We start from the raw sequence: 137764 nt of genomic DNA, 5'->3' as shown, positions 1-137764 counted from the left end.
ACTCCACACGTGCATATTAGCGAGAAAATTCTTGCTGAAATTTCTTGGGTACGCCATACATGGAGAAATTTCATGGGAAATCAAAACGTGGTTGTTGGATCGAGTATCACGGGACGTTGAATCATTATCGGACGGCGTAGGCGCTGCTGCGTGGCTCCCCACCACCCCAAAATGGGAGCCTCGCTTCACGGGGACCCGCGCATCTCAACAAACCCTCCATTGGCGAGCGTGCATGTGCGGAGTGGGTGGGAAAAGGTGCGCAACGTGGGACAGCTACTTGTGGTGTACCGCCGGAGCAGTGCAACCTAACTGGATCGTCCCAAAAACCGCCCTCCGTTTTGATCGCTTGCGGTCTCCGCTGACACGCAGCCCATTGGTTTCTATTCCTGCCCAGAAACCTGTTTTCGATTGGAACCGTCCATTTTCACCTGTGATGGACATCGACCGTGTTTAGGTGCACGCAGAGGATTTCCATAAATTGATGGGTCAATCATCCCATCAGACGCATCAGATCCTGACGAGTGGCTTTGAGATTCACGGGGGGCCATATCTCTTCTAAAATGCCGAGCGATCAACGTAACTTGTAAATCCATGTCATTAAGGAAATTCAAATTACTGTTTTGGCAAAGTTTACTAACCTGCTTTGTGATTCGTGCTCCGAAATCTAATGCTTTAAACATTGTGGCAGAGAATGCGCCGTTTATGTTACAAACAAACACGAGATCAGCTGAACGAGTAGTATATGACTGGCTATTTCTTTTATGTACTGCACCTTTAGACCATAGAAGCCCAATCAGGCTAGCACGTTTTCTCAAGTAAATCATAGCCGTCTACGGTTCATGCGGGACTGTCTCTAGTGTGGACAACACGGACGGCGTGGTCGGGAGAGGGATCAGTGATCGGAGACAATGGACGGTGGATCATTGAGATCGCATACATGAGATTCTACGGGTAGGCAGTAACTACTGTCGGAACTTGAGGAACCCGCAACACGAAGACTCTTGGACTTTTAGTGGCGCAAAAGCACTCATATAGTTCATTTATTTACGATTTGGTCCCAGGCTGTCGGGCAAGTCCGAAATTAGATGCGCGATGAAGGGGTATTATAGGAAGTTACGGTTCGGCGAAGCCGCTATTTTAACCCAATTCTTCTTCATCGTCTTCGCTGCCCTCTACCCCTTCCCCCTATCCTCTCTGCATCTTTCTCATCGTCTTCCAAAGCGACGCCTTGCCATCGTCCTCTCCTTTTCTCTCGATAGAATTTGCTTCCACTAACATTTGCGGCATAAAACTTCGCTCTGAGGGCAGAAGAGAGATATAGAGGCGCCGAGGCCTGTGCTTCCGGCGAGGGACGCCATCGATCGATGCGCTGCGCTAATCCTGAGAAGGCTATATGCGATATTGACTATTAACTGCTCGTTGATTCCACTCGTCATTGGAAATGATGAGGTTTGCTCCAATCTCTGCTTTTCACCACCTCTATCTCTTCTGCTCTCTATTTGCGTCGGTACGTGGTGGTTTGATGTTGATCTCCTAATTCTGAAGTCTTTGTTCCGAGGTCTCGTCCCTTGAGATCGAAAATTTGCATTTTTCTTTTTTCTACAAGGAGATCCTGAAGGAGGAAGGCGATGCAGGTGAAGAGCGCTTCTCCGGCTGGAGATTGTGCCTTTTCTGCCGGCGGGTATCTGCCCGACGATTGCTTCTTTCGGCTTCCGGAACGGAGAGACCGTGGGTTCACAGCCCATCTTCTTTCTCCGGGCTCGGTGATTCGCCCTTCCTACGGTTCATCGCCGTTTTCGGTTTCGTTGTCGATGATTCGAAGCTTTCTTTTCCGCGGTGCCTTTGACAGCCTTGTTTGCAAGATTTTTCAGTGCCTTAGGAGAATAATCGTGCTTTTTCTAACTAATTGGCATTCTCCAGTTTGAACTATTGCCATGTTCTTGTAATCTGGTCATATTTTGGAACGTATCCTCTCGAGATTTCTTGTTCTCATGATCGAATACTGGATATTTCTGGGAACCGTTGTGTTCGAATTGCTTCGCTTCTCTCTCCTTAGTCTCCGACATCTTATTTAGGCGTATTTTTGTGGTGAGGAATCGCAACGTTGATCGCCAATTCTTTTCGATCTACAGCTATTCCTTCCCGATTCTTTCTTTCTACTGTTCTCCTACCGTGCCGAAGTTTCTTTCCCTGGAATTAGCGGAAGGCTTCGCCTTTAAGTCAGGCCGATTTGTTAGATCTAGGCTTCATCAGTCCCCTGATGAGATTTCTTCCCTCTAATCGGTTACGATAGAGTTCTAAGAAGAGGATTGTTTCTCACGGTGATATGTTTCGCAGTTTTCCTTCTGATCTGCTCTTTAATGTTGCGGCTACAGTTTTGAAGAAGACGAAGATCTTTCTTTTTGTTTCACCATTCTTCTGGATTTGGTACAAATGCTTTCCTTTCCCTTGGGATTACTCTGAAAACAAAGAGTTACGAAAACAAATTTCTAGTTCTTCGTTCGTTTGATTCTGAGATAAAGTTGCATTATAGAATGGTTTCGATGTTTACCTTCGGCAAGGACAATTTTTGTTGCCAAAACTTTGAGTTTTTGTCTACAGTTCGGATTCGTTGTGGTCATATGATATGTTCCATTGAGATTTTAAGATATGAAGCAATCGCTGACCTCAATTTCGCCATATATGTTTCACAGATACCAGAGAGTAAGCCCAGATATCCTTCCTCTCAGCCATGGAAGGAAACCCATCCTCAATAGAGCATGGAAAGATGAGACTGCGGACCATAGCAGCCGAAACGCAACTCATTTCCCCTGCGAAGGTAAACCCGTAAGAGCGAGATCGGTGTTGGGAACTGCTGATCCATCCCCAACTCGAGAACACCAACTGCCTCGCATCTCATTCCCCTCGGATTCCCCTTCCGCACTGGCCGCCTCCGACATCCAACCTCTACTCTCTGCCCCTGTCTCCTTCACCGCCTTCCCGGCGCCGTCGAAGTCTCAGAGCCGCCACCATGAGATCATCAACGGGGTGGACGGCGGCGGCGACGTCATCCTGCAGTGGGGTCACAACAAGAGAACCCGAGCGCCGAGGGCGGAGTGCCGGGCGTCGGGCGACGCCGCCTCCGCCCACTCGCGGCAGATCCTCAAGATCCCGCGCAGATCGACGGCGGGGATGGCTCCTCCGCCTTCTGGCGGTTCGTACGCCAGGGGAGCCAATCTGAGGACGTCTGTAGTGGTCCGTGACGCTGCTGCCCCTCTCGTCAGCAGGCACGCCCCTATCTCTCCCATCTCCACTCCCATTCTCTCCTTGTTATTTTTCCCTCAGTTTTTTATTTTCACGGTGGTTTTCCTATTTTCCTGCCTTTGTTGTGTCTTTTTTTTTTGTTTTTGTACTCAGAAAAAAATTTCCCTGGATTTTTAATTTCAGCTTGTTTCTTACATATGTCAGGATAATGGAAACCGGAATTTTCGTCTTCTCGCCCGGTCTTTTGGTCTTCTGTCTTTGACAGTTTTAATGGTTTAGTCGATCTCTGTTTCCTCGTAATAAAAGGATTAAACATATTTGTATAGGCCGGTTAAGGGGTAGAGAGAGGAAGTGGTGGGGTGTGTGCGACGATGACGACGGAGCTGATGTAAGGTTGTGATAGTGTTTTCGAGATTAGTTGGTTTCTTTTTTGCATGTGATGGTCTTGTAGATCTCTTTTGGTATGTTATGATTATATGGGTGACAATTTTTTCTTTTATTTCATCTCAACATATAAAAAATATTTACTTGACAAGAAATCTGATATTGATCCATGAGATAAGACTAAAACAGAATAGTGTATATTAATGAACAATCTATTGTGGACTTTGTAAAAGATCAGATTAGTGAGAAAATAGTTGAGATGGTGTTAATATATTTATCTGTAAATATTAATCACTTAAAGATTGATGACAGATGAAAAAGAGATTTGATCACTTTTATGTAATCAGTCATATTATTGTTGATGTTAATGTTGAGATGGAATTGTTGCCTGTGTGGCACTTCAACTGGAAACCTTATCGAGGATGACTGGATCTGCGGGTCTCATCAGATATGCAAGACACTAAATCATCATGTTAATAACCCCTGTAATCACCCCTGCTTGTTATGCTTTCATTTGTTTTATTCTACTACTGTTTCTTTTCTTTAATCAGCAACACTTCTCCGTTTTTGGTTTGTTTTTCTTTTATGTTTTTGGATAATTTGTTGTTTTCTTTCAGCTCCTGCGATGTGTCTGCCTCATAAGAACTACGGCTTTCGCCTTGGTTTGAGGCGCTAAACAGCATCCAGCAAACCGCTGCGTGGCTATAAATACAACCTTCCGCAATTATCTTTTTCTTTCCTTTGTATTAGTTTGCGACCCCCTCCACCCACCCACCTTTTCTTGTTGTTGTTTGTTGTTACCTTCTGACCCAACTCTTCCTCTTTTCTGGCCATGATCAGGGGCGTGGAAGAGCGATCAGGCGGCCCAACTCGATCCGAGAAGCGATCGCCCTCGTCCCTGCCGGAAAAGGCCCAGAAGAACCCCACCAACGGCGCAGCGGACGGCCACATGAACCTCCCGGAGTCGAAGCTGGCATCGGACCAGGATACGGGCGGCAGCGGCAGCGCCCCTCCGCTGGTCGCGATCGGGGAGAGGCTGAACCTGGATCAGTTCGAGTGGCCCAAGATTTGCATATCCCTCTCCCGCAAGGAGAAGGAGGACGACTTCTTGGCCATGAAGGGCACCAAGCTTCCCCAGAGACCCAAAAAGAGGGCTAAGAACATCGATAAGAATCTCCAGGTTCACAATCACTAACCCCTCGATCCATCGTAATCCTTTTCATCACTTGTTGTTTTACAAAATAATATATGCATTTTTTGTGTGTGTAGTATTGTTTTCCTGGAATGTGGCTTTCGGATCTGACGAGAGGACGGTATGAAGTGAGGGAGAAGAAGTGCGTAAAGAAGGTATAACGCAAATCCCCGGATCGTGCTTTCGCTCTCTTTTTCCCCCATCAAATCTCCCCTGACAAATAAATTACTCGTTTATATTTATTTACCTTCACTGCTAATATTGACCTGTTGCCAGCTCTGTCATATGCTTTTCTTCCCCTGGAACCTTTTCCTCGATGCCCCTCCTTCGTCATGTCTCCATTCGACATGATGGTTGTCGAATTCATTATGACCGAGAAGGTCGATCATACAATGTGCATGTACGAATTGAATTCCATGCCTTGGCCCTCGGGGGTGGGGGCTTAAATTAATTTGGTCGCCTTCTCCCTTTCACGTGGGCCCCTGATGTTGACTATGGTCCCAATTTCTCGTTCCCTCGTCCTTAATTCTTTATCTGCCCCTTTTTCCGATTGGGGCCGTGCGTTTTACTCTCTGCGATACATGTTAATTCGTTGTACCCGCTGCTTTCTGCAGAAGCGCAGGGGATTGAAGGGGATGGAGAGCATGGACAGCGATTCCGAGTGATCACAATGGAAATAAGTTCCAGATCGCATTAATCTCTTAAAGATCCCCCTTCGGCGTGGTGTTCTTTCCAGTTTCTTTTTTCCTTCTTTTCTTTTCCCTTAGTGTTCCTGACCTTGCCATCCTCCTATCTCTTGTACAGATCTCCAATTTCCATTAACGGGGGAGTTTTTTCAGTCGAAGACTGCACGGTTCTAATGTTACATGATTTTTTCTGTTTCGCAAGCCTCGTATTTCTGCCCTTTTTTTTTTCTTCTTTTCTTTTTCATACAACAGTAACAATAAACATGAATTTTCTATTATCGATTCTTTTCAGTTGAATCATAAGTAATTAAAAATAATTTAATATATTGGAGGAGACGGGGTCCATCCTCACATGCCCCACCGCCAGGAGAAATAGAACTCGCCGTCCTGTATCGCACTTACTTCCCTTTGCGACAAATACCTATACCACGTAAAACACGTACACAGCACCAACAGTCCAATATCGTACGCTTCGACGAGTCGTATGCGTTAAACAAACACAAGTCATGTAGTACATAGAACTTGTTATTGTTTAACGCACTTTTCTAAACAGCCCAAGTTGGGATTTTGATATTCGTAGGTGAGGTTGACATGTGGGAAGGACGAGAGATTTTTTTTGGACGGATCTTCGCGGAATACGAATATTTCGCCAAACTTTGTTCTTCTAGTATGATGTGGGTTTCTTCAATCCTTTCCCACCACGCTCCAGCCAAAAACCGTGCACGTCACTTGCATCGCCATTGGTGGGGCGCTGCGGAAACCACCATTGGCGTTGCAGCCAACGCAATCGCTCATAACAAAAACAATATGCACATACTCGGTGCGGCTCTTTGCTGACCCGTGTGATCATCTTTCACCTTTGATCGTGCTGTCAATCCCACATCTTACCGTTGATAAGAGTTTGCTTGTCAGGATCGACGGCTGGAAACTTCCGTGAGTACCATCCGGCCCGTGCTCGCTGACCAGGAAAGTCCTCTCCATAGTGGGCGCAACTGCAGGGCGGTGGGGCCATTGTCTACCTTCAACGTGGGGAGGACAACCGAGACGACGACGGGTAGATTCCGCGAGCTCCGACATCACGCACGGCGACTCCGGCCAGCGAAACCAAAACCCCAACCCTCGCGAGGTCTGACCCTTTCTTCCGCAATCGTTGCAACCTTTTTCCATGAATATTTTTGTTCGCGTACTGCCATCGAGATGATGTTGATGATGACCATGATTTGGATCGATCCCCTATTTTTGTCTCGTTCCTATTGCGCCTTCGTGAATCTGGGCTGATGCGTTCCCGGTTCTAAATTTAGATCGCATACCTGATTCATCGATGTGTTCCTCTTGCTTCTGTTTCTTGCCGATCTCTTTCTCAGCGATTTAAGTGCCGGGTCGCGCTTTCTATCTTTTCTTTTTTTCTTTCTATTTTTCTTCTGCACTCGTGCAGTCATAAATTTCTTGGTGGTTAAGTTTTTGAAGAGAAGGCTTTCCTATATGAGCTTCATGTTTTGGACGAAGCAATTGGGAGAACATAAAACTCTAGTGTTTCTTGGAAAAATGGAATTTGAAAATTTTAGGTGCAAAAAATAGTCCCTTATCTGAAACCTATACCGATAAGTTATACGAAATATAGTAAAGAACGGATCTCAATCGTGGGGATGGAAAACAAAAAAGAAAAGAAGAAAATTGTGCATAAAAAGAGGCAAGAAGAAGATAGGAACTATTGCTCAAACGGCTTATTCGTTCAAAAAATATTATTACATGTTTTTAAGTATTATAGTTGTAGCATATCGTAGAATATAGCGCAATTTTTTTTCTTGCACTCAAGGACATATCAGTCTACTTTTGTCCTCGGAATTCAATTTTCTGTATCGTTACTAATTTAGTAATTTGGTAGCGTACCTTAAACGAAATGGATGAAACAAGTGCCAATGCGTTGATGATCAGATATAATTGTGGACTCAATTGAACTAACAGAACACCAAAATCATGGTTTAATATCATAAATAGTCCTTAATTAAGGAGATTTCTATTGGAAACCTTTTTTTACTACTTATAGAAAATTTTAAGAACTTTTAATATTCCTAAGATACCTTCTGCAATGATTATAAATGTCCTCAATTTATCGCTTAATTCCAACGAAATCTTCCAATTCCTTCCATACACCCCCTTTTTCTTCCCATTATTATTATTATTATTCTTCTTCTCCTCCTCCTCTTGATTCCTTATGCATCTTTCATAGATGCAATATGACAGAGAAAACATAGATTTTCAAATGAGATGATCTGAATATCAAAGAGGATGAGGTGACAAATAGTTTTTACATTTGTTAGATCAATTTAATGTTTTTAGGGGTTAAGCTGTTGGGTTATAGACCCGAAAGATGATATTTCAAATGTTTCTGCAATATCCCAGAAGATGTCATCGTTTGGGTCAATCTGCATCAACTCAGAACTCAGAAGATGCCCTAAAATGGTATGATTGGTAATTGAGGGATTGCATTTAGTAAAATTATATTTTATTATTTTTTAGGTGGTTGTATGAAGACGTTTGTCAATAACAAAAAAGGATTGTCAATAGCAATCTCCTAAATTAATAGATTTGAGAAAAAAATTCAATACAAGGACAATTACCGGTTAGAATGTAGATATCTCATCTAGATCGCATCTCCACCATCAAACCTCTAGGTGAACCTTTCGAGTTTTTTAATGAAGATTTTCTTTATCTGCACCCAGTGCTCATTCCCAAAACAAAGTCTAACCTTTTGTCCTTGTATCTGGGCAAGTGAATGTTGGTTGATTGTCAACACATTTAAAAGTAAGCAAGCCTTAGAGTTGGTGCAGTTTGGCTGTGTAGTCACTGGGACTTTTCCACTCCTTCCCAAATTAAAAATTGATGTTTAATTTGTGCAGTTTGGTGGTTAATTAGAGTTTTGTTTTATTTGGATGGATTTGTTTCCTTGTTTAATATGATTAAGGAAAGTTAATTAAAAATTGAAAATTGCTTCATTAATTCTATGAGCTAATTAGGAATCTATTTAATTAATTAATTCAAAAGATATCTTTCTTTTCTTGAGGGAAACACTCCCTCCTCTCCTTTATAATGAAAACCCCTCATTTATTTGTCAACAGGATCAAGTGGAACTCGATAGTGCGGGATCAAAGGGAGGAACTTCCATCTTGAAGAAGTCGGTCCTCTATCTTTTTTGGTTTATTTTTGTTAATATTTCTGAAAAAAGATTTTGGATGCGTGACAACACTAATTTCATTAGTTTAATAGTTTTGAATTGTGCTTAATGATTTTTGAATAACGATTTAATTTTATGTTTTATGATTAAAATGCATGAAGATTTTTGATGAGTTTAAATATTGAATCATACTTATTATTTTTTTAATGAATTTTGTAAAATTATGCCATTATTCATGATTCCTTAAATTGATTTAATTATTGTGATATGTTGATTTATTTGATTAAATTAGTTTTCTTATTGCTGTTAATTTCATTAGATTTCACGTTTGAATGAACTTATCTTATTTCATTTGTCAATTAGTTGTTTATTTAATTTATGCTTGAAAAAAATAAATTTGAAATTAAAATTTGAATGAGGGTGAAGATTGGGTCTAACATTGGGCCAGGCTAACTCGACCCAAGCCAAGCCGATCAACACTAGGTCAAACCAATTTGAGTTAACCTCAGGCTTGGTCATAGAGTAGCATTGAGCCAATGGCCCAGTCGCTTGACGGCCAAAGCAGATGCCACCCAACAAATTGAGCCCTGTAGACCAACATAGGAGCCAGCTTGGGATCAGCTTGACTCAAGGCTAGCGCGTCGTGGACCCAAGTCAACATGGCATGGGTCAACCTAAGAGGCTATGCGTGACCCATCTACATTGGCTCGGCATGGGCCGATCAACCTAGCACCTAAGGCCCACATGTGGCTTGACACTGAAGCCCAGCTTGTCGCTTTCCTATGTTGTGCGAACACGTAATGCACGCGACCTTGATCCAAGCGCTTGCTGCCTAGCTCGAGCACGACCCAAAAATGTGTGTCGGACTCGAGTCTATGCCCACCCCCTTTTTAGCCCAAATTGGGCTAGGCTAGCAGCCCACAGGGGCCTCAAGCCTGTGCCCTATGGGCAAGTTGGCCCGGGGCCCCTTTGTGGCCAGTTTGAGTGTTGTGATCAATTGACCCTTCTTAGGTGAACTTGATGTTGTTTCAATTGGGTTTTCAGTTGAAAACCTATTCGGCTCAAGTCAATTGAACCATTTCAGTTAGGGTTTAGGTCAATTTAGGGTCGCAGAGGGATTAAAACTTCATGATTTTGTTATTTAATGAATTTAAAAGTCTTATTTTAAGTTATATTATGAAATTTGAGAATAATTATTTGTTTCTAATTTTAAATGATATTTGGCATCGAGGTTAACATTATGATCATTGTTATCATGAGGCAAATGTGACTATACCGAGTATTTTTGTTGATAATGCCCCTACGAAAGAAACTACGGCCTATCACAGTACAGAACTACTACTGCACTAAGTCTCCCATGTCATATGTCAAGTGTGGTTATTATGATATTTTATAGGGTTTTTTTTAATGCATGAATGAAATAAATGAAGATATACGATTGTGATATATGATGATGAGGGCTATTATTCTCTACCAAGAGGCAAGTCAGTATTGGTAGGACGATTTTTTTTTACAGTTAGATGGTTCCTTCATCTATTATTGAGAGTAATGTGTCCCTACTCGTGTAGGTGAGAGATATCACTTTATCCATTGTTGACAGTTCGATATAAGATCTCTTCATCTATTGTTGAAAGAATATCTAACTCATCGATTGTTTTTATGATTTTCAAAGGTGCCTATTTAGCATGATTGTTGATATATTTTTGTTTTGTATTTTTTTCAAAGCAGCCTCCTGACATATATTAGATTGAGAGACTTAGGTGGAGGAAACTTCTTTGTCATCAAATAGTTCTATCAAGAAGTTTTAGTATTTTTCAAGTTGATATGGTTTATTGTAAATACAAAGAATATTGGATTTAATGAAAAATTTACCAATGTAGGTATGAGTTTTGAAGTGGTGGTTTATGCACGATATAATTTTGTTGGTACAAAGTTAAAATATTTCAGGGTGTGACAGGCTGTGTACCTAAGACATTAGTTTATACTCGCAATTTAAGAATTTGACATTTATGACAAATTTACTCCCACTGCAAAAGATGGTGTGAACTTTCAATCAGATGAGATGATAAAAATCCCATTAGTCTACCATCAATAGTTGATTAAAGAATCCAGACTATGATATTGGTTTTGAATGTTCTATTATTTTTGTGGGCATTCATCTTTTAATAATTCCTATCCTTGATGTCTCTTTGTTACTTCACCATTAGACTGTGATATTACTATGGCAACATAGTTGGTCCCTAGGCTTTTGACCAGATCTTTAGTATTCAATCTTTTTCGTGTAACCACCTCTTTTGTTTGATATATTCCTGTTGGTTAAATTGATGGGAATTTGGTACAGTATGCATAGTCTTTTCATGTTTGTGTATCTCCTCAACTTCTTGAGTTTCATGATGTGAACTTTAACATTTGATCATCATTACTTTGACCTAATATGTGGTGCTTCTCTCTCTAGCTTCTATGGAGCTTTCTCTTCGGACAAACTGATCATACTGATAGCAATCCCCTGATATATAATTTCTATTGAAGGTTACAGGGAAGGGATACATCCTAAAATCATTTACATTGAACTTCTATGTCATGATTGTTACTGAGGCAAGTATCTGAAAATGAGTCACATGTTATTGCCAGAGGCTTGGAGCTATAAGCAAATAAAAAATTTGTGGGCTCACTAAGACTTATGTATAGGCAGGATTTTGTAAAAGTGAATCTGCTTAATGGATGATGTTTATGGAAAGCTAGAGGTTCTCCCAGAACACTTCCGACCCACCGAAGCATCTGAACACTCTCCCCAAACAACAAATTCAAGGGCAGATTTTAAGCTGAGGTGAGATATTACATCTGTAATATGACATGGATTTAGCTTCTCAAATATTGGCTTTAAATGATATCATAAATTCTTCATACGTCTCTGGTACAGATCACTTGGCCATTCGTGGGCTGTAAGAAGAGTAATGGGAGCTGCATCTCTGCTGAACTTGTTTACGCTTTCACGTCTTCCATGGGGATCAAGAGATCACAATGATAAAGTTAATAAATCATTTTTATATTAAGATATAACTTCCATTGACCCAATAAGAAATATAGCATTTATATATAACTGAGAAAATATTTTTTTGGGTATCAGATTGAACTTACTAGAGTAGAAGTAGAGTCTCTTCGGTCAGAAATTGCAGATGCAGAGGAAAGAGAGACGTATCTAAAAGCTCAGTAAGATCCAATACACACTTATTGTGAACTTTGATTTTGCAACAATTCTACAAAATTTTGCTTTATGAATTCTGTATGCTGATTTACTTGTTCGACTTGCTCTAGTATTTTTGACAGTTCTAGTTATAAACTGATATTCTGAGAATGCACTGGACACCTTTTGAGCAAGATTTAGTGGATGTTATGTATGGACAGACTTGAGCTACTTTATTGCAACTGCTTGTTGTTCCTGATTACAATTGAAAATTGGACATTATCTTTCCATATATATAATTTTAGGACCTTTAGGTTGTCATACTGACAGAATTCCTAATATCATTTTTTATATAGATATGCATGTGTAACATGTCAGATTAGGTGTCCCATGATAGGTTGATCCTCCATTGTCTGGCTATATGCAGTTTAAATTACAACCTACATTCTAGTAAACCATATCCCTCGTCACATTTACAAACTTAAATACCATACTACTTTAAGCTACAATCTACATTCTAGTAAAATTGCTCTATTTAAGTTTGCACTTGATGCTGTTAACTTCTCTTTGCCTTCTACATAGAATGATTTGTAATTTGAGCACTTTCAGTCACAAGTTCTTCATAGTTCATACTTCTTCCACCTTGTGACAATTATCATCTACTCTCTCCCCAGACCTCTTCCTTTTTGTTTCTGTCCAATGAGATCTAAGTAGATATCACTTGACATTTCTGTTAGGATTGGAAAATATGCAGTTAGCTTATCTTGCCCTGATTATTGTTTTGCAGTTTGTGGTTCCTCATGTCCATTCTCGCTCTTCATGCCTCTTCCTTTCTGGTTTATTCCAATGGTGTCCAAGTAAATTTCACTTGAAATTTTCCTGCCAGATTGGAGAATATGCCGTCAGCTTATCTTGCCCTCATTATGGCTTTGCAGTTTGTGGTTCCTCATGTCCTGTATCATCTGTGTCCTTTATACAAGTTTATGATACTAACCTGGACAACCTCTCTCTCTCTCTCTCTCTCTCTCTCTCTCCTCTGTCTTAAATTAATAGTCCAACAACGTTATAACATAAAAGAAGATAAACATGCACCAGATCTTCATGAGCATATTCAATTTTGTTATAGTACAGGGGCAACTGGTGAATTACTAGCTACTTACAGGTACCTTTTCTTCTCTCATTTGGCATATAACATCACACTTCAACCATGACCTGTTAGCAACCAAGTACATAGAGTTCAGCTTATTTTCAATTCCTTGATCTTTATTTTTCCTCTTTGTGGAAGGTTGGAACATCTTGATGGAATTTTGAGGTCTGCATGGCTTTCTGGTTATCTCTATGTCCGAACTGTATGTCCATGTACTCTCAGTTCCAATGTCATCTGCATTTTTTTGTCTGTCCTCTCTCTATCCGACCATGGATTGGTGAAGTAATTACTTAATTTCTTCTATTTGCATAGAGGTGGACGCAACTTCCTGGAGAACCTCCTATAATAGATGATGATGACATAGATGATTGGCTTCCCCGCTTTGTTGTCCTTCACGGCTCATGTATCTATTATTATCTCAAGTCTACTGGTAATGTTCTTTTTCACTTGAAAATGGTAATATTTCCCTCCAATATTGTGGTCTATTTAAAATTTTTCTGTCCAAAGATTTGAGCTTTTATTGAAGCGAAAATCCATGCAAGACATATGACACAATTAAATGAAGTCATTTTTTACTGATTTTAGCTGTTTAGAGAACAACTAACTAATAAAAGTAAGAATAACTGAAAAGACAGTTCATTTAACATGTTCTATATGAAAATCATGATACAGAGAGCAATACATGCCTTCAATATTACTTTAAGGAAGCATAGTAAAAATAATACGATTACATTAATGGAGTTATAAGTTAAGTTTCTTATGTTGGCAGCACAACTGTGCAAGCACATAACTTGTTTTTTGTTTCTTAAGAAAATTTTGTTTTTTATTTTACTTGTGGATTTACAATATTATGATGCTCGGTCAATTGGTGAGTGCATAATTTTTAGCAAAGAGGGTGAACCTTGGCATCACAGTGAAGTTGTTCTTTTTCAGGTCACAACAGCAATCACCATACTTCAAGGGGTAAAACTGACCAGAAATGATAGAATCAACTTCATTATTTGTAAGAGTAACATTGCATATATTGATCTTTCCCATACACTGAATTGGTGGGGGCCTTTTGCAATAGGTTTGCCATATTTTTATGGTTTTAGCAGGTTGAGTGAATTAAGGACATGCATGAGGAATTATTCATGAGCATACCTATTTTTAAATATTTATTATCCTTTACATGTATAAAGCTTAACAGAAAACTTTATTCTTCTAGAAAGATATTTGGTTCCTTCTAAAACATGCAGCAAATAAAATATAATGGTCAATAATGTAACCTTTTTCTAAAGAATGCAAAGAAATTCATTCATGTGCCGAAAGCCTTTTTTCTTTTTTCAGATTTGAGTCCTCAAGACAGCACACTGTTATCTGATGTTGTTGAAGTTGGACCACTTCCAAGCTTCCAACATGATGACGAAGAAATAAGACATGCATTTTACCTTTTAACCTGTCAAGGTTTGCGGTTTGAATGCTCAAGTATTTCTGAGTTACAGGTACGTCTGTCTAAATGTTCTCTTTTCTGATTTCAGATAGTTCTTTCTTGGAACCCCTCTGTAAGATAGCATGTTAGCGCCATAATTTCCTAAAGAAGATGCATTCTCAGTAAATGTATTGTGCTTTAAGTATTTGTCTACTGGGTTGTATGTGTTTATCGTTGTTCAGGAAGCACGCTACTTGTAATGTAAGCTCTAGAGATTTTCAACTTCCATCAATGCAATGTTCAGATTTCTCATTCTTTCTCCTTAATCACTTTCATGTCATTGGAGCTAGAGTTCATTTGTTTAACAAGTCTGTCAAGGAGAAGTCTTCATCAAGAAATAGTTAACATTCTATTTCAGACATAGCCGGGGAGTTCTATCTGTTTACTGTTCGCTTACCCAGTGTCAAAGTGTTTCCCTCTTTGACCTATATCCTTCCCCATGTATGATTCTCGTTCATAAATAGAAATTGACAATTATCTGACCTATTTCCTCCCCCCATGTCAAAATTCTGGTTGTTCTGTATCGATTTTTATAGTTTTGGAACGAACAATTATCTAGCAGCAGAGCTATTAATTTTGTGTATTTACTATACAAAATCTTTTACAGTGTGTTATTATGAAAACATATCGGTTTTTGCAATTCTTGATAATAAAGTTTATTACCTTGATTCAGGTGGAATCATGGCTGACAACATTACGAAGTGATTGCAAACTCAAGTCTGGGTCAACTCTCCAGGATTCAATCAAATCATAGGAGCCATTAGGTACCTGAGTCTTGTAAAAAGTATAAACTCATCCTGAGTTGTTATATATATATTTTTTACATTATTGCATTTACCTACTGCATATTGTTATTTCCTGAGTGATTAAAGTGGACGCCTGTGTAACTTGCAATTGTACGTTCTTATTCCCAGAAGTACAACAAATGATTTGCATATAATAATAATAATAAGATGGCTTCTGGGTCAAACTTTTGCTCTGAGTTCTGTTTGTGTCATGACTTTAAATTCTATGAGTGGGATTTCAAACAATAGATTACGAGAATCTCAGAAAAGATCTTATAGAATCTTTTAATCTCGCATCATGTGAACAATATTTACACATATATTGGAAAAATCATTTGATGCAACTGTATAAAACTGTGTGCATACATACATACATAATGACTGCTTCATTGATTGTGATCCCTCATCCTTTGCTTGTTCACGCCTTCATCAATAGATAGATTGAGGTCATCTCGATTTCTCTTTTCGATGACCAAATAGCCCCAATAACCTTTCTTGAATTACTCCAAAGGAAGAACTATGACAAAAAGGATTCCTTCGACGACCTCCTCAACCGATGAGGACCGATCTCGCTAAAAGATATTGGTCCTTGGTTTCACGAGGAACATTGATAGAAGTAAATGACAAATTGAAGAGAAATATCTATACAAGCCGACAGAGACCTTCATCTTGACCCTAAGGTCTAATCAGATAATTGAGAGACCATGGAGAAAAGACATTACCTCAATGATGATCCTCTGATAACCTTCAAGATGAAGACGCTAAGCATTTCGATTCCAAGTATGAGGACTCAATCCAGTGCCTCGGTGCCTTGGTCAAACAAGCAATGATCAACACGAGTAGTTAGGCAAATATTCCACACCTTTTGGGCAGACGTCGTCTGAGTTTCTAACGTCATCATTGAGAGACCAACTATAAATGCTCTGTGCGGTGGTCTCAACAACACGTCACGAAATTTTCAAGAAGCCAAGGAACCGACGAACTGGACGATTGGATCCAACAAGCGCTAATTAGCTCTTGTAATTGGATCCCTTTAGTTTTTAATTTTTAGATTAAAAAAATTTATATTGATATATAATTATAAATAAGATATTTAATCTTATTTATACTAACATTATGGATCTTATCGATGGAAGATACGTACAGAATTATCGATTTTGCTATTGAAAAAAAATGATTATTTCAGGTATTGCCAACGATGCCTTCACGTCGTCGGGGAGGTCCGCTAGCGATCGCCATGCCTTGTCGCCCTCCAACAACTCCATATATTCCCCTATCGGCATATGCACGTCCTTTCATTCTCATTCCTATCCCCATCCCCATCCCCATCGACCATGCACGTGCGCTAGTACCCTGCCTCCGCCACCTACCCCTCCTCCACGTCAACCCAATTCTAGCCAATTATGTCAAAGGCCTATGTGGTCTGCAAGAACTACGCTTGTGTTGTCATGTGGAAGCCTTCGAGGATGCGAAACGTGTCAGGCGTGAACTCGCATCACTCATCGCGCTCCTATGCCACATCGAGTAGGTGGACCCACATGTCGACCGCCACTTCGTAGGCTAGCGTGTACCTCAATGCGTTCTTTCTCTCATCATGCTTGCTAGCCACGAATACCATACATCACTCCTTTGACCTGGCGCATGCAACCGAGAAGCATGGTGGCCCTATAGTACCAGATTCGATACACCACATCATAGACATGGACATCGTTGATGAAAGCCTAGGAGTGGCGATCCAATCTGTCGACCACCACCGGCTTCCTCCCAACGGTGGCTAGTTGACAAGATAGTGGGAGGTCATGGGAGTGATTAGGGACAGTGGTAGTAAGGTCCAGTCACTGATGGTTAGCTCGAAGAATGAGAGATAGATTTTCTTTATTGGGATTTTTATTGGGGGGGATGAGTGATGGGCTTCCACTAGACGAGGAGATAGGCTTCCACTAGATGAGGAAGTGGCAGTTTATCGGTCTTGCCCGATCCATTGTCACCACCCTTGTCCAGTTCCAACCGAATTAGACTGCCACTAGAGGTTCATCCTCGACCACTCCCATAGCTTCTCACTCTTTTGTCGGACTGCCACTCCTGGGCCTTCACCGATGATGTCACCATCTATGATATAGTATCCCAAGTATGGCATTGTCGTGTTATAGACTTAGTTAGTTTTGTCTAAGTCATGTGACACTCTTGTATCTCCGTCTACAAAGGGAAAGCCTCCTTGAAACTACTTATGGTCCCTTGAGAACCTGTAAAAGAAAAGATAAATTAAATAAAGCTATTAACTTGGGATCCAACAAATAACTATTTTAGTAAATACTTGATAGACAATATAAATTACAATAGACTTTGCAAGCTTTGAATAGTCGCATAAAGAGTCTAAGGTGGTATGTCATGGTCAAAAGTCCTCACAAGTGCCAACATGATACTACGGTGGAACAAGATAGTGAACCAGTCCTAAACACTACCCCAAAGGCTCATCCAACCATGTGTCATCTTGGTAGCTCTTAGGTACTGTGTTAGCTAACATTTTGTACCACTCTATGGAGCTAGAAACCCCCAAAATTACTGCCTAGATGGTCTATTTTTGGGTAATTATCTTTATGTAATGACTACACATAACTTATATTTACAAACCTGAAACAACCATAAAAGTCAACTAAAATGAGATTATTAAGTCTACTGTAAACCCTCTACATGCTATAAAAAGCATGAATAAAACTGAAAGATACAAACATATACAAGCATTACATTGAATATTATGTTTATAGTTTTATCTATAATATTCTTCCCCGCTTATTATTTCGACATCCTTATCGAAACCTTTGTGAATGCTGCATCTTCTTGCTTTTGCTGAATCTTCGATCTTTTACTCTAGTTGCAATGTGCCTCTTGGCTTCTAGCTACTCACAGCCACTGCTATTGATTAATCAAACTCTGATCAGCTATGCTGCTTCGACTTGTTAATGACTTTAGCTCTAGTATGGGGTTGGTTGAGTTTTGTTTATATTTGTTGTTCCTACGAATCCTTCAGATAAAGGAAAAGACCTTACTTATTATGTGTTAGTCTCTCAAGTTTCTCACATCGCTTAAACTAGTTGGATGCCTGTTAGAATTTTAACGAGCATTGAACTTTTAGAATGCTCATCGATTCCTCTTCTACGTAATTGTCACCTCTAAATAAGTTCACCTCACTTTTACTTTTGATTGTTATTCTGTTGGAAAATGAAGCAAATAGTCTACTCATGATAAAACCAATCACTATTGGTGATGATTTGACAAATGTTACCTTTCACTAAGTTTTTTTGAAAAGTTTTTTAATATGTAAGACTCCTCTATTGGATAAATAAGAGAACTAGGGTACTCGATCTCGCTTATTCTCTTAAGAGTTTGGAAAGCAAATGTAACTCAACTTCATCTGCAACCTTGAGGGGTGTACTCCATACATTGAGCTGGTTATTAGCTTTTATTTTCTCTTTGCTCATACTTTCAAAGCATCCAAAGTGTTTATACTTCTTGTGTTGACTTAGCTACTACGATTTACCTCCTTATTACCATCGAACTTTTATAATGTAAGAAGTTACAAAAAAGAGTAAATTTTACCCCGATTTGGAGTAAGTCTCAAATAGTTTTGGATATCTATGGTATTGTACTATCTTCTCCATCACTTCTATTGCCTATTCCTCTAAGTAGAAAAGGTATAACACTGCATACTACCTACTTTGATCCTTGGTCGAGAACTTTTGCATTGACTCGAAGTCCTCTATTTTTTATAATTTTGATTAAAAGTTTATTGACAACAGTCTTACGAAGTTATTTGCCCTTCAATCTTGTCTCGGTATTGAGAGTTTGCCTTTGCATTCTGTACCATGGTACTGTCATGCCCATAACTCTACTATTTGTCACTTCACATCTACATCCCTTTCTTCACGATCGGTAGATCTACCTCTATATTACTATGACACTCCTCTAAGTCCATCTCCATTCTACTTGATGCTTGATTTTATGTAGCTAAGTCCATTTGGACTCATCATTACTTCCTCGCCCTTTTGACCACCTACTTCAACATCGATATGTTCTCCGAGTAGTTTCCCTTGGTTGATGGAAATATGGACTATAACTCCCACATATGGCCTCCGCCATCATGTTGTAGGGCTTGTACCGATTCTATTCTCCTTTGTATCCTTGGTAGTAACGTTCGTTCACTCGGTCTTGTCTTCTGACTTATCGAACTTTCTTAAACAAATATAAGCTCTAGAGTAGTCCAATTCTCTAGCTGCTCTGATAATACCTCTGTACGATTAAGTGTCCCATATAAGACTCACTAGTACTTATACTCATAATTCTCTCTTAGCGGTACATAGCTCTCATATGCTGATGAGCAAGGCCTTAATCTGATATAAAATTTGATGCACATATGAAAGACTTGCCTCTATGGTAATATAGCATTCACTCCTTGAATACATAGCCCTTCTTTCTTTTATGTTATTCATGGAAGTGGAGCTCCTAATAACTTTCGATCATACCTTTGTATGATTAAGTCTCTTATGGGACTTGTCCTATGTATGTCGCATTGCCTCGAACTATTCCATGATAATCTGTTGTACCATGTCGGCTCCTAGTGACATCTTCATTACATTATAATCTTTGTGGGATGAACTCAGGCTGCAATTTCTCCATGTGTGGTCTTTACCAATATATCACAGGGCCTTTGTCATCTCCGATTGTGTTTGCTCCTTTACTAATCGATATTTATCCCACCTGCTTTTAGGTCACACTTGAATGAAGCACAACTCTAAAACAATTTATAGTCTACTAGCTCTCGAAGTCTACTGACTTCATTAAAATTGGTATGCTATTGGTTTGATCCTGGGCTCCTACCCTTAACACAATATCCATTATGCATTACTTCATTTGTGGTAACTCGAATGGTAGCACTACGATATATTCTTAAAGAGTACTTGCCTCCACATCCTCTTACCTCATGTCAAGGCCTTTTGACCCCATTTTTGTTTCTACAAGTTGAGTCGCCTTAGTTCCTTTATCAAATACTATCCCGAGATAAGGTGTATATGTCTCGAAGATCCTTTTAACTTTGGTATTGTGCAATATGAGTATGCTCCATCAGAACAAGGGACCCATTGAATGACATGATCTCGCTCTTGCCTTTGTAAGAGTTCATATCCTTTGACCTTTGTCAAAGGAAAACTTCGTACCTTCGTTCCATGTTTTGTCTTCTATATCAACTCCCTTCATACAGCTTGAGCACTTCACTAAGTTATATCAAGTTGCTCCGCTTCTCGGTTGTATTGAGTTGATGATGATGTTCACGCCTATCATGCTATGGGTTAGCCCTTTGTTAAGTCTGATATCTACATCGATTCTAAGTGTGTCTTTGTTTATTATTGGCTTAGGTAGCTCTCTGTCTTGATCTTACAATGTATCCACCAATGTATTATCTCGTGTGAGATCATGCAACGACTCCTTGTTGCTCACTCGGTCCATTGAGTTCTGTAGATTTGTTATCTTGAGGTATCACTTTTCAACATGTTACACATAATTCTCCCTCTAGAGAACTAAGACTTATCTCTTTTGGATATATATATCTTATTAAAGCAACCTTTTTTTTTTTCACATCATTTCATTTGAATTTATATGCATGGAACGACCATAAAAGCTAACTAAAATGGGATTGTCAAGTTTACTACGAGCCCTCTACATGTTGTGTAAAGTATGAATAAAATCGAATGACATGGATATACATAAGCATTACATCGAATACCTTATTTACAATTTTATCTGTGATAATAGGCCCCCCATGCCTATCTTAGGCACTCCTTCGCATGCAATGGGTCAGAGGACTACTGGATGGTGTTTTTGGCCAAGTATGATGAGCAAAAGAATGCGTTGCGGTCCATACTAACCTATGATGCAACTGCCGACACATGGGTCCACCTACTCAACATGGCATGGGACTATGACGAGCGTCGTGGGTTCACGTGCTGTGTGTATCACATCCTTGGTGGCTTCCATGGGTGTAGGCATAGTTCTCATCGAAAGCGAATGCATTCCATTGATAAAATCAATAACGTTAAAATATACGAGGTTAAATATCTTATTTTTATAACTACATGAATATCATTGTAAATTTTTTTAAGTCAAGAAGTCTTAACAGGATCTAATTACAAAGGTATGTAATTGCCCTTGCCAGGAGACCAAGAGTCTAGTCGTCAGAGTTCGATCGAATTGGATCTCGATCGAATTTTATTGATGGGCGTCATTCATCACCATATCTACTCGCCGTTTGTTGTTGCATCTTCTCTCAAGCAATAGGTAGAAAGCTTCTGGGGAGGCCAATCCGACATCTTCTTCTCTTCACAATAGCTCTCTCTCTCTCTCTCTCTCTCTCTCTCTCTCTCAAGCAAAACGTCAAACGTATCTGCGTAGGTCAGCCATCAATGCGCCTGCCTTCTCTCCACAGCTTTGTCCGTGGCCTCACTCGATGTCACTTCCTCGGCTTCGCATGTGGCTTCACTCAACATCGTGTATGCGGCCATGGTTTTGTCCAACCTTGTGGCCACAGTCTTCTCAGGCGTCCGTGGATTCTTCCATCACCCACGGCTTCATCGGCCACGGCGTCGGTCGTCGCCTACAACCTCGCTCATCCTCGACTTCCTTTGTCGTCCGTAACCTCGTCCGTCACTCGCAGCTTCCTTCGTCATCCACAGTCACCGTTGTCGCCCGCAACTTCATCTAAAGGCCCATCACATCCCTGAAGACAATTACGACATTCCTAGTCCGTCGTGTCTCCAGGACCATCGTGGTGTTACAAGCTCATCTCTGAGATGGCCATGACTTTTTACATCCGCTGGTCTTCGAGAAAACCATGACCTCGTCAATTAGTCCTCCTCATGTTAAAGTCATGCATGACATCCAAAGTCCAATTCACCTTCAAGAAGTTCGTTGCATCTACAAGATCGCCATGGCATCTCCGCGGCAACCATCTCATGACAGTCGCAAGCAATTCATATTGATATTAACTAATGCTCGTGCATGTCTCGTACGTTCAACCTCGGTGCCCTCATGCATAGACAACCTCGTTTATGGATGGTTCGAGGTTAGCACGTCCTCGTAGCTTTTGTATGTCTCATGTATCTAATACATCTAATGTAAGTAATTCAAATTGATATGACTCATATACTCTTATGTCATCTTTAGCTTCGATACATGGGCAATTTAAGTTGAGACATCATGACGCTCACATGCATCTCATGCATTGAACACACCTTATATGATGGTTCAAATCGGCATGACCCATTACCCTCATGTGTTCGATTTCTCTTATTAGGGTCATTCAAGTCGGCATGTCCCGATGTCGTCATGCATTGAAGGTTCAAGTTAGTATGTGCTGATGCTTTTACATATTTCTTGTGTTTAATACTTCGTAAGTGAGTAGTTTAAGTTAGCAAATCCCAACACCCTTCACTTATCTAATATGTTTTATGCTTCGGAATTTATGTTGGCATGCTTTGACACCCATCCATATTTTCTATATTTAATATTACTATATGCTAATAATTCGAACCCTCATAAGTCGATATGCCTTTATACCTTTCCATATAACATCCCTATGTTGGTATTTCACCTTATATGGGCTATTTAAATTGACATACTTCTATACTCTCATGCGTAATACTATTTCAAGTAAACATGTTCTATTCTTTCAAATTATATAGCTTGAGTGAGTAAAATAGATGAACATTACTTAATCGTTTTTGGTATTGACTATAGTATCGATGAGCCTCGTATTCGATCGAACTCATATGACTTACATAATCATTAGCGGTCCAGACACATTAGCGATCATTATCACCTTTTCTTTACACACAATATTTTGTTGTTAATATAATTTTACTCAAATTTAAAGACATTGAAAATGATAACAATAATATTTCAAAATATAATTGAAGTTTATGTTTGCATGCTTAATCAAGTGAAATTAGTGGCATAAGGTGATGATCAATCCTGCAATATGGCAGCCAAATTCAAAGGGACATTCTACTGACAAGAGTGACTGAATCCGCCCGTTGACTCGTAGGTGGGTGATTCGGTCAATCTACGTAGTTTTGACCAATCCGAAGCGGAGTGGGCTCACACTCAACGATGAAATGTCGACGAATACGCGTCCATCGACTTCGGACACTACTTGCCTAATTCGGAGATGGTCGACGGAGGGCTTCGCTGCTTCCGCTGAGTCGCCAAGGAGAGCGGGCGATCCTAAGGTTCCCTGCTCGAGAGCTCCTGAGGTTTATTCTCCCCGTCTCTTGTTCCCCACCGAGCCCTAATTCTTCTGGACGTTTGTGGGTGACCTCGACGCCGGGGCATCCCATACTGCCGTGGGATAAGGCGAGTTCTCTTCGCCTCTGCTTTATCTATTTTCGTCCAATTTCCTATGGTAGCGTATCTCGTTGGTGTCTTGGCTTCTGTCTTCTATTTCTTGGCACCAAGTTGGAAAGTAGAAACCCTGGGATTTCACGGTGATTGTTGAAGGGCAGAGATCACGTGTCAGTTCGGGAGACCCTTTCGTGCTCCAAGATCAGATTTTTGGTCCTAGAACAGGTTCCATTTAGGGTTGATTTGGTCGAATGCTTTGATGTTTCTAGGCTCCTGTCCTTCCTGTTCCTTCTTTTTTTGTTCTTTTCCCCTCTTTTTCATGCATGATGGTCATTGCTCTCTCTTTTTTTCGCCTTTTATTGTATAAGACAAGATGCTGTTGTGCCTTTGTTGGGACATATGGCCATGGTTATCACAATCGGACCAGAAAGCGGCCATCTAAGCTCCTGCTCACTGGTCGGTGGGTCAATTAGTCAGATAAAATATCTAATTAAAAATATTTTAAAGATATAAATTAATTTAAAGTAAAATTTTTAAATATTAAAAATAATGAAAAAAAATCTTAGACAAATGAAAACAAAATTTCAGTCATATAAAATATGATAAAAATGATAATATGAACCAATATTATAAACATAAAGTATGTTAATGTAATTAATTTAATTCAACCCGGAATAAATTGTTCAACAATACAAAAGAAATTGTTTATCCAATATTGTTGTCGACCGAAATGGCAGTCACATGTAAACTTCTCAGAGATAGAAATGGATAATTTTCTAGTCATTAAAATATCATTCAGTAGTTCTACCCCAAAGAGTCCATTTTGTATCATATTCTGAATTTTTAAACTTATTTTTCATTTGTTGCACATTTTGATGATCAGAAAGGGAAGATGTGAAGAGAAGATATGTGAGACAAGGGGTGGAGAGAGAACAATGGTCGGAGGGAGATGAGAAGGCAAAGGAGAGATGGTCAGAGGAAGAGAGGATGATCAAAATGAGAGAAGCGATTGCATGAGAAATGCCACTTACTTTTCTACTCTAAGCTTAATCTCAAACTTGACAAAAAAATGTTCTTTTAAATAAATAATAAAGAAGATTTAAGTTAAGAGTATTTAAGTAAGCTTAGCAATATTATAAAATCAGAGTGATTTTGTTGAACTCGGTCAGATCATGTGGGTTATCCAAAAATCAATCTAGTCAACTGGTTCATTCAGGTTTTTTAACGTAACTAATCCAATAAATGAATCAGACTGACCAATGATTCGATTCTTAATTTTTTCGGTTCGACCATCCAGTTCAATCTAATCCAGATAACTCAAAATTTCTCTCGGGTTTTAACACTAGAAAATATCTAATGCTCTAACTAATTGGTAGTGTGACATTCCCTCGTTGCTTCATTGTTTCAGCACGAGAAAACGACTTGAATTTGTTGTTCTTAGATGGATTTTTTATTCAAGGCTCACTTTTAAGATTGATTATATTTACTTCCATCAAGAATTAGATGCTAGGGTTTGCTCGACCACCTCTTCGAGTGCGTAGGCTAGTAGCATTGCGACCATGAGCATCCCGAGCAATAGGACCATTGTTCTCTTGAATTGGTTTCATTACTCTAATAATATGTCAAAAGATGATTTAATTATTGGTTAAAATCAATTCTAGGACCCAGAGACCTACAAGTCCTAAACCATGCTCTGATACCATAAAAAGATGTCACATCTTAGATTTTTTTTTTTCATAGGATCATAACATTTTTCCATAGGTACATCAAGAACCAAATAAATAAATATCATTTTATTGATATGTATAAATTGTAAATGTCTATTACAAAGAACCAAATAAATAAATATCACTTTATTGATATGTATAAATTGTAAATGTCTATTACAATTCATTTGTTTATCAAAATATAAGTCAAAAGTAGCCATAGGTTTTATTGAGAAACATAATGATATCAACCTAAAAATAAAACTCAATTGACTCTACTTAATGGTAGAGGAAGGTTTGCTCTCAACTGGAATCCGATCTAATGCTATTGGGAATATGCTTTGAAAAAAAAAAAAAAAATTGAGCAATGTTGAGTGGGAACCCCTTAAATCGTCTGTAAAATAAATACATATCTAAAGTCAATCATCCCATTGGTGTATATTAAATGTCCGAAGGAGTACTCCCCTAATAGCGGATGAAGCAATGTTTGAAATATCGTACCGTACCGACGTTTCGACATTCGCTAGGTACGGTACGATACAGTATACCGAGCGGTATATCGTTATATATATATATATATATATGTACTGTCCGATAACAAGCGGTTCGTGTACCGGTCAACTGACGGACCGGTATGTACCGCCCGGTACGAGTGGTATTATTCGAAACTGCATACCTTGTGATGAAGGGATTGTATCCTACATGATAAGTTTATGTTCTCCCCGATAACGGATGGAGACAAACTCATATCGCACTTCGAACAACAGATAGAGTTGTGTCCCTAACCTATCAAAGTGGGGATATGTTCCTCTCAATAGCAGATGGAGGAATCATCCAACTGTCACGTCTAATAGCTCGCTAATCCCCGAAGGGAATCGTCTTACCTGCCCTTGGCAAGGAAACAAAATTATCTCATACTAGTCATGTCCATATTGGGATGAAATAATTTATTGAAATATCTTAATTTATCTTTCAAACATCACTAATGTCAAATAATATCAATTAGCCTGCAATTGACTTGAATCTTAGCTCAATTGGTCTAAATGAACTCGATTTAACTAGAACCTAACTGATCTGATCTTTAATCCTCATTTAATCGGTCTGAAACTACTTTAGATTAGCATAATTTGGATTAGATTGAGTTTAATTTAGGTTAAACAGACTTAAATAAATCAAATCGGTTTGGAATCATCCTAAATTGATCAAATCTGATTTGGTTTAATCAATGTTTGGGCCCAGATTTAACAAAGTAAGGGCAATGAGCTAGATTGCATAGCACTAGGCTAGGTTGAGCCAGCCCATGTATTAGTCATGTGCACTACATATGATTGTGCATTGCATTGTACTAGGCTGGGCAACCTATAGCCCATGGATAGGTTATACGCACTGCACATGACTGCCAGTGTTGGGTGGGCCGAGCTAACCTACGGGCTAGGGCCTGACCTATTGGTTGGGCTTAGTTTGTTGGTTGGGCCTAGTTTGTGAATTGGGCCTGGCCTACTAGTTGATTTCAGCCTAAATCCCAACAAATTCTTTCAATTTTGAATTATAGTATCATGGAATTATAATCAAAACATCGAGTCATTAAAATATAATAAACAATAGTATATTAATAAGATGAAAATGCATAAGGGAGGAAATAACATTTTTAATCAACTAGTGTATAAGTATATAGAAATCAAGTATTACAACTAACATTGTGCATGCAAGATAAAAATTTTAGAAACTACATATATAATGAATAATTACATGTTTTAATCCAAAAATAAAATTTTAAACATATGAAGGAATAAAAGAAAATTTTAGAAGCTGCATATAGTATGAATAATTATAACATGTTTTAATCCAAAAATAAAATTTTAAACATGTAAAGGAATAAAAAAAAATTTAAAACTGCATATAGCATGAATAATTACAACATGTTTTAGTCCAAAAATAAAATTTTAAACATTTAAAGAAATATAAGAAAATATTTATCTTTCAAGAAAAGTTAGAGAATCTGCCTCTTCTAAGTAGGATGCAACTCCACATTCCTCTCGTTGCTAGGCTTAGTTTAGTAAGAAATGAAAAAGAGGAATCCATTCCCTTAAATAGGAGAAAGTGAGCCCTCCATCCAAGGTAATAATTTTTTATTTTATTTTTGTATTTATTTAGTCTTAATTTTTATTTAATTTATTGACAAAAAAAATATCACTCAACTTGGAATGTTGAATATTTATTTCCTAAATTTTATTAACAAGAAAGGAAATCAAATAATTATGCTTAAATTGGGGGGATTTAATTATAAAAAGTTTCAAGATGGCTATGCTTATACTAACTTGTTTTGTAATAGATATACGATGATCCTTGAAATTTAATCCTCTTAAATATTTGTTTCATAATTCAAATACCAAAATCCGTTCCTTGATTAATTATCATTATCTGCTCTAATCTTGCATGCCGTTATAAGGAATATATCTCAGCAATTAATATATATTTCCTACTTTTGTACGCGTAACAAGAAATAGCATATTTACTTTTAATTAAAAATAAAATTTGAAATGGAAATAAACCTTCATACCTTATTAGAGATTCACCTTATCCCCTTTATAAACCAGGTGGACTCCTCAATTTTTCATCTTAAATCTTAATCTTAGCCAAGGAGGGGTTCGAACTGCGAAAAGGATTAGAGGAGATTGTCACCCTTAAGAAAATTCTAGGTTAGTTCACCTTTTTCTTTAAATTTAAATTTTAAAATATTTGTTCGATGTTTTAAATATTTAATATTTTTAGAAAAATCTGATATTAATTAATTTTATATTTTCAATGTAAAAGAAAAATGATGCATGCTTTAGATTTCACGATTATTAATGCTTAACTAATTGTTTTGTTAATGATTGTCATGATATTCATGTCTTCATGTATTAACATAGATTAGTTGTTAATGTTAATTTAATTATTTTGAATCATGACATAAAATTAGTAAACCATATTTGATGATTTTCATGTCCTTATGTATTAATTTAGATTATTTATTAATGTTAGTTTAATTGTTCTAAAATTTTGTATCATGACAAAAAATAGTTAATCATATCTTAAAATTTGCATGTGTTCAAAACATATTTAATAATGTTTGTCTTCATGTAATAGATTAGATTACTTGAAAAAATATGTTCGAATTTAATTATGAGTGTGACTATTGGTAAATTGGACTAGAGTTTTAGCTTGGACCTTATCTGACTTGGGTTGAACCAATCGGTTGGGGAATATACAGGGTGAGTCCAACTCGACCTTCACCAATACAGTGGCCCAGCGAGGCCCGACACCCTCAGCACGTGCAAACCTCTGTGACCTAGATCGTGTGGCCTAAGTGGTTGGGTGCTTGCCTGCGAATGACCTTGTGTAATCGCATCTAAGCTGAGCGCCAGTTTAAATCGGTTCAAGGTAATTTCAGGTCAGTTTAATCCGGTTCAGGATGATTTTGGACCATTTGAAGCCGGTTTAGTGTAACTCTCGATCAATTTATTCGGTTTGGGGTGCTTCCAATGGGATCATGTTTTAGACTGGTTTAGTCCAGTTCAAATCGGTTTTGGTTGATCAGATAATTTAAGCCAGTTCAAGTTGGTTCAGCTTAGGTTCAGGTCAATCTTGGGCTAGTGAGCTCGATACCCTTCTATCCCCTAGTCTAGTGAATTTAGGGGATTTTATTTGATGTTGTATGATAAATTTTGTGATTAATGGATTTTTAAGTTAAATCATTAATTAAGATTGAGTTTGATATTTTAATGAATAGTTTTAATATGATTTTTACCATATGTATGACATATATGTGGTGATAGTGAGCGATTCAAAGTAGGCAAGTTATCGCGACCCATGAAGGGAGCTATAAGCCAACCATAATTCGTAGCCACCACGGGATCGTGTCTTTAATGTCATATAGAAAACATGATATGCCATTACATTTTCGACATATATCTAAATGTCTTCTTGAATGCATTAATGGATAAATAAAATTACAATGTTAAATATGTCATATGAGGGTAGGCGGACTAGTATTAGTAAAGTGATTTTTTTTCGAGGGTTCGCATATTATCAGACGTGATGGTCGGACAGTTCTTCCATGTATTGTTATAAGAAATTTGTTCATACTATGATAGGTGAGAGACACTACTCCATTTACTTTAGGGAATACGATATGATTTTCTCCAATAGTTGAAAAATTAAAAGAATTAGTTCATGGAGTAAAACCTCTCCATCCACTATTGGGGAGTGTACCATGCCAATATGATAATGGACCTGTTATGTGCAAGATAATTTTATTTGTTCGCTGCGTGACTTCGTTTATATTGTCTTAAATCACTTGTTGCTTCAATTAGAATATCGAAAATTTCTACTCAGCATGATTGCTTAAATGTTTTTGTTAACATTTATTTTTAAAGCAGTATTTTGATGGTGACATTGGAGACTCGGGTGGACAAGGCTTTCTATCTGGCTAGATAGCACCACCAGGAATTTCTAGCTTTTGTGATACCTAGTTCAAGCTAATAGAACTTGTTAGTTGCTTTTCAGACAATTTTTATATCTCGAATAAGACATGAAATTGAATGTTGAAAAATTGAATTAGTTAATAATTACTCTGGACAGTTGTCTTTTGAATGATGGTCACAATCTGAGTTGTGTTGTAACAAAATTCAAAAGAAGAAATATCAGGATGTGACATTAAGACTCTCCAGCTTGGTGTTGATAAAGCTTTTCCAGAACTGTAGTTCTCATGTGATCTGGATGATGGGGCTGCAAGGATTTAAGTATGCAATCAGTTTGTCCTTGCATTCTCATGGCTCTCACTAATGACTAAGTAGGCCACATGTTTGGTGATGTTGAGCACATAATTTATGTCTTCCTGGTGAAACATCTTGACATCTTAGTCAGTATAGAGTTAGGTGCATAGTATTATTCTTCTTTTTATCTATAGTGGGATGATACTTCGTAGACTTGCAATGAGGGCAAACATTGGATACCATACTAATCTTTCTTATGAGAGTGCCCATGTCAGGAAGGAAAATGTATTAGTGCTTTTGATATAGTATTCTTGATTTTCTTTTTAATTTAGTGTTACTGATAAGATTTATTTTATTTAAGACTTTCAGATGGAAACTAAACCACTAACAGCTGAAGCAATTGCCCTGACTGAGAAAAAGATGGATATGACCTTAGGTATATTTGTACTTCCATCATTTACATCAGTATTTCTAGCTGACATGAAAAAATATGTTCATTGTTTCCATTGTAATTGAATAACTTTTCTGCTTATAGATGATATCATTAAAATGTCCAAGAAAAATACGTCGAAGGGGAGAAGACCTATGAGGATGCCGGTAAGGAAGTTAATAGAGTATGATGAGTTACTTTTGATTTGTTGTTATTTGACAATATATTAAGTTAATACAGTGTTGCATATCAAATTATTTAAATATTGCAGCTAAGCTTGTTTGCTTTTTTAGATTAAGAGCCAAGGCTTTCAAAATGGCAACCGTTCCCAGAATAATGCCAAAGTTCAGCAGTTCATGGAATCTAGGTCATCAATTAGGCAGGTAATTTAATTTCCCCTCATCTTTTAACGTGCAGCATACCTACTTCTATTTCATGTCTTCAATCTCCTTTACCTGCTCAATGTACAGGGTTTTCTTGCACAGAGAAGATCAAATTTTCATGGGAATCAGTTTCAGATGACAACAGAGATTGCAAGGAAGGTTTCTGCAATGCCTATTCGCAACAGGCTAGTGAATCAGAGCCAGCCAAGGTATTTTATTTCTATTCATTTCTATATCCTTCTTATAAAGGCATGGCTTTACTGAATAGTATTTTCTTAAGAATTTTCAAAACTGTATCTTCACAGGTAAACTATGGTTCTTTTGCATGAAAGATAAATTTTTTTTGCATGCACGCTATTCTATCACTGGGATTTTTGTGGACAACTGAGCTGTTAGATGGGTGATATAAGCACTTAATTCTGTCACTGCGATTTTAGTGGGCAACTTAACTGTTAGATGGGTGATATAAGCAGTTAACATAGACATGAGTACAGCCATCATATACTTTGGACATTCGACTTTTGCTTACTACGGAAGATGAGATTTGCTGTCATTGCCCTATTTTATATTCTGGCCTGTGGCGTGGCACTAATCTGAGCATTCTGATGCATTGGTATTGCCTTTAGGAAGAATGAAGGTCTCACAGTTGTCTATGAACAAGAAACCACAAGTAGTGCAACAATGAATCCTATTGAGAGTTTGATCCTGACTTTTGTTGCTATCCATGGTGCATTTCAACTAATAAGTTTCATGTGATGTCAAGAAAGAGAATGCTTGCTTTGCACCTTAGAAGATTCCTTGGATTTCTTTCTAGAGCCAGTTGAATTGATATGCAATTGAATACATAACTTGTACCAGGAGAACACCATGTGTATATTGTTTTTTGAAGTATAGCTGTCATTCTTGTCCCATGTTCAAGCTTTCTATAGGGCTTGGTAGTTCCATACAGACGAGTAATATCTGGAGGAGGTTATTGGTAGTTGATGTGTTCTTCGGATTGCCAAAAATATTAGCTGTTCAGTAAGTTGTGGTGGAAGTGCTGGCAGATCCAAGGAAGAGCCTGATATGCGTGGAAAGTAGTTTATAACTGTTGTAGGTCACTTAAATCAATTGGTATTATTGGACCTTTTTTGGTTTGTGGAATTGAGCAACTTGAGAACAATAGCAGGAATTTTATAGTTTGCAGACAGCTGCAATGAAAAAGGTCACAGTTCCATTTGCAAACCTCTTTACAGCTGCCATTTTGTGATAATAAATATTGGATCTACAGTAGTGACCATGTTCTGGATAACTATGGTTTCCACCCATCTAGCATTTGTTACATTGTTTACAGTCATACTTAGTATTAAAAGCTACATACTTTTATTATTTGATGGTAAGTTCTTCTCAGAGTTATTCAGTTCATTCTTTTGCTGTAGGCTTAATTTCATCGTGTATTGCCTTGCACTGATGATTCGTGATTGTTGCAGGGCTGTTACTTCAGCGCAAAGGCAGGCTGCTGATGGTAGCTTCGCAGGAAAGAAGGTTAATATGAAATTTCTTCATCTATGGCTAGCTATGCAAACTACTGGAGAATATGTCTATCTTTTGGCGTCTGAATTTTATTTGGTAGCTAAGCAAGCTGACATTTAGCTAAAATCTTTTATTGCCATATTGACGTTTAGCATAGCATATGCCAACATACCCTCTCCTTCATCATATATGTTCCCAATATGCAATTGATTATTGATAGTGTAGAAATTAATCTTAAGATTTCAGAGCATGCATCGTTCTGAGTGTTTTGGTTTAGGTTGAATTATTCCTCATAAACAACTTGAGATATGTCTATAATCCAATTGTCCTGGTCATTTGCTGCTTGAATTCATTTCATTTTCTGCTTCCTGATGTATTATTACATGCAGGATAAGGTGGTAACCGAGCAGAAGCCGGAGACCATGGATGCACTTTTTGCAAATATGAAGAAGCAGAGGATGATGATGATCACCCAGCAGGCAAAGCAGTCTAATGGTGATCGGACCGCCCAAAGGCACAGTATCTCACACCATCATCGTGGTAGAGGTGGAGCACGGAGGGGCTCCTCTCATTGGAGTGGCAACTTTCGCAAGTGAGATATAGATCAGCGCATATCAGTTTCCACATATCCAACCTTTTTCCCTCGTTCTTGGAGTGATTATTATGTGATTGAACTCACTACAGTGTAGACAGTTCCATTTCTCTTTAAACAACTCTGGTGTCAATCTTTCTTGGCTACGGATAAAATTCGCAGTTGGATGGTGAAAGCCTTGTGGTTGTATCAGCTCGGTGTTATGATGTATCGAGTTCCTTGCCTAGAGTTGCCTAAGCAGGGAGGGAAAAAAAAGATGGCAAGCAGCAGTCCTGTCGATTGCTCCTTCCTTGTTTATGACAAAGGCAGTAAAGGTTCAAGATTTAAAGATGCTATGTTATGAATCTTCGATATCTTTATTGCAATGGAAAGCTTGTTTTGGATTGCTAGTGTGGGATGGTGTTGCTTGTGTCTGATTCTGTAACATGGATGCTTCATGTCAAAACCTAAATGCTTTAGAGCAAGAAGCAGGCATTAGGTTAAGCTGATGCTGAACGAGTCCAGATTAAGACTTTCTCGAGGTTCAGAATTAAATTCCATCGTCACTTATCATTTGCCAAGCAAGGTTGCGAATTAGATGAAACGTGTGCCAGTTGACCAGCTTACATAATTCTCTATAGATAAAGATTTCTGCGAGGTTCTGAGATAGACTCAATGAAGTTCCAGATTTTGATTTCAACTCTGTTCCAGGCATCTGATGTTTCAAGTCTAGAAAGGAGATGCAAGAAGCAACATCGCTAGAGGTTAGTCATCTTCATCACAGAATTTGGTGCGGGATCGAATGCATGAATAAATATTTGATAATGTGATAATACAGCAAGTAGAATACAAAATTCTTTTTATTCAAACTACTGTACAGAACTGAGCTACAACTTCAATTTTACCTATATAGGCTGTTATTGCATTGCATCACAGAAGATAACCCAGTGGATGGTGATCAATAATTTCCTTGTGTAAAGCAGAGATATCCGTCATCCATATTGCTATTGACCTTGTCTATCGTGGCCCATTTGTTCTTATCACTTCCAAAAGCATCCTTCAAGACGAGGGAGAAAGTGTGAGCTGCTAACGACTTCAACATCTTGCCTAGTTCGACGTTTGCATTGATATGTTTGGTTTTGAAGCCTCACACTATTCGGTCTTCGCAAACCTTCCACGAACTCTGGGTTGACTGTCTGCAAGAGCCTTCCTGCAAGCATACTGCAAAACACCAAAGAGTTTATCAATCTCTAGAACCTGTGATTTAGTCAAAAGATGCAAATGAAAACTAGTATGAATTTATCTCATGCATTTATTTTAACATCTTAGCAGACTCGTTCATTCAGCTACCGTTATCTGCAGCTTCCTTCTCCATGATTATGAATTCATTCATCATGATAGAAAATTACATCATCAGTGAAGAACCTAAGTCTTCAGAATCAGGAAAAGTTTTGGAATTTGAGGAGTCAAAGAATCAATTTGAACAGTTGACTTGACGCACGAGCAAAACAACACAAAAGATGACGATTCACATTTCATGAGTTCATTATCATCTTTATGAGAATGTGGTCTCTGGCAACATATTAATAGGTATAGTCTACATATCTGGGTCAAAGTATCTAAGACAATTCCAAAAACATCAAAGTAAAATTCTGATCACCATTTATCCATCTTCATGAGATATGGAATTATGGCACTTAAAGCTTTCTGCAGCTTTCAAATTATGTCCCATGTCTCAGGGTGAACTCTATTCATTTATGTGCAAATTAAATAGTAGAAGTGATGCTTATTGTGGCAAATTACAAGAAGAGGAGCATGATTTTCTCCAGGAGCTCTACAGTTCAATGAAAGAAAAGTTGACCATGTTGGGGTACTGGAATCAGCCAAAAAACTCAAAGGTTACGACATTTGGAGATATCAATTAACACATAAATCATCAGTAGTTTTTGAGGAATAAATATATACTTTGGATATCTAAGCATAGTTCAATTCCAGAAATAATTCAGGTACTGGCAGAACAAGCACAAATTCTCTTTTTCGCCTGGTGATATAAGAACATAAAATCATGCCTAAAAGGGAAACTTCATATTCTTGGTTTATTAACATGTTATGTTTTCTTCAAAGAACAAAATATGCTTTAAAAAACATGACAGCTGATAGCCATTGGATCAGATCTCTAGAAAAGAAGGTTATGGGACTTCAAAAGGGAGAGGGAAAAGGAATAATAGAAGCCTTTGAGTCAAGATCATGGGCAACTATCTTTTTGCGAAGATGACAAACTTGATTGTAGTTCTTTCTCACACAAAAATGACAATGCAGTCCATCATGAGAAACTTCTTGTTGAAAAACCAGCATGCTATAACTAAATAACAAAGATGACGAACGTAATTGGTTTCAGACATAAATTGAACATGAGCTTATTTGAAGTAAGTTTAAGCAACTAATGGCTCCACGGACACTTAAAAAGTGAACATTACATGAGTTTCAGGAGTTGTCAGTAAATATTAAGATTTTCATGAATTTTAAAGAAAAGTTTCTTTCTCAGATCACGAGGTTCTTTTGCAATTTAGGCAAGGGCAACTTATTTTGTGTAAGTTGCAGATGGACTGGAATCTTTGCCTACTGGAGACTATGCTGGAGAACACACATATCTTTTGCAGTAGAGATTAGCTAGGGTTATGTCTCCTTCAGGCCTTTAACAAGGTTCAGATTCTTTTTCTCTATATATTAGAGTTCCAGTTTCTCGTCACCTCTGAAGTGTAATCCAGGTTGACTGACTGAAAGGGAACATGTTATTACTTGCTACTCATCAGTATGGACCACGATCACCCATTGTGCTTGAGATTTTACTTCAAAGAAAGGAACAATATGGAAATAAAACTCAACCGAGTACTTACTTTGATTTTTCTGCCAAAGTTTCTCTTGCTCTTCTTCTCTCTGTACCTGGAAAGTTTTTGCTGTCGTTCAGTCTTAACATCACTGATGGTTAGGAGCTGTTCAAAGGAAGAGCAAACAGCGGTTGTATTCCCAATGCTTGTGTTATTCTTGCCAAGATTCTGCCATAAAAAAATTAAGAATCAATGATCTTCTGTAGAAAATACCAGGCATTTCAAAACATACCAGTATATCTTGCATCAAGACAAAAGGAAATCTAGCTGTGAACTACCAGCCATATAGTAGGATGCGGACAGGTGCATCAGAGGTTTGCATATAAGTAATATATCTTGGTGAACCCACATTATTATCAGAAAAGTTCTCTAGGTTAAAAAGTCACATCAAGTTTCCAAAAAAAAAAGTCTATATACTGTCTCAGTTGTAATTTTACCCAAATTGAAGAAAGAATTTGCAAACTAGAAGTAACACAAAAGAAAAGCAACAAGAAAGAAGTTTACTCTACCTGAATATCTCCCTCGCTATACGCTCTCCTCAAACCTAAAATTGCAGCTTCAAAATCCAATCCTTGGAAATCAAGGAAGTCTGGTCTCCTAGTACCCCCAGGGATCCATTCCACTGAACTTAAACACCCAGAGCTAACACTTTTCTGCATTGATCCTTCTGCATAGCTAAGCTTCTCAGAAAGTGGAACTTCGTCCATTTGCACTGCAGGAATCTTGACATCTAAGAGTTCAGAAATTGAATCTTCAATCTCTGACTCCTCTAGAAGGTCTTTCTTGCACTCATAAAATATGTCATTGAGATGATCAGTTTGGATTGACTCTATATCTGCAACCTTTATTGTTTCTGTCATGACATCACCTCCAACAGATATAATGGCAGCTGTCACAGGATCAAGTTCAAGAGATGGCACTTCTAGAATTGGTTCTGGAGCTTTGAAAAGATCTCCTTCTCCTCCCATATCATATTCTGATACAGCACAAGTTTGTACCATGTTTCCCTATGAAAAAAAAGAAAGTTCACAAGTTAGAAGAAAAAAAATTTCTGATCACAATTAGAAACATGATTGTTCTTCAATCCCAGGTACCTTTCTGCTGATTTTTGTGACAGGTATTTTTCAATGATAAATTAAACAAGACACTGAATTAATCAGCTTTTGAATAGATATTAACATACAGAGATGAAGACCTGATCTTCTTGCTGCTCAGACTTTTTTAACTCTCAAGTGCACTATTTCATCCAGAATAAATGCATTTACCACTATACAACGAATACTTCTCGAGAGTGTTCAGATTAAAATTGGCTAAACTCTTGAAGGTGTCAGATAGAGAAACTGATTACAAGTGCTTACTATTGGCAGTGACAGTCTTGGATATTAAATCACTAGAAGAATTCTTAAGAGTTTTTTGTTTCTAGTTGACAATTTATGGACTTGGATGCTAGACTAAGAATACCAATAGCAGAATGGTTCATAGGTTTTGCTTCTAGGTGAAATTTACTAGCTAGAGTGTCTCACCTGGGAATTGGCAAAACAAAAATCAACTCAGGCCTCTCGATCAGGAAAAAGAAACCCTAAAAATTGTTTTTTTTTTCTTTCCAAAAAGCCTAAAGTGTATGTATTAATACAAAACGATCCTAAGAAGTATTCTGGCCATTCCAACCACATAATCCAGATTGGAGTCACTAAATCTGTAATTGTCACTTTACCATGGCAGCCACAACGACATATCCTTCTTCTGTTCTCCTCTTTTCTCTTTCATTTTGCTTAACAAGAAACCTCACCTCCGAAATAAAGGAAAAAAAACAATTTTGTTTAGCTTCAAAGTGAAAATTAACTACAAAGTTCGCTCGTATGATCTAAACAACCAACGATTTGGCCGCTTTCCTCCACCTTTCCCTATCCCTCCTAATCCGATTGATCGATCGATCCCAATCGCTCCAGACCTCAACAATTCCTTCCAACCCAACTGGCTACGGCGATTAAACCAGGGAGCGGGGCAAAATTACCATGCTGAGCCCGCCGCCCGCTGCCCCGACGTGGAAGCCGGAGATGAAGCCGTCGTCGGGGAGCGGGAGGTGGGAGTAGTGGCCATGATAGCTGCCGACCGCCACTTCCTGCAAGAATCCGTGCGAGAAGGATGGCAGCTCAAGCTCTGCCTCGGCGTACATCTCAATCGTAGCAGCAGCTCTTCGTGACTACTCCCGTGAAACCGAAGAGAGACCACGGAGAGGAATACCAAAAATCGAAGGCAGGGGAAGACGGTCAATTTATAGAGCGGACGGAGTTTGGTGTTTGGGCCGTCCCACTTGGTGATGCTTTGTCAGTATCTTTATGCTGTCGCTTACACACATTGGGTGGCGGAGTAGCATCAGATGTCCACGCGGGACCGCCGGACAGCATTGCCCATGCAATCATCATCACGCGCCGTTCCGTCCCAGAAGAGCTAAAGAACCAAAAAGTGCCCACAAGATTAGTCTACTCAATAATGGAGCTGAGCACAATGGCAATGGAAGGAACACAGAAAAGAATCCACTAGCTTAGTTTAATCCATCATTGAGAGATCACTGAATTCGATACGAGTAGCTGTTGGAAGCACTGCCTGCTAGAATAGTTTTGCCACCACAAGGCTGCCTCATCGATGGTGGTTGCAGAGTTCAATCATACAGTAAGGACGGAGACCAGAAACAGTGATGCGTTTGAGGTTTTGTTCTTCCACTTATGTCCTTACAATTGACCCTCCAAGCTTCATTTGGGGAAGATAAATTGCTACCTGTGCTGTCAGTATCATGCATTTGGTCATCTAACATCATCACCTCAGCAACATCTGAAGAGAGAATTGACTAGTGTCTCGAATCAGATGCTCCAAACTTGTGATCGATCTGATCCACCTTATCATCCCAGATGTACACATCGTCTGTTTACTTGGCTTGACATGCAGATTTATTTAGTTTGAAATGAGAACCGCAAAAGATAGCTGACAGAGCACCATCTCCTGACATAATCCAGGTTATTATCTTAGCTAAGATCATATTAGTACTTAAATATTGCCGACAATGAGATGTTTGTAGGATCCTAATTCCTAATCGAGTCCACTTCGGTGCTAAACTACTGTGGAAGGAATAAAGTAGGCTTAATGCTAACAAGAAGAGTAGGGCCATGGAATCGACGGCTGAGGCAAGAAATGGCCAGGGGACATGCAGCTACAAAAGAGTGACTGTGGAAAGCTCCAAGCCAACAGATGTGCAACGCTAGAAAGCAGAAGATGGACAAAAAGCAGGCACATCCTGTCCTCCAATTCGTCCAAAAGATTCAGATTCTTCCTCCAATATGGTCGTGTGAGGCCAGTGGCTTCACGTGCTTCCCCTCCATGGATGGACGGGTAAAGCAGCACCCAAATGGTAAGAACAGTGCGTTCACTGGGAACCAACAACCGCTTTCATGATTGTCTTGGTTGCTGGTTTTAGCTTTGTTGCAGTTGCCCATGGCTTGTTGGGTTGGCGATCAAAAAGGAAGAGGACAAAGGTGGTCATGAGTGGAGGAAAACATAAAAAGGAAGAAGACAAAGGTCGTGAGCTCATGAAGGAAAAGGGTGGACGACAGAAGTGGGAATCTAACAGGGCAGGCCACTTTAAGATAAGCTGTGATGGGCGACAGGGACAACACCAGAGACGTGAGGGAACGGTGCCATCAAACATGCGCCGTATGGAGGTGTGCTCTCGACTTCATCTGCATACTTCTCATCAAACATGCGCCGTATTAATTAGATGAATACTTTTCGACGCTGGTGTAGCTTCCTCTTTCGCTTTCTCAGAGTGCGCCATCGACAGCTCCACTGTTCTTTGGAAGCATAAGTTGCAGAGATGCCAGGGAGAGCTGTGGCCCCAACACGACAACGATCGAACAGCTTTGTGGCAGAAGAACCCATCGCCTTCTTCTTGAATAGGTGACAACAGCTGGAGAGGCTTTTTATCTCTTTGGGTGGACTCTTCCAAGATACCAAACCATCTATTGGCCTTTACCCACAAGTCTCCATTCTTCAGCACCACTCACCGCGAGGCATTGGTTGCACGTTTCTTTCTCTCGGTCCTATTCTTCTCCCCGTTCAATGAATGCGCTGCTGTCGTCGACGCATCAGTCCATCGGTGTTGTTCGTCCATGCCCAGCGGTACCTACAAAATGTGCGCATTCAGGCCACCGTAAATGCTTTGGGTGGGCAAAAACTCTTCGCGATTCTTCCACCAGCCAACTCTTGTTTGGTTCCGCTTAATTTGGTGCCTCCTACAGTTTCTTATTTGGTTAGTAAGACTGATAGAACATGACAGCTGTGGACCCCCCAATGCCTTCCTTTCTGTAGAAAAGGAGAGGTGTCGACGTGTCTCGACAACTTCACATCATCCTGATGACACTTTGGAGCTACCCATTGGCACTCAAAATGGTGACAGTACAGTGGTGGGCATTGTGAAGGCCCAAATGCAAAGATTATTTGTGCATGGAAACATCAAACCTCAAAATGGAGAAGATCATAAGACTAGAATTTAACTTAAATATTTTTTATATAAATAATTTAAGTTCAATAAATTAATGGATAATTGGTTTGTAGGGAACTTGTTTTAGATATATTAATAGAAACCAATAGTAAAACTACGATGATTCTGCTATCCAATAATGATCATGACAAAAGAAAGTTTCTTTCTTTCTTTTTCTTTTCTGAGATGTGATGAAAGCATGTTATCAATCTCTAGTTTAGTTTACATAAGAGTGATCCTGTTTGGCTTCCATTGTTTTGTTGTAGTCATCAAAATAGGCTTGTGTGACATGTCCGAGCACATTGAACCTATTCTAATAATCGAAACAACATGTTTCCTCCATTGGATATGGCAACTCAATGTTACTGATCTCTAGATTCTCCAGCAAAAGTATGTGACAAACGAACAACCATCATCAAATTACTACGACGACAATACGAAGATCATCTGGTTGCCGCACTTAGAAGACCGGAGTATTGTTTCCCTTCGACCATCTTGTCCACAGCAAGACTTCCAAGATGATTGACACTGTCATCAGGAGGGCAAGATTGAAACCATAGCCAACCTTCCAAGAACTCCCTGCACCTCCAACTCGAATCCCGACAATTATGTTGACTGCTGCGAAGAACAGAGCGAGTCTTCCAACCCACTGATGATACCAGTTCCAGTACCTCCTGTACTTGGAATCCTTGTCGGGTCGTAGAAAGAAGGCCAACACCTGCGCGTTAGATGATGTTAGAAGGACAATGGAAAGCTCTCTCTCTCTCATTCTCTCTCTCTCTCTCTCTCTCTCAGATGACAAATATGAACATTACTGTGAATTTGGATAGATTACCTGAAGAATACCAAGCACCAGTACAAAAATGCCAAGGCCTCTGTGAGTGTGGACACTAGCATGCAGCTTGTCATACAGTGATTTTCCAGTCACCACTGCTGCAAGACCAATTATAAATCCAATGAACTGGATGACTGTGTGAAGATAGAACCATAGAGGATCCCATTGCTTGCAGTATCTTGCGACGATTGTCCCTATTGGTAGCAGAACACCCCACCCAAATATTGCTAGTGCTCCATGGGTCCTCTTCAGCTGGGTAGGATAGGAAGAAGAAGCTGATGAAGTACCTGCAAAAGAAGTACACAGAACATCGTAAGTTCAATATCTAAGTTGCCGTTTGTCTACAATCATTATCTGCATTGTATCTAATGATGGAATACAGCTTGTACTTTACTGGTGAATGCGTGCATGTAAATTCTACATCTGGCAAACTGAACTCATGATATATGGAGAACAACAGAGCATGAAAAAGTATCAACAAAAACCTGATGAAAAATCAAACAGGATAGATGTCTTGTCATCATGGATTTGCAGGACATTGTTGACTGGGGTTGCAGATCCAATAGCGAATATGAGTTGCTGCTGAGTGACCGGAGCAGAAAACTTCAGTCGAAATGCCAGATAGATTTTTGCATTCTCAACAAGAACTGAAGGTCCAGCAGCAGCAGCAGCAGTAGAGAATTGCAACTCTCCCTTGTCAACCTGGACAGCTGAGCTAGACTGACCACCAAGATAGAACCTTTCAATATGTCGTTGACCGGTTTTGCCCATCCAACCTACTACAGCACTGGAGCCAACCATCATTCCATCTTTGGAGAATCCTATGCCTACCCAGCCAGTGGTGTATACGGTAGACAATACAATGCTCAGAACATTGTCTTGGTCTTGGGAGTACTGCAACAAACAACATTGTTTCAAATGAGAACTTTCTGCATGCTCTAGTTTTACATGTCCCGAGAGTACAGAATTGAGTCGGGGAGCTCTTGCTCTATGAAAAGAATCAAACTGAATGAGAAAATGGAAGCATGATGATAAGAACTAAGGGTTTAGAGCATGAATTACTTGGGAATAATTTACACTAATAAAGCAGCAAATATTTCCAATCGCTTGAGATTCTCTTATCATAGAAAGAGATCCTGATGAGCAAATCTTAAAAAGCATCAAGATTTCCTTTTTATGTTACCAATACTCTCTGAAATCAAGATTTCATCAGGACATAACTAGATCTCGACATCAAAATTTGGTTGACTGCAGATGCATCATAGAATATTTTCCTCTTTATCTCAAAAAAAAAAAGGAAAAACTAATCCAATTCCGCAAGGAAAAAGCTGAAAAGATTTAGAACTCCGGCGATGCTTACCCTGAGGACAAAATTATTCCAGACAGTCTTGCAGGAGAGCCCCGAGAAGTTGTTGCTGAGAGCAATGGGCAGTTCCGAACCGCAGCCATCCGACTGCGCGCCTACGGTCCCAATTACAAGCCCCAGAGCAATGATCAGGACAAGCGAATCGTGCCCCATTGCCAGAGGAGAAGAAGAAGAAGAAGAAGATGACAAGGGGAGCTAAGGAGAACAGAAGCAGTGAGAGCTAAGAGGAGAAACGAGAGAATTATGTTGTGGGGTTGCCTTGGCGTGCTCCCGAAGCTCTCCAAGAGGAAGATTGAGGTGCCATGGATGAGTTCTTTAGAGTGGAATAGTAGTTGGTGGCGGGACCGAGAAGCATGTGGTGTCTCTGGATCTGTAAGCGTGGAAGACCGGGAAAAGATTATCCATATGAACATAAAGTAGCAGTTAAAAGTAGGCAAGTAGTGGGTGGAGTGGGTGAGCTTATCAGTTAAGAACACTCCAAGCCTCACTGACTACAGAGATGACGAGGATTGCGTGTAGCAGAGTCCATCCTACTCCAAGTTGTTTCCGAGTTATTCTTACCCAGAAAAAAAAGAGTTACACTGCTCATATTAGTAGGAAGTATCTTCCATTTCCATCTTTTTTCCTTCTCCTAGTACTGTGAAAACAGAGAAAATAATAGGATATCTCAATGCATTTCGTGGCTCAGACTGATCCAAAAAGTGGTTGAACAACTCAATCAATTGTGATACAAGTTGTGGCTTGAATTAACATGCTTTCTGGAGAAGTCTCTATCTATTAGCAGGAGAAAAAAGGGTAGGCAATGAATAGATGACAACCACGAGCTTGATGGCATCACTTCCAACTCCTCAAACATGGAACAGATGGCTGTCACAGAACCAGAGATCACATCATCTAGCATGGGTTCTTTATGATCAGCTCTTATTAGTCTGAAGCAGATACTTTAGTTCATCCATCAAAGAACTTGCAATTGGTCATATATTATACATTACAATGAGTAAATAAAACCAACAGTTTGAATCTGAAAGTTATTAAAACTAGTTATAGCTGGCATATGACCTGCCAACAAAAAGGAACATTATTAAGTCTGCTAGAGATCTAAGAACATGACATAGCCAGACTGTCTCTGGGTGGATTCAAGCTTCACCGGTGGACATTCTTCTCATTAGTATCACAGGGAGGTCATTAACACAGCTCTTAACAAGCTTTCATAGGAGGAGGTCTTGGATTGACCAGAATTTAGTATTTGACCTTAACAGGGCTCACATACAAAGTTGGTAGCCATGATCAAGATTTCTCCCATGTTGACTTTTTGACAATTCTGATCATGCTACCCACATTTGATTCACAGTCTTAAGCATACCAAGCAGGCCTATTGGTTTTACGAGTCAGCTGTTCACCTTCCAATATCTTTCACTCTCACCACACCAAGACATCAAAGCTATCACCGATTAAGACTGGGCTTAAGGATTTCCAGTATTTTGGATTCGCCCAGCAACTTATGATTTTGTTGGAATTGATTCCTCAATTGTTTTCGTCCGAGTCATCCAGAATCTGGTATGACCAACTCATCAGACTGCTACAGCTATGTATGTTGTGTTCATGTGACTAAAATGTATCTTATCCTTGATGATTGATGGTGGAATCTATATGGCTATTTGTTGTTAGCTAAACAATGTACTACGTGTCTTGCAAACTTCCAAAGCTCAAGTTAAATAGCAAAAACCCTCCATGAACATTTAAACAAACATATAGGGGGCACTTACATCGGGGTGTCCATAAGCAGAAGGAGCAAGGTAATGCAGTGGATGACCATGAGACCAAGTTTCTTCCGTTGATCCAACAGTGTTGGGAAAACGATGATGTTGTAACGCTGATAAGAACATGTATCGTCTGTGAGACCATGTCAATGAATCGAAGGTAAAATGGAGTGTGCAGCTACAGGAAGAGGAGATGAGATGCTTAGTGAAGGAGCAGCAAGAATGGAGGAAAGCTTGCGCAATTTGTGGCCTTCTTGATGGGCTTGAACTCGAAGGCAGTCACACGATAGCTGCCCTGCGCCGGCCAACACCAGACCGTGGGACGGAATCACACTTGGGCCGAGCCATTTTGCCACTCCAACACTGCACCTCTACCTGGAATGAAGAGTGCAACCACCCAATTGTCTTGCTCGGCATTTGCACATATGTAGGTCACTGAAATGCCTTTCCTTCTTTCTTTTCCTTTCATTAATACTGATTTTGATCGTCGATTTGACATGTTGATGTTCATCAGATCTGTATCTCTTTTTCGAATCCTATCATCTTTGAAGCATGAATCTGCCTAGATACTGAATTGATCTCCTTGGGTAAGACTGATGTGTTTTCCTTGATCCGGATGATAAGAAGAGAAAAAGGAAGAGAAAAGCAAGGCACCAATCTCTCTTGGTTTAGAGGGAGCAAGAAACTCTTGAATCATAATTGACCCTCTTAACTATGCATCTACCAAGAACATCAATGACTCATAATTGACCCTCTTAATTAAATGCCTGCCAGAAACATTAATATTCCAAAGCAGTAGTAGTTAGTTCTGCCACTCCAATCAGTGATGCTAGCTTCAAACACAAGGAACAAGGTGCAAAAATCCAATCGCTGCTCTCTGACAAATGCTTCTCAAGATCCATTTCATTAGTTCTATCGCAGAAGATATCCCCAGAAGCATCCTCCCTAGTTAGGATCAAGCTGTCCAACACCTTTGCCTTATGATTGCAATGACTACTTGAGGAATCATCACATGATGAACTCATCATTTGTCAACAGCTAATCTTGGAGCTAGCAACCAAACATCAGCCTGCACAACCCTGTAACTTGGGAATGGACAACCAGCTACAGCAAGGCATGACAACCGGATCATTCTTTCAAGAGCATAATGGAATCGTGCAGTGGATGAGGATGATGTTAGTTGTACAGATTGATCGCAATCAAACCATGCATGTTCCAGCAATGCTTGGACCCTATATATATATATATTTCTTCCTTCGTGAAGTGCAATAAAAGAGTCACTATTTTAGTGGATGGTGTTCAGTAGAATGCAGTGCGAGAAACCATCAGAATCCAATAGTTCTTGACTAGGCAGAATATTGAGCACAAACTAGGCTTTGACTTCGAGTATCTGAAGATTTCACACATCTTCTGACTCTCTTGATTGAGTACTAAGTATTGTACTCCTCTCTCATCATTTCCATAGGGCTTGCATGTGTTGCTTCCTTGAAAAGGAGAGAATCTTAACTAGGCGGAGACTAAGTATAGATCCATGGCTCAAGTCAAAGGTTGATGCGATACTAAATCAAAACACTATGGCATCCTCTTGTTTCTGTCTCGGTTGACTCGGTTTACCATTCCGCAGTTTTGCTTGTCCATGAACACACACCAAACCTTTCACCAACTGAGAGAACAAAGGATTTGAAGACCAAATCAACACGAGTTTGGCTGGTCTCCTTCAAGTCAAGGTTGGCGATCCACAACGTTGACCATGTAATGGGTTGGAGAACCCCCGCCCCCCACCCCACAACTTTTCCTGATCGATTAGGTATTGCTTTGAAGCTTCAAGTCACCCGTAACTTTTCCTTTCCATTCAGACCAAACAATTTGTTCTAATGACTCATAAGTCAGACAATAACTCAAGCCGTCGCCAATAAAATTCTTGCAGTTGACTTCTATTATATTATGGTGCGTAAATTTCTGTGCTCCCCTTAAATGCATCACGTGTAAAGCACATGTGCACTGACCATTTACATGGAAAGTCTTCGTCTTCAAGTCAACGCTTCTCTCTACTTAGATCCGCTCCAGTTGATTTATCCCCAGCATAACAACTCGCGCCGAAACTTCTCCATGACATGTGAGCCAAATCTACGCCTATGGAACCTCTCTCGGGTATCTGACCGGGCGCGAACGTGTGCCGATGGCAAGTCCGAGTCTCACGCACGCGACGCTCCGTACCATCTCTTTAACCTTCTGCTTTTTCCTCGAGTGTCGTCACGGGGAGTTCTTTCTCCCTTCGGCTGGTCCCTCATCTCCAGCTCTAAAAACTGTCTTCTACGAACCGTGCCAGATCAGAACAGTGGATGTGATGTGCCCAGGGAATGCAGCCACCCATCGTTTCTTGGTGGTTCCCTGTGACGTACTTTGAGATGCATCTGAATCAATGATCCACGGGCCCGTTCGAGGTCGTGAGAGCCGACCGCATGTGATGGCTACCTTTCCATCGAAGAATCGGCCGGCGTGTGCGGCTGTGTCGATGCTCTTCGCTCGCCTTCCGCTACACGGCTTTGGGTAGCCCCGGCTGCGCCTGGCGGTCCTTCCCCACTGTCCCCCCCTTATGCGACGTCCTCTCCTCCGTCAACTCCACCACCGCCACCACGACGTCGGCATTTCGTCAAATACGTGAGCCACAACACGTTTCGTTAACACGCGTCGTCAGCTATTTCCCCGAGGGAGCGGGACGGCTTTGACTCGGTACCGAGTTGAGGCGAATCGGGTCTGACTCGGTGTGTGTGGTCCGAGCGTCCACCCTCGTTCTCACGACGCCGACCTCGTGGCCCCACGCGGCGGAGAAAGCTATGCCCTGTCTGGGACCGGACAGCTGAGCCGCGCTCCTGTCGTCCCGACCGTTGGCGAGAAACGAGCTGTAAAAATACCGCAGTCGGCCACTCGCATGGCGCCACGTGCGCCGCTCCATATCTTAATAATGGCGAAATGCGATGAATTCCCGCTGAGGAAGGAAGTAGGAACGGGAATACCTTTCTCCTGTTGACGCTTCCTGAGGTGTTCGCGAACAGCCCATGCTCGGTGACCATGGCGGTTAGGGATCACCCGCGGGCATATATACCTCCCTCCCTCGCTCCCGGATCCCAATTACAAACCTCCGTCTCTCCTCCTTTTTCCTCTCCCACTCGCCCCGCGTGCCTCTCCCCGGATCTCGAGGATTCCGCTGTCCGCCTTCGTCGTTCCGTCGATCCAATGCCTTCGCCGCCGGCCGTCGCGCGTACCATTTTGGTCACCGGTGGCGCCGGGTACATCGGCAGCCACACGGTGCTGCAGCTCCTCAAAGGGGGCTTCCGGGTCGTCGTGTTGGACAGCCTCAACAACTCCTCGGAGGTTGCCGTCGAGCGGGTCAGGGATCTCGCTGGGGAGTTCGGCAAGAACCTCGCCTTCCATCGGGTACTGATCTGACTCGGTATATTAGATCCAGATTTGGGGTTCTTAAAAGTGTTGGGATGGTTTGTTCGATGCCTGAGTTGGGAACTATTTCTTGATTGCCAAGATTATATTTTTTTCGGTCTGGTTCTCGTTTGAGATGATACGGTTCCCGTTTGCGCTCCTCCTTCCACCATCTCGCGAACGTCATATTGCGTTTGTCGTCTATTCCTGGCATTATGAATTGGAAGATTGCTTCCGCTTCCAGATTGTGACCGTTAATTTTTAGATCCTAATTATTATGCAATTTTGGGTTCACTCTGGACTTATAATTTAGGGTTTCTTGAATGGTGCTTGTTCGTGCGTCATGATATCTCTTTCATCAAATTAGGGAAACAGCCAAGTTTTTAGATGCTAGACCGTGTATCTAGAACGCTTATTTGGAGCCAAATAGCGACATCTCTGTCATCAAATTAGGTAAACGGTCAAATATTAGATGCCAGACCACCGTATTGTCGACCCTTATGTGGAATCTAAGAACCTGGAAATTGCTACCAAATCTTATAAGAATCATAAACTGGTAATACCAATTGCCAGAATCGTCCAAACGGTTATGTTTGACAAATTTCCCTGAGAATTTCAGCATGGTAAAATTATTGGTCTGACTCAGCATTTATTTACCTTTAGGCATACATGTTGCCGTCACAAGCATTTGCAGTTCCCCCTATTTACAGTTTATTATCTGTTTTAATCTCTGTTGCTGCTGCAGGATATAGGCAAAACATGTGAGGTATAAAGCGACATTTAATAATTCCTGACATCCCAATTGTTGCAATTTTTAACTATAAAGATACATTGTTGTACATATAAGTGCACAGAGCACTATCAATAACTTTCTCAAACACAGGATTCTTCTGTCCAGAACAACCATGCTTACTGGTAATAAGTTTTCATTTAATGACAATATTGGTCATTTCTTATAAAGGGTACAAATTTATTAACTTGAAAGCATTACCTGCAGCCTGCAGATATAGTTGACATCAGAAGATCAACCAGCTTTACTTCTTCCCATATTACTGGTTTCTATACTTGACATAGTGTTTATTTCTTTGAACAAACGATAACCATTATCTTTGTATCATGATGTTGAGTACATGCTGCATTCTTGTTGATAATTGAATATTCTTTCTTGACTGGAATCCTGGTCCATGTTAGAACCCTGTCGTCTACACAAACTAAACTCTTTGATTATCTTCATAAGTTGCAGAATCTAACATTTGAATAGCTAAGAAATAAACGAGTAACAAAACTTCATCAGGAATATGCTTCGACAGGCATGCATGATTGGCTGCTGTCAAATTCCTGTTAGCCTGGTTCTGATGATTGATAATGAAAACAGCAAGATCCAATATATGGATTCCATTTCTGAATACATCTGTACTGCTGCAGGTTGATCTTCGAGACCGAGAAGCATTGGAATCAGTTTTTTCTTCAACCAAGTAAGGTTCTTTCGTTGTGAACATTGTTATCATTTCTTCACTATTATGTTTCATAAAAATTTCCCTTTACTTTCTCTATTCCGAATTGTATAGATAGGTTTTTAAATATTCATGTATATTATATTAACTTTGGAATTTCACGAAAGTAAAGAACTATGCAGCATACTCTGTCTTCTTTTTAGAATATCCAACTCACCTTCTCTTCTGGTGATCTCACAACTGATGGCTGTTTGGGATGCCTTGATAACATTAAAGATTTTGTTCCCTCCTGTTTTCTCCATGATGAGTTGCATTTTTTGGATTTTATTTTATTTTTTCATTTTATAATGGATGTGGGAGTTCGGTAATTGGTCAGAGCAAGAGAGGAAAATTAGGTATTTCATTGTGACTATGGAAGAGTCATAGACTTGTCCTTAAAATCATGGTTACTTCTTGGTCAATTGGGTGGATTAGCTTTGTGTATAAGTTGATTGTGTATAAGTTGTTTACTGAATTCTATTTGGTGAACTGGAGGTAACTTAATGCAGGCTCATCCTACAGTTAATAGTTATTTAAGCTTGTTATTTTGTATAATTGGCTTTTCCTTCCCATTATTAGTAATTTGTCTTAGTTTATCAAAGTCTTGAAATAGCTGATATACAACCACATATTACAAATGATGAGTGCTGATGAAATGTCATGGTTGCTACATAAATGTTGATGGCTATCTGGTTTTGCTTAAACATGGTTACTGATATGTACCTGAATAAGGCACTCACGGTTCTTTAAACAATAATTTTATATTGAAAGATAAAGAAACACAGAGATTTTATGTCATCAAGTGAAATATGCATACAACTTAGATCTCTAATTGCTTACTGGTTCGTACATAAATGTTGATGGCTCTCTGGTTTTGCTTAAACGTGGTTGCTGATATGTACCTGAATAAGGCACTCACGGTTCTTTAAACAATAATTTTATATTGAAAGATAAAGAAACTCAGAGATTTTATGTCATCAAGCGAAATATGCATACAAGTTAGGTCTCTAATTGCTTACTGTTTTCTTTTGTGCCAAAAGACTTTTCCAATTCGAAGATCCATTACTGATCTTCTATAATTATTTGTGCTATACTTTAAGATTTTTAATTACATGATCAGAATTGGCTCTGCAGGTTTGATGCTGTTATTCACTTTGCTGGACTAAAGGCTGTTGGTGAAAGTGTTAAAAATCCTTTACTTTATTACAACAACAACCTCATTGGTACCATAAATCTCTTTGAAGTAATGGCTGCAAACGGATGTAAAAAGGTAGTGTGGTGACTGTGGTCGACTATATATTTGGCATGCAGGCTTATAGAAGCACATTATGAAAAAAAAAATTAGATAGCCTTTTACAATCATGTGCATCAAACTAACCTTTACCAAGCATTAGCAGCATTTAGTTCAATATTTATTTAATAAATATCTGTTATTAATGACATGAGTTTATAACTTTCTGAAGCAAATCTGAGATTATCAATTGGTTTTGTGGGGTACATATCTAGCTATCCTAGGATGTCATTAAGAGAAATTTTATCCCGCTAGATGCCTCATTCTTTAAGTCAATAATTAATTTTTTTTCATAATTTTCCCATAGATAGAAGTGATTGATCAAAAGTACCATTTTTCACATTATTATTTAAAATAATGCTACTTTTGCTTAATGTTCCATTTGTACTATACTTTATTATTCATTTCCCTTCTCTTCCTGAATGGAGTCATTTCCTGCAAGTTGGTTAAAACTGTCAAGGTTCCTAGGTGCTTATAAGTGATGACCCCTTAAAAGACCATGTGGAAGGCCTTGATATACATTCAACCAGAATATAACATTTAAATATAGTGCAGATGTTGTGTTCTTTTATAATAGTATGTACTAACATGTATGAAGATAAGTTCTGAGGTAACATATGATCATCTGTATTTCTCTTGCTTAATTATTATAATAAATTATTTGGAATTAAGTTTTTAATCTTTGAAGCTCCAACCACATAACTAGTTCCTTCTGTGATCCTCAGAGTTCATAGGAATCCTTTCCTAAGCATCATCTACAGGTACTTTGTTGGTGTATGCATCTAAAGATACTAACGTAAACAAAAGCAGAAGTACAAATAGAAGCATAGTAATAAGCATCATAATTAAGATATAATATTGTGTGTTACGTCTAATAATATTCATAAACTTAACCAAAACAATGCATTCATTGTTATTATTTGTCACATGTGTATGTAGAACAGCTACTTTATATGTAACTGATCTATAACATATTATTTTGTACATGTTGACCTCATTCTGACCCTTTAGGAACATATTCTTGCATTACATAATCAGCCACCCAAGGAGAAAAAGTACGATGGGGGCTAGGCTCTATCTAGGTGCTTGAGCAGTCACTTCGACTGTGACCCTTAGAGATGTCAGGAAGCTAGATGGTTGTAGCTTGAGTGTATTGACGACCACCTATAACAACTTTAAAGTTTTAGTGTTCTTTGTTGAAGTTCTCCATAAAATACTAATATAAGTTGAGTTGGAAGTTTTGACTTACCATTGTGTTTACTTCCTAAATTCAGGTTTTAAAGATTGTTTCATGATTTCATCTATTTTACATATATGAATTTCATCCTAAATACTGCATGTGCAACATTATTCTGGACTATTTTGAACAGAAGAACCATATGGATGCCTGATATCTTATACTTTTCAGCTAGTTTTTTCGTCATCAGCCACTGTTTATGGGTGGCCCAAGGAAGTACCCTGTACAGAAGAATTTCCTCTATGTGCAATGAATCCATATGGACGGACCAAGGTTTCTTTTTCATCTTTGCCTCTCGGTTTCCTATTTTATGCACCCACTGTCTGAATTAATCATTCTTGCAATTATCATTGCAGCTTATGACTGAAGATATCTGTCGTGATATCTGTCAAGGTGACAGTGATTGGGATATGATTCTATTAAGATATTTCAATCCTGTTGGAGCTCATTCCAGTGGATACATTGGTGAAGATCCTTGTGGAATTCCCAATAACCTCATGCCTTTTGTACAGCAAGTAGCTGTTGGAAGGAGACCTGCCCTCACAGTATATGGAAATGACTATTCAACCAAAGATGGCACAGGGGTACTGGTCTTTAAGACGCAATCTTGTATAGTGCTTCAAGCTTTCATTTAATTATCTTTTTCTGGAAAGTGGAAACATCAGTTTTAATTTTGTCATATCTAGCCTTTAGGCATACACATGAGGGCATTAGTATTTTCAAGCAGATATAAATGATTGGTGTTTGAGAATGATTAGGATGCAGCACGCCTGTAACACCATAACATTGTTTGGGAAGCTATAAATAGGTTATGATATATGTTACATAAATTTTGCTCCAAAATTAAACACTTGTTAAGTTAATCACTGTCGTGTGTCCTAATGCTATTGATAAATGTCCTAAATGTCTATGCAGTCACAATAGGTTGTGTTGGAAGTTGGAACACACTTTTTCCTAATGCTATCAGGTTTTTTTGCAATTTCAATTGGAAGCTTAGAGGGCTAATAACACATTCATGAAACTATTTTTTACCTTTATTTTTTCATGAGCACATCATCTCTAATTCTTTTTTGCTTATAATCATTTTTGTTTACTTCTTGTGTTGCTATATACTCTGATGGGTGCATGTAGCATACTAATAATTTTCTCGATTTCCTGTTAAATATCTATAAAATGTTTATTTTGCTCAGTCTTCTGTCTGCCTTGCAATCTGCTAATTTCTGTGTGCAGAAAGTTTCTTCTGTTTAATTATCTTTTTTTAAATAACATTTTCTGTTATTTATGGACATCATTCTGATTCCAGGTAAGGGATTATATCCATGTTGTTGATTTAGCAGATGGACATATTGCAGCCCTGCAGAAGCTCTTTGAAGGCTCTCGTGTAGGTGTGTATTAATAGCACTTAATTTCATGATGTTAGTACTTTGTTGTTGGCTTAATAAGTTTAATAACTCATATGTTTTTTGTTTGGCTAAGAATCTATGCATTTTGCACGTCCCACATAAACTTATATAATCTAGTTTAGCATTGTTAAACATTGACATAGTATCAAAATAATGAATTATGAAAGCCATTTTTTGTTACTAGTATTTATCATTGTACTACAACAACAAGCCATAATGTCCCAAGTGTATTTATCATCGTGTGTCTTGTTATTTAATTTTGAATGAAATGTTAAGAGCAGAAAAAAGGAGGGAGGTAAGGACGTGAACCCATTGACCGGAAAAAAAAGTCAATATGGATCCATCACTCTTGGAGAAGTATCATAGAAAGGAATGGACCCATAACCTATATTTTTAAGTGTAAATTATCTACATTGACCTAAAGTTTAATTGATTGTTAATGTAAAAAATAAATAAAAACATATCTAAAGTTCCTACAAGCATGAATTTTGATAGCAGCCAGTTTTATCTAACCTCTTCTTTTCTAGCATGAATTTTCATAGCAGCCAGTTCTTAGCTAAATCTAATTGACTTGGTTCCTCCAAGACTGTAAAAGCAAGGTATGTAATTTCAAATAGTACCGGGCGATACGTACTGGTCCGTTAGTCAAGGTATGCAATATCGTACCGTACCAGTGTTTCGAGGTTAGCTCGGTACAATACGGTACCATGTACCGAGCGGTACGCCAAGGCGTACCGAGCGATACACCTAATTTAGGTGTAAAACCCTCCGAAAATACTTGAAAATAAAAAAAAAGTTAGGATAGGGTTTTTAAGTTAGAAATAAATATAGTAATAGCATAAGTTTAGCAAAATCAATGTAAATTAGGTAAGAATAGTATCACATATCTTGTGCAAGGTTCGTATTTCAGTCCATTACGGATTGTCCTTATGTAAACATACCTTTTAATTAGAAAGTTATTCCTCTTAATCTTTCCAAATCAGCCTCGATTCAATTCACAAATCGTTATTTTGTAGAATTTAGGATAGCACAAATATGAGAAAAAAAGAGTTTGAGATAGTTTAAAAGAGTATGAGAACATAGTGGAGTGAAATAGGGGAGAAGAATGGTATAAATACTATGAGAAAAGATTCCAATGGTCAATTTAATCGTTGGAGCACTGTATCACTGTTACCGAGCGGTTTTAAATATTTCTTCTTTTTACTATAGCATTGTAGCACGTTCCGTTCGGTAGCGGGCGGTCCGCGTATCGGTATGCCGTCGGACTGATACGTACTGCCCGTACCGAGCGGTATCATTCGAAATTGCATACCATGCCGTCAGCTAATCGGTACACGGACCACCCGTTATCGGATGGAACGGAACATATATATATTAATATATATATATATATTAATATATATAAATAATTTATATAAATATTTTTATAAAAGGCGATGTCACGTCGCCTTTTTCGACGATGTTACCTTTTATAAGAATATATATATATAAATATATATAATCTTATATATATATATATATATATATATATATATATATATATATATATACCAAACGGTATACCACTCAGTATACAATATCGTACCGTACCGAGCGAATATCGAAACTCCGGTACAGTACGATATTTCAATCCTTGTGCAAAAGTATCATCATTCCAGATGTTTTTGAATTTTGATCATGTCAAATAAGTTGGCTGTGTGAAGACACTTCATTGAGTAGGCTCCCTTCAAAATCTGACCTTACAAAAAAGGCATGTGGTTAATTTGGCTGTGCATTAGGAAGATTTTGGCTTTTTGAGCATGCATGCATTGTTGGTCACATTAGAATGGAAGGTGATATCTAAAAATGTTATATGGGCCTAGGATTGTATACACGAGCTCTTTGATTAACTTAGTGACCAGCATTGTCGGAAAGCTAACTGCAGCGAGAATCTGATTGGTCAATAATCTGAACATGCCCCTAGATGGGGTTAAGATGGAAGAATACTAACTCGGAAGCATATGGATGATAAGCTGATTAAAACATTTTCGGCTATTAGAACAATGGATCTGGCATGATGATGTAGCAAAGGTTTCATTCTTCTTTCCTTATTACAGTGTGTAAATTTAAGTTTTATGCAGCTAAAAATAAACAGGTTTTTCTAAGTTTTGAGAATGCATGCAAAAGTCTGCTGGTCTCGTGTGCCATGCATATATAAATATCAAAGGCAAGATGATGTGTTAGCACATGATGTCCTTTAGTTCAGGAGAGTGCACCTACATGAATCAGCTCATGTTACTCCCAGGCGTGCACCTCTGATTGTGCCCAAATTTGATCGGCATGGGATGTGCAATAGTATGTACTAGTATCTTTGTCTTTTGATGCTTTGTAGTTGTTATGCAGGTAAATATAACAATTGATGACCTGTTTTTTTGTTTCATTCTTTTTGTCCAACTATTGAATTGTTTCCAAAAAGAGTCCAGCAATGGATGTGATCACCATAAATGATGCATCTGTTAACTTCTAATAGCTAATCAAGATGGCACTTTCTGTGTTGTGATTGAAGTCTTTTTACAAGATGCAGGTTGTGAAGTCTATAACTTGGGAACTGGAAAGGGAACATCTGTCTTGGAAATGGTGGCAGCATTTGAAAAGGCTTCTGGGAAGGTGCTACTGTTTGTCTTCTATTATATTCCATATCAATTATTTAATACCCAGTTTCTACCTTCACTTCGTCTTCCTTATTTTCTGACCTCTAAGAACCTTTCAGAAAATCCCTTTGGTCATGGCTGGAAGGCGGCCTGGTGATGCTGAAGTTGTTTATGCTTCCACCACCAAAGCAGAGAAGGAGCTACATTGGAGGTATGGAGTGGCATACTTTTACCATTAAATGCCTCAGTTCATCCAAAATTATTCTCTATTACATGCCTGAGTGTCCTGAAAATGCTCATAAATTAGTTCTACATTGTTTCTGTCAGTTAACTTCTTATCTTCTGGTTGCAACAAAACCTTTTTTCTTCTGAAATTGAATGGCATTTTGAGAGCTATTGTCTAAAGTTAGTTTACTATGACCAGCTTCTTGTCCAGGTGGCTGATGATGGCTTTTGTGCAGGGCAAAGCATGGGATAGAAGAGATGTGTCGAGATCAATGGAACTGGGCTAGCAAAAATCCATGGGGATACGGATCACCTGAGACTACTAACGGAAATCAATTAGGTTATGGATCGTCTGAAAGTATTAATGGATCGATTGAGACTGCTAATGAGAAGCGATCGTCTGAGACTGCTAACGGAAAGTATCCTACTTATGGGCCGTTTAAGATAACTAATGGAAAGCACACCGCTTATGAGTCACCTAAAATTGCTAATGGAAAGCATCCTGCTTATGGATTGGTTCACACTGCTAACTGGAAGCACCCTACTTGTGGATTGTCTGAGACTACCAATGGAAAGCACCCTACTCATGGATCACCTAAGACTACCAATGGAAAGTATCGTATTTATGGATCACCTAAAATTGCTAATGGAAAGCACCCTACTTATGGATCTCTTACAGCTGTTAATGCAAAGCACGTTATTTCCAAATAGCATTAATTCTTTAGCGGATGAAGAAAGATTACTAATTCAAAGCTTGATACAGAATTGGCATAGGCCCAGCTGATATGATTCTTCAGTTAGATGATGTCTGTCTATTTGTGAATAATCATGCTTCTATCATTAGAGAGGTACTATAGTTAAAGGTGTCCTTGCTTTTCTCTTTAAGGTCCATTATTTGTTGCCCTTGTTGGCATATTTCAGCTAGACTAGCACAAGATCTGGTATTTAAGCCCTATATGTGAGGATGGCTGATGATTCTTTATCCATAGTTAACCAGAAGTAGCTACCTTAGCAGATATTTTATATGGATTTGGAGGAGGAAGAGATGTCATACATGTGTTATGAGGATGTATATTATTTCATCATTGTATGTCAAATTTGATCGTCTGATGTATATGATATTTGTACTGGTGAAATTTTTATACTCTTTTTGATTGTCTAATCTATCGCCAACATCATTGCCAGTTTTCTGTTGTGCTCGGACAGAGACATGTTTTCTCATTAGGATACTAAGCGATTGTTTTGACATCTGACTTATATTCACAGTGCACAGTTGTGTCTATTGAACGCAGAGAAGGATTCATATGTCTGGATTTTGAACAAGGTTGAAGTAAGTGTTTATAAGTCATTTGCAGTATATACAAGCAATTGTATACTATCCACAATTAGATTACCTGCGAGTCTTACAAGCATTTGTTTGGCTGTAAGTTACTTGTAGCATTTTGTATGATAATATGAACTATCACGTCATAGCAAGCCAATATTGGTTGAATGCTTAATTCCTCCTCTCGCATGTATTATTCTCAGCCTCGCTCTTTGGATACTAATCATTATCCCCTCTACGTTAGCTTCAACTAGAAATAACGATTATGCATGTAGACATACATACAGACAGCCACAGCTGCAATATTATTTGCATTATTTTTCTTTTTCTTTTCCAAAAATAAAATGACTTTCTATTAATTCAAAAAAACGATTACATCTTTTGCTATGGAGATTGCTATATATAAAATGATTCAGAGGAGAAGGACACACTCCTCTTCAATTAGCATTTTTATTACAATTTTTTAAATTTGAAAAAAAATAAAAAAAAAATATTATATCAAAATGACGTCAATAATATTTACACGAATTTGAACCCGAGTCGCAGCAACATTGGAGGAGACCATCGGTGGACCACCAGCTGTTCTCCAATAACTGCGCTATCGATTCAAAAAAATTCAAATCGGAGTCGACCACCGACCCGAATCCGACGGCCAATTGACGGATGGTGGACTCGACCTCCGATCCAAGGGCGGAGAAGAGGCCGCCTTCGTCGGACGGTCCAGATCATCCGAACCCGCTCCTCTACGAGTCTTCAAACGACTGCGTCCGTCTTTACCACCGCCACGAAACAGTCATTGCAACATCCGCGGCTGGGTTCGAATCGCTTTCCTCGATCGTCCCTTCGCCTTCCTCTACGATCTCCTGACTCGTCCCCGCCCTCTCTCTCTCTCTCTCGGTTTCTCCGATTCCTCGGTTGGTTTGGTCGGAATCGGAGTGATCTTGAGGTTCTTGATTTCTTGGCTTTTGTTAGGGAGGGAATCTGATCGTGAGGCGGCATGGAGAGCTTGATTTCGTTGGTCAATAGGCTGCAGAGGGCTTGCACAGCTCTAGGCGACCATGGGGAGGAGAGCGCCCTCCCGACGCTGTGGGACTCGCTGCCGACGATTGCCGTCGTCGGTGGACAGGTAATCATCTATCGGATCTTGCTGCCTTTTGGTACTACCTTTTGCCTTCCGTTTAGGATCTTGTCGTTTTCCTTCCCCTTTCTGTGAATTCAGATGTTCTCCTTTATGAGTCCTAGGTCTCCTCCTTTTTGGTGGGAGATCTTTGTTATTGTAGAGGGGAATTTACAGAGTTGGGTGAACAGACCTAACCTTCGTTCTTGTTGTGGGTTCTCTGATGACTTTAACTTTAAAGAATGGGTTCTCTGATGACTTTAACTTTGAAGAATGGATCTTAGACTTTGATTTTTGTCATGATTGAAGTTTCTTCATTTCCTTTCTTTTTGGTGCTCATCAATCTTTGAAAGAATGGATCATGGACCCCGATCTTTTGGCACGATTGAAGTCCCTTTATTCTTCTTTTTCTTTTAGGTTCATGGTTTATTTTCATTTTGCTCCTTCCAATCTGACGTTATGTTTGTTGCCTTTCGAATTTAACTTGGTTACATGATTATTCTTGATATCTTCTTGGGAGTGCCATTGATTTGCTGCAAACTTAATCAAAAGAACCAGTAATTAGCATTCACAAGATATTGTCGTTTATAATAGGTTGAAAATAGTGTGGTTAAGAAAGTCATGCAATCTTTTTCTGGTGCAAAAACCAAAAATGAAAGCAAGAAAACCAAGTACCTCCCATTCGACAACATCATATCTGAAGTTGATTTTGGTTAATTTTTCCAGGCTAACTTTATTCTCCAGAAAGAACTCTGTGGTTGTCCACTTGTGTCAGGATGCCAGGCGTTGCTTGTTTGAATTGCTTAGTTCTTCTTTCCATCTCCTATCATCAGACGTCTTAATATGATGCTTCTCTTACCCGACAATCTTTTTCTTGTATGTCTTTCATTAAAGGTCGAAGTTAAGACAAAATTGACTAATTCGTTCTATGATAAAGTGTGCATGTACTTATTCAATATGTCATGATGCATTATAGTGTTATAGAACTTCTTAACAATGCATTGAAGTGTGGGTACTATATTTCATGATGTGAGTATGTGTTATTAGAGCTCTGGCAAGTCTTCAGTACTGGAAAGCATAGTTGGGAAGGACTTCCTACCAAGGGGTTCAGGTAACATATTAGACTCTAAATTTATTTAATAGATAATTTCATACGACGTTAATTTGGTAGTCAATTACTGATTAAATGTTGCCTTTGAATTTAACAGGAATTGTTACTAGACGCCCGCTTGTACTCCAGCTACATAAGATTGATGGAGAGAGAGAATATGCTGAGTTCATGCACCTTCCAAGGAAGAGGTTCACAGATTTTGGTAATCTTGCCTGTCGATAGAATAGTTATTGAAAAGATGAAGTGCCCTTCATGTGTAGCTCCATCATTCTCACAAACATCCTTGCTTCATCCCAACCTTTGTATCCTGTCGACTATTGCTTGCTAGGCTATGATCCTTTGCAAATAATTAGTCAAATAAGCATACTAAAATTATTGTTCATTCATAGTGAACTGCAGTTAGTAAAGGTTGATTGTATTGATATCGGTGCAATTCTTTTTTTTTTTTAATTCTTTCAGTGTTTACTTTAATATGATAAGTTTTCATGAATGTTCATTGGGCATCGATTTGTCTTGATCCAAGCCCATGTTGTTAGACATGCATCTTGCATGTTTCATACAGCTCTAGTTTTCTAACATATGTTTCCTCACGTGATCAGAATTCTGACTAGTAGCCTGCCTTTCTGCACCATTCTGTGGTGGCGACCTTGTTGTCACATGAATCCATTGTTTCTATAATAAAATTTATTTGGCCATACCTGTCACTGTTGTATTTTCTTTTTAATACTGATGCTGATGTCTGGCTATGCGATGCAAATTTTTATGGCGCTCTCTTTATGATTGTTATTGTACTAAGATGCACTTTTTAATCATTTTCAATGCAGCTCTTGTTCGGAAGGAGATTCAAGATGAAACTGACAGAGAGACTGGTCGTACCAAGCAAATTTCCCCTGTTCCGATCCATCTGAGTATTTATTCTCCTAATGGTGAGACAATGGGGCTGAAGGCTAGAGAAATTTTTTATAAACTTGTGATAGTTCTTTTGAACTTTATTCATGTTTTTGTTAGTGTTAAACAAAAATACACATGACTTCACATATTTGTAAAGGCAACAGATTAATATGTTTTTTACATTCAGGAAGTCTATAACTTGTAAACTACTTTTGTGTTGGCATTGAGGCTCATGTACCTTGCTGGAATTTCATTTGCACAACCTTAATTGTTTTGCCATATGGTTTAATTTTCATACAATCTAGAACTCTGATTATTGGACCATAACTATTGGTGGACTGTGCCTTGTGAAGGCTAATAATAACTGTGAGAGTGTGCCTTTCATTACATGACATATTAATCAGAAAGGAATTCAACATATATTTGGGAAAGGGATTATATTCTATCTCATTCATACTATTTAAATTAGAAAGATGTTATTCAGCGAGGTATGAAGTTTTTAGTCTTGGTTTTGCTTTCAGTTAAGAGCTGAAGTGCAATGGGTCAACTGTGTTGGAAATTTCAAGTTTAGTAATTAAATAATTAAAAATTTTCAAAAAAAGAAGAAAATAGCTAGGAAAATAAGACATAAAAGGATACATTTTTTAATGTGATATAGGCAAAAGATATGCAACTTTTGATATTATATGATTATAATTTTAGAAATTACAAATGAAAAGTGAATCCATCTTTTAGCTTTTGTTTTGGAAGCAAATAATTAAAAATGAGTCACTTAGATGGTTACCTTATTAGCTCAAAGCTACTTTAATTTTATCAGAGTCTGTATTTTAATCGTTACCAACTGCATGTTGATAAGAGAGAGTAATCTCTTGCTAGGATGTTCGGGTTATTCACATTTATTTAGGTTTATATGTCATGTGTTGGCCACTTCCATATATTTTGAGGTGACAAAACCTGGTGCTTCTCTGAATTTAGAGTTTAACCTTTTCTACATTAATACTAATGCTTCAATATTTGACAGTTGTGAACCTGACACTCATTGATCTTCCTGGTCTCACAAAGGTGGCTGTTGGTAATTTACTTGCCCTTTTTTATGCTAAAATTGCATTTTATGTATATACTTGTGAAATTATGTTTTTTTAATATGCATGTGTGGCAAACTTACTTGATTGTCAATTTTGCAGAGGGCCAACCTGATAGCGTTGTTGCCGAAATTGAGAATATGGTTCGCTCATATATTGAAAAGGTTATTCTTCTGAAATTATTATTTGTTTCCTGAACAATGAAAGATATCCTATTTGTTGGCTAGGTCATTTAGATTATAATCAAATGTTGATTCTTTTTCTTTGATTTACAGCCAAATTGTATAATTCTTGCCATTTCACCAGCCAATCAGGACCTTGCCACATCTGATGCTATTAAGATGTCCCGTGAAGTAGACCCTAAGGGTATGTCTTGGAGAAAAGTAGTGATCAGAACTTAATTTTGTGAATTCTATTTTCTTTAAATTTACTACATTTTTATCTTTAAAATGCCACTTTTTCACTAAATTGGAAATTTGTCTGAAAGGGGCCTCTAATAAGCATACAACATTTTTCAAAATGTCACTCAAGTGAATATATGAATGAGATTCGACACGGAAACTGCCATAACTGTTCAGATAGTGAATAAAAAATGTGTCGCATCATGCCTCTTTCAATTAATGGTATCGTTGTACTATCTGTATTTGATCTAGGTGAAAGGACTTTTGGTGTACTTACTAAGATTGATCTTATGGACAAGGGCACTGATGCTGTCGATGTAAGCTGTTTTCTTTTGAGGGCACTTCTTTTCCACTTTAATTATTAGTCTGTTGCTGGTTATATGACACTGGAAGTAATATGTTCTCCATTACTTTTAGTCTGTCGCTAGTTGTATGGTTAACTTCTAGTTTTTTTTATTGTCAGTCCAGGAGATACTTTTTATGTATGTTTGTTTTTTATTCTATGAAGCATTGTTGTTCAATTTATACATTTTTCTGCATTATTGGTATGATTTTTCTCTCCAATATGCCTATCTGCAGTTACTTTTTTATACTCCCTTTTGTTTGGTGTAGCCAAAATCCATTTACTTAGGCTACACTAAGAGATGATTAGATATTTGTTCATAAAGTAATTAAAAGTGTTTTGTGTGGCCATTGTGTTCCCTTGTTAAAAGAAAAAAATTATAAGAAAGTTATAAGGTCAACTCCGTGAACAAGACAATAGAAGAAGAGAGAGTTTTCTCATTTCTATCTCCTGTTTTTATACAGGATGAAGTACATATAGTCGAATAAGAAAAAAAAAAAGAAAGAAAGAAAAGAGCAACCTAAATAAATCTTGGTGCTAATATAGGAAATATACAACTAGCATATGGACACAAATACGGTAATACAACTAGGAATGAATCAGCAATCGTATCCTAGTCTATCACTTCAAAAAAGGTGATATGAACTATTTTTAATTCAAAAATAAATAGGTTTCCCAATATAAAGGACAATTTATGAGAGAATCATTCAAGATGATACGAACATGTTTAAAGGAGACTTATTGATGCCATGACTACATGATGTGAGTCAATTAGGATTAATGATGTTAGGATAGATAGAGACAGACTTATGAAGAGTTTACTAGGAATAATAAAAAGAGATCTGAACACTCTTTTTTAACTAAACATTCAATATTATAGATGATGTGAGTCATTATTGCCATACAAGATCATTTAAGATGATAAGAACATGTTTAGAGGAGAATCATTATTGCCATGATTAGATGATGTGAGTTAATTTCTTCGTCCGCGTTTTACCCGGTGAGACAAACCCGAAGTGAAACCCTACGTTCGCCACCTACATTCACAGCTGTCTATCGTCATTGCCTTCGTCTGTCACCCTCTCCTTCCCCCACCTTCCTCCACAGTAGCCGGTTACTCTTCTTTTCAGTTTCCTCTTTAGAACTGTTTGCCATTGGTAATAATTGATTAGCACCATATTGATCCACTTTTTAGAACCCTATAGCACAAGTTAGAACCATGTAGCACCATATTGATCCATTCTTTAGAACTGTTTAGCACTGGTTAGAAGCCTGTTTAGCCTAGGTCTCCATCGGTAGAAACCGTATTGTGATATTTTTACTTTTATGATCATATTTATTAATCATAATATATTTTTTAAAATTTTAATATTCCAGAGTGTTTTGCTTCGCTTGGGTTGGTGCTTAGGCGAGCGCCTAGCACCTTAGGCACCTTGGGACCTTGGTGTTTTTTTGTGCTTAGCGCTTTTAAAAACACTGCTAGAGATATTGTATTAAAGCTCAATTACAAGAAAATATCCATGTAATCTACCCAAAATAATTGAAACATTACAATTTGTTATTGTTGTTGTTGTTGTTGTAGACACAAGATAATGGTTCACCTTTTGTCATTAGAATCATAGAATGTTGTAGTCTACTTGCAGAATCGTCTTTCTTCTAGCCTTAGTAGCCTACATTTTGCTATGATATATATCTTCTTGTTATATGCGTTAATCATGTATATTATAATTTAATACTTTTCCTTTTTAGTTTTTGCCGATCTAGGACAGAAATGTATTTTGCTTCTAATCAGTGAATGGTGACTTCCAGTATGTACTCGTTCATTTTTATTAACATCTATACTTTGATTTAGTAATTTCAATGTCTGTTTTTGATGCTTGAAGCTTTTGACATAAACATGCCATTTTTTCTTGTTTGTATGCTTTATGCTTTTACCAGAATCTGATTCATTATTCTTCTAGATATTGGAAGGAAAATCATATCGTCTGCAGTACCCTTGGATTGGCATTGTTAATCGCTCTCAAGCTGATATTAACAAGAACGTGGACATGATTGCTGCTAGGCGGAGAGAAAGAGAATATTTTGCGAATACACCAGAATACAAGCATCTAGCTCACAGGATGGGTTCAGAGCATTTAGGGAAGATTCTCTCAAAGGTATCACCGCTTGTGTATTCTTGGACTCTTTGTTTGATCCTTTTTGAGAAAGAAGCAGAATGGAACTTGTTCATTGGATTTTGGTTTTTGAATTAATAGCCCTTGTTAAGAGAATTGAAAATCGTGTTGCCTTTTGCAGCATCTGGAACAAGTAATCAAATCTCGAATTCCAGGCATCCAGTCTCTCATAAATAAGACTATTGCTGAACTTGAAGGTGAACTAAATCGTCTTGGGAAACCTATTGCTGCGGATGCTGGAGTAAGTCTACTATTTTAGCATTTGTCTACTCATAAATGAAGCAAAATATTTTATGCACTGTTTTGTAGATGAAGAGTGCCATGTAAAGTGATTTTCTTCTGTCAGCTTGGGATCTTGAGATATGCTAGACATATCTTACTTTTATCAAATGTGATTTTCTTAAGCATGATTCTTTTGTTGTTGCTTTTAGTTGTGAGTGTCCCTGATTGCTGACATTTGAGACTTAATTTATGATTGTTCACTAGCTTCTGGGGATGAACTGTTAGATATTTGAATATTCTTTTTTTTCTGACAAAGATGTTTGACTATTCTCATGCAACAGTGGTGTGAAGCACACTTTTAACTTATAAAACGTGTGTACTTAGATACTGACACCTGTTCACTAGTTTTAATTTGGTTGTCATTGATTGTTGAACTTGAAGCCCATTTGCTGTTAAGTCTGAAAATCATCAACCTCATTGTGCTGTTTGTTATGTATCTTGCTTTAACAAGTTAGGCTTATGTTCTTTCATATTGACTCTCTAAATAAGTCAAGAAGGTGAGCTGCATCTACTCTTCTTTTTCTTAGTTAAATTCTCTTTCATAGCTGAAGGGAATTCAAGCTGGAGATATCATAGATATCTGATATCTGCCTTTTTATATAGTTGTATTTAGTATGTTAGTCTGGATCCCTGAGATAATTATTTTGCTCATATGTGCAGGGCAAGCTATATGCAATTGTGGAAATTTGCCGTATCTTTGACCAAATTTACAAGGAACATCTCGATGGCGTGTATGTATTTTAGTGTATACTTTAACAAATGCTTATTTTACAATCATGTATATATTTATAATTTATTAATCTGTATAAACTGCTTCATTCTTGCTCCTGTGGTCGAACATGTGAAATCAAGCTTCTAACAAAGATGGTTTTACTTCTTGCATTTTCATAGGCCAAGTATACTGCACATTTTGCTTGTAAAATCGGTTGTTCAAGTCCTCAAAACCTTGCAATTAACAATTTCCTTTTAGATTTAAGCTTGCAATTTTTTATAGTGTAATCTGTCACAAATAAAAATTATCAAAGCCAATTTAGTGGAATTTGAGATAAGATCCAATATTTTAATGTTGGAGAATTCTGAAACCTTGTAATTTCAACACGTTAATCTTCAATACATAATTGTACTGGAGCATTCTATGGAAATTACAAATGTTTAGGTAGGATAGGCGATCATTAAGATCTATGCAAATAGATACAACATGATGTGTATCTTAATCCTTTAGTCAAAACCTGAGAAGCAAACAATTGCTTTAGTTCAGCGTGAGTTATGGGTCCTTTATCATGACAATAACTCACAGAAAGTGTATGAATTTATTTCATATATTTAAAGCCGTGTCGACTAATTGTATATGCTAATGTTGTGCTTGCATATATTATCTTGCAAATGAAGCTCAATGCACCATGAAGCTTTATCTCTAACAACATTGTTAGACATGTTCGAAAAAATAAGGTGCAATTTCATGTGTTCTTGTCTGCTATCCCTATGTTGCTACTGTCATAGTTACTTTTATAAAATTTACTAACTTGTCTGGCTGTTTCCAATTTTCTTTTCTTTTCCCCATTTGCTGTCTTCAGGAGCCTTGTTCTTATCCTTAACCCAACCATGTTTCTCTTTTTGTCTTTAATATCACTCAAACCAGAGCTTTGAAGATCCTTGGTTGTTGCTGGTAGAGGAAAAATAGAGGACAAAAGAGGTGAGAAAGAAAATGAGAGGAAAAATAGAGGACAAAATGGGAGTAGTTTCTGCACTATTTTGCTTTTGTTAAAATAGAGTGAGAAAGAAAATGATAAGGAGTGTTAGGACTAGGGGACGAGTGAGAGTGTCTACTTTGTGATTTTGTTTGTTGTGTATCTTTATTCTGGTTTAATTTTTGAGGATACTTCACCAAAGATCCTTCAAGCAACTTTCTCATCCTATGTGTCCGTCCCACAGATCTGACCTTTGGGACCGGTAGATGTGGTTGAGATGATGATGTTTGTGAAAATAAGATAATCTTTTGGGAAGGACTTTTGCTACATGTACTTGACTCTTTTACTCATGGTTTGCTTTATCGGTTCGTACCTATGTACCAACCAGCCGTTGGTATGGTATGTATCGAATCATACCGATGTACCGACACAGTATGGTAGAGCGTACCGACAAACTGGTATGTACCACCCATACCTTGTCGGACTGATACATACTACTCGTATCGAGCAGTACACCACAATATGACAAGCCTTGTTTTTACCAAATCCACTTTAGTTGGGTGAGGCCCATTAGTTTCGATTTTATGATTTTCTTAACATTTTAGTTTCTATTATGATTTTTTTTGGATTTTGTAACTTTTTTGTTGGCCACATTGTTTGATCTGTGATTCTCAATATATTTTGTTTTGTCCAAACTGGTCTGAATGATTTATAGGATTTCCAACCATGACCTGATTGCAGTTTGAGAAATTTGTTGCCTGCCATCATCACGAAAATCCTTTCAAAATTTCACATATCATGGGCTTATATGAATTAATTGGGCATATGTCAAAGAACTTTCATTATAAGGGCAACTATGATATTTGGAATTCTAAAGGGGTGTATGTTTTTTAAAGCATTTATGAATCACCCCCAGTGAAAAAAATTGTTATGCATGGAGATGGCAACAAAATAGGCAAATTTATAGCCATACTGAAACTTGCAACACCCTTTGCCGAGATAGCTTGATAGAAGGAATAGTTTTTCTTTTATGATATGATGAACCACTTTTCCTGCTGATGACAATAATGGTCTAGCCTTTTGGGGACTGTGAAGTTGCAAGGTGTTTTGATGATTCTATTATATATTTCCTTTGTTCTATTATTGCATAAGCATGCTTTTTTGTTTTTGCCATTAAAATGTGGTACTCTCTGCAGGCGACCTGGTGGTGAAAAAGTTTACAATGTTTTTGATGCTCAACTCCCTGCAGCTCTGAAAAGGTTGCAATTTGACAAGCATCTATCCATGGAGAATGTGAGAAAACTTATCACTGAAGCTGATGGATACCAACCTCACTTAATCGCTCCTGAACAAGGATATCGTCGTCTCATTGAATCTTCATTGGTTTCTATCAGAGGTCCTGCTGATGCATCTGTTGATGCGGTAGGCAATTTGTTTGTCACTATTTCCAGAGATTTAATTTTCTCTTATTAAGCACTGAAGGACACTTTCTTGTTTCTGTATTCATGTTTTTTTAGTTCTTTGGTCGGAGTGTTTTTTTTTTTTTTTTGCTCCATCTTGGCATTCATTTTTGGTGGTGATAGGGGAGTCTCCTGGTATTATTTGCTAATTCTGTTGCAGTTAAGATGCTGAAAAAGAAGGCTATATACATTTGAGGCACATATCATTATTTTTGCTGAGTTAGCAGTAAGAATATTTAAAATGCGATTGTCATTTGGTAATTTCCTTAAAAAATTGTCTTTTCTTTCAGTTTTCTTTAGTTCATAATATATTTGTGAAGAAGATTTTTGGTTCTATTAAATTTGACCACAGGTATAATGTTACACTAAGTGAGCTTATTGTTAGTTCTACCTTAGTTTGAATATGAAGGTGTGACTTTAGAGCTCTCAGTATGTTCCTATGAATATTTTTACTAAGGCAGATCATGTGGATTATGAACAGATGGCAAGGATCAAGCTTGAAAAAGGAAATTGTCGCATCTTTGATATAATTAGTACTGATTGTTAAATGAGGAGTTATTTTTTATTCATAAAAAAAAAATATCCTTTATATGAATTCTCCCTGAAATCACAAAAGTTCAATGCAAACTATTATGTGTCTTTTGATAATGACTACAGAAAATAAATTGCCCCTATAAGCATAATTCTGCTGTTCCTTCCGTATCATCGAGTTTTTAGCTAATCTCTGGTCAAGGATCATTACTTCTTGCTTTTGTTGAAAATTGATTCTGGTTCATCATTTTAAATTCGTGTGTTATGGACTTATGGTTATTGAGAAAATTGTTTGTCAATGTATTTTTTTTCCTTTTCTCTTGTATGGTAGGTTTGGTGCTTGTTGAAGCCTCTTTAGTTTACATTTTTATACAGGTTCAATGTAAATATGAGTTTCTATGTTAGGGTAGTATCTTTGTGCCATACAGTTCAAACATGAAGTTAGGCTAGGCTTGTCTAGGTTGTATGGTCATATCTGAATAACAGAGGGCCATTTTGTATGAGCTGCCAAAGACAAGCTGGTTTTTGCTGATATATGAAGTCAATAACAGAAGATTTGTAATTCTGTTGGCTAACTTGCACAAAATAGTAGAATAACATTTACTTCGTTGAGAAAATTGAGAAAACTGTGGCAGCATAATTTGCTGCGGCAAAATTATGGAAAATTTGAACTGATAGAGAAATGTATCAAGGAATCAGGCAAAAGAGGCTTTTCTGCTTTTAGTATGGGTTTTACATTCTGTTCTGTTCCAAACGGTAAAGATGCTAATTCCTGACAAGCGATATTTCAACTGTATTATCTTTGCCTGTTTTCATTGTAGTTTCACTGTTACATTTTCTTCTTCTTTGCAACTGCAATATTTCTGCACATCAGCCAAAATCAGCTTAAATAAAAGAACATTGGTCTGTCTTCTTCAGTACAGACAAACTGCTGCTTATGAATGTCTCTTTAGTTTATCACAAAGTGTAGTATTACATCAGGAATTCATACTCTCATTTGAGTGGTATCACTTCGATTATTCGCTTTTATGATGCTTATTGCAGGTCTTACTTTATTCTTATTCAAGTGCTTATTGTCTTTTGATATCTATGAGACTGTTCTATTGTTCTTCCATCTGATTGGCCCTTTGATTGACTTCAACACATCTATCCTATTATTTTGAACTGTTATTAATATAATTTGTGAATTTGTTGATATAATTCTCTTATTACCTGTTTCCAGGTTCATGCTATATTGAAGGATCTTGTTCACAAGGCTATCAATGAAACTCCAGTTAGTTCTGCTTGCCCATTTCGTGCAGTTTATATTATAATATTTATTTATGTTAGATACTTGTGGTGCCACTCACAGTTCCTTTCATTCTGTGAATCATCTTCTCTCTTATTGATTTGCTAGAATATATTTTTACTAGTGGAATAATTTGCTTCTTGATGATAAGGAAGATATGACAAATGTCTACTTTGCTTATGTTAGTCTTAAGAGTTAATGGAGAGATCTTATAAGATTAGACTAGAGGAGAAAGGAAATGAGGTAGAATATAATATTAGGAAAAATACTATACTATGCCATGGGGCCAATAAAGGACAACTTCTATTAAAAACATGACTAAGATGCCAAACATCAGCCCTATACAAGACAATTAACCTTCTAGAGGGGAAAAAAAACACTGGGGGGAGTTCATCCAATATTTACTTATGTCCATCATATCTTCGTTATCTATTCAGCATATATCCTGAATTATTCCACCATTCAATGGACTCTTGCATGATTTTTAACAGTTGAGATAAAGCTGAAATTTGCTACAGAATTTTTTTGCTGCAGAGTGTGGATTGAAAGGTTCGAGTCCAAATAGATATCTGGATTTTATGTCTGGTACCTTTAGTTATATTTAATTAAATCCCACATCATAGGAAATACTAGATTGAAGATCATTTTCCTAGACAAGGGACTCCAACAAAAAGATACATGGTAACATCCTATTATCTCATCACTACTCTTGCCAGGGGTATTTTTCATGCTGCAGCTCATACCAGCAACTCACACAATGTAAAGTGACTCTAATTGGACTAAAAAAAATTGACAAGTCTTTTGTGATCAGGCTGAAATTAATCATAAAACGGGACTAACAATCTTAGAACAAAATCTATTCAATTCAAATAAATCCACTCAAACTTTGGGAAACGGGAACTCGATATAACAAGTAAATAAACCCCTAAGCAGAGCAAACTTACTGACAATTTTGATCCAGTCTAACTCAAATTCTAACAAAATGACAAAATCTAACTCATAAAGAACTCAATAAAAAAAGATAATTGAATGCTAATCAAAGTAAATTGAAAGGAATAACTTTGTTTAGTCCCTATTGGACTCGACCCTAGCCATGACCCTTTAACAACTGGCACAATTCAAATCTGTGTCAGCCGATTAGACAATTTGGCATTTCTGGTAACTTTTGTTGGTAATTACATTTTTGTTTGTCATAATTGGTAGGAATCCAAGAGGTTGAAGCATTGAGCTTTTGCCGAGTTGTTCAAGTCTTAGTTAAGTCGAACAGTTAAGATTTTGTTAATTTGTTCAATATTTTCTCTTTAAGAAAAATTCAAATTTCCTTATTGTAGGAAACAAAATGATTTGTCTTGCTTGATATTTTGCAGGAGCTGAAGCAATACCCTACCTTGCGAGTTGAAGTTGCCAATGCAGCTTTTGAATCATTGGAGAGAATGAGGGAAGAAAGTCGAAAAGCAACTCTTAAACTAGTGGATATGGAGTGCAGTTACCTTACTGTAGACTTCTTCCGAAAGCTTCCTCAGGATGTTGAGAAAGGCGGAAATCCTGCACAATCTATTTTTGATAGATACAATGACTCGTACCTCAGACGCATAGGTGAGTTGTTTTAAGTCTATATCCAATCATAATTGTGTCTATTTCGGTCTGAGTTGCTTGTGATTATGTCAGTCTTCGTATGGTTAGGTCTAGAACTAGGAAGCCAAGGGCCTTTCTGATGTCTCATATAATAGTGCACTCATTTGATGTGATGCATCCTTGTGACCTTTGATTTGAATAGACGATGTCTGAAGCTTTAGAATGTAGTGGGTGACATTCTACTTATTTCTTTTGAATGACAGGAACAACTGTTCTGGCATATGTCAACATGGTATGTGCAAGCTTGCGGAACTCCATTCCAAAGTCTATTGTATATTGTCAAGTTCGCGAGGCTAAACGCTCCTTGCTTGATCACTTCCTTACTGAGTTGGGAAAAAAGGAGGTAAGATCATACACTAATCAATTGTTCTAACTAAGATCCACTGCTAGTTTTTTCCTATATGATAACTATATGTTCTGTATAATTGGAAGTTGTTCAAGTTTTGTATGGAAGAGTGGTAAGATATTAGGCTGTCCTTGATTATTTGATGATTTTGAGGGGAGATTCTGATGATACGGGATTTGGTTCTTGTAAAATTAGCTAAATCATCATAGAACTTGCAGACATTGATTGGTTTCTGTGACCACCATTTCTCACAAGGAGCAAGTGCAGTGGGGATCTGGGATGGACCCTCTTCTTTGATCACAATCCAAGAACATATACTATATATTCTGACAGCTGTATCCGGTAAGCTTGTGATAGGAGAGTGAGAACAAGAGGTGGTAAAGGATTGGATTGAAGCATTGCATCCACCATTGGAAATCCAAACATTTTAATGGTTGGGGTGGGGGATTTTGTTGGGGGTGCATAAATAGCATATTTTTGTTATATATATAGTCTATTGGCTTCTGTCATGATTTGCATATTCAATCTATTTCAACCCAAAAGATTGGCTTGATTTGGAGCATGTTTCCATTAAAAAATATACTTATCAAAATTCAGATTGGGGCGCTGTTTCACCGCGAGAACAGACGGATAAGATTAGCAGATTGCAATAGATTGTTGAGTAATTAGCCTTTATTAGCTATGGTTGGTTGATCTTGTTTGCGAATGACATAGAACAACAGATCCACCTTAATATATTCTGTTACTGGACATCAACTTGAATTTGGTTCTTTGGGCAGGAATGTAGTGAAAGTTTTGATCTGTATATAAACCACAAATCAACTTGTATGTTTAGGAATTGATGCATTTTGTACATATATTAGTCGCCAAAGTTTCTTATGCCTTAATCCTTTGTGCTATTGTAATCATTTGGGAAAAACTATGTATTGTATTATGTACAAGCAAAGACAGAAATAAATGTTAATTATGGATTGTGCAGGCTAAGCAGTTGGGATCGATGTTGGATGAGGACCCAGCGATCATGGAGCGCAGAGCTGCCCTTGCCAAGAGACTAGAACTATACAAAAGCGCTCAAGCTGAGATCGATGCAGTCGCATGGTCTAAGTAGGGGTGCCTGAAGGGGATTGCCATTTCCTCTCCCACCTCCATCTCTCACTGTTGCTGTATATAGAGACGTGTGGTTCATTCATTTATGATGACTACAACATTTGAGTGAGAATTCAGTCCCAATTTATATGCTTTTACTAGTAACAACCGAAGAGTATCAGACCCTTTTTTCTTATCTTTGACATAGATTATAAATATCACGAGCTTGTATAATTTAGATGTCATGTTAAGAACTGCATTATGTCAGGGAGAATCTGTCGAACTTTTTATGTTGAGCAATGCCAATTGCTATTATCTATAGATTCATATTTCTGAAACTCTTGTATGTTTGATGGGAATAACCTTCAGAAATGTTGGAACCATTGTCTCCCTGTTCAAGCCAATTTGGCTACAGAGCACTGACCCAAACGAAAGAGAAATCAAGAAACAGTGCCAAGAAAATTCTATCAAATCCATCAGATTACTCCACCGACAAAAATGCATGCCTCCATCGCATAATCTCCGGAAATTCTGAAAAGAAGAGAAAAAAAAAACAAGAGAAGACCAGACCATGGAGTATCACCATGTCAAGGTGGTTCATGTTCTCATCATCGTTAGAACGAACGCCCATTTGCATCGATGCTTTCCACCATGGAGTAATCGATTTGTGACTTCTCACGTATAGCAGGAGAGCTCTCCTCCCAAGGGGAAGAGAGGGTTGGCAATTATAGCAGGAGACCGAGATGCGAGGCGTTCGACGAGGGGCTTCCACGGACCTCTTCAAACTCCCAAAAGGTTTTATCTTGTTTACGGCTTCGCATGGATCGTTCTGTAAACTACTTTAATCTACGCACGAACATAAATAAATAAATGCTAATGATTTGTGTGTTCCATAATCATGTACGGATTAAGGATGAGTCACCTATAGCTTAATCAATATAAACTCTTGATCCAGTTTAAACCCATACCAGTCGTAAACAAATATGTTAACTTGATTGATCTAAAAGAATTATTATGATATAACCTGAATGTAATACCTTGATTTAGTTCCGATATACAATAAAAGTTTATTGTGATGTAATGCCATGATACGTTACGTCCAGATTTGATTTTAAACTATGTTGGTTTTTTTTTTTGACTAAGACATTGAACATTTAAGTGGAACATTGAGTCGTAATATTCACATCACAATAAACTTTCAAACCTGCATGGCAGAATATAGTTTTGAGAAATGACTCTTTGGAATGATTTATTTTAATGATTTGAGATAATTCCAAGCACACAAGTATCAGCTCCACATATATCAATAGTGGCCGCAAAACATTTTGAGATGAAGAGAAAAAACACATGGAAATAGAGAGGAAGAGACATCTATATAAAAGCGAAAAAAGACATCAGGTTTTATTGACCTCTGGATGTATGCATCAGCTTTTTAGACACAATAAGATTCATGAGCTTCTGTTCATCTTCTCAGTAAACTGTGTGAGACTTGAGCCGAAAGAAAGAGATGTTAAGTGCTCCAGTTCAAATGTCTCAAGTAACCTCACACCTGTGTATGATCAAGCATGATCATCACTAAATAGCAAAAAGAAAATGAAAAAATAGATGGGGTAAGTTGCAGCGACTGGCACGTGGATCGAGACATTATTTAGATACAACCTCCATCAGTCGACTGCAACCTATCCACTTACAGCTTGCATATGGTGATCTATATGGTTAGTTCATTAAGATGACAATCCATGATGTTGGAAATAGACTCCATGAAAACAGTTTCAGTAATTCCTGGGCAGGCAATACTATTTGCTTCATGGATAATTTCTTCAATTTTGGACTCCTCGTTGATGGTTTCTCTGCACAAGATACTTCCGATGTCATATGGTGTCAGACCTTTCTCGACTCCCTTCTTCAGTAGCATGGTGGAGATGCGAAGAGTGCGAGAACACTCCAGAGACAACTCCCAGCCATAGAACTTCAGAAGAGCAATATCCTGCTCAGCATCCAGCGATCGAATGTAGTCAATTGTTTCAGTGTCAAACGGCTGACGTGATTGAGGCCAATAGAGCCACTCAAAGGTGCAGTCTTCAAACTGCAACAATAAAAGCATTAAAGACAGAAAATTTTCTCAAGATTTTAATGAAAGCAATATGCTAAATAGAAGTAGGTGTTACAAGTTGTTAGGCACGTTAGAAGCTCAAACTAAAGATACTGATCTCACATATATCTTTGCCGCCGTTTCTATTGTCGAATGTTAAATCAAGACTATACAATATATGTCACATTAAGATATCTACAATTTCAAGCAATAACACACTCGATTAAAAGAAATGTGAAAGATAATGCTCTTAAAGTTATAAGCAAAACAAAGTCAACATGTGAATCAGAAATCAGCATCCATTTTGTATTATAATGTAATGGATTGTCACAAGAATACACAAAACACACTATTCTCAATCTAAAGACACATATTTGCTAATTCTAAGTGTTGAAGGCAATATCATTTTCACTAACTTTCAAGCCCCAATAAAATATTGCTCCCACTGCTCCACCTGTCATGTTCTTCAATTCCAAGAAAAAAATGTTTTCAAAGGAGGAAGAATAGTGTAAGTCGAACAGAACTGCTACAACAGATGCTGAATAGTCGCACAAAGAAAAACATGTAAAGCAATAATAAAAAGTGTACTGCACAAAATGAAAGGGAATATCAAAGTGAAATCCATGTAGACAAGAGACTGATGAAGATAGATGAATTTGAAATAATGTGAGGAAGATTTAATGAGAGATTGGATGTCAACAGTAATCTGAAGATACGTAATGAATTTTACTTCCCAATTGACCGATAACAACAGTATGACATGAACCTTGGTGTTATTGTAAATTTGTTCCCTCGTGACTTGAGTGAACAAGGTTTGAATCAAGAAATAGCTTCTATGCTTCTAGGATAAGACAATGTGGATCAAACCGTTCTAAACTCCATATAAATGGAAGCCTCATGCACAAATATGCTGATTTGGTTAGTTTAAGATAATCTTCCACCCGTTTCCTAATGTACAAGATGCTTAGTCTAAGCCTAAAAGATTAAAGCATGTAGCTACTATCAGGCCCAGTGATTGAAATATTGACTACAGAGTCTGGACTATAGCTGTACACATAAACATGCATCTATATGATCCTAAAAGATGAAATCCTCATGCACAAATATGTCGATTCACCTCAGAGTCTACATGATGAGGTGATAAACTCACATTCTCAGGAAGGCAGTATCCATGATCAATTGGAACCAGCACCAAGTGGTCTTCTTCTCCCTCCTTGCAGAGTAGTATATTCCCAGCATGTCGATCAGCATTTGCCAGTCTTATATCCAACACACAGATTTTATGAACTTCTTGAACTGGAAATGCCCGAGGTCCCATTTCTTCACAACTTCCACAATTCTTCATGAACATCTGCAATGATCCAATCTTAAAATGCTTCATTGCATGCTCATATTCTACAGGATGGTTGAAACTTCCATGCAAGCACCGCACCAAAACTGTTGGTGGAACACCAGAAAACCCAACATCAACACATGAAAATGACCGGCGCCCACTTATAGGATGGTCAAGTATGTAAGCTGCGACTTCCCTAAGGGCGCCTTCTCCTACTCGAGTCCTCCTCTTCAAACCTTCACCGTTCACTGACAATGGAAGTCCTCGAGGATTGTTTTCAGCCATTGGCTCCTCATCAATTGGTTTAAAAACAGCAACAAATTTGTCACCTGATATATCCTGCATAAAGTAAGCTCCCCCTGTACCTTCCAAAGACATGATTGGTGGATTCCCATTCTCCAATCCAGCAAGAGTAGCATGAAGGAGATCCCTGATCACTTGAGGCAACTCAATCTTTGGGTTCACGATGATTGGCTCAATCCAGACATTCTTACATGTAGACTCTGTGGTCGTTACCTGAATATCATTCACATTTTCCTTCTCTTCGGACAATGGTGCTACAATGGAAAGCTCAAAGTCTCGTTCAACAGGCTTTGACCTCAACTCTGCTGATTTGTGCAAAAGTAAATGAAACACAGCATCATCATTCTTGCAAATATCATGAATCATCCTCTTGTCATCGAGTTCCTCGCAAGCAAAGACAAGTTTTTGATTTTGAAGATCCACATATGGGTTACCCGTCTTAGCAATTTGCCTTTTAACATATTGTACAGTTTGGCCCCCCTCGATATGAAACTTGAATTTCTTCCCACATGCAGTTTTAACAGTGATGACACGAACATCTGAGATGTGGATGACAAGGTGGAGGATGTTCCCATTGGAGATGCCATAATCCCGGATGAGGCTATCATTCCTACTCAGCTCTCTGCCATCAAACACTAGCTTCTGATTTTTCACAACAAACCCTTTGCAGGTCTGGATCCTAAGCTTCACAGAGGCAATCGAGTCAGAAGCCAGAACGCTCATTGGGGTCATGGAAGCACCAGGAACTGCAAGGTAAATCATAATGGACTCCACGGAACAATGTGGGGTTCTCGTGCCATTAGATTGGAAGAAAGAGACAGCAGGATCTTCATTGATTGGCCTAAGAGTGATTCCGGCGGATGCCATCCTGAATCCTCAACTCGTCGCTAGCGGAATGAACCACGAGCAAGACGAGGGCCTCTCAAAACGTAAAGGCCACTTCTGAATTCGATCCAATGCACCTGCGGACAGATCAATGAGTGAGCACCTAAGAGGCCTGATTAAATCCACAAATCCTTATCTAACTGTAAAAATCCAAATTTTCATAAATCCAACCCCACCAAAAAGAAAACTTTGGCTTGGAACTCTAAATTCCCGCAGACCCCAATTTCCCCAGCGAAGTCCGAGCTAACACTAGACTTGAAAGGAATCAGCTTTACGTCGATCAGGGCTCCAACCAAGACCAACTGCGATTGACAGGTCGTTTTGTGCGCAAAATGCGATCAAAACAGCATGAGAAGGGCGAAAGAAGATCGAGAATTTGAGACATTAAAGACAATGTGGTAGACCCGCCGAAGAGCAATGGCAAAAAGAGGAATGGATTCTTACCGGGAGGGAAGAACCAAGTGCGAGGGGGCGACGCAGGGGAGCTTAAATTGGGCGATAAAAATAGCAAACCGCTTCGATCGATTGACGAGGGGCGTTTCGTCAAATCAGGGCTTCTCTTCGACCCGATCGCGCCCTTCCTATCTACCACTCGCGCCAGTTCCGGCCTTGGCTGCGAGCATTGCGCTTCGCGAGTCCCTCGAAATGGGAACTGCGAGCGACGGTAAGAGACGACGAGCTACGTGGTCGGATCTGTCGCCGTTTTCCACGGTCTGATCCGAACCTGACGGAAATGCTCATGTTGACGGCGTTATAATGCGATAACCTGGGTTTGAATTACCAAAGTGCCACCACGGGCCTTTTATGCTTTATTGGGCTTAATATATCCCACCATAAATTTATCCTCACTCCGCGCATCAAGATTCGTGAAACATTGTCCATTCACTATCCGATGCCTCGATGGGCTTGCATTGTCCCCTCCGACTTGGATGCTCATCATCGATCTGCTTCAAGATTCGCAAGAAGTTGTACGGTACTATCTAGGGCCTTGTTGGGCTTGGATTAGCCCGTCCGTTGCAAGCCCATCATTGTGAGCATTAAGATTCGTGAAACAATGCCCAAGTACTATCCTAGGCCTCGTTGGGCTTGGATTGAGCCTCGTTGATTCGCATCAAGATTCGTGAAAACCATCCAACGCGTCCATCCTACGAATCGGAACCTCCAAACCCCCAAACCCTCGTCTATATCGTGCCGACGCCGAGCTCTCACTCGCTTCCAATCCCCAACACCCCCGCGGAAGAGGAGGAATGGCTCTCTCGAAACCCCTCTTCCTCTCCCACCACCTCAAATCCTTCAAACCGTATTACTCCCGCCCTTCCTTCCCCTTCGCCTCCCACCTCCGCCTCTTCTCCTTCGCCACCCCGGAGGAGGCAGCCGCCGAGCGCCGCCGCCGCAAGCGCCGCCTACGCATCGAGCCACCCCTCTCCTCCCTCCGCCAGCAGCAGAAGCCACCCTCCTCGTCCGCCCCTCCTCGGTCCCCAAGGACGGCCCCCAACCCTAACGCCCCGAAGCTTCCGGAGCCCATCTCCGCCCTCGCCGGCAGCCGCCTCAACCTCCACAACCGCATCCTCACCCTCATCCGCGAGAACGATCTCGACGAGGCCGCACTCCTCGTCCGTCATTCCATCTACTCCAACTGCCGGCCCACCATCTTCACCGCCAACGCTGTTCTCCACGCCCTCCTCCGCCAGTCCCGCTACGCTGACCTGCTTTCCCTTCACCGCTTCATCACCCAGGCAAACGTTTCCCCCACCGTCATCACCGTCAACCTGCTTCTGCAGGCCTACTGCGACTGCCGCAAGACCGACATCGCCCTCGAGCACTTCCGCCTACTCCTTAAAGACGACGCGCCTTTCCCTCCCTCTCCCACCACCTACCGCATCCTTGCCAAAGGACTGGTCGACAATGGCAAGCTCGACCAAGCCCTCGAACTAAAGGACGACATGCTGGCCAAGGCCTTCGTGCCACCCGACCCCATCGTCTACAACTATCTCATGCAGGGCTTTGTTAAAAAAGGCGACCCCGACAAGGTCGTCTCCCTCTATGAGGAGCTGCTGGAAAAGGTTGGCGGCGGAAAGATCCTTGACGGCATCGTGTATGGGAACCTCATGAAGGGCTATTTCGGAAAGGGAATGGAGAAAGGAGCCATGGAGATATACCGTGATGTCCTAGGTGAAGGCTCCAAGGTCAGATTTGGTGCAGTGAGCTATAACCTGGTGCTGGACGCGTTGGGAAGGAATGGAAAGCTCGAGGAGGCCATTGACCTGTTTGATCGGATGCTAAAAGAGCACGACCCTCCGAGGAGGATCACGGTGAATTTGGGAACCTTTAATGTGATGGTGGATGCCTACTGTCTTGCTGGGAGGTTCCCAGATGCAATCACTGTCTTTAGGAAGATGGGCGAGCAGAAGTGCATCCCTGACACATTGTCTTATAACAGTTTGATTGAACATCTTGGGAGCAACAAGTTGGTTCCAGAGGCGGAGGAATTATACAAAGAGATGGGTGAGCGTGGGATCAATCCAGATGAATACACGTATGTCTTGCTAGTGGAATCATGTTTTGGAGTGGATAGGGTGGATGATGCAACAGGGTATTTTCAGAAGATGGTGGAGTTGGGGCTGAGGCCAAATGCAACTGCATATAATAAAGTCATTGGTGGACTGGTGAATGTAGTACGGCTCGATGAAGCAAAGAAGTTCTTCGACCAGATGTTGGAGAAGGAGGTGAAACCAAATGTCATGAGTTATGAGCTGCTTCTCAAAGGTTTCATTGACTCTGGCCGGTTGGATGATGGACTTAAAACACTAAAGGATCTGCTGTTAGATGATGGAGTGACATTGAGCCAAGAAATAAAGGAGCTTATGGAGGAGGCATTGAGGAAGGAAGGGAGAGAGGAGATGGGAAAACTGTATGAGGATGTTGAGAGGGAGAAGGCTGAACGATTGGCCCGGGAAGCGGAAGAGAAAGCAAGAGCTGAGGCTCTTGCTAAGGAAGAAGAGGAGAAAAAGAAGAGGGAAGCTGCTGAGAAGGAAGCAGCTGCTGCAAGGGCTAGTGCTGCAGCTATTGAGGCAATTTTGGGACGGAAGAAGGATACTGCCAACGAGGAGTCTACTGCTGTCGGTTCCAGTGCTCCTGTTAGTGGGATACTTGGTGAAGAGAAGAATGGTAGTGAGTCATCTGTACAATCTGAAACTGCTGATTCAGCAGCTAATTGCGAGGTTCTTCCAGAAGAAAGAAATGATGGTTTGGACGATGAAGCAAAGGAAGGATCTGGAGATGCTGATCAACAGGTATCTGCTTCAGGAAATTGAGCTTGTCTCAAGAACAAATCGTTGGAGGGGCTTGATAAGATAATCTTCTATTCCATGTCATTGTTGTCTGTTACTGTTGTTCTGAAGTTCCATTTGCTACATATCATAACTTGTCATGATAGGAGTATAATGCATCTAATTGTTAAAGGTTGTTCACAGTGTTGATCTTACAAACTATAAGTTCTGGTTCTATTTTTACTGGAATGTCATAACATCAAAAAACTCATGTTTTGAATTAAGATGATTACACTCAATGTATGGCTAGAATGTGGCATTTTCTGCACCAATAACCTGTGCTATGTTTGCTGATCTTCTCTTTGGAAAAGTGATTTGCTGTAAGTTTCTGATGGCTTTCACTTTCTGCATGTAATTCAATGAATTAAGAATTTCTTATTTTTCGCAAATATCATGCTTCGGCTCAAGGTTTAGGTTTTGGCCTTCTCGGACTTTTCCTCTGGTCCAATGCTTTATCTATCATGTTTGCTGCATAGTTCTAAACCTTATTTGCATTTGATCACTTGTGCTATTCATTTTGTCTTTCAGTATCAATGTCTCAAAGTTACTAAGAATATATTCTCTGCTCTCAGAATTTTGTTCACAGAGCTTTGTATGGACATCACCATGTTATTTTAATTCTGAAGTTCAATTTGCTATTTGTTTTAACTTCCTGTAATAGGAGTGTAATGCAGCTAACTACTGAAGTTTACATGTTTTTGAATATTGGTGACCATTTGAACTATAAGTTCTGGTTCTAGTTTTATCAGAACACCATTGTCAAGGAAAAAAACCCATTATTTGGAATAAAAAAAATTCTGTTACTACTACTAGATAGAACATATGCATTCGTGCTATATCTTCTGGCGTGCTTTATTGAGTAGTGCTTTGCCAGACAATGTATAACTTCTATCCGATTCTGGTATGATCCAGTTTGATGATTATCTCACATGGAAACCTATGGCCGATTGCACTTTCTTCACATATTCAAGTATAAATTCAAGGACTTGTATCTTTTGCAGATAAGAACATATTTTTAAGAAGGTTTAATGTTTTAGCTTTCATGGAGCTCATCCTTTGGTTCTATCTGTGGATCTGAGATGGATTCTGCTTTATCTATTATTATTGTTTTTCAGTGCCTATGTGGATTTCAAAATTCTTTCAATGTCTATTGTTTTCCTTTGGTTCTAGCTGTGGATCTGAGATGGATTCTGCTTTATCTATCATTATCGTTTTTCAGTGCCTATGTTGATTTCAGAATTCTTTCATTGTCTTTCGTTATCCTTTGGTTCTAGCTGTGTATCTGAGATGGATTCTGCTTTATCTATCATTATCGTTTTTCAGTGCCTATGTTGATTCCAAAATTCTTTCAATCCAATCTCTCAAATTGATCAATTATAGTATGGTGCATGCTAGGGTGAGTGGTGCTCATACCATCATGTACAATGGATAGTCCTTTCCTATTTAGATTCTTTATCATTCTCAATTCTAGATCTATTTTGATATCAATTGTCACGAGAACGATAACCATTTGTCATAAAAACGATAACCAAAACCTGGACATGAGATCCAACCCCACGATGGTTTCACACCATGATATATCTTTGGTCCCGTCCATGAGTAATCCTTTTCTACTTGAGTCTCTCATCCGATACTAAGGCTGTTCTTGTACCATTTGTCATAATATGGATCAATGAAATAATTGACTACAAACATGTTTAAGCCAGGTTAATACTAATAGACACATCTAACCCTCTTGACCTGACTCAAATCTCCACTTCTAGGTGTCTCAGCTGTTCAGTTGCTCTCTTCAAATTTTAGTGCTGCAAACTCTGTTGAAGAATAAACCAGGGGAATGTTATTCCCTCACTGTTCTTTACCTGCATTTTGTCAAATGCCCTGGGGACATCCCAATTCAATTGACAATGAAATTGGAGCTGTTAATTAATAGATAGCAACAATATGCATTAGGTAGGGGTGAAAATCTTGATGTGAACCCATTGCATTTCGCAGCCTAACCTGAATAAGCTAGAGTATCATCTTTTGATTATTGTTCGACCTAATCCAACCTTGTTTTTTTTTTTTCCTGATAATCAATGTAAATCTTTCCTGGCCTGCTGGAAATCTTCATTAGCTGGAAGGAAGGTTGGATTTGGATCCACTTTATGTCCTTATTGTCCCACCTCAACCCGATCTGACTCGACTCGACTCAATCCAATCCCTGTAAGTTGGTTGCTGAAACTCTTTCACAAGCTACACCTGCAGAGTTTAACAACTGAACATGTCTTCACTAATGTAAGTTTTTATTTTATCTGGTATCGTATGCTTTATCCTTGTTTATTATTATCCAAGCATGATGTAAAGTGTCAAAGAATATTGCTGTTATCTAATTCCTTGGAGACCATTTCTGAACAGATTAATATTACTTGGTAAGGATCAGTGGCCATAGGTGGCATAAGTTCATCCACTCTGAAGTGTGCATGACATTCTGCTCATGTAGGCTGCTTATTTAAGAGGATTATTAGAATTCTTGTTGATGATCTTCTCGGGACCAAATAAACTTAAGGTGGGCCAATCTTTTGAAGGATTGATTGGCTAAGACTCATCTAGCTGCAATATGGCTTTTTTCCACATGTAGAGTTATCCACTTAGAGATTAGATCTTTCCCATGACACAGCTCAATGATACTACTGATCATATATGTTGTTCCTATGCCAACTCAACAAGCAGTCCTACCTCAGTTGTTGCAGTGTGTGTTGGTAGCAAATTAGAATACATTGAAATCATAATGGCTTTTTTCCACAGGTAAAGAGTTATCCACTTAGAGATTAGATCTTTCCCATGACACAGCTCAATGATACTCCTGATCATATATGTTGTTCCTATGCCAACTCAACAAGCAGTCCTACCTCAGTTGTTGCAGTGTGTGTTGGTAGCAAATTAGAATACATTGAAATCATAATGAAGCTTTAGAATACTTTACATTAGATTTCGTACATATTTGGAGACCCAGAGACAGGCTTACTACTATCATCCATCAACCCTCATCCTTGGTGGTGTTTGGTGTGTGTCGATTGCCATGTCATCTATTAATTTTGGGAGGTGATCCTTATCGATGTGGTCTAATTTTGGGAGAGAATTCTAATTGTGGTAGTTTTAGTTGTTACCAATTGTGGACTGAAGTGAAAAGAGGGAGGAGTAAGTACCTCTTTCTTGGCTTCTTCTTACTGCTTTAGCATCTCCAAACAACAAAACAAATAATAAACATTATTGTTTATTCCAACATCCAAGATGCCTGAAATATACAGAAATACTTAAATATGCATCAAGAACATGATTCATTGATATAGCTTGAAGAAAGAATTGGTATCTGGTTCATACAACCTGATCATACACTTTCTTGGCTTCTTAGTGTTTCAGCATAAAACATCTCCAAACAACAAATCATAAACATTACTGTTTATTACAACATGCAAAATGCCTGAAATATACATAAATACTTGATTGAATATGCATCAAGAACATGATTCATTGATGTAACTTGAAGAAAGAATTGGTATCTGATTTATACAACCTGATCATACACTTTCTTGGCTTCTTAGTGTTTTAGCATAAAACTTCTCCAAACAACAAAACAAATAATAAACATTACTGTTTATTACAACATGCAAAATGCCTGAAATTTACAGAAATACTTGAATATGCATCAGGAACATGATTCATTGATATAATTCCAAGAAAGAATTGGTAACTGGTTTATACAACCTGATCGTACAAAACAGGTTTCTGAATCTGGAACAGGAAGGAGTAGGATCAAGCGAATTTTGTGTAACAAGAAGAAAACAAGCCTCCAAATTATTGAGGGAACAACATCTGTCTAGCTGACTACCAGCTTAATTAATTTATGGGCAAAATTAAAATCAAGGTGAAAAAATTCATCATCCAACAATCGAAAATTTGACAGACGAGCAAACTGGCTTTCGATTGAGAAGGTTCAAACGTAGTAGCCAGTAAAGGTGAATCCTCGTCCAACTATCTCACCAACACAGGACCATGCGTACAGCTCGAGACCAAATAATGCTGCTATGCTGGCTTCCTCGACTTTGAGATCCTTTTTGTTTCTCCAGATGTGCCTCAGGCCATTAATCTCCTTCCAGAATGATTCGTACCGACCAGGAATGCTGCAATCGAAAGCTGTTTATATAGAGGCATTCTAAGCCTAGATTTCTTTTCATCAAAATCAAAATCTGAACTTTATACAACCAGCATGGAGTAATAATATTGACCTATCTTCATTATCGATCCACTTCTTAAATATTCCTAGTATAGATGCACTTCCTAAAACATAAGTCCAACTCCAACTTATAAAACAAAATCATTTATTTGCAACATATCATAGAAAACAGTCATGATGGATACAACATTAGCTTAAATGAAGACTAAGTTAAATAAGTCATTTAAATAACTTCATGAATCTTGCTGTCATCATATATGAACTCTGAATATAATGATGATCATGTTTATCAGCTCCAAGGTACCTCTAATGCCCAAAATAAATCTTTTTTGGTCAATTTTAAGTCTGTCTACCATAATGAAAAATGTACTGTAAAGGATCATCACAAGGTAAATTCAAGTAAAGGGTTCAAATGTTGGCTTATCCCCTCACTCTAACTGCTGCTCAGCACAGGTGAGCGGCCAAAGGAAGCCAAAGCTCAATATTCGCCCATCACACAATGTGCATTGTGTGCCACGATAACAACCTTTCCCGTGGAATACCACGCCACTCCATGGCTTAAGGGGGAAGCGCTCGGCCTTGGGCGTGTTATTTTGCAGAAGCATCCTAAAGGACACATTTCTGATGGTGACAGTAAGACTTCAACATGTTCCTTGACAGCAGCAGCAGTATGATTTATCAAAAGTTAGAAAAAAAAAAACAAAAGATTGTGTTTGTTTCAAGACTAGAGTAATAGGGTTGAATTATCTAACTTAGCTAGTTAATTTCAATCCTTTTTGTTTTACTGCTGATTGCTATCAAGCAATCTCTTTTATCTTGTTAACAAAGAATACAACATAAGATCATTTTAAAGCACACTTCCACTTCCAGGTTATTTGGTTTAACCTCCTTTGACTAGATGATATTGTTTGGAGAGTCAAATTTAACCTACCTTAACCCTGAAACATAAGCACCCCCCCCCCCAAAACACACACAAATAAAATAAAACTATGATGGAATTATCACCTATCGAGGAATTTCAAAGTATATGATAATAATAACCTGAGAAAGGACAACAAGATCAGCTTCCCTAGTTACATGGTACCTAACTATTCTACAGTTTAACGAAGCACATTTTGGGAATAAGGAAACTCCACACACACACACACACACACACACACACACACACATATATATATATATATATATATATATATATCAACAAGAAAATATATCACCTATCACAATGAGGGTTCATAAAGATCCTACCTGCTCATAGAAAAATCAAGCAAAACCTTCTGAATCTGCAGATCAAGATGTCAGACGAGATTCAAACAAATATCTACATTAGGTCCAAAAAAAATCTTATACACATGCTATGCTTAAGAGAAATAAATATATCATGTTGCTAAGCAGTAGGACAATCTATGGCACACAAACCAACCTTCTACCTCTCTAGTTGCTCTTGCTCATTTTTTATACTTGTTATGGATTTAATCAAACCATATATAACAAGCCATTACTCTTATTCATGAGCCAATAATCACACTCAAACCAGAAAACATATGTTCAATGATCATTATTTAGGCTCATCTTGTTTGACAAATGTTTACCAACAAGACCAACCCAATCGCGATACTTGTCTGTATTCCCTAACAAAGTATATAAAAAGATGCGAATCCGAACCTTGCCAGACGCGTGTAAAAGAGCTGCTTTGACAACTCTTGACACTTCTCGACGGAAGGTGGTTGAACAATATACTGCTTGTTCTTCTCCAGAAGCTCCTTATAGTATGCGCAACCGTTCTTCGCCACAAACTCCGAGGCTTGGGCAGCCTTAGATCGAAGCTGGTGCAGCCTCGCCGCCATCTGCCAACTAAAAAGAGACCACGCCATACAGAAAAACAATCATTTCATCAGACATCCATTTGAAGAACGACATATAGATCATGTACACGATATAGAAGAAGACCTAACGATCCAAATGCCCATCAACGTGCTCAACAATCCATGTCAAATACAGAGCACAACTTTACTGAGTCAAGACCTCGAGGAATCACCAGAAGGGTAAACCCCTAAGTGATGGCACAAAACTAAAAGGAGATACAAATGCCGTAAATTGCAACAAGAAACGGAAGGGGGATCTGGAAAATTCCAGGTACAAGGAAACCCCAGATACGACGAGACGATAAGAAAAGATCGATCTGGAAAAAGGGATTCCAATTAGAGATCGAGAGCAACTCAATCGACATAGCAAGCATACCTCTCTCCGTCGACTGGGGCAAGCAATAGATCGGAGAGCGGAACAAAGTCCGAGGAGGAGACGTTGGGAGCGCAGCAAGGTCGCCGTGACGGCCGCAGGCGTCCGATACTTAATGGCACAGATGCGGTGGGGGTACTCTCGTAATTTTGTTGCAAGAGTTAGGGCTCCGTGTCAGTCACTTTGGTGACTTCATCTTCCGGACTCGATTCGGATCCGACCCGATCTGCCAACTCATACAACCAGTGGGTTGGGTTGGATCGAGTCGAAGCAAATCGGATCTTGTTAGATTCACAGGTCGAGTCAGGTTGAATAGAGCTGTAACGTCAACAATGGCTACGCTTGATCCAACTTTGACCCGACCTCCCAACTGGTCCAACCCAATAGGATTGATTTGATAGGTCCAAGTCAAAGATCCCGACGCCCCACTTCAACGGTTGACTTCACAGACCAGGATTCGGAATCCAATACAAAGTATTCATAATGCTAATCATACCTTTGTCCTAAAGCTTCATCCATGAATTGACCACCTTATGATCTTAGACTTCTGTAATTAAGCTTCAACTTTCACAGTAACTACAGAACAGTGGACATGCTCTGCAGAAATCTTTTTGTTTTCAAGAATCACCCATCAGAGAATATTTATTCTACATGGTCAAGAACAAACAGTACTTATTTACACAGAATATTTAGGGTTTTAGCTTCATAAAATGATATTAGTACATACAGCAGGATGAAAATTATCTGTGATGCCTTCAAAACAGAAACAGTGAGAGAGTCTCAGCATAGTAGCTTTTATCAAGCACATACATAGAAGCGATCCATTGATAATATGGACTCCTCTACTTGGTCCACCAAAGAAGGAAATCCTTGCGCCTGTTGATCTTCTTCTGGAGCCGGAGGACGCCGTAAAGTAGAGCCTCGGCTGTAGGAGGACATCCAGGAACATAGATGTCGACGGGAACAATTCTGTCACAGCTGCGTACAACAGAATACGAGTAATGATAATACCACCACCATTTGCACAACTGCCCATGGAAATCACCCATCGAGGCTCAGGCATCTGGTCATAGACCCTGGATGGAACAAAAGAAAAGATGAAAGATTAGTAGGTTGTGAAACGATATCCTATTATCTAAAGGAGGAAACTTTTTTAAAGAAGAAATTGGGCTTTCTCTTCGATGGCATAAAAAAGGAAAGAATTTGATATTGACTTGTGAATTTGTCATCTCCTTCATAGCTTTTCCATTTAAACTATTCTTTTGTTGAGATCAAAACTATAAATGTACAGAAATGAACCCCTAATGCATTAACCTACACTCCCACTAATTGCATATCGGATTTGCATCCCAAACTCAGGAAGTTCTAGTTTGCTGAGTAACATATCAAAATTCCAGACAATCTCCAGAATGTATCCAACCATCTCTCATTAAGTTGTATGGCGAAAATTTTGAGCAGCATATTTGCACACAAGAAGAATTGAACCTTCCCACAATCTCCTGTATGATGTACTCTGCCGAAACCTAGTAATATTATCTCCCTTTACAGCAAGGCTTTGGTTCCAAGGTGCAATCATCTTAAACAGGAACGATCCAAATATACTTATGCCCGCTTAAATAATTTAAACAATAAGCCATAATGTCCCTACTATTTGGATATTTATCGTCATTAGGTTCCATAAAAAATATTTTGACATGGCAACTGCAAGTCCAAATTAAGAACATTATGTCATCCTCACAAACTAATAGAATGTAAGTTCCTATATTTTGAACTACTTAACCTTGGCATCACTGTCGGCAATTAAAAAAATTGTACCACTACAAGTTAGTTTAAGAAAATCATAGTTCAACTTCTCAAATGAGCAATAACTTCCATTGAAGACTTCCTGCCATGCTTGTACAATGATATAATGTTTTAAAATGAAAGTTCCAACAGCATGAAATAAGTCCATGACTTCTAAATCAAGAGAACTAGATTTCATCAAATATTGTTCTAGAAGATAAAACTTTGTCTAAAATATAAAACAAATATCACTCTACAACAGAGAAAACTTTAGCAACGAGAACATTCCTCCCAACAGTTGCAGATAAATAAAATTCTGTAATCAAAATACTCTTTAAGTTATTAAGGATTAGCATAGGTGTTTTGTCAAGTGACAACTGACAAAAAAGTTCACTAGATTAACAGATATAAATTCAAGTCAACTTGGTGCAATTATCTCTTAAACATTATTCAATATATTAAACATATATGTGATAGCTCACAGAACTACAACAATAAGCCATAATGTCCCAAATATTTGGATCTTTATCATCATTATGTTCCATAGAAAATAACACCCTTTATTAAATAAAGAATATTTATATATATTTATAATTTGTACTAAAGTCTACTTAGCTCACCCTCTACCTCTCCTTATAGCATTAATACTAATTATTTGTATTAAAGCCTCCTTAACGATTGCTCTCATCATATCCTCTTATCCTCTAACGAGGCTCCACCTAGTTGTTCATAAATGAAAATAAGTTCTTCTATCTATTCTAGTAATTCCATACATTTATTTTCGTCTCAGCGACACAAACATTTTTTATGAATGTTTTTTACCACCAACACTCGGATCTAGACACAAACTAAGAACTAAAAACTGATCATTGATCAAATCATCCCAGAATTGTTTATTATGTGGATGTAATTCTACCATGCTGGTAACTAAGGAACACAAAGAAATCCACCAAAACAGTCTGACAAGGAATCACCAAAAACCTTTATGCACCCACTTTAAAGAGTTCCAGTGTCAGTAACAAATTAACACACAATATAAGACGACAGAAGCGATGAGGAAGTACTCAAAAGCAACCCATCGACTAGTTATATTGCCTTAAACAGAGCTCAGTAGCAGAAAAATCTGTGTAGCCAACCCCAGGTAGATGGGATATTATGGTGACTTGTTATACTCGGAGGCCACAGATTAACCTGACAAGTTCAGGCGACCGTGTATAAGTTTCTCTAAGTTCATAAGCAATTGGAAAAACCTACATAATGCAGAATAATGGAGTTCAGTTTCCACTAAGCTTTGTACTAGAAATGAAAAGTTGGTTTACACCACGGAAAAGTCTAAACCGAAATTTGAGCGACAATACTTGCAGATTAACGACTCTTAAACCAATTGACCAAAATAGATGCACGAGATCAAGATCCATCAAAATTTCTATTACGACAATAATGTGTTTGTAATCTAAGGACCTTAACCAACCATGATCAAACCCCAACACCAACAAAGAACAAGCCAAGTTCACGTTTTTTATACCCATATCTAAAAAGAAATTTCATGCTCGATGTTAATGTCATTTCCAATAAAATTAGGGAGGAAGGGAAAGTAAAGATTCAATTTTTGTTACTTGAGAAGAGCAGGTGCCATCTTGTTCGTGAGCGTTCCGGCGACAATCATGCAATCGGACTGGCGAGGGCTGGGACGGAAGATTCCACCGAAGCGATCGAAGTCATAAAGCGAGGCCCCGGTGTGCATAATCTCCACGGCGCAGCAGGCGAGCCCGAAGGTCATCGGCCATATGGACCCGCGGCGGGCCCATTTCATCAAATCGTCCACCTTCGAGATAACGTACTCCGCCGCCTTCGAGAGGCCCGTCGGTAACGAGGCCTAAGGGAGGAGCGGCCTCGCGGAGGGGGTGGGGGTTGCAGCGGATCCAGCGGTGGCGGAGAAGGACGCGCACGCCCTCTGCGAGGGGAGGAGAGCGAGGTACTCATGGTTTTAATTGTATATTCTATACTTTCAGGAGCTATATAATTAAAAACTCTCTTTTTGTGCTTATAATAAAACAAAATTATTAATATTAGCTCCCTCTAGTTTCATGTATCAGTTGGATTTATTTTCCAAAGTAATGGCACTCATGGCTTATTAATTTTACTTAAGAGGTACATATAATCATGTGTGCTAATTAAACTCTCTCTTTTGTCTTATAATAAAACCAATTTATTAATATTAGCTTCTTTTAATTTTCTTAGTCACTTATTTAGGTTCAAAATTCAAAATCTCATTCAGGAGTTTAACCTCTCCACCTTTTCCCATTCTCCCATGACAAAGATGCAGGGGAAAGATATTTTAAGCTACAAGGATGCAATCTAAGATCACAGAGTATCTACTAGCATAAACAGCAGAAAAGTTGCCCATAGTGCCGAGCAATGTGGATTGATGCAGATTTCCAACTTCGAGATTATGGTTGTCAGGAACATAGCACAGAAGGTCAGTCTCCATCTCTATCTGCTAAAAGAATTGAAACCTAACAAGTAACCACTAAGTTTAAATTTTAGCACAGGTACCTCCATCAGCAATAAGAGCAGTATCTCAACCACTGTATTTCCACTTGGAACCATTGTTATTGGGTACTACAGATCGGTTTTCTTTGCTTTTGGATGACTTGAATCCTTTGTCTTTCCTGTCCACCAGTTCTTTATCTGTTCCGATACTTTGTTTATGTTCTCCTTTATCACTGTCCCAGTTCCCGTGATGCCTTGCAATATCTTCTGTTTATAATCCTGCTTAGGTGGATCCTTGTCATTTAGAATATTTCCCTGAACAACAAAGAAACATGTTTCAGAACATACAATTATTGATATATGAGAAAAATAGGCTAAAAGAACACACCAATTTCCCAGAAAAATTGTCTTCGTCATCTTCGTCGTCGTCATCATCATCAGCTTCACCAAATTTGCCACTCATTAGATCTTCTCGCGAATACATTTTCATTCCTGGTGCCCCTGGCATACCCTGTCCTCATAACCGCTAAAAACATCAATTTAACTAAATAGGACAAAATTGTAATGTCAAACCAGTAGTTAAACTACCTCCATAGATCTCAAGATCTTTTCCATTTCAGCATCTTTAGAGGACTTGGCAATAAAAGGTTCTCCAGGAACCCTATCCTGTGAATTTGGAAGCATGGATTTATCAGTGCTTATTCCAAACAAAATCATATATCAGCAGTACACCACTGTCTGTCAGCAACAGCATGTAGCATGCTATGTTTTCAAGTAAGATGATACATTGTCTTGCTTGCAATCCTCAACAGTCAAAAATTGGTTTGACATATTTCAGCACATAGATAGCCAATTTTTTGCATATTTAGGCATGCAGTTCAACATGTGTCCTGCTGATGGAAAGATGGCACTGGGTATAATGCCATGCAGAAAACCAATGCGGAGTTGACACTGGACATCATGCCATGCTATACCCTGTACACATAGTGCCAGGACCTGACCAATGCAAGTACCATGCAGGGGCAACATGCTAAGTTGTAGCACACAGGTCTTTTGCTGGAGGTTTTCAGTATGCAACAATAAAAGAAACAATGAAAAAGAAGGTCAATCATGCTGTAGAACAAAGAAAGTAACATTCTTACAAGTCCAATGGATAAGAATCTGCTGTATAAGCAGCACTTAGATACCAATGTCTTGTGCTGAAAGTTCAACCTAGGTTTGACAAGAATAGCAGATTATGTCTGGTAGTATTGGCTCATTTTAGTCATATGCAAATCTAGAAGTTTGCAAAGATCCCATCAAACAATTTCACATCTTTCTCCTGTATATAGACAGGTACTACACTATAATACCAAACATCTAAAATCTTGTAGTAATGGGTCAACGACCTTTCAGTGATTCAAGCTACTTTGTTATGTAATATACTTTCAGATTATGATTCAAATGGTTTCCAATCTTCTAGCAAAATAACACATCTATGACATGTGCTAAGTAGCAAGAAGGCAAGCAAAACAAAGGTCATATATAGCAATCAGATGTAAGAAAGGTACAGATGGCTAAGCAGCAGTACACATGCCTTCCAGCTTGCTCATTATAAAAAAATTGTTTATTATCATTTAAACATCTCAGTTATTATATGTAACAAATATTCTGTGGGCTTTGATCAAAAGATACACGAAAGCATACTGTAGGTCCCCAGAAGAATTGAGCTTCAGGTATGCTGTAAACTCTTAACTATCTCAAAGTATGAATTGCAACCAATTACCGCAGGAACAGGTGGTGGCTTGACAGAGCATGCTTTAGAAAGATCCTTGCAGAGAAACTTAACCAACTGATCAATTGAAGGTCTTGCACTAAAAACATATTCTGCAACATCAGTATCTGAGTAACCCATGATCTGCTGACATAAGAATGGAAAATTACAAATATGACACAAATCTATATATGAACATATCATCAATGCAGTAATCAAAAAACTAATTGAAGAGAACATACTAAAAGGACTAAAAGGGTTTTCAGCAGTATAATTATAAAAGAATCAAACAAAGGCTTCCTACTATCACATCATATAATTCCTCCAAGATCTTCTAAACATAATTAAGTTTCACCAAGGAGTGATTAGCCTATACATTATGGGCGTACACATTATAGAAGTCATTTGGGCATTCCCTTCCCAAATCAAATCTTGAATTTCTTGTTAGTCTAATGCATGTGATTAATGCAAGCAATCAAAGGAATCAGATCAGGGTCAAAAGCTCACTTGCAACACAAAAATTCTGACTTAGTTCCTAGACACAATACACACAGTGAGAGCTTTTTTCTTCCCATTGCATGACAACTTAAAAGCCCCATAACGTTCATGATGGGTTTGAAGAGTGATTACTTAGGTGAAGCAGTTGATATCCGCCTGCTATCTCAGGCCACATGGTTTGCATAATTATGAATTATCTAAAATCAAGCTATCTGAATGAGCTTTAATGCATGCAATTGCAAGTGTTGCCACAATCTATGGAGTTTCCAACAAGACAAGTCATAGAATTTGACCAAATTTAACCTGCTTACCAAAGAAACAGGTTCAATGACATCTCTATTCTCTAGTAGACATATTTTAAAAACACTACAGAGATGTTAAAGTCAAAAAGATGTCAAGGACCATTTTTTCTATTTGTGCAAACTGAAGGATCACTGTACCATGTACGTCCAGATACATATCCTATAAAAATATTAGTCCCTGTAATGTGGACAATGTGTGAACCAAGGTTCGCAATACCGTACCGTACCGGAGTTTCGACCTGGGCTCGGTATCGGTATGGTACGGTATACCGCTCGGTACACCTAGGTGTACCGAGCGGTATATTCAGGCGTGCCGAGCACTCTACAGTACTGCTACAGTACCGGACCGATAACAGGCGGTCCGCGTACCGGAAGCCTGTCGGACCGGTACTGCAAACCATGGTGTGAACATCAACTAGTTATCAGGAATCAATATGTTGATGACCAGCATTAAAAATATTGTTCATTTCAGTAAATTTTAAGTTAAAAAAAATGTCCATCTCTGCCATAAGTCAGAGCAGATCATTATCACAAGTAGCATTTATATCATTTGTGCAGGAGAATCTTTAATCACATCCACAAACATACAAAGAGGATTTATTTACAAAATATCAGCTAGCTGCATATGTTCAGGCAAAATGTAACCTGAAATATCAGTTTATATATATATATATATATATATATATATAGATATATATATATATATATATATATATATATTGCAAGTTAGAAATCCTGGGTTATACATAAACATGCAGAATCATAGCTCTGAGAAAATGCAGCTAGCATACAGAAATATAGAATTGCAATCAAAATAGTGCTCGATTCTTAATAACATACAATGAGAGATCTAATTAGTATAGTTTTCTATAATCTATTAGAGAAACAAAGGCACCATCAATGACCCCCTTATATGTAGCCAAAAGGCCTAAACTTTGTGGAGTATATCAATAGTGAAACAGATTTATAGTTGCACAAATCCTAGTCCATAATAGAAGTTCAGCAATGACAGTCTTCTATTAAAAAATATACACATGCTAGTGCTATATCCTGACATTACACATAAAAGTCCTTTTCTATATCACACAGCATCACACGCAAAAGTTTTACCTCTTGACAAGCATGTTCAATGGTTTTACATTCTGAATTACATTGTCCTTCAATGCCTTGTTCAACCAGCTGGAAAATGCAAATGTAATAAAATAAGAAACTAAGACAGATCTGAATGTAAAAATTGCAATACAAGAAAAAAATATATCTTCAGAGGAAAGTCGTATATCAAATAATGAAATCAGCAGATGGTGACATCATATGGCTTGATTTAAACAACTAAAAGGAAGACATTGAACTTCAAGTTAATGAAGTTCCATGAGTAAAATGTCTATTCCTGAAAAGGAAAAAAGCAAAGGAACATAGTTGTACCGGTCACGGTTAATGTGGATATCCAACCATAATTTTAGATTTATTTCAGATACAGACTGTCCAAACTTATTACTCATTTTATCTTTTTTTTTACAGTCATTTATAGTCAATTTAGATCTGACGAACATGAATCTTAACTGATTTCAGTATAGAGGCATTTCATAAATCTCAGTGGTGGCAAAAGATTCATGTAGCTGACCCCAAATAGTTGAAACTTACGGCTTTGTTGTTATTGTATAACCAATTCAAAAATTACTAAAGTGTAAATAAGTTGCATCTTTCGTTTGATGTAATAAAGTATTGTCAAGTTACAGGCAAGCAGTTAAAATAATTGTAGCTAGCTTCTATTAAAGCATGCACTTTGTGAAAGGAAACCTCAAATCAGCCCACATTCCACAAAACACAAACTTGTGCATGCTCGCAGCCAGGAATGAATTAAAACAATCACACTTTTAAAAACTGTTATTAGCTTATATTTTTCTCAGTTTTTCAAGTTTGTGCCATTATCAGAACAGAGCCCGCTAACATGTCGTTCATATATCTATGTAAATATTCTAACGAGATAGAGATATCCTGACTTACTATTCAGTGACCTGGAATCAGTTCATAGTTCGTTCACGTACCTCCAATTTATCACCTTTCTCAACAACATCAATCTGGAGAATCCAATCCGCCTCCTCCTTCTTCAAATTGCAGATATTCTCGGCTATCTCGATGATCTGAAATTCTGAAACCTAATCCGACACAAAATTCGTCCAAACGAAACCATCCGACTCAGATCAACCTCCTCGAATCCGGAAGCAACAATATCATAATAAAAAAGAACACAAAGAAAGTGAAGAGGAAAAAACAACCTTTTTGGGCGAGATCTGAGCCTCCTTCTTCTTGACCTGGTGAATGATCTGGTGGGCGATCTTCTCACAGACCTGGCACCGGATAAAAGGGATGTCGCCCTTACGAGCAGCCGGAGGTGGCTTCTTCGAGGAAGCGACGAAATAGGGAAGCGAAGAATAGATGAAAAGGAGTAGGAGAAGAAACAACGAAGAGAGGATGCGTTGGGAGAGCCTCGCCATTTCTGCCTTCTGCTGCTCTCGCTGTTCGTCGGAGTCTCTCCACAGTCGTTCTATTGGACTTGATCCAAAATGGAATCCGGACTTCGGATCGATGCTTCGAGAAGAGGGGCGGATCGGACCCGCTTGTGAGCTGGCTGAACTGGACTTTGAGATTTGTGTAAACATGGAGATCCCAAGATCAAGATGGGATGCGGCTCACCTGGACCGTGTTGGATCCTTAAACCTTTCGAACCGCATCAGAAACCCCCATCCGAACTCAAAACTTTCCCCCCAAAACGATCGAGAAAATTAGGGTTAGGGTTTGCATTCTTCCCAGTCTCTTCCTGTTGCTTGCTCGATCTTTGTTAGTTCTCGAAATCCCCTGCGCCTGATGGATCCGATCATCCTCGAATCCCCAACGCGTGCCAAACCACTCGTCTTCGGCCCTCTAGCTGGCCCCAACTTCCACTCCGTGTTGAAAGAATCCATCGATCGCTATCTCATCGAAGTCAAGAAGGAGTCCTGCGACTTCTCCGCCTTCCGCTCGATATTCTTCCGCCTGCTTCAGTCCAGCGTGGATCCCCCGATCGAGGTCATCTGGTTCTATTCTGCCCTGGGTTACCACGAAGCAATCCGGTCGAAACGGGATGTTCTTGATCGAGTTTTTGCGATAAGAGACCTTCTCCAGCTGCTTTCGGCCTGCTCCGCGTCGTGTAATGGCCCGAAGTCGGTGGCCTTGCTCGCACCCGTTGTTTCGGAGCTATATCATTGTGTCAGAGAGGAAAAGAAGCTATCTGGGAAGGTGGCTAAGAAGATGAGGAAGGAGATTGAGAGTCTAGCAGACGGCGTCGTCAGCTATATCAGCATTTGTAGTGGAAGGAGTTCTGATGGGCAAGAGCTTTGTAATAGCTATTTGCTGCCATGTTTTATCGATATTGTTCGAGTGTGGACGGTGCAACATATTGGGGAAGGTGACGATTTAAATGTTCTTTTTCCTTTAGTTAGTGATGAGATTCGTGCCTGCTTGGGGCAAGAAAGGTGTTGGATTGGTCATTTGGCTGGCATCGTGGTTGCGGAGGCATTCTTGCTAAATTTGAGCTTGAAGGTTCAAGTAGATGGTTCACCAAGGCCAGACTTACAGAAGGAGCTGAAAGTCTGGGCTGTCAGTTCAATATCTGTCTTTCAGAATTATATTTTCTTCGGTAACTGTTCCTTTCATCTGACTTTAAGTTCATGGACATGACCGGTGGTTTAACTATCCTTAGTGTTTTTAGCTAAATTGTAAATTTTACGAGCAGAATAGATAGTTAAATATTTATAGTTGTAAGGCATGCTATCGTTTTACTCTATTTGTGCCATTTCATTTTGAACATGGGGATTGGAAACATCTGTTATTGCAGTTCTTATCTTATCTCTGATTATAGTTTCTGCTTCTGTTAATTCCACTTGTGACTGCTGAAAGATTTAGGTGATTGGTACGTGAGTCACAACTAAATATTGGGACGATTAAGAAAATAAATATTGGGACAATTAAGAAAAGAAATCAATTGCACATGTGATTAACTCTTTTTCCTGATACATCTGGTTACTGCTCTACAGAGAGTAGCTTTGTTGATCTTTATTATATTACCAGACTTTATACAATTGCGTAGGTTTGTTGTGCGATTCTTTTCTGACTTCTACATGTTCAAAAACAGATATATTACTGAGGCTGCTGCTGAACCCACCGATGCCAGTTATAACCATTTTGGTAAGTTAGCAAAACTAATGAACTCCATGTGCAATAATCAGCAACTTTTAATTGACTCAAACAGCTATCTACCAACAGTCTCCAAATTTGATAGTTCTGTCAAGTGCTTCACTAATGAGCCGTGTGAAATAATCTACAAGGTCTTAGAGATTACTTGTGGAAGAATTTAGGAGTTAGTGGTTAGTGAAGGTGCATGCTTGATTGCCCATGTGAACCATGTTAATCCAGCAAACCTCTGTGACATCATTTACTTCCCTGATTGTGGATTAAGAACACTTCACTATAATAACTAGTTTCTGAAAATGTGTTCTGGCTTATGAAACTTTAACTAGCTTTGGATCTTGAATAAAAGCTGCTGCAACATTAGCATATTGGGCATTTTCTTACATATATTTATTTTACCCCTCCTAATATGGTAAATTTGTATAAAAGTTGTTTCTACTTTAACAATATTAGTAATGTAGTAAAATGATTGAAAAAGAAGTAGATCGGTATTACAGGGAGCATTCCAATAGATGTAGGAGCAAGTAGGTTGGGTCAGGTTTTGTTCAAGTCATTGTCCACTTGAAAACAGTACTTTTATGAGGTGGAGTCTGGTCATGCATTTGAGAAATGTTTACTTAACTAGTTTGAGTTTGTTCAGGTCTAAGAGTTAGCTTTGCTCTGATTTAGTGGTTATATTTTTCTTTACATGAATTGCACGCATCTTTTGCCGCTAGGCTGCATTTTTGAGGAAACTGACCATTGAATCTACATACTGGGTTTGGTTGTAATGTTACCCAACTTGAGCCATCTTTAGAGGCATATAATTGCCACTAGTGGGACAATTCTGAGAACACATATCACCAGTTTCATATGTAAACAACTAAGGGCTTGGTTTTGTAGCTTTTTCCAATACCAAAAATGGCTTTGGTCATGGTCACCAAAGTAACTTCTGTGAAGGCCTACTAGATGTGTAACTTTGTGAAAAGCATTACTTTTTGCCTTTGAACTAGACTTCTTTCAACAGCCAATCTAACATTAGAGATTTTCAGTTTTACATTAATGGCCATGGCTAATTTTTTGAAAACTCAAAGATTTTATACTACTTATTACTTTGTGTGTAATCTACAAAGTTTGACTTAACAGTATAATTAGAATGGTTCTACATGTCATGGATGGACAGTACTTAGTTACCAATTTAATCTTATGTGGGATCTCATTATTTTCTTTTTAGAGTAGTTTCAACTTACTTTTCCATAAGTCTGTTTTTCCAATTCTAAAATGTGTTTTCTGATTTTATTTTGCTTTTTGGCACAGAACTCCATGGATGAAAGCTTGGTACGAAACATCCTTTATGACGCAGTGATTTTAGTTGATTATTCTTTCATAAATCCGGAGGTTGAAGGAGAACATTTTAATGATTCTACGATGAATATCATTATGAGAAGACTGATTGTTACTCATGAAGCCATACAAATTGTCAGGTCAGGATGCCACTTAATGAGATAAAGATGCCTCTGTTGATAGTAGCATTGGTGTTGAAATTTATTCTGGTAACAGGGATAAAGGAGACCACAACAAAGCTGTATCCTATACAAATGCATTTTCGACATCATGTGTTCCCAATACCTTGATTAAGTGGGCCACTTATCAAGTTGGCATGCAGAAACTCAACAGACCCAGTGCTCCCACACCTCAGTGTTTTCTGAGTTAGTATCTAGAAATTTTCATGTTCTTAGTTTATTTAATTGAATATTGATGGTTTCTTATTTATATACGAAAACATTTCTTGATCAGACAGCTTGTCTGACTTGCAGAGTGGCTTTTGGTTCTCGAAGAACAAGGGTTGAAAATTTTTGAAAACATTACAGAACTGCGAAGCAAGTTGAAATTTGAGGAAGCTAATGTCGTCTCTGACACTACAAAGTTTGATTCAGACAGCAAGAAAACAGACGATGATCTTTTCTTTTTTGATAACAAAGGGGAGGGTGACAAGGATGCTGCAGAGGACATGGAAACGGTGGATGCTGCCTTTTTTTCAGCTGCTCATTCTATGAAATCAGACACAGATAAAGGAAGGAGGAAGAGAAAAGAAATGGGATATGATGGGGAGTCACAGGTGAAGTTTGTCAAGTATAAGATCCATGACAAATCAGTCAAAGATTACTTCAAGGTTGCTGGGGCAGATAGCTTGAGTAGTGGCAGTGAGGTGGAGAATCCACACTCTTCTGATGAGATGGAAGAATGAAATTCGATGATTGGCACTAATCTGGTCATTCAATAGAAGCATCATTCCAGTGAAAAAATGCTGTATTCCTTTGTCAAGGACTTAAGCCTTGCTCATACTTCTGAACCCACATTTTGCTGATTATTCCACATCTATGGTAGTACATCATGACTGATCAAAAGCAGGATTTTGCGCAGAGCAATCAATAATAGGCACAGCTTTTTTCTAAGGAGACTGAATTTTTGGGATTTCAATCACTTGCAAAAAAGGGTATGTAAACTTAACGTTTTTCGATATAGTGGAGCTATGACTTTCATGCAACTTTCAGATTTACATGTAGACAGCAGTTGTTTATGTTAACAGACTGTCAAGATAGATATATCATGTCATGAATTTGCTGTAGAATTTGATAGTAAAAGAAGTAAAATTCTTGGAGTATATGATTAGACCATGAAATTTTGGATGCCATGGTCAATGGGTTACTTTGTTGTTTTGGATGTGTGTATTGTTTGCATGCCTTGAAATTAAATCATGCTTGATTTTGCTGTCACTGATTTTGCTCTTTTTGATTTCATGCTTACCAATTATTCTGTATTGGTATTGAGCAAGCAAGATCACTTCCAACCCAGGATGAAGTAATTCATGAAAATGGTGAATTAAACAATATAAATATCGGTTCTAGATATGTTGAAATAATTCATCAAAAAAATTGAAAGGCTCTGTTATTCTCTTTACTAGAGCAGTCAAACAACTCCATCGATACCGGTACGACGGAGATATCTCCAACAGTTAATGTTCGCCTCTGCGGGTTGGAGTTTGGTTCGCACCGGAAGGGGGCCACGTGGGACCGCCAGTCATCAAACCCAATCACCTCACGCGTGCCGCGACCTTCGCAGTGCGGGCCCCACCCACCGCTGCGGCCGTCCATCAGGCCCTCCGCGTGATCCAACGGCACAAGGTCACGGGATGGGTGAGACTCGTGGCTTCCCGTTCGCTGGCGAGTCAAGCTGAGCACCGAGCATTCGAGATTCGCGCAACATGAATCGGACGGTCACGATGGATCTCTTCCGATGCCGTTGCGTGGGTTATTTGGTCGTTTCGCGTAGCCGGTTCGTGACTAGCAGTTAACGTCACCCTCACGGGGCCCGCAGACAACGGGAAAATACTGGCTGCCAGCCGTCAGGTATAGATTAGGGAGAGTGAGTCGGTGAGGTCATATGTGGCTTAAATTTCAAAAATATACCTCCAAATATGCACAATTTACAAAAATAATTATCGCCTTTAATGATTATGAATGTTAAAATATACGAATAAATTATATCCCTTTAAATAACTTATAACATTCAGAAATTTAAAATATAGACTGTTTTTTAAAATATTTATAGGTTATAAAAATCCGGAAAAAAAAAGGGCGCTTGGTATATAAGAGTTGAGGGTTCTCACCACGGGAGCTTCTGTGTCTGTTTGTGTGCATGTGAGAGAGAGAGAGAGAGAGAGAGAGAGAGAGAGATAAGAAAGAGAGGAGAGGAGGAAAGGAGGGGAGCGTCGTCAGTGTCTCGGTCGGGAACCTCCTCCTCGTCCTATGGGTGAATCGAGCAGCTCGGTGTCGGTGGATGTGGAGAGGATATCTTTCGGTGGGAAGGTTGGGGGCCCTCTTGAATTGTTCGTCGACACTCCTTTCTGTCCGGCATTGACGTGATTAGTGGCTGGAATGTGGTTCTCGATATTTTCTTTTTTGACTGGTTGTTTTGTTTTCTTTTGCTGATTTTCCCGTGGATTTGGATATTGTATTGAGAAAAAAGATGAGATTTTTTATTATTTTGACGGCTCTTTTGCTTCTTTAATTTTTTTTTTTTTCCCTTGAACAATGTACTTGTTTGGCTTCAACACCGGACAAAGTTCAATTCTTTTCTTGGTGTTCTGCTGTCTTGTTGGTTTCAATTCGGTTGACCATCTTTTGCCTCTCGTGGGATATGTTTTCTGTCGGTATCAATTTTGGTGCTTTGGTTCTGTAGATAAACAGCTATACCACACTAAATTCAGAGCAAGTGAAATTTTGATGTCATAGATAGCAAGAGCGGTGTTTATTTCTTTCTCTTTTAACTCGGTTCGTCGGAGATATGTTGTTTATCTTATGACGACGACTTTTCAAGGTTTTGGAGAATTGACACATGGTGCATCCATGTTTCTGGCGTATGCTTCATGCGAATGGTTTGTTTCCGTTGACCAATTCTTGTTAATACGGCAAATTCTTTTGGTTAACAGTTAGCAGAAACTTGATTCATATGCATGAGCTAGCATTTCTTAGAAATTTTTTAGAAAGGCTACCAAGACTAACTATTATTGGTGGAGAGCATGTCTCCACTTGCAAAAGCTATGTTCAGTGAAGCTCTGTTTTTAATTTGAAGAAAATTTGGAATCTAATGCTATGTTGCCTTCCTCTAGTCATTAGTTTTTTTGCTTCTTCCTATTTCTCAGAATCATTCCATTTTGCAAAAGACATAAGCAAGGTGTTTATTACAGTGTCTACAGTTGTTAGTCACTGGTTTTAATGAGCTTCCTTTATTCCAACTTTTCCTGATATGAAATTTGTTCTGTTGAGAAAGCCTATCTAACTTTGGAAACTGTTAATCTTTCTGCATTTGTATAACTAGATTGTTGCTCTTGTCCAAGTAGATTTGCAGCATGTGCCTTCTGATGGTTGTGCTACCTAATCTTCCTGCATCAGGTCCTATTAAACAGCATATCTGTTCATTTTATTGTTGCTTAACATTGATTTTCCTTTCATGTTGGTCAACAGGAACATCTTATCAAAACCAGTCATGGCACAGTATCCGTTTCTGTGTTTGGAGATCAGGACAAACCTGCACTTATCACTTACCCGGATGTTGCTTTGAATCGTAAGTGCAATATCAATAAAATGGCTTCTCTAAGTCAAAATCTCCAGGTTTTAACATGTTAGTCTTGAATGGTTTTAATCAGATTCTCTGACGTTAAATTGATCTGCTCATGGAAATTTTTAGCTCTCTGCTGCTTAATGCCTCCATTTTTCATTTAATATCCATCATTTTTTATCCTGTTTTTCTTGTGGATCTTATCTGCCCATAAATGATATCTTACTAGGTCCTGATTGTTCTATTACAAACTCTAGATCTGTTACTGGCAATACATGCTTATGTTGAGTTTTGAGTTTTTGGATCATTGGGTAATCCTACACATTACAAAACCAACAGTTTTTGGTATGTCTAAATTCCTTTTCTATGATGTTGTTCAGATGTTTTGTGCTTCCAAGGATTATTTTTTTGCCCTGAAGCTGCTTCGCTACTTCTTCACAATTTCTGCATCTATCATATCTGTCCTCCAGGTCATGAGGTTGGTTGCTTGGTCACAGCCTTATTTGAAGTGACTATTATATCCTATTATTCTGTTCTATTGGTTGATCATTTTCTGATCATGGCACTGAGATGCCTACGTTTTTATACTCAGCTGGGAGCTGCTCCAATTTCTTCCCGTATTCCTATCCCTTCTGTTGATGATTTGGTGGATCAGATCGCTTATGTTCTTGACTATTTCAGGTAACAATCTGCAGATTGTTTGATTATATACCCCTGGAACTTATATATGTGATGCATTATGTTGAAGCATGAGTTATCTAACTCTATCCATGCTTTCTAGGTTAGGTTCAGTTATGTGCCTGGGGGTCTTGGCGGGGGCATACATTCTTACACTTTTTTCCGTATGTATCCTTAAAGTGTTGCTTCTGAGCATTACTTTGTGGATTTTGACTGTCTTCCGCACATGCTTCGCAGATCAAATATAGGGAGCGTGTGTTAGGATTGGTGCTTGTATCTCCTCTGTGTAAAGCACCCTCATGGACGGAGTGGTTATATAGTAAGGTATCGTCTGTACTTATGTCATGATATTGAGTTTTGAAGCTGATGAAGAGAATTTGTTCATCAGATACTATGTAATTTGCTCTACTTCTATGGGATGTGTGACTTGATAAAGGAGTGCTTGCTTCATCGGTACTTCTGTAAGGTAGTTCTCATCTTCGCTGCCTTTATCTATTTGACTTAGCATCAATCTCATGCTAGTGGTGATCTCATTCTGACCTTGTCGGTAGGAAGTCTGTGGCAATACCCAGATCCCTGAGTCAGAAATTGTCCAGGCCTGCAGAAGTGTGAGTATTCCTTTATTTAGTATCGGTTAAATCCGTAGGTAGAAATTATTATTACCGAATAGGAACTTTCAGTATGTGATCCTTTGCAAATATTGGTAATGATTTTGCATCTACAGCTGCTGGACGAGAGGCAGAGCATAAATGTGTGGCGTTATCTTCAATCGATTAACCGGTATTGTTCTATATCTTTCCTTTGATGAATGTTCTTTTTGTTTCTAACGACAGTAATCCATTTTAAGCTTAAATATTGTATGCAAGCAGCAGATACGACATCACTGAGGGATTACAGCAGCTGCAGTGTCGGACATTAATATTTGTTGGCGAGAACTCTCCGTTCCATTCTGATGCACTTCACATGATGTCGAAACTAGACAGCAGACATAGTGCCCTGGTTGAGGTATGATCCTGACATACTATTTCTTCATAGCTTTATAATGGATACGACTGCTGCACTTGAAAAGGATTATGACTAGGTTAGTTTTCATATCCGGATCAATGCTAATTAGTGCAGGTCCAAGCATGTGGTTCACTGGTGACCGAGGAGCAACCCCATGCCATGCTGATACCTTTAGAGTATTTCTTCATGGGTTATGGCTTTTACAGACTCAACCAATTCACCGACAGTCCACGCGGTCCACTTAGTCCATCCTGCATCTCCCCAGAGCTGCTGTCACCCGAAAGCTTGGGCGTAAAGCTAAAGCCCATCAAGACCAGGGTGTCGGTTGAAGTTTGAGGGTGGCCGGTATGAGCAGTGGCCAGGTTGTGTTCATCTTATGTGGCATGTAAGATTGGGATCTGGATACATTCTCTAGAATCTTAGATCAAATTCTTTGGTTGTAGATAGAAAAGTAGGATGAAGGCATCATGCTGTCACCTGTAAGTGTCCAATATTCATGATGAGCTAGCTAATAATAATGAGGCATGTAGAAGACTACTGGGTCTAACTGATGCTTCTGTTCCAAGGAAGGTTACAGAAAACATTTTCATGTGTTGTTGGAAGGTTGATGATGCTTGCTTCATTTCTTTAGCAAGCTTCTTTTTTGCTTTAGGATGACAACTTTATGCTTATTTTTATGGGGGTTTGCGAAAAGTTGTAGGCTGTCAATGTCAATGTAATCTTAGAGCCGTTCATATCAATATATGCAGTCTTATTTTTACAAACATGAACACTAATTGCCCAGATCTACTTGAGAAGATCAAGCAGATTAATCTAGGGTTTGCTCAAAGTGGCACCTTGGACATATAAATTGTCTGCTTAAGCTGTCATCTTCCAGTTCCAGCTCACATGAACGAGGTCGAATCTGCAACAGCAGGAATATTTTGATGCCTGTGTACAGTGCCTCGTATATATATATATATATAACTATTACCAAGTTGTTTGCTTATGAATAATTTATCGAAGTTGCGAGTACGATATGCAATGATCAGATAGTTCGATTAACGCAAAAAAATTCTTTATCATTCTAGTAAAGACAAACTTCTGCAGTTCTAAATAGTTTGCAGCAGATCAGATTTTATTAACCCAGAAGTGGCTGCCAAAACATGAGATCTACTGATTCGCATGTGTGTCTGTAAGCCATCAGTCTCTTATCCTAAAATAATACATTTGATTCTTGTGAACCAGAACATTTGTATTACAGTAAACAATAGATCAATGCATTATATGACAAAAAAAAAAATCATTTTTAGGATTTGCATATTGCTCGTTCTAAAATGTAAAGAAGGAATACTATCAAATTATTTGACAATTTCCTCTTAATATATGGACTAATGAAATGCAATTTTGTCTGGCCCAATACCTACGGATCGGTATTTAACGGTCCACACACATGAACACACATGTAAGCAAGAGAAGCATCCTTCTTTGAAGAGACATTGATTCTTGCTTTCATCGAATTACAACTGCTTCATATCACATTATAATTTCAACCTCAAAAAGTATATTGATCAAAACAGTTATAAACAGAGTGGAAACTTCTCTTCTTCTGATGATGATAACCCTTTCATGGTATAAGAACGTAACCAGCTTCAGGGAGTGTGTCTGCAGCAGTTGGAGGCAGGCTATGCCTTGTGATGGCTTCTCTGACCTTTGCATGAGTTTCCGCATCATGCTGGAACATAGAAACCAGTTGCTGGAGTTCCAACTTCCTCACTTGAACCTTTTCTTCAGTGATTGGATTTTGTAGTCCAAGGTATAGCAGTCCAAGTCCAATTAGAGCGATTCCTACGAAGAAAAGAACTCCCGCAAACAAGCTGAAAGCATACGGTGAACTCGTAGCCCCTGGTATCCCGTCCACGTTGATCCCAAAAAGACCAGTTATTATCGAAAGAACAAGACCACAACCACCAAAAATGGTCAAATTATGGGTAATGCGGAGGCTTCTGTCCTGAATCAGATCAGATGCAAGAAGGTCAGAGAGTTTGGAAGTATGAACTGCATCTAAACCTATAAGATTGTTATGCTCATGCAACATTGTACAAACCGAACAAGAGAGGTGGGTGGAGATGAGCAAGATTACAACAAACACTGTCAAAAGGTGTACCTGCAGCCATGCACGTACAGTGTTCTGCATAACATCCTGAATTGTGAACAACCGTCCACGGACAGCTTCTTGCTCTTCCAACATCTCTCTTGTGCTCTTCTTAATTCCCTCTAACATAATTTTCGTGGCATTTCCCCTCAAATGATGCAGAAGCTCAAAAATTATCTCCTCTCTAGCATGCAATGACCATTTAACTCTAATAACCTGCCAGCCAGACCAATTATCTACTAGCTTTAATTGAACTCTCAAAAGTTAATTTTTAGAAAAATTTCAAAATAAACTACAGCACCGCAACAACTATCATGATAAGTACTTTTATAGATCAAATACCACACTATTTGGAAAAGATTCCTAGAACTACTTGTGATTATAACAGATTTTTGAACTGGCACAAAGAATCAACTTCAATCATTCTTCTAGTAGACAAACAATGGGTCCCTGTTTTGCCTCAATAAACAGCAAGTTTGATTTAATCCTCCTATTTAATCCTATATCAATACTAAGTCATAACATGAAACCTCTCCTTGAAATAAGTTTTCAGGACCATAAGTTCAAAAATTAATATGTTATCCAGCGATACAACCTCTAGGGCTTATAGTATGCCATATATAGTAAAGTAATTTAAGACAGAAGAGTTTACTCTTTTGAGATCTTGAAACTCTCTATGTGATTTCTAGTACTTAAAAAGATTGCCCCAAGCCTATCTATAACCTAATAGGACTTAAGATAAGAAGCGAGAAAAGCAAGCTTCCACTCGAAAAAAAAACAAGGATCATCCTCTCAAGGATTTCAAGCCTAGGTCATGCTTCATCAGAAATTAGAACTAACAGCATAAGAACATCATCTTTTAAATCCTTAGCCATTTCACTGGCATGTGCAGATTCACAATCTATTTTACAGAAACAAAATTTTAGTTTCTCCAATGAAAGAAATATAATCCTCAAAGTAGAAACTAAATTGTCCTTTTTTGCACCAAGTCATTGGATTGGTCTCCTCCGTTGTCGTGACTCTCATCTAACTTAATGTCTAAAGATAGATCACTTTTTATCACTTTCAAAAGTTAGTAAGTTCAGCATCCATATTCAGAAATGTTTATGCAGACAACAGCTGTTAACAAGAGAGAGAGCAAGAAAGGAATTTATAAAGCAGACTTATAATGGCAGTTTGAGGTTTCATATGGTAAAAGCAAGGCAAAAAGCTCAAACCAATTGGAAAAGCATGGGCTTTATACCTGAGTTGCCAACCTTCTAATTTCTTGGTTCAGTATGATACTTAGCAGATTCAAATCTTCATGATTTCTCCTGGTGACAGGAAAAATACATGAATAACTGCCAAAATACTGTTGAATAAACCATGATTAATAGACCAAGGATACAGATGTATGACAACCTATTTACAAACTTCAACTCAATTTCATCTGCTGCTCCAAACACATATTTCCGAAATAATCTAAAGCACATAAAAAAGTTGTGTCACGATCTTTAGCTATCAAATAGCTCCAAAACCACAAAACAATAAATTGCAAAGAAGAGGAATACCATATGCTGAGTAGAAGTTTTAATAGCTCAATAAACAAATTAAACATCAAAAGTGACTAAAGAGTAAATCTGCAAATGTGTCTTTCTCAAGTGGCTTTAAGAATATTCTTGCCTACAAGCTTTAGACTCTACAATATCAATTCAACTGAACCCGTAGATCCACAAACAACTGTAAATCTACTGATAATAACTGGAACCGCAGACAGATAAAAAAAACATGACAAAGGAACAAGAACCAGCTAATGTTCCTAGCAAATTATTCTGATCATGGACTATTTAATGGTTAAAGAACTTTAGTTGATCGATCCATGATGGGAAGGAGGAAAGGGGAGGATGGAAAATGGGAACATAATTTACAATACCTATCATCCCACCGCGAAAGGCGGCTAGCTAAATGTGCTATGACTTCATGAACTGACTTAGGTGCCATGCTTCCACCAGCCAGAAGCAGCTCCTGCATATCGTTGGACCATTATGCTTAACTATGACTCTATGACATGAGGTTTAGATAAAAGATCTAATACTATCCATGGCCCATTGAATCAAATAAAAAACAAACATGTCGTCCACAAAGAAAAACATACCTGAACTTCAGTTATGCCAAGCACATTAATATTTGATGCAGAGCCTTTGACATGTAGTGCAGTTACTAAATAGTTTTGTGCTTGCCAAGACCGGAGAACAATGGGTATGTCATCTTCTTCACGATATGGATCACCAACTGACTGACCCAAAAGCTCAAATAGTAGCCCACCGGCGACCCTAACTGGGATCTATATAGCTAGCACCATCAAAACATTAATATGAGAGAAAATGTTCAATCAAGTAAAACAATTCAGTATTTGATGATTATCTGGCTAAATACCAAATAATAGCAACTGCCATCACATAATAGCAGACATCATAAATAATACTTCAAGATAAAACTTTGTGTACAACTGTGAACATAACGAAATAGGCAATCTCTAGTTAATATGCTCATTGAAGTCAAGAGAACTTGTAATATTTCATCTAGGTCTAGGAATATGATTACATCTTGGTGACGTACCATTGTAATTGATACTTGATAATTCAATATTCCAAGTCTAGTTCATAAATTAACCTCTTTCCTGAACTTAAGTACAAATTCTATCAATTTGTCCAACTAAAATGAAGTTTATCAAGTAAACAAATCCATAGTCATTACAAAAGATAATACGAAATTTTATGGAACTAGAATGCAGCTCTTTTATGTACGATCATAACATTAATCTAAGAGAAAAGCTCAATCAAGTAAAACAACTTAGTACATGATGATTGTCTGGCGAAGTACCATATGAAATCAATTGCCTCCATAAAACAACAGATATCACAGTTATTAATTGAAGATACATCTTCATGTACAACCATGAAACATTTTATTCTATTCATATCAAACAAGCCAAAGTACAGAGCTGCATAAAATTTTACATAGGCATAAAAAGATCCACATTTCATTTCCATATATCTTCTTATGATTTTCTCTATGATCACTTGGTTAACTTCATTTCAGTTGAACAAATTAATAAACTTCTACATTCAGGAACGTGGCTGACATATGAACTAGAGCTTGAAGATCAAAATATCAATTACAACTGTATCTATCACCAAGATATATTTATGTATGTAGATGTAATACCACAAGCCTTTTACCTTTAAAGAGCATATTGGCTAGGGAAGTATAATTTATCTACTTTGTTATGTTCATCTAATTTGTATATTGTAATAGATTAGATGGATGAGGTCAAGATGGTCACTGATTTGTAGTTTTAATCAGAATTTACTTTAAGAATGCAGAATGTAATATGAAGTTACCATAAGTGCACAAGATAATATGTTGTACAAATTAGAAATCGAGCTTAAGTTAAATATTATAATTTTCAAGAATAATTAGACTTGTATGTTTTAAGTGTTGAAGAACAAGCCATGATAGTTTGATCCCGTGATGAGGGCTAAAAATTAATATCAATGCTTAGCATATGAAGGGCTAGAATTATGTTTATAATACTCTGTGTTGTTTTATTTTAGGTCCAATCTCATTGCACTCCTAGGAGTTAAGGACAAAGTGGGACAACCAAGTCTTGCTGATTGTTGTAGCTTAATCTTGTAAAAGAAGTACATGCTCGCCCAAGCTCTATGATTCAATTTCCTGGGTTTTACTTTTGACATGAGACACAAATCCTGTCTATCATTTGTACTAGTCCAAGTCTCCAAGATACAACTTAGTGTAGAAGAAAAACAAGTTGTTCACAACCTAACCATTTGAAAATATTTGTATGGACATATTTACTCAATTCCTCCAGGTGTATCAAAGATTCCACATGACTGTATTTGTATCTAAGAGTCCCTATAGCCTCTTGAGTACCAAATACCAGAGCTGAACACTTATCCTTATCAATAAAAGTAATGAATGATCTCGTGTACACTAATATCCTAAGAAAGCCCCATATAGATGGGAGAAAGTGCATTTGACAAATTTAATATAACTTCCTTTTTAATATTTAGAGACACAATCAATATGAAGAATCAAAATTTGTGGTAAATTAGCTGTTGCCTGCTAGTCTATAGACACTTCTTTACAAAATGATCAGATTTTATATATCCATCTCTGCCATCACTAACATCAGTGTGCCTGCTAGGAGTTACAAAAAATGAACAATGCAGCTATAATCATTTAACCTGACAACTTTGCTTCTAGAACAACAAAAAGACATTTTATTCTTCAAGGAATTAAGGATACCTCCCTGGAGATGTTATAAATGAGAATGTCTATGCATTGTATAGTGCACAAGCAAGCTACTTATGAGAAGTGTGAAAATATATATTTAAATAGAAAACAGAGGTACTATTTTGTGTGAGCAAGCAGCTAAGGCATTGGGTAACAATCACCTCATACAAAAGATGCTTCATTTTTTCGCTAATAAGACGGCTTTCATCTCTCAAAGCAATACTGATAGCTGGATGCAACCATTGAGCGTTACTTAGCCATGCATCAACAAAGTGATGGCCAGCAGTTACATGGCACCACCATGTTGATCCTGCTGGACGTTCCCAGTATGGAGCTGCAACATCAGCAACAGTAAAATCATCCTCATCATCAGGAACATATATTTGGTGTGAAGCCCAGCTGGCATCAGCTTGGACCATCTGGACTAGTTCTGAAATTCTTGCCCATCCAATAGGAACCCAGTGACCACCTTGTGATCTTCTGAGGTACTTGGTTTTATCTTTTGAGTCATCAGATTGAGGAACTTCATCAACATCTAAGGTGGCATCATTATGGTTCAGGCTGATTGGAGAGATGGATTCAGCATCATCCATATATTGGACAGAAATAGTATCTGATTCTAATTTGTTTACTTGCTTCCTTGAATTTAGATTATTCTTTTTCCATGTAACATGAGTCCTTAAAGTGGATTTATCAGAACTTGCTGATTTGTGACTCCGAACAAACTCAAAAGCACATAAAAGCCCTTCTGTCCATAGGTCACCCCATGGAGTGCCATCCTTGCTTGCATGGACCTTATTCACTTCTTGCTTCTTAATCTTACTGCCTTTGCCAGCTGAATTGTGGTCATCCATGTTGCTCATTTTTGGTTGTAAAAAGGAACTCACGAATTTCTACAATTGAACTTCACTGGATCTTGCACATGATTATCTCCAAGATACGTCTATTTGTCTGTGCAAAGAATATTGTATGATCAAACCAGGATAACAGTTCATGGATACTCTATAAATGTGTATACAAATTCAGAAGAGGAAAACAACCTGCATCATATATGGATAAAATTCAATATCACAGCTCGCAAATCATATAGAACCCCTAATTAAGCTGAAGTTTGGTAAAAGAATCACCACAATAGCTTGGCCCATAATTGGATTAATATTTGAAAAACTACTTAAGCAACTCCAACCCAAGAATATAGAAAAAGACACTCTCACTCCTGTGGGGGCTAGAGCGGATCAATCTACATTTGAACCCCTTATGCTAAATTGTTATTTTGAGGCAATAATACCAATGTCATAATGAAGCAATAATACATTTTCCCCAAGACCCATCTCCAAAAATTCTCATAATGACAGTCCCATGCACTTGCAGTTACAAACTAAAAGATATGGTCAGATTAACAATAAGCAATTGCAGTTGAAATTTTAAAATACATATAGAAACATAAGAAAAAAGATATAATTCAGAGTGTGAATCAAATCTGGAAGTGCCTATAGGCGTCCTGTAAAATCATAAGAGAAACACGTTTCTCCAAACAGATGTTTCTACATCTAGGGAAAATTCTTCAATGATGTCCCAAGGTCGACAAACTAAAATTGTGATATTCCAACCTTTGTACCGTTGAAAAACTGCTTAATAATAGAAGCTGGTTCTATATTATTTCACTTTATATTGCACAATGAACAGGTGGAAACATCCTATTTGCTTTTACACCATTTTATATAAGAATTGATAAGTGAAGAATATCTCTAACGGGAATCAAAACATAAAGGAAATATTCTCAGGTGCTTCAAGACATTTCTAACTGCAACCCCTTGGTATATTTATCATCCAAATTGAAGATCAAGCAACAGATGATTTATATAGAGACAATCTCTCCTTTACATTCTAGTCTATCCCCACTATAGGTAAGATGTGCATTATCTCATTTCCATGGTGGATGGTTCTCCCTTGGAGAGATATTTGGGCTTGAAAAGAGGCCTCCTAAACCGGTTTTGTACCCTCCTAGTGGTCAAGGATGACTTTCTGAGGTCTTGTGAGCCGTGTTTCAACGCCTGTCCATTTCTCAGAACAGGGTAAATAACAACGACGACGTCAATAACAACAAGAGAATGATGATCGAGACAACAGTTAGCTTTAAATATGAACTCTTGCTCAAATCTGGCTCTCTCCTTTGTGTTTTATTGTTACTTTGATCTACACGCATATCTGCAGGAACAAATAATCCACCGAACTTTATTGTGTCAAAATTATTAACTAAATAATATCATCTTTAATTGGAAACTCTTGATACCAATAAAGAAACACAAACACGCCCGATATTACATTCCAGGAACCGGAGGATGGGAAAAATTAGATTAGATATAAGAACACCTAAAAAAGAACTCATCTGCAAGTGAACGTACCAGCAAATCTCAGCTCAATAGCATAAATCGCGGAATCTACCGAATCAGTTCGAAATTTACCGCAACATCATGATACCAAAGAAAATTCAAGAGCATAAATATACAATTCGCTCAACCAAAACATCCACACCTCTCTCCCTGAAGTCCAACCGAGTGAGGACGCATAACAGCATCGTTACACGGGAAGAAGAAAATAAGCCCTAAAAGCAAGGGAGAAACGATCAAGAAAAGAAACCAAAGGGCACCGAGTTTTAGGGCCGTTACAGGGAAGGGTAGCCGGAGAACCGACCGCTGCAGCCGAGTCTGGGCTTTCGAGCGAACCTGACGCAATCTGTTCCTACATCAGCTACGTGGCATGTAACGGGCGGCTAGCTCCATGGATCCTGCACAAAGTGTCCCAGGGAATCAAGGGCACCAACGTCTTGCCGCCGTCCACGGTTTTCCACGGTGTATGATCTGTTAATATGGCGATCCAACCGAAGGTGATGGGCCGGTTCTTTAAACTTGGATCCGGCCCAATTAGCTCAGGCCGCAAAATTAGACTTGGTTTATATCCGGACCGGGCCGGTCTTATCAGATACCAATCAGGCCGAGCGGGTCTGCTCACGTACACAGCGTGCCACATAGATCATAGATATCTAACCCAGTGGATACCTGTTGTCTCTTCTGATACCCGAAAGACCTCACAGGATGGGGACACTGCACCATTAATGGACTTTACAGGTTTGGAGTTTCTGGTGGTTGATGCAATCAATAACTCACAGGAAGAAGCTGCATGTTTGCTATGACTCGTAGGCCGTGGGAGGACCCTGGGATCCAAAGTTAGAACTGTTATCTCTGTCAGAGAACACCGATGCACACATTAATTGCAGACCAAACTCGCTCTGGATTTTGGCCTCACTTGTTGGGAATATTTATGGCCGCTTGAGGTGGTGTTTATTGGCATTTATGTGGCAGTTCGTTGCTTGTGACTGTCTCCTTCTTCTCTCAATCATGCATGCATACGCTCTCGCCCCTCTTCTTGCACGACCTGGGCCATGGATGTCGCCTGACCGAGTCAGCGCAGCACGCTTGCTTGTTCCTCACATTCCTCCTCGTGGTCGTCACCTTGACTTCTCCTCCGTCACGACGAAGCCGATCTGATGAGCGGTAAAAACATGTTAGCGATCAGTTCCAGGTACTGCAAGACGGATCTCAAGATCATGCCTCCTGTAGCAGCTACAGTGTCAATCAGCGTGACCTCTTCTTCTTCTTCTTCTTGTCTTCATCTCTCAGCTTTCTAATCCGCTGTGTTACACGACTTCAATGACACAAAACCTGCGTCGCTGTCCAAAACCCCACTGCTTAGAAGAAGCAAACAAATTAAGCCTTTGGGTGTGAGCGAATGCCAACAACCTATCACCAAAGCCTCATGTATTGTATATTGTCGTCGTCTTTGGTTTCTGCACGTCTCGCATTATAACGTGCCTCATTCCGCAATTATTAACGTAACGCACCAAAAGAGGACAAACTCCACGCATTTAAACTATTCAGCAATAAAATAACGAAAGATGGCGATCGAACGTCTCGAATTCGGTGGGCTCCATCTTATTATTATTATCATTATTATTATTATTTTATTATATGAATGGACTGTCGTCGTCGAGAAGGGCGCCACCATGTGGGCTTTGGGGTTCCACAGAAGCCCACCAGTGTCGGCGTTATTTACGGACATATCCCCAAACGTTCGTTCGGTTCGGTTCGGTTTCGCTGTGCGCGGGAAGTTTTGGCCACTGGTGGCGTCGCACGTACGATTCGTCTTTCCCAAAAAGACAAATTTCTATGGCGATCATTTAATTGAGATTAGGGTTGTATTAATCAGATGCAAAAACACATTTGATGCAAATAACGAAGAGCACACGATCTGCAAAGTTGGCAGGTCGACTGACATCCGAACACCTAATCACATGAAAGGCAGTACAGGAAACGATCAGGTGTACCCGACCTGGCCCAGCGTCTGATCAAAGGCACAGGGTGGCAGCGGGCATCATGTTCTCGCACCGGGACCGCTCGGGTGAACCCACGAGTCACGATCTGAGGACAGGAGTTTGGACCCCACATGACCTGTGCCTGTGCGTAGAGAATTGCGCCATTGTGACTCGAACAGTTCTTACCCAATTTGGTGGTCCAAACCTCCGGTCAAAATGGTTGGGACCCACGGCCAATTTCCCCCCTCTCCGGTGAATTGTTGGATGATTAATGTTGATATTATATTATTATTATTTATGAGAAAAAATGTTAATTTGACAGGAATATAAAATTAACATATTAAAAGGGATCGAAAAATAATAATTAAGTAGGAATTGAGGGAAAATTCAAGATGTCGGTCGTTATGTTAAGGAAGGGGGTAGGTTTGGTAAAATGGTAGAGAAGGAGGGGTATTTCGGTAAGCGAACTGTGCGGCGGCGATGCGCAGTGATGAGAGCACGGAAGAGGCGTTTAATTTGAAGAAGTTAAAGAAGGAGAGGATTTTTGGGAGGGATTTCCTTTTTTTGTTGCGTTGTTCCTTGTATTGATCGAGACCTCGCATTTTTTCGGATCTCTTTTCTCTTTTCGGCGTTGGAGTTTAGGATTAGGGCTCACTCATTTGGAGTTTTCTTCGTTTGGGCTCATCTGGTGGGCAGAGATCTCGATTTGGAAGCTTCACGGTTCGCTCTTTTCTTGGGCCTCCGGCCGGATTTGTCGGGTCTCCTGGGTTGATTTGAGGAGTATTACGGCGCGGATTCGGGGAGGAACGGCGTTATGCGAGGCGAAAGAAGGAAAAGTTTGGATCTTAATGGATTTCGACGCCTTAGTGGAGGTCAGGGTTCATGTCTAGCATCTCGAGGTATCTAAGGGTCGCTTCTTAGCAGGCCCTTTTTGGACGCTCGAAGAATTCGGAGGCTGTTGTGCGCGACTTCTAAGATATATCATCGTCGCTTTGGTTCTGAATCATTTGGCGGCTGTCAATCGTCGAGGTTTGGATTTCTGGAGAAGTTTGAATTACAGATTACGGTAAAAAGGGAGATTCTTTTCTTTTGAGATCGTCGCCACTACGAGTGTTCAAAATATTTGCTCGACGACTTTTGTCGACTTCCTGAACTGATTTCCGACTCGGGGGTGCGAAGAGGCTCTTTGAAGTTTGCTAGGGTTTTTGTCATCTGATTTGAGAGTTCAAAGAGTGTGTTACTGTACTAGATCCACTTTTTCTTGTCGGTTTCCTTGCGAAAAAAGCAGTGAGTACATTCACGAGAACAGAGCTTTGATCCCTCCTCTCCCCCTCTACTTCGGAAAAGGACCTCCTTTTCAACGAGAAATCACCGCTTCATCTGTATTTAAGTAGTATTCGGTTTTTCTATTTCTTTACAACGTCTTGTGTATATGAGGCAGATGAGAATAACCAGATTTTGATGCAGGTGGGATCGACGAACAGTGGAGTATTCAGGAACACAGTGAACGGGGTGGCGCTGAACAGGGAAAAAAGATGTATTTCTGCGGTTGGTCAAAGTGACTGCACCTCGTTTCATCCGGGTAGGTCAAAAGTGTCTTTTTCTCGTGATTGCTTTAAACACCGGAAACGACAGTTGGTGTGGGTTCAGATCCATGTTATCTGCGTTCGCCTGGTCGAATCAGTGTATTAGTGAAGGCAAAGACACCTTTTCTTCTTCTGCTTCCTCTATCTTCTCCGTTGCGACTCTGACGAACAGTTCTGCCTTCTGAGATGATGCTATGAGGGCAAACGCCTAGTCAGGAAGGTTTCGCTCTAATTTAGAGGAGAGATGAGTTCCAGCCAGCAGCACAAGCGGGGGAAAGCCGCTAAGGGCCTCGATGCTTCTGAGAAGGTTGTTGTTGCGGTCAAGGCCTCGAAAGAAATCCCGAAGACAGCCCTTGTATGGGCTTTAACGCATGTTGTTCAGCCTGGTGATTGCATAATGCTTTTGGTTGTGGTTCCACCCCACAGTTCTGGTATCAGTCATCCAACTCTGTTTGTTTATCTTTGTCTCTTCGATGCTCGTTTTCCCTACTTTTTTTTCTTTTCTTTTGTTTTGATTCTTTTCCGTTGTATATTAAGAATCTTCCAAGAGTTCTTTGCATGGGCTTTAACGCATGTTGTTCAGCCTGGTGATTGCATAATGCTTTTGGTTGTGGTTCCACCCCACAGTTCTGGTATCAGTCATCCAACTCTGTTTGTTTATCTTTGTCTCTTCGATGCTCGTTTTCCCTACTTTTTTTTCTTTTCTTTTGTTTTGATTCTTTTCCGTTGTATATTAAGAATCTTCCAAGAGTTCTTTGCATCGGCCCTAGTGAATATTCTTGTAAGTCCTGATGTCTTCATCACTGCCCTGTTAAGAGTTTGCTGTTCATTTTGGGTACTTTCTGCGACAGCTACATCGTTTTTTTTTATTGGTTCCTGTCAGATGACTTAATTATTTATTTGGAAGGTTTGGTCGCAGGTGGATTGGTGCATATTTGTATAGATTTGGGGTCTGAGTCCTACCTTACTCATTATGAATAAGCACAGAAGCTTATATTTTTTTTCGGAATTTGGTTGTTAAACATCACACAGTTTGTTATACCTATGATAGTATTGGTGACTATTAATTCTGCATCATGATTCCTGGAATAAAAAAGTGTAATACGAAGAAATCACTTTGAGATTCTTTGTTTTCCTAGATGTCAATGTGAGGGACTTGATCTTCTATATTGCTAGAGTTAATTATGTTATGTTATGAATAACACCTGAAACTGGTTATATGTCCATCGAGCAAATCATTGCATCATTAAGGACATTGCATCTGAACTATTTTTGCTTTTGTGCTTTTGTGGGTTTGGGTATGCTTTCATTTCTGAGCATGGTTTGCATTATTTGTATGCTTTCATTTCTAAGACTGCTACTAATGTGTTATCTTCTATCATGTCTTGGAATGTTCTTTGGAGTAACGCTTTATTAATTTTTTTTTATCCTTTCAGGTAGAAAACTATGGGGTTTCCCAAGATTTGCTGGGGACTGCGCCAGTGGCCACAGGAAGTCCCAATCTGGTACTGCTTTGGAACAGAAATCTGATATAACTGATTCTTGTTCTCAAATGATGTTGCAACTTCATGACATTTATGATTCAAATAAGGTAGGTTGTGCATGTTATTGCCATTTGATCTTCCTTTGATTTTATTGGTAAACATGCTCTTCCTTTTCTTTGTAGATAAGTGTCAAGATAAAGACTGTTTCTGGATCACCTTCTGGTGCAGTGGCTGCGGAGTCCAGACGAGTTCTGGCAAGCTGGGTTGTACTGGACAAGTAATAATTCATTTGAACCTTTTCCCTTGTGTGTATTTAATAACGAGAACAGGAATCTTCTTATCAATCTGTGAGATTTTTCTTTGTAATTTATTTGATGTTGTAAGTAGTTTATGCCCAATGATAGAGATACTTGTACTATTGCTTGCCTCTTCTGATTTCTGGTTGCTACTGCTTTCCGTAGACAGCTCAAGCATGAAGAGAAGCATTGCATTGATGAACTACAATGCAACATAGTGGTTATGAAGCGTTCTCAACCTAAAGTTCTTCGATTGAATTTAGTAGGATCCCATGAAGCAGAGCCCCAGTTTCCTCGTCAATTGCCTTCTGAGTTAGATACGCCAAAGATTTCTAATGACACAAAAGATTCTCAAAATTCTATCAGAGGTCCAGCTGTGACGCCAACTAGTAGTCCCGAAGTGGAGACATCATTTACTACGACTGAAGCTGGGACATTCTCAGTGTCAAGCTCAGATCCTGGAACTTCCCCATTTTTTGCCACCGAAACAATTGGTGCCATTAAGAAAGAGGAGCATGTAAGTGCAAAAGAAATCAGGAATTTAGATTTATCTACCTCTGATTCTGACAGTGGGTGTTCAAGTCCTGCACGAACAAATTTTCAGCCATGGATGGCTGATATTTTTGGCAGTGCCCGCCCGTCTTCAAAAGAGATTCAAGAAGTATCGCAAGCACTTGATACCAAGGCCCGTATATCTACAGCCAAAGCCCTGTTGGATAAATTTTCTAAGTTGGATAGAGAAGCTGGAATTGGTTCTCTGAGTTACAGATCAGAAATAAACTTCAGTGGGAATGTCAGAGAAGCAATTTCTCTATCTAGAAATGCACCTCCAGGACCACCTCCTCTATGTTCAATATGTCAGCACAAGGCACCTGTGTTCGGAAAGCCTCCTAGGTGGTTCAGCTATTCAGAACTGGAACTTGCTACTGGTGGATTTTCCCAGGCAAACTTCTTGGCTGAGGGTGGATTTGGATCTGTGCATCGAGGTGTCCTACCAGATGGTCAAGCAATTGCGGTCAAGCAACATAAACTTGCTAGCTCCCAGGGTGATCAAGAATTCTGCTCGGAGGTAGAAGTTCTAAGCTGTGCACAACATCGCAATGTTGTGATGTTAATCGGATTCTGTGTTGAAGACAGGAGAAGGTTGCTGGTTTATGAATATATTTGCAATGGCTCTTTGGATGCTCATCTTTATGGTAATTACTTTAGACATATATACTCTTTTGTTAACTATTAATGGTAGATCTGAGGAACAAAGTCTAAGTGGAACTTCTGGCATTCATGTTTTGCCCCAGTACAATCTTACCATATAATCTGTCTTGGTTATATAGAAAGAATTGCCTGAGGAAATTAGTTATCTTCTTAAGTCAATTTTTGACAATCTTAGTGCTTCGGGACACACTTTATTGAGCTATAAATGCATCGTAGCCATGGAATATGGATATAAAGTAATGTGGTTTCACTTGAGTGTCAAATATTTGTAAACAAAGGCTCTCGTAAAGCCCTCCTAAAGTTGTTTATGTTACATATAATTGGACAATGTATTTCTGGAAATTTTAATCAATTGATGGATGAGGTGGCCTCAAGTACTTATCAGTTGTTTATTAACTGGCACTGAGGTAATTTACACGATATTTAAGTTACATAGTGCAATGCTGAGATGAAGACAACTGTGCTTTGGATTATTTAAATTGCTTGCTAATTTACATTCATAGCTTTGTGCAAGAGATAACTTGTATGTGTAGATGTAGTTTTTCTCCATGGACAAAAGAACATTTATGTTAAAGATTGTCTAGAGTTTTTCTTAGAGAGTATCCAAGATCGTTGGACTGTTCTGATGTGTACAAGATTTTATGCATTTTTGCTTGCAGGTCGTAGTAGAGAACCACTAGAATGGTCTGCTAGGCAAAAGATCGCTGTAGGAGCTGCTCGGGGTTTGAGGTATCTTCACGAGGAATGCAGAGTTGGTTGCATAGTTCACAGGGACATGAGACCAAATAATATTCTTATAACCCATGATTTTGAACCATTGGTATGTCCCTCCCATTGTGTGTTTATAAGGATACTTGGTCCCAGTTTTCCTCAAAAATGTTTGGTTCTTATCATTGTTAGGACACTCATATCCTCAACCAAATTTCATGTTCTCCTGTTTCTCTACAAGAATTTAATAAGATAATATCTTCCAGCATTTGTAATGTCTTTTATATATCTGCAGTTACTCTTAAATCTTTGAAATATTGGCTTCCAACATCTAACCTTTATTGTGTTACAAAGGTTGGTGATTTTGGCTTAGCAAGATGGCAGCCTGATGGTGACCTTGGCGTGGAAACAAGAGTAATAGGCACCTTTGGGTAAGCTTGGATCAGAGTCAAATATCTTTGACCAAATAAAAATGTATCTAAGTTATTTCTGTGCTTCTATTGTAGATATCTAGCTCCAGAATATGCTCAAAGCGGGCAAATTACAGAAAAAGCTGATGTATATTCCTTTGGAGTGGTGCTACTGGAGCTTGTCACCGGACGTAAAGCTGTTGATATCAATCGACCAAAGGGCCAGCAGTGCCTGACCGAATGGGTGAGCTGAAAATAGAACATAATTCTGTGTTCCTGTGGTGGTCATCCATTATACTATATTTTATATCTGATTATGCTCTAAATTTATGACTTTACTTATTTTACCATGCTTGCTTTCTGTTTTAGGTGGGAATTACTGATGCATTAAATCACTTATCTGTCGTCTTTGGTTGATATTGTTTGAACAGGCTCGCCCTTTGCTTGAAGAATATGCGATCGATGAGCTTGTAGATCCACGCTTGGGGAACCACTATGCCGAACATGAGGTGTACTGCATGTTGCATGCAGCATCATTTTGCATTAGACGCGATCCTCATGCCAGGCCTCGGATGTCTCAGGTATGTTACATGATGGTACACAAACCAGACATCCAAGAAAAAAGTGACATTTTCTTCTAATTCTGTACTAATGTTCTTGCCTTCATGTTTGAAGGTTCTTAGGATACTGGAGGGTGACATGATTATGGATTCAAGTTACACTTTGTCCCCTGGATATGCCAACGGAAACAAGAGCGGACGGATGTGGCCTGAGCAGCAGCAGCAGCAGCAACAACACAGCAGTCCGATCCGGAAACAGGCTTCAGAGGTTTTGGCTGGGAAAAAATCTTACGAGGCACTACGGACGGCCTGGGAAAGAGAGAGGGAGAGTATCATGCGAAGATGTTGATGCCGAAAGAAGAATATATATGCTTATAGATTTCCATGCGCATTGTGTATTCTCCTAGTTTCCTCTTTCCTCCTCTTTTTCCTGTTGCTGCATTTTTCACCACTCTGTTGCCGTTACATTATTAGGCTGTAATTTATATGTCAGTGCACTTAATTAGGTTGGTCTTTCTTGAGAAAAGTTAGGCTATTGGAGAGCCATGTTTTATGTCTATGTTCATGTTCGGAGATGGATCTCTTGATCTAACCCAAACACACCCTATCTTACATTATTTTGTAGAAATCTGCAATCCACTTCGATACCGATCGAATATCGTCCCACAAGTTTTAGATTTTCCATGATCTTTCAGATCTCTCTTTGCTTTGATTTGTGCAGGAGTAGTCTATTATTTGTTTGTCATGACATTGGATCTATCAATTAGTTTGTCATGATATTGGATCTATCAATTACGTCTAAATCATCGGTCAAAATGTTTATGTCTAAATTATTAAACCGTTGTCATCATTATTATTATTTTTTTATCTTCACGCTTTTTAATATGTTTTCGATATTTTTTTATCTTCTTTATATCTTCTACACACCGATGCTTCGGTCTCGTTCGCCTGTCGTATGCGGAAATGCTCGTCCCCGTGTGGGTCCCGAGAATATCGCTCTCCCATGGGGAAGCGTGGAAGTAGGGCCCGCGTGCAGCGGATGGCTTCAGGCCATCAGAAGACCATAAGTGGGATTTCTCGGGCCCGAGAGAACGCTGCATCGCTGTCCCAACGATGTCCGTCGAAGGAACGCCATGCGGCGTGCGTGCGTACATCACGAGAGTCGCTGTGTCGAGGTAAGGTCATGGCACCCACCAACATGGACGAGACTCGAGTGGGATGTGTTGTCCTCTCGAGTCACATGAAATCTATTCCTTCCTGCTTCGATGCGACATCGGTGTGACCGAGGTTGGTCTTCGATTGGCACACATCACGACACCGGGAACGCACAGGCGTGCGAGCCGGCCGGTCCATTCATCGAACCACAATTGCAGTAGCGTCCGTAAGACGGGGGAGAGGAAGGTACAGTTTGCTGCAACCCGTCGAGTTGTATTCTGAGTCTTGCATGATGCGACACTGATATGACTGAATTATCACACTCGCAGCCCATCAAAAGCTGTGCCGCACACACTCGTCCATCCACATGATAATGGGCAGAGCCGATCACGCATGTCCATCGGTTCAATCGCCTTAGAGGCCACTCTATGCCCTCCGACAAGTGTCGTATGATACTGTAGGATGAAGTGAAGAGAGAGAAAGAGATTCTTGTTCTCCCTTTAGTTGGGAGCTAAATCCTTAGATGAGGTCGGTGGCTTGGAAAGAGGCCAGAGAGAGAGAGAGAGAGAGAGAGAGACGATGAAGGAGGCTCCTTTATTTTTTCTGTCTTTATATATAGAATAAGTAAGCTCTTTCTCCCTCTTCATCTTGTGGTTATCATTGAATTAGGTTCAGAATGAAGGATAGAAAAAGTGTTAGATTCTTGATAGACAGGTCAACACTTCATATCTATCTGGTAACCTATTAGAAATGATCTAACTCAAACTCCATGAACATGACATGTTCTTCGTGGATAATCTACCTGATTTCCCCGTGCATTGGTCTGCTAAAACTACTAAAGCGTAGTAGTTGGGGAGAGCTGCTTGATGGCATAATCTAATTTCGGACTGCATTTTATCAACAATCTATAACATGTTTAATGACAATCGATCTATCCCTCGGCTAGCAATTACTGCGGTAAACAAAATCTTAAATAGATGTTTGACAAAAGTCAGTAGCACAACACATCTTCAAAGAAGAGTTATAGTTAAGGCAAAGCAAGCAGCGTTTATCTAAAACACAATTCAGCATGCCAAAGAAAACGATTGCAGCAACTCTTAGAAGTTAAATTTAGGGCACAAAGTAAGATCAAAATTGAAAGGAACAACACAGCATGTGGGCGTAAGTCACAGACGCAATTGGAGGATGCTGTTGACAAGGCAGTTCCAGTATACATAGTTGAATAGTCTAATAAAGAACCTGTTACTTCGCTGGTGTGCCAACTCGTAAGAGTAAGAACTGAAGAATCAGAAGTTGGCACGATTTAGGCGCAATTTGATCAGGCTGATCTCTACTTCCCACCAAGTGTAGGAAACTGTCCAGGATCTTCGATTGATGGGGCAGCAGCCATGAAGCTTGAGACCCCACTGCCGTAAGAGCCTCTGAATGGACCACGATCACCTCTCCCCCTGCCACGTCCACGGCCACTTGGACCATAATATCTTCCTCCTTCAGCTGGCTTCAGGAACTCATTGATGCTCAATGACTAAGAGAAAGAAACCTCAGTCAATCAAGAAAAGGCGGATTAAAAATCTTAAACAGATGGATATGAGATAAAACGAATGCTAACTTTTTTGCTTCGTTCATCACGATCAATGTTTTCCTTCTTTTTCCCTGAATCCTTGTCAGAACCCTGCAAAGACATTGTAACAGTGAAAGCATAGTGAGAGATAAAAAATGATGTTGCAGATCGATAGCAATAGAAACAAACATATGAAACAAAAAAAACACATACCAACTTAACAAAGATAGGGTCATTTTCTTTTTTTGTAGACAGTTGCTGCATAGACTGCAACTCCTTGTCAATTTCGACCTTTCTCTCCTCAGACTTCATTGCAAGTAAGGCCTTTCGCTTCTCTTCCTTGATCTTTTCATATTCTTCCAGAGTCATCTCCTATGCAGATGTGTTGCGCATCAGAATGTATAACTATTAATTTACTGTAAAGAGACCTTCTAAAATTATTTTCAGCAAAAAAATACTTTGTATGGCAACTTGGTGAATTGAAGCATGAAAAAGAGAGCGTGTCAAAACCTTGATTCTGCCACAAAAGGGAATAACAAGGAAGACAAATCAATTCCTTCATGCCCGTAGAAAGGCAAATAACAGAGAAAAAGAGAGTAATGAAAAGCTTTGTATGGCAACTTGGTGAATTGAAGCATGAAAAAGAGAGCGTGTCAAAACCTTGATTCTGCCACAAAAGGGATAGCTCTAGGCTGGATGAAATAGCATACTTGAATACAAATTGGTTCGAATTTCTCTGCACCATGCAAGACCCTTTGGATCAGCCTTCCTCTTAAAGACTACTGCCAATTTCAGTCCCTCCTTACATGCAACAACATTAGTTTCTTGTTCAATAATGTCCAATAATTTTAAGGAAGGGGCCCAGGCAAAAAATCTGTTTCTGCATACAAAGTATTGCAGCAGCACCAAACACAAACAAGCAGGGAAGAAACTGCTTTCGAGTGAGCAATCTACAAGTTACTTCAGAAAGCAACATGAACCAACTTGAATCTGGATCAAGTTGTCTCCAATTTTCTAACCCACCGAAAAAAAAAAAACTAGTGGAACATGTAAAAGATCTCCAAGTACAGTCCTATACTTATTTACTGACCGACATAAATTAGTGAATAACTTCAAGTTCAAAAGCATGTTAAGGCCATTATAGTTCACCATTTCAGCTAAAAAAGCAATATTTTCAGAAGATAAACCATCATATAGCATCTTCACTAAGAAAAAGAATCAATGACCAAAATTTTCTTATTTTGCAAAATTGCTTTATATTTGGAGCACAGCAGCCAGGTTATAAAATGCAGAACCAAATGGGCACCAAGAAAGAAGGCAATGCCATGTAGGGAATACATAAATGGACTACGAAGACTGGATCTTAATTTATAATAAGACTTTGGTGTTATCTAGGTAAACCATGAAGTTCAATATCAGGAGGAATTTGAGAGAATGAGCAACAGTTCATTCTATATAATAGTTAAACCGTGAAGTTCAATATAATAAGACTTTGGTGTTATCCTGCAGCTTCGTTCGTTCGCCGCTGCAGCTTTGTCAGTTAGCCACAGTAGCTTCGTCTGTTGCCCTCTCCTTCCTCGACCTTTCTCCACAACCACCAAGTACTTCTCTTCTCAGATCCCTCTTTAGAACTATTTAGCACTAGTTATAACTGTTTAGCACCATATTGATCCATTCTTTAGAACTGTTTAGCACTGGTTAAAAGCCAACCTGTTTAGCATAGGTCTACTCTGTTGCACCTTCTTGTTCATGTTCTAACACTGCTAGGAGTTCTAAGTTTACCTAGGTAGGAACATCATGTTGATATGAAAACACTGCTTAGAACATTAGTATATATTATTTTTAAAGTTTAATATTCGGGAGTGTCTCACTTTGCTAGGTGCCTGTCTAGCGCCTTGGGCATTTTGAGACCTTGGCACCTAGTGCTTTTAAAAACACTGAGCTAAAGCTAGAAAAAGTAAGACACTGATGTTCTTATGTATGAATATAGAGGAAAGAAATCACTCTTTCACGTGGATCATGCATGCATGAAACCCCAAAACATGTGTGTTATATATCCACAACAGATATATAACTTTATGGACCTAACACATGAGACATCATGAATTTCAAACTTCCAATCTTGTTAAAAAAACTCAATTGTATACATTTATACAAAGAAGTCCGTGCTTTAAATAAACCTCTCTTGGCGGAGAAAGTGAAATCTGTCATATAGGCAACATAATGTGAAATTTTCCACCATGACAGGAACAACCAGTGTAGATGGAAAACAACAAAGTTCCTTTTGTTAGGATGATAACTATATAGATATGAAATGACCAATGTTCCATAACAGTTACTAGTTCACAAGGATAAATATTTGTTTCTCATTAGGTAATTTTTTGGGGTTCTTTATAGAGATCCATTTGTCAGCAGTAAAATTTGAATCTTGTACTACCACTAGTTTTCTCCAACAGAGGTAGCAACACAAGGACCCGTTCAGCAAACCCAAAAAATAGGACTCAAATGAGACTGTCAGCCTAGATCTCAAATCTCAATACATTAAAAAGATCCACTAAGAATCATTCATTACATGCAACTCTTAAAATTGTAGAAGTAATAAAAGGATATCAGACCCACAGGAAATCAACTTATTCATGTTAAGCTAGTCCATAAAGACCCTCCAGAACACAATTTAACAATTTTTACTTGTCTTCTTGAATCTGTTTATTTTCATTTATGAACTTTCATTGGTTGGGCCAACTAAACTACAACAATAGAACATACTTGCATACTTGGACTCTATGAAACTATAATTTACCAACAAAGCACAAGTATAAAACTGACAGTTGAGTCATTCTGATAAACGTTCCAGAAGGATGGACACAGGAAGTAATCTATTGAATCTCTCTAGCTTGACACAAACTAACATCATATTTGTTTAGACACAAATTATCTATTGATCACTGTAGATTTCCTTTTTCTTTAAAGAAAAAGTAAAAACACCTTGACCAAATGTGGGAGATAGAGATGATCTGCTACAACTAAACCAGATGATCATTTAACATGATACTAGATGATCAGAAACTCAAAATTACATAATCATTATTGAAGGAAATACTTGTTGAAAGGTTTTTCGAAATGTTTGCTAATTAGGAAAGATAAAAAGTGTTCTCGAGATGAGAATAATAACATGATGTTAGGGTTGTTAGAAAGGATATCAAAAGAAAAACTAACACTCATGAACAAAGATATAGTTTTGACCAACTGGCCATTTCGCCCACACTAGTATGAAACGAGTGACATGTACTGGTCCGAGCGCTAACCAGTACATGGACCCACCCTAGTCTGGTCCACCGTACAAAAGGGAAGTGGGAAACGTAGCGTTTCCCACTTCTCACGCAAGCACCACCTCCACAGGGCTCGCAAACAGTGCCTGCATAGCGTTTCCCACTTCTCACGCGAGCACCACCGCCACAGGGCTCGCAAACATTGCCTGTGTTTCCCACTTTTCACACGGGCGCCGCCTCCACAAGGCTCGCAAACATTGCCTCTGATGCTGCGATCAATGGCAACCTCCGCTTGCCGTGACTTCACTGCACCGCCACGTCTCAGGTAAGGTCTTCTCCTCTTCCTCCTTCCTTCCTCCTCCGCCACTTCCTCTTCTTCCCTCTTTCTTCCTCCTTCCTCCTCCATCCCCTCCTCTTCTCCCTTTTTTTCTTCCTCTCCGAAAGACCAATAAACAAAAGTGTTGGGGTTTCATATTGCAGCATGTGTTGGTACGTAGGTCATGCCGTGCCGACTGACACGCCAGCTCAGACCATTAAGGCAAACCTTGGTTTTGACAAAGATAAAATGAGGGAAAAACATCACAAATAGTGTGAACATGCCTAGAAGAAATCTATGGACATGCCAATTACATACAATGACTTGATTACGACTAGCAGTGGGAAAAGAGGTGGAGAGAAGACTAAATAGTTTTATTAGAGACAACAAAAGTAGATTTGCTTACTCTACTTTGGTAAATGATTCTATCCAACGCAAAGGTCACTTGTGTAAAAAATATCTACGTAGCTGCCCCAAATAGTTGGGACATTATAGTTGTTGTTGCTCGATTGCAATGTCACTATGAAGATTAATAAAAAAATAGTTTAAATATGAAAATAATTAAAAAACAGCTGCCCTTCTATATACAAGTGCATCTCGCTAGTAGCAGCTCTGCCACACATGGTAAAGAAAATTAAATTGCAGTGATACCAGAACTATGTTGTAGCTTAACAAATAATCAACCGAAGTTTAAACACTTTCTGTGTCTTGCTGTCATTTATATTATAATTTTTTGAAAGTGGCCACGAATTCATGAAAAATTTATTACATCCAAAAGCCAACAATGAAAGTAGAGAATAACACACCTTATCCTCTTCCTTTTCTTCTGACTCATTAATTGCACCCTCCTTGTTATCCTTGATCTCTTCAGATAATGGTGACATTTCCTGTTCTTGCTGCTTCTCAGTTGCAAGCTTATTATCATCAGAGTTTAGGATCTCATCCTTTTCCCTGTCCAAGAAAGTGTCTAACAAATAAGAACAAGCTAAGCAATGAAAACCATCAAAAAAATTTCAACTATATGGTTTCATTATTAAATAGAAAAAAAAAGCCTTAACTGTATATGCGTCTCATCAGCTACAGTTCCCCAATTACCACGACCTGCGCCCTGGCGTTTCATCTCATAGCCACGACCAGTGCCACTCCGGCGTTCGTACGACCTACGTGGGGGCCATTCGGAATCAACTCCAGATTCGTCGTTACCATAGCCACCACGGCCCCCATATCCACCACGACGGCCACCACTGAATGGTTGACGCGGCGGACGTTCCCTCTCTTGAGGCCTATCAGCATCACCATCTTCACCTCCACCACCACCAGCACCACCATAGCCCCTGGAGAATCCATTGTCATTTCCAAAGTCGCGATTTGGGCCCATTCCACCACTTCGTCCACCTCTTCCACGTCCAGGCCCTCCACGGCCAGCCCCACCACGTGCTGGCGCAGCATTGTTCCTCGTTTCTCTTGCCTCCCTCACTATATTACCGATATTCCCGAACCAGAGAAAAGAGAAAACAAGAAAAGAATAAAAGAAGTAAAATATCGAACCACAAAAAGAAAACCCATCTGCGACTGAAACCTAACATAGACTCAGAAGCTTGAATTAGACATTAAATAGACAAAATCCAAGATTTGAAGGGAAGACATCGCAAAGATCAATCTTTTTTAAGAGCATCGCTACGAATCAACAAATATTTGTTTGGAACCAACCAGCTTGAGCAGGAGGAACTGGCTTAGTGGGGAGCCTCGCCGTTGCCGGGCTAGCGGCAGCAGCTGGCGCAGCGGGCTTCTTGACCACCATCTTCCGCACTTGAGCGGCGATGAGCTGCGACGGGTCATCGTTGTCATCGTCTCCCAGGAGATCGAAGGGGTTCGCCGTGGCCATCTCCACAGAGGGTCGTCTCAAGCGCCGGCCTCAGAACGGCAGCAGGAAAATCTTGCGACTAGAACAACCGTCTTCGCGACGCGATCGCCATGGGAAAAGAACTAGAAGAATCGGGGTCGAGTAGCCTCAAAGGGGAGCAAAAAGCGAGGGTTTTGAGGGCGCGGAGGAAAGAAATAGGCGGAGCAAAACCCTAGCCGCACCCCTCCGCCACGGGCTCGCACACAGAAAACCTAATCCCTTCGCCGCCACCCTCCAATCAGGAGACGAAATGACGAAACTCTTCAATACAACAAGTTCAATTTACGGAACTTCGAACGTTTGCCATGACACCGACGTGGGTAATTTCGTCATACGAGAGACCATACCGCGTTCTGCGAGACACGTGGTCGAATTTCCAGCATGATGATGATAAGATCGAGCGGAGCAGATCGACCTGCATTCTACTTGGATTCATCAGAATCGTAATGACGCATAAACCTTCTTTGTGCGACTTAAGCACATGCGGCAACGAACTTATATGTGAATTATGGAAAAAGAATTATCTTTTAATAAAGGATTTGACGTGCACTTATTGAGGACATTCTATCTGAAATCAAGTTCAAGCAAAGATTTGACCCTAATCGTATGCACACATATCACGTAACCATATATAAAACGAGTATTCTTCAATGAAATTACAGAGATGTTACAGTGTTCAATGTTCTTATTATTCAGATAGATGATGACTCATTCCAGACGTAAAAGACTGACGCCCAAGTATAATATTGGAACTATTCATTGTCGAAATGCAATATGCTTTCAATCCTAGCCTTCGAAGAGGTATGGGAAAGGAAACAAATAGTGGACTGCTGATATCAGAATCAACATCATAATATACAACACACTGGAATCCAAACCATTTTAAGCTTTTACTGAAGCATGTGAACTGCGATGGAGACTGGGAGCAGAGATGATAGAAGTGACATCAAGTTCATCTTGCTGATGGACCATCTTTGTCTGAAATGCTTGCACATTCGATCTCAAACGTACTGATCTGGTGCATCTCATCACGTTCTTTAAGTAGTTTCAGAGTGTTTTTGTGTTCGAGTTGGGTCTCATCAAGATTACTCTGCAGTGCCAACCTCTCTTTCAGCTGCATCACCACCTCCGTCATCGTCGGCCTCTTGGTGGAGGATTCCATGGCACAGTTGAGAGCTACGTAGGCAATCTTCCAAGCACAATTCACATCATACTCACCTTGCAGGCTTTTGTCGACGACGTCCTCTACGTTCCCTTTCGCAAGCCTTTCGTAAACCCATTCAACTATGTGAATATTTTCTGAACCAATTAGTATGGGAGGTTGGCCTGTGATCAGTTCCAGGAGAACCACCCCAAAGCTGTACACATCACTCTTCTCGCTGAGTTGGTTCTTCACGTAGTACCTTGAAAGTCACAGAATATGAAATGCCATTGATCTTATGCTCTTAACTTGGTCGTATAAGAAGATTGCAGGAATGGAAGACACGACATACTCTGGATCGAGGTATCCCGGGGTGCCGACGACCTTGGTTGATACATGGCTGCGCTCATCATCTTCAAAAGCCTTGGACAGTCCAAAATCTGATATCTTCGCCTCTAATCTTTCGTTCAAGAGGATGTTTGAAGTCTTGACATCTCTATGGATCAGTGAAGGCTTGCATCCGGTGTGCAAATACTCCAGCCCTACACATCATTCGAATCCATGAATGCATAATGAAAGCAAATAAACATCTCTCTCTCTCTCTCTCTCTCTCTCTCTCTCTCTCTCTCTGTGCGCGTGCATGTTAAAGAATGTGCAGAGAATCCTTATTTGATTCAAACCTTGTGAAGCTTCAAGAGCAATTCGGAGTCGCTGTTCCCAACTCAAATGTCTATCGCCGCGAGACTCTGCTAAAACGACACGACGAGTTGTCAGTGATTCCACTGAAAGATCAATCCAATTGTTTTGTTTGCTGAGTTGATGAGGATGTGTGTACAAACAGAGTAGTAATGTGGCATAAAGTGGAGAGTGTAGGTACTCTAGGTAGAACCTCTAAGATGCTCTTTGAGAGTTCCCTGAGACATGTACTCGTAGACCAACGCCAGGTGCTCTCCATCAATACTGTAGCCGATCATAGAAACCAGATTCCTGTGATGCACCCTCGACAAATGCTGGGCCTGCAACGCAATGGGATCAACATGACGCCGAGCATGATCGAAGCTGGAAGGCGACAGATTACTACCTCGGTGACAAACTCTTCTGATGATGTGTGAGACAGCATCTTCACAGCGACTTCAATGCCGTTCTCCAGTTGGCCATAGTAGACAGTCCCAAACCCTCCTTTCCCTAGAACTCTGTCGAAGTTCTTCGTGATCTTCTTCAGCTCCGTGTATGTGAATCGTCGATTGTCGATCTGGAACGTGTATTCTTTCGACCCCTTCATGTGTCGACCTCTGGCTGTAGATTTCAAGAAGATACATACATACCATTAAACGCAAATCACAGTGTTGAATGTGCACGAAGAAGAGACTACCTTGTTGCTTTTTCAGGATGCAGAGGACTACCAGCATCAGCAATAAGACGACAGGAACTACGCAGGATATCACAATAATAGTTGGTGAAGTTTTCTTCGGCTTTGCTTCGCATGAAGTGGCATTGAAACAAACATTCCTATTGCCCTCGATTCTATCATTTGAAGGATTTCAAGGTCAATTAATAGCTTTGGAGAAAAATGGTGATGAATTGCAATGAGTAATTCATGGCAAGGATTTAATCTATGTTCTATCTTGGCGTTGAATTATAAGGCATATAACAGAGCGAGAGGGGAGGTTTCGAGAAGGAAATAAACCTTAAAGTAAGTGATCCATTCTGTGATTTTGTAAGGAGAGAAGAAGGTACTAATCCACTCAGTTCATTGTTTGCCAAATCTCTGCAAGTAGCTTCTTGAAGTTAAAACCTTAATAGTTTCAGCAAAGGAATCTTAGAAGTCATTAGGAATACTTACAGGTACTTCAGTGATGGCAGATATGCTAGAAAAGCTGGTATTGACCCTGTCAATTTATTGTAAGACAAATCCCTGCACAATTGACATCAGATTATTTATATTACCAAGATTACACTACGAAGCTGATATCACCTACTCCAGAAGAAGTACTCACAAGTATTGGATTTCACTGAGGTTGGCAAAAGAAGTTGATATTTCGCCAGTCAATGCACCGTGCGAAAGATTTCTGCAGAACATGTGAAACCCGTTACTGTGTTCATCCATATTCCTTTTGCTTCCTAAAATCCATCTTTTCTTTTGTTTAATTGCTGCATTATCTTCATGTTAAATTACAAACTCACACTGCAGTGATCCTTGAAACTCCAGCTACATCAACAGTACAATTCAATCCATCCCAAGCATATGCTTTTGGCATGCATGGATCACCCATCCAATTCCTCTTCACAGCATACGTTCCTTTGATTGCCACCATTGCATCGACTGATTGAACAACATGGCAGAACGAAACAAACATAAGATACTAACAACATTGAGAAGCAATGGATGACATTTATGTCACCGTTACCATTTCTGCTATCTGATGGCACAATCGTGTTCTGCATTGCAGAAAACACCTCCGCTGCGTTGAGGATGGGTGGAAGGGTGGAATCGCTTGTGGCAACAAGGGAGATGTAGTGAGTGGGTGCTGAAGTAGGGTTTGTGCTGTATACAGCGCTGGAAGAAAGGTAGTCCGGGGTGAAGGGTTTGGCATCATTCAGCAAGGTTCCTCCGAGGTAGACGAAGAACTGCCTCGATTCATTCTGGAGCAGTGGGTTCAGCTCGGAGAAGTGTAGGACTGCATAGTATTCATCGAGGTCTCCAGGTTCTGTTGGCAAACTGAGTTCCATTTTGTTGGAGTTCACAGGGACAACTGCAGTATTCATCACGACAAGAGGTACCTCAAAGTGATCATCCACAGGATTTTCGACTGGGAGATTAGTCGATGTCTTTGTCACAGAGGTGTCGGCATATGGATTCCAGATGCGATCATGGGGATCGGAAGGAAACCTGTTATGTTATCAGGCGAAAAGAAAGATCAATCTCAAATGGATCAATAGCTATGCTTATGGATCTCATGTTACTGACCTCACGGGTTCACCTGTCAGCCCCATGTCAAACCGCGACGAGAGAATGAGACTGAGAGATGCGTTCACGACTGGATAAATAGTGCGGTTGAGCGGTCTCAGCTGTAGCGAAGAGATGAAGGGAGTTCCACGACCAGTGTTCACCAGGCAAACTGATATCAGATCGGTTGTGGCTTCCATGATAGTTTCTGTGTAATAACTCACCTTTCTACGGGTCACAGTCATCGTTTTCCAAAAGTTGACGTCAAGATGGAGATCAAACTGAACAGAAGAACTGTTTTTGGAATCATAGTTGCCATATAAGAATGATGCTCTGATGAGATACTTAAGCCGTGGGGTCATTGATTTGAAGGTGTAGCAGTTCCGAGCTCCACTAGGGAAGCTTCTCACGGTGAGGAATCGCTGGGGGAGCTTTACTAATGCGTCTACTGAGGATATGTTATGAATCTCGCCGCTGTCTATGTAAGGAGCATCAGACACGTATGTTATACCGGATGATTGGTCCACGTAATATGCTTGAGCATCACGTCCATATCCACAATCAAGATAAATAAAACCTGGGAAGACATGTATGTAATGTTTTTGAGTCGAGAAGAGGCAGTTGAAAGAAGGAAAGGCGTGATAGTAATCGACACAGTTTCCAACATCAATATACATCAAGCTAGCCAATCATGAGCATCTATATGTTCATTGAAATATATATATTATATTATGATACAGAAATATAAAATATGAAATATGTGTTTCCTCTAAGAGAGAAAAAAAAAATGGATACATTCAGCTCAGTTGTAAAATCAATCATTATTTAAATTATTTTCACGATTGCTATTTTATTTTTGTGGTTGCTCTTTGAGACAACAAAGTGTCAATATCTTAAATAACGGGTGATCACAATCAATCAGCCTCTTAGGTATGAAATCAATAGGTCAATGATTGTAGAGGAATTATTTTCCTAGATGGTGTGAAGACAATAATAATAATAATAATAATAATAATAATAATAATAATAATAATAATAATAATAATAATTGATAATAGAGGGATTATTTTCCTAGATAGTACAAACATAATTATTTGAAGATTATATTTTTATACCTATGCTATAGGGTGAAACTGTTCCTTCTATCAAATTTTTTGATAATAAAATCAACCGACCAATTATATTTTTGTTAAATCTATAATCACTAAATCTTTTGAACTATGATACTACTTTGTTGAGAAGAGAGAAAAAACTTTGAAATCAGATAAACTTTCAGGTAAATATCAAAAAGATGATATAATATTAATGTGGTTCGATAATTCCCTATTTATACCCACAAAGAAGATCAAATTCTTTACTATATAACAAAATCCAATATAAAAAATTATTTTCTCTTGATTTAACCCAAACCCATGATATATACTCTCATATAAACTTGAAAGAACTCTTTTTTCAATCCACTAAAAATACTTGGATCATCTAAAGTATCTTTGTTTGTGTCTCTCCCTATCGTTAGAACATTAAAACTTATGATCTATTCATACGAATAAATCTTAATTATTTAAGGATTATTCTTCTTGTTACTTGGATCCTTAATACTCCAAAATATAATTAAAACTTCTAAGATAATAACCAACCCTAACACTCCACACATCAACCCAACAAAGGAAAATTTTATTAGATCGATGTATGAAAGGGCCTCTCGTAGATGATATTAGTTACAAATCCTATTTCTGTTGACCATGCTAATATTCTCCTCTAACTCTTGTGGATGATCTATGTTTCCTCGGACAGTCAGATCCTGTTTCACTGCTGATATCTACAGGAAGATGTCTTATTTGTACAGTTCCTGTAAACAATTGCATGGAGAAAGCCTACTTTCAAAGAACATGGTCTGGAAAGAAGGTAAAGGGGAATCAAGATAGAATTACTTACCGAGACCGTCCGTAAACAGACCTCCAACCTGAACAGCGACCACGGAGAACAGAAGAAGAATCGAACATGGGATGACGGCCATGTTCCTCGAGCTTTTCAGCATCTCCTTCCCATGGACAGTTTCTTCATCTGGTGGAAGGTTTTGCCCACACAAGCCGCAGGCAGATGGATCAGTCAAACAGACACATAACGATGTCCCAAGTTAACAAATCCTAGGGGCATTTTACTGCAGCGACTCGTCCTAGGAGAGCCTAATAAGCTCTTCTGAGACACTAAAAGCCGAAGACTCGAATCACCTTTCTTTTATTTTCTTTTCTGTATCAGCTACTTCTCTTTCTTTCTTTCTTTCTGTCCCCCGTACTGTGACTATTCCGCAGGAAAATATACGAATATAATGGTGGCTTTTGAATTTGTTCGTTAAGTGGGTGGCAAGTATCATTCAGACTTTAAGAGTAAGGTTGGGTTGACTGACTTTTCATGACCGGCGTCATGAGCTCGATGAGACCCCGTCGTCAGTAAGCTTTATGGGTTGCAATCGAGTCAATATCACGCTTTAGAACGAGGAAGAGATTAGGGCTGCAAACTCAAAGTAGTTAACTACTGACAGCCGGTATTAAAACAACAGTAACATGCACAGATTGAAAAGAAAATATGGTTTCTTATTTGTTGTTGTTGTTGAAAAGTTCCTCCATGCATTTAGTTTTCCTAAATCTTATAGTCGCAGTGAGATATTTGACATTTATACATGGGAAAAGATGAAGCTGATACATACAATGAGAACTACATCCAAATCGAGCGCTCAATCTATTGACTCGTCAAATACCATTGTCAACACTAATCATTATCTGCAATAACTATTATGGAGGAAAACCTAATGTAATTTAGATCTTCGATATGGATCATCGGATGCTGATAAAACATTATTTTTTCTCTCTTTTTTTATTTTTTTCTTTGTGCTTTAATATAAGAAAAGTACATTTCACCCTTAGAAATAAACAATTGTTATTTTTCTCTTTATATTTAAATACCATAATGACCCAAACTTCAAAATTATCATCAACCCTAATAAGACAAAGAAATATAAGGAAGCAAGAGTCGAGGAAGAGATTAGAGCACAGATAAAACCCTCCCTCACAGTCGAAGAGGCACCAAAAGGACCCCTCACCTCATGCCGCGAGATAGTTGTCCTCACTAGAATCCACCTCGAAACAACGCGAGATCTTTATCGCACCATTAAACCTATACCAATAACAATTGGATTCGGGCCCATCCTCAACAAGCTAAAGTCTCTAAAGCCCATGAGGTTGCATGAGTCTTGAGGCCCAAAGAACCCTTCACCAGGTGAGAAAAGCCCTGCTACAATTAGGGCTAATAG

At 38.9% G+C, this 137764-nt stretch overlaps 18 protein-coding genes across 42 annotated transcripts; 9 read left to right on the top strand and 9 right to left on the bottom strand.

Moving 5' to 3' along the window:
* The first annotated feature begins 1306 nt into the window (after nt 1-1306).
* Nucleotides 1307-5706, top strand: LOC135641008 (uncharacterized). 5 transcript variants are annotated; one of them, XM_065155947.1, is made up of 6 exons: nt 1307-1507; nt 1607-1728; nt 2694-3266; nt 4468-4807; nt 4897-4974; nt 5434-5706. In XM_065155947.1, exons 1-6 carry the CDS (start codon nt 1442-1444, stop codon nt 5482-5484), a joined length of 1230 nt encoding a protein of 409 aa, XP_065012019.1. In that variant the 5' UTR covers nt 1307-1441; the 3' UTR covers nt 5485-5706. The 5 variants fall into 5 exon arrangements, with proteins under 5 accessions (XP_065012019.1, XP_065012023.1, XP_065012020.1 ...); XM_065155948.1 differs by having other exon boundaries at nt 1308-1449; nt 1610-1681; XM_065155949.1 differs by having other exon boundaries at nt 1327-1449; nt 1607-1681.
* Nucleotides 5707-6379: 673 nt separating this feature from the next.
* On the top strand, nt 6380-15461 carry LOC135580848 (uncharacterized). 8 transcript variants are annotated; one of them, XM_065155953.1, is made up of 10 exons: nt 6419-6631; nt 8625-8680; nt 11210-11279; nt 11373-11507; nt 11601-11709; nt 11808-11890; nt 13150-13213; nt 13324-13441; nt 14341-14495; nt 15156-15461. In XM_065155953.1, exons 4-10 carry the CDS (start codon nt 11398-11400, stop codon nt 15234-15236), a joined length of 720 nt encoding a protein of 239 aa, XP_065012025.1. In that variant the 5' UTR covers nt 6419-6631; nt 8625-8680; nt 11210-11279; nt 11373-11397; the 3' UTR covers nt 15237-15461. The 8 variants fall into 8 exon arrangements, with proteins under 8 accessions (XP_065012029.1, XP_018683314.2, XP_065012025.1 ...); XM_065155954.1 differs by having other exon boundaries at nt 6420-6631; nt 11210-11275; XM_018827768.2 differs by having other exon boundaries at nt 6420-6631; nt 11136-11275.
* Nucleotides 15462-23476: 8015 nt separating this feature from the next.
* LOC135580845 (uncharacterized) lies at nt 23477-33427 on the top strand. 3 transcript variants are annotated; one of them, XM_065155960.1, is made up of 8 exons: nt 23480-23667; nt 27959-28060; nt 30480-30554; nt 30654-30715; nt 30842-30931; nt 31019-31140; nt 32401-32455; nt 32833-33427. In XM_065155960.1, the coding sequence occupies exons 3-8, from the start codon at nt 30488-30490 to the stop codon at nt 33037-33039; spliced, it is 603 nt and encodes a 200-aa protein (XP_065012032.1). In that variant the 5' UTR covers nt 23480-23667; nt 27959-28060; nt 30480-30487; the 3' UTR covers nt 33040-33427. The 3 variants fall into 3 exon arrangements, with proteins under 3 accessions (XP_065012034.1, XP_065012032.1, XP_065012033.1); XM_065155962.1 differs by lacking the exon at nt 27959-28060 and having other exon boundaries at nt 23477-23667; nt 30488-30554; XM_065155961.1 differs by lacking the exon at nt 27959-28060.
* A 365-nt stretch (nt 33428-33792) lies between these two features.
* LOC103989152 (uncharacterized) lies at nt 33793-38161 on the bottom strand. The gene is made up of 4 exons (XM_009407923.3): nt 37917-38161; nt 36412-36909; nt 35912-36070; nt 33793-34235 (listed from the first exon to the last, which is right to left on the bottom strand). The coding sequence occupies exons 1-4, from the start codon at nt 38076-38078 to the stop codon at nt 34167-34169; spliced, it is 888 nt and encodes a 295-aa protein (XP_009406198.1). The 5' UTR covers nt 38079-38161; the 3' UTR covers nt 33793-34166.
* A 2592-nt stretch (nt 38162-40753) lies between these two features.
* LOC135639845 (cytochrome b561 and DOMON domain-containing protein At3g61750-like) lies at nt 40754-43085 on the bottom strand. Its single transcript, XM_065153811.1, has 4 exons — nt 42632-43085; nt 41757-42165; nt 41272-41558; nt 40754-41154 (listed from the first exon to the last, which is right to left on the bottom strand). Exons 1-4 carry the CDS (start codon nt 42788-42790, stop codon nt 40897-40899), a joined length of 1113 nt encoding a protein of 370 aa, XP_065009883.1. The 5' UTR covers nt 42791-43085; the 3' UTR covers nt 40754-40896.
* Nucleotides 43086-47378: 4293 nt separating this feature from the next.
* LOC103989150 (UDP-glucose 4-epimerase 1) lies at nt 47379-57276 on the top strand. The gene is made up of 9 exons (XM_009407919.3): nt 47379-47835; nt 49261-49310; nt 50463-50598; nt 52028-52129; nt 52213-52440; nt 53160-53241; nt 55823-55905; nt 56009-56100; nt 56351-57276. The coding sequence occupies exons 1-9, from the start codon at nt 47470-47472 to the stop codon at nt 56823-56825; spliced, it is 1614 nt and encodes a 537-aa protein (XP_009406194.2). The 5' UTR covers nt 47379-47469; the 3' UTR covers nt 56826-57276.
* A 946-nt stretch (nt 57277-58222) lies between these two features.
* Nucleotides 58223-73194, top strand: LOC135641043 (dynamin-related protein 5A-like). The gene is made up of 16 exons (XM_065156030.1): nt 58223-58564; nt 59603-59666; nt 59764-59868; nt 60491-60592; nt 61579-61629; nt 61742-61803; nt 61915-62005; nt 62293-62357; nt 64345-64539; nt 64679-64798; nt 65500-65570; nt 67724-67949; nt 69741-69791; nt 71174-71402; nt 71645-71784; nt 72767-73194. The coding sequence occupies exons 1-16, from the start codon at nt 58436-58438 to the stop codon at nt 72893-72895; spliced, it is 1830 nt and encodes a 609-aa protein (XP_065012102.1). The 5' UTR covers nt 58223-58435; the 3' UTR covers nt 72896-73194.
* A 1055-nt stretch (nt 73195-74249) lies between these two features.
* Nucleotides 74250-78182, bottom strand: LOC135640371 (phosphatidylinositol 4-kinase gamma 4-like). Of its 2 annotated transcripts, XM_065154728.1 has the most exons (4): nt 77931-78182; nt 77663-77788; nt 76116-77563; nt 74250-74959 (listed from the first exon to the last, which is right to left on the bottom strand). In XM_065154728.1, the coding sequence occupies exons 3-4, from the start codon at nt 77466-77468 to the stop codon at nt 74582-74584; spliced, it is 1731 nt and encodes a 576-aa protein (XP_065010800.1). In that variant the 5' UTR covers nt 77469-77563; nt 77663-77788; nt 77931-78182; the 3' UTR covers nt 74250-74581. The 2 variants fall into 2 exon arrangements, with proteins under 2 accessions (XP_065010800.1, XP_065010801.1); XM_065154729.1 differs by lacking the exon at nt 77663-77788.
* Nucleotides 78183-78688: 506 nt separating this feature from the next.
* LOC103989146 (pentatricopeptide repeat-containing protein At3g49240, mitochondrial-like) lies at nt 78689-81054 on the top strand. The gene has a single exon (XM_009407915.3). It carries the CDS (start codon nt 78734-78736, stop codon nt 80798-80800), a length of 2067 nt encoding a protein of 688 aa, XP_009406190.2. The 5' UTR covers nt 78689-78733; the 3' UTR covers nt 80801-81054.
* Nucleotides 81055-84496: 3442 nt separating this feature from the next.
* On the bottom strand, nt 84497-87409 carry LOC103989145 (uncharacterized). Its single transcript, XM_009407914.3, has 3 exons — nt 87270-87409; nt 86694-86882; nt 84497-84975 (listed from the first exon to the last, which is right to left on the bottom strand). The coding sequence occupies exons 2-3, from the start codon at nt 86873-86875 to the stop codon at nt 84789-84791; spliced, it is 369 nt and encodes a 122-aa protein (XP_009406189.2). The 5' UTR covers nt 86876-86882; nt 87270-87409; the 3' UTR covers nt 84497-84788.
* Nucleotides 87410-87957: 548 nt separating this feature from the next.
* Nucleotides 87958-91658, bottom strand: LOC103989144 (uncharacterized). The gene is given in 5 exon segments (XM_018827466.2): nt 87958-88278; nt 88281-88342; nt 90665-91002; nt 91417-91545; nt 91605-91658. Coding segments are annotated over 5 exon segments (753 nt in total). The 3' UTR covers nt 87958-88108.
* On the bottom strand, nt 91439-96653 carry LOC135641325 (uncharacterized). The gene is made up of 7 exons (XM_065156667.1): nt 96371-96653; nt 96140-96250; nt 95205-95273; nt 93307-93438; nt 92130-92207; nt 91930-92052; nt 91439-91856 (listed from the first exon to the last, which is right to left on the bottom strand). The coding sequence occupies exons 1-7, from the start codon at nt 96587-96589 to the stop codon at nt 91671-91673; spliced, it is 918 nt and encodes a 305-aa protein (XP_065012739.1). The 5' UTR covers nt 96590-96653; the 3' UTR covers nt 91439-91670.
* A 174-nt stretch (nt 96654-96827) lies between these two features.
* Nucleotides 96828-100965, top strand: LOC135641324 (uncharacterized). Its single transcript, XM_065156665.1, has 5 exons — nt 96828-97770; nt 98266-98318; nt 99618-99784; nt 99861-100009; nt 100118-100965. Exons 1-5 carry the CDS (start codon nt 96960-96962, stop codon nt 100546-100548), a joined length of 1611 nt encoding a protein of 536 aa, XP_065012737.1. The 5' UTR covers nt 96828-96959; the 3' UTR covers nt 100549-100965.
* A 1037-nt stretch (nt 100966-102002) lies between these two features.
* LOC135586787 (protein NDL1-like) lies at nt 102003-105868 on the top strand. 2 transcript variants are annotated; one of them, XM_065154956.1, is made up of 12 exons: nt 102015-102169; nt 102681-102738; nt 103328-103427; nt 103802-103899; nt 104014-104102; nt 104203-104263; nt 104337-104423; nt 104488-104565; nt 104651-104707; nt 104824-104879; nt 104969-105104; nt 105219-105868. In XM_065154956.1, exons 1-12 carry the CDS (start codon nt 102141-102143, stop codon nt 105438-105440), a joined length of 1071 nt encoding a protein of 356 aa, XP_065011028.1. In that variant the 5' UTR covers nt 102015-102140; the 3' UTR covers nt 105441-105868. The 2 variants fall into 2 exon arrangements, with proteins under 2 accessions (XP_065011029.1, XP_065011028.1); XM_065154957.1 differs by lacking the exon at nt 102681-102738 and having other exon boundaries at nt 102003-102169.
* A 681-nt stretch (nt 105869-106549) lies between these two features.
* On the bottom strand, nt 106550-114361 carry LOC103989139 (uncharacterized). 9 transcript variants are annotated; one of them, XM_018827009.2, is made up of 8 exons: nt 114204-114361; nt 111696-112574; nt 109373-109561; nt 109151-109242; nt 108640-108699; nt 108482-108551; nt 107251-107454; nt 106550-107094 (listed from the first exon to the last, which is right to left on the bottom strand). In XM_018827009.2, the coding sequence occupies exons 2-8, from the start codon at nt 112395-112397 to the stop codon at nt 106711-106713; spliced, it is 1701 nt and encodes a 566-aa protein (XP_018682554.2). In that variant the 5' UTR covers nt 112398-112574; nt 114204-114361; the 3' UTR covers nt 106550-106710. The 9 variants fall into 9 exon arrangements, with proteins under 9 accessions (XP_018682554.2, XP_009406181.2, XP_009406183.2 ...); XM_009407906.3 differs by having other exon boundaries at nt 111696-112485; XM_009407908.3 differs by lacking the exon at nt 114204-114361 and adding an exon at nt 114070-114203 and having other exon boundaries at nt 111696-112485.
* A 2082-nt stretch (nt 114362-116443) lies between these two features.
* LOC135641602 (inactive protein kinase SELMODRAFT_444075-like) lies at nt 116444-122721 on the top strand. Of its 2 annotated transcripts, XM_065157105.1 has the most exons (10): nt 116444-117193; nt 117374-117923; nt 118929-119083; nt 119159-119253; nt 119438-120468; nt 121144-121304; nt 121547-121623; nt 121699-121846; nt 122034-122183; nt 122278-122721. In XM_065157105.1, the coding sequence occupies exons 2-10, from the start codon at nt 117737-117739 to the stop codon at nt 122509-122511; spliced, it is 2238 nt and encodes a 745-aa protein (XP_065013177.1). In that variant the 5' UTR covers nt 116444-117193; nt 117374-117736; the 3' UTR covers nt 122512-122721. The 2 variants fall into 2 exon arrangements, with proteins under 2 accessions (XP_065013177.1, XP_065013178.1); XM_065157106.1 differs by lacking the exons at nt 116444-117193; nt 117374-117923 and adding an exon at nt 117987-118124.
* Nucleotides 122722-124387: 1666 nt separating this feature from the next.
* LOC103989137 (RGG repeats nuclear RNA binding protein A) lies at nt 124388-130580 on the bottom strand. Its single transcript, XM_009407903.3, has 6 exons — nt 130174-130580; nt 129522-129939; nt 129270-129414; nt 125092-125250; nt 124927-124989; nt 124388-124842 (listed from the first exon to the last, which is right to left on the bottom strand). The coding sequence occupies exons 1-6, from the start codon at nt 130346-130348 to the stop codon at nt 124648-124650; spliced, it is 1155 nt and encodes a 384-aa protein (XP_009406178.2). The 5' UTR covers nt 130349-130580; the 3' UTR covers nt 124388-124647.
* Nucleotides 130581-130988: 408 nt separating this feature from the next.
* Nucleotides 130989-136748, bottom strand: LOC103989795 (putative leucine-rich repeat receptor-like serine/threonine-protein kinase At2g19230). The gene is made up of 13 exons (XM_065154274.1): nt 136390-136748; nt 134476-135031; nt 133916-134397; nt 133692-133830; nt 133505-133576; nt 133351-133422; nt 133195-133275; nt 132880-133031; nt 132589-132803; nt 132397-132523; nt 132188-132253; nt 131860-132049; nt 130989-131769 (listed from the first exon to the last, which is right to left on the bottom strand). The coding sequence occupies exons 1-13, from the start codon at nt 136490-136492 to the stop codon at nt 131319-131321; spliced, it is 2706 nt and encodes a 901-aa protein (XP_065010346.1). The 5' UTR covers nt 136493-136748; the 3' UTR covers nt 130989-131318.
* Nucleotides 136749-137764: the final 1016 nt, after the last annotated feature.

Source organism: Musa acuminata, chromosome BXJ3-6 (assembly GCF_036884655.1).
Source record: "Musa acuminata AAA Group cultivar baxijiao chromosome BXJ3-6, Cavendish_Baxijiao_AAA, whole genome shotgun sequence".
Lineage (NCBI taxonomy): Eukaryota > Viridiplantae > Streptophyta > Magnoliopsida > Zingiberales > Musaceae > Musa > Musa acuminata.
This window is presented reverse-complemented; position numbering and strand designations above follow the sequence as displayed.

What these genes read in the sequence shown, in the direction of transcription:
- LOC135641043 (XM_065156030.1), top strand. Translation starts at nt 58,436, where the DNA reads ATGGAGAGCTTGATTTCGTTGGTCAATAGGCTGCAGAGGGCTTGCACA. An exon ending in AGGCTATCAATGAAACTCCA is followed by an intron (nt 69,792 to 71,173) that starts GTTAGTTCTGCT and finishes GATATTTTGCAG; the next exon opens with GAGCTGAAGCAATACCCTAC. An exon ending in CTGAGTTGGGAAAAAAGGAG is followed by an intron (nt 71,785 to 72,766) that starts GTAAGATCATAC and finishes TGGATTGTGCAG; the next exon opens with GCTAAGCAGTTGGGATCGAT.
- LOC135641325 (XM_065156667.1), bottom strand. Translation starts at nt 96,589, where the DNA reads ATGGCGAGGCTCTCCCAACGCATCCTCTCTTCGTTGTTTCTTCTCCTA. An exon ending in AGAAAGGTGATAAATTGGAG is followed by an intron (nt 95,274 to 96,139) that starts GTACGTGAACGA and finishes TGCATTTTCCAG; the next exon opens with CTGGTTGAACAAGGCATTGA. An exon ending in AGCCACCACCTGTTCCTGCG is followed by an intron (nt 92,208 to 93,306) that starts GTAATTGGTTGC and finishes CCAAATTCACAG; the next exon opens with GATAGGGTTCCTGGAGAACC.
- LOC103989145 (XM_009407914.3), bottom strand. Translation starts at nt 86,875, where the DNA reads ATGGCGGCGAGGCTGCACCAGCTTCGATCTAAGGCTGCCCAAGCCTCG. An exon ending in TTTTACACGCGTCTGGCAAG is followed by an intron (nt 84,976 to 86,693) that starts GTTCGGATTCGC and finishes TTTCGATTGCAG; the next exon opens with CATTCCTGGTCGGTACGAAT.
- LOC135586787 (XM_065154956.1), top strand. Translation starts at nt 102,141, where the DNA reads ATGTGGAGAGGATATCTTTCGGTGGGAAG. An exon ending in GGATATCTTTCGGTGGGAAG is followed by an intron (nt 102,170 to 102,680) that starts GTTGGGGGCCCT and finishes CGACTTTTCAAG; the next exon opens with GTTTTGGAGAATTGACACAT. An exon ending in TTCATCGGTACTTCTGTAAG is followed by an intron (nt 104,566 to 104,650) that starts GTAGTTCTCATC and finishes CCTTGTCGGTAG; the next exon opens with GAAGTCTGTGGCAATACCCA.
- LOC103989150 (XM_009407919.3), top strand. Translation starts at nt 47,470, where the DNA reads ATGGCGGTTAGGGATCACCCGCGGGCATATATACCTCCCTCCCTCGCT. An exon ending in ATCCATATGGACGGACCAAG is followed by an intron (nt 52,130 to 52,212) that starts GTTTCTTTTTCA and finishes TTATCATTGCAG; the next exon opens with CTTATGACTGAAGATATCTG. An exon ending in GAGAAGGAGCTACATTGGAG is followed by an intron (nt 56,101 to 56,350) that starts GTATGGAGTGGC and finishes GCTTTTGTGCAG; the next exon opens with GGCAAAGCATGGGATAGAAG.
- LOC135641324 (XM_065156665.1), top strand. Translation starts at nt 96,960, where the DNA reads ATGGATCCGATCATCCTCGAATCCCCAACGCGTGCCAAACCACTCGTC. An exon ending in TCAGAATTATATTTTCTTCG is followed by an intron (nt 97,771 to 98,265) that starts GTAACTGTTCCT and finishes GTTCAAAAACAG; the next exon opens with ATATATTACTGAGGCTGCTG. An exon ending in TGCCAGTTATAACCATTTTG is followed by an intron (nt 98,319 to 99,617) that starts GTAAGTTAGCAA and finishes TTTTTGGCACAG; the next exon opens with AACTCCATGGATGAAAGCTT.
- LOC135641602 (XM_065157105.1), top strand. Translation starts at nt 117,737, where the DNA reads ATGAGTTCCAGCCAGCAGCACAAGCGGGGGAAAGCCGCTAAGGGCCTC. An exon ending in AGCTGGGTTGTACTGGACAA is followed by an intron (nt 119,254 to 119,437) that starts GTAATAATTCAT and finishes TGCTTTCCGTAG; the next exon opens with ACAGCTCAAGCATGAAGAGA. An exon ending in TTTGGATGCTCATCTTTATG is followed by an intron (nt 120,469 to 121,143) that starts GTAATTACTTTA and finishes TTTTGCTTGCAG; the next exon opens with GTCGTAGTAGAGAACCACTA.
- LOC135580848 (XM_065155957.1), top strand. Translation starts at nt 11,398, where the DNA reads ATGGATGATGTTTATGGAAAGCTAGAGGTTCTCCCAGAACACTTCCGA. An exon ending in AGGGCAGATTTTAAGCTGAG is followed by an intron (nt 11,508 to 11,600) that starts GTGAGATATTAC and finishes TCTCTGGTACAG; the next exon opens with ATCACTTGGCCATTCGTGGG. An exon ending in CAAGTATTTCTGAGTTACAG is followed by an intron (nt 14,496 to 15,155) that starts GTACGTCTGTCT and finishes ACCTTGATTCAG; the next exon opens with GTGGAATCATGGCTGACAAC.
- LOC135639845 (XM_065153811.1), bottom strand. Translation starts at nt 42,790, where the DNA reads ATGGGGCACGATTCGCTTGTCCTGATCATTGCTCTGGGGCTTGTAATT. An exon ending in GGAATAATTTTGTCCTCAGG is followed by an intron (nt 42,166 to 42,631) that starts GTAAGCATCGCC and finishes TGTTTGTTGCAG; the next exon opens with TACTCCCAAGACCAAGACAA. An exon ending in CCTGTTTGATTTTTCATCAG is followed by an intron (nt 41,559 to 41,756) that starts GTTTTTGTTGAT and finishes CTTCTTTTGCAG; the next exon opens with GTACTTCATCAGCTTCTTCT.
- LOC103989137 (XM_009407903.3), bottom strand. Translation starts at nt 130,348, where the DNA reads ATGGCCACGGCGAACCCCTTCGATCTCCTGGGAGACGATGACAACGAT. An exon ending in AGTTCCTCCTGCTCAAGCTG is followed by an intron (nt 129,940 to 130,173) that starts GTTGGTTCCAAA and finishes TCGGTAATATAG; the next exon opens with TGAGGGAGGCAAGAGAAACG. An exon ending in AAGAAAAGGAAGAGGATAAG is followed by an intron (nt 125,251 to 129,269) that starts GTGTGTTATTCT and finishes ACATCTGCATAG; the next exon opens with GAGATGACTCTGGAAGAATA.
- LOC103989152 (XM_009407923.3), bottom strand. Translation starts at nt 38,078, where the DNA reads ATGTACGCCGAGGCAGAGCTTGAGCTGCCATCCTTCTCGCACGGATTC. An exon ending in CGGGCGGCGGGCTCAGCATG is followed by an intron (nt 36,910 to 37,916) that starts GTAATTTTGCCC and finishes TTTTTTTCATAG; the next exon opens with GGAAACATGGTACAAACTTG. An exon ending in ATAGCGAGGGAGATATTCAG is followed by an intron (nt 36,071 to 36,411) that starts GTAGAGTAAACT and finishes TTTTTATGGCAG; the next exon opens with AATCTTGGCAAGAATAACAC.
- LOC135640371 (XM_065154728.1), bottom strand. Translation starts at nt 77,468, where the DNA reads ATGGCATCCGCCGGAATCACTCTTAGGCCAATCAATGAAGATCCTGCT. An exon ending in GATACTGCCTTCCTGAGAAT is followed by an intron (nt 74,960 to 76,115) that starts GTGAGTTTATCA and finishes TTATTGTTGCAG; the next exon opens with TTTGAAGACTGCACCTTTGA.
- LOC103989795 (XM_065154274.1), bottom strand. Translation starts at nt 136,492, where the DNA reads ATGCTGAAAAGCTCGAGGAACATGGCCGTCATCCCATGTTCGATTCTT. An exon ending in CTGCCATCACTGAAGTACCT is followed by an intron (nt 133,276 to 133,350) that starts GTAAGTATTCCT and finishes AGCTACTTGCAG; the next exon opens with AGATTTGGCAAACAATGAAC. An exon ending in AATGGATCACTTACTTTAAG is followed by an intron (nt 133,032 to 133,194) that starts GTTTATTTCCTT and finishes TTCAAATGATAG; the next exon opens with AATCGAGGGCAATAGGAATG.
- LOC103989146 (XM_009407915.3), top strand. Translation starts at nt 78,734, where the DNA reads ATGGCTCTCTCGAAACCCCTCTTCCTCTCCCACCACCTCAAATCCTTC.
- LOC135641008 (XM_065155947.1), top strand. Translation starts at nt 1,442, where the DNA reads ATGATGAGGTTTGCTCCAATCTCTGCTTTTCACCACCTCTATCTCTTC. An exon ending in GCTGCCCCTCTCGTCAGCAG is followed by an intron (nt 3,267 to 4,467) that starts GCACGCCCCTAT and finishes GGCCATGATCAG; the next exon opens with GGGCGTGGAAGAGCGATCAG. An exon ending in ACATCGATAAGAATCTCCAG is followed by an intron (nt 4,808 to 4,896) that starts GTTCACAATCAC and finishes TTGTGTGTGTAG; the next exon opens with TATTGTTTTCCTGGAATGTG.
- LOC135580845 (XM_065155962.1), top strand. Translation starts at nt 30,488, where the DNA reads ATGGAAACTAAACCACTAACAGCTGAAGCAATTGCCCTGACTGAGAAA. An exon ending in GAAGACCTATGAGGATGCCG is followed by an intron (nt 30,716 to 30,841) that starts GTAAGGAAGTTA and finishes TTGCTTTTTTAG; the next exon opens with ATTAAGAGCCAAGGCTTTCA. An exon ending in GTAGCTTCGCAGGAAAGAAG is followed by an intron (nt 32,456 to 32,832) that starts GTTAATATGAAA and finishes TATTACATGCAG; the next exon opens with GATAAGGTGGTAACCGAGCA.
- LOC103989139 (XM_018827009.2), bottom strand. Translation starts at nt 112,397, where the DNA reads ATGAGCAACATGGATGACCACAATTCAGCTGGCAAAGGCAGTAAGATT. An exon ending in GAGTTGAAGTTTGTAAATAG is followed by an intron (nt 108,552 to 108,639) that starts GTTGTCATACAT and finishes TCCTGTCACCAG; the next exon opens with GAGAAATCATGAAGATTTGA. An exon ending in CTGTACGTGCATGGCTGCAG is followed by an intron (nt 107,095 to 107,250) that starts GTACACCTTTTG and finishes GATCTGATTCAG; the next exon opens with GACAGAAGCCTCCGCATTAC.